Raw genomic sequence first — 116708 nt, forward strand, 5'->3', positions numbered from 1 at the left:
TTATTGAAAACCAGCAATCAACTAAATCGTAGAATGGTTCTGTGTATTTTCAGATGTCCGAATCTGTTATCAAAGGGCATCTCAGCACTTGACGTCCCATGAGTGTATCGAAACACGAGTTCATGTGTTTTGAAATAAAATGTGTGGTTAATTTGATATTTTGAAAGGTATTCAAAATAATACAAATCATGACCGACATTTTTCATTGAAACTTAGTCAACGAATTAGTTACATGTGGACTATAGCTTTCCATTCGAAGACTCTGTTTTTCGACCGCAGTGTTAATGTCAGCTAATGGAAAAGAGCATTTGAACTTTGATGTAATTTTTCTCGCCTTTTATACTGTAACTATAAGGAAACACTGATATTTTACAACCTGCGCAAATACGCTGTGTGGACTAGATAGCTATTGGTTTAGTCGATTATAAAAATGTATTTCATAATCATGTTTCGAAAGAAAAGTATACACTAATTTTGTATCCTTATATTTTCACCCCATCTCTTACTTTAACAAGTAAAGGTTCAATTATAGTATCTACCAAAATATACTGATTGTAAACATTGGGTTGCTTTTGGGACATAAAGGATCGTTATTAAATGTTTTCGTAGACTTCCTAACTTTTATCAGAAAATTAGGACAGCACATTTTCATGTTCATACCGCACAAATGTTATCATTTTATTCTATTTACGAAGACACCAATTTAAGCTAAATTTTATTGAAAGCTTTAATGATTAAACATTATGTGCCTCTGTATGTTGAGTTCATGTTTGTTAGTATGACATACTTAACTCGTATATTTGCTTTTAGCCAACACTAGTAGCCTAACAATAATTCCAGTGTGAACGATGCGTATGTGTGTATAAATATGAAAGATCAACTCGTGTTCATGGGTAATATTGAATTCAGCTGTTTTGTAGTTACTAGTGTATTACTTTTGTATATGTACTGTAAACATTAATAGCAAAATGCCGTGCACAAGACAATACGCTATCTCGTGATCGGAATGCCGCCTCACATGGGAAATAGGAGAAAACAACAGCAAAGGATGTTCGGAAATAAGACTATTACTCACAAAACGAAGGCATTCCTGGCTTGCAAAGTAGTGGGATATGTGATTCGTCTATACTATTACAGAGATGCAAAATACGTTTGGCCCACCTTTTTGTCTGGACCATTATTATTTTATTTCATCAACTGATTTTATGTCTCTCTTATTAGCGATGACCGTTAATACGGGATGAACCTTTTTCAAACGTGGTGCGAATTGTTCTTTTGAGTTTGTGTAAAATTCTGTTTCAGAATTAATGCCAAGATATGGCGCATATTTTGTGTTAATCGCAATGCCTCAATAACAAAACATTATTTTAGTCCAAATACGATTATTTGTATTGTCCAAAAATTAACGATATAATTATTTTTAATAGTTCCGTATTCGCTTCGTATTTTATGCTCACGACTTAGGTCATCAATATTGTCATTAATCACAAATGGTCAAGTTCACGTTAGACCTTTTTATCCTATAAACATATATATATTATATATATATATATATATGCAAATACGGAAACTTATTATCCACAAAATACGTATATATTGTCCTTGTTTACAAAATAAGTTTCGTCATTATGTCAGAGCAATACATTATCCAATATGAAAAGATATATAAGACCTGGCACGAGTTGTCAAATCATACCATATTTTATTAAACGAGTTCAAGAATTTTGTTAGTAAGTGAGCCTTTGGTGCGCTTACTAACGAATTTCCTGGACGAGTTTAATTAATGTGATCTGCTTTATCACATGCTTTTAAATGAGCAAGTTAAATAAATATTTACGCAAACATAATGATAAATCCCAAATGTTGTTTCCATTCCGTGACGGCATTTGACGTTGCAACGTCATTTCAGCAAAATAACAAAATGCGATTGGTCAATCGAACGAAAATAAGCCAATGAAAACGCTTAAAATTATATTACACATGCTTAAGATACAAATATTCGTAATGGTTATATTACATGGGAAACAGGGTATGGCATGTTATACAAATAGTATTGTATGTCTGGTTTAAACAAAGCAGTAGTCCACTTAGTATAAGAACATGTTAACACAGAAATTTATGTGTATATGTGACATCCATGTTTACAGTGACATATGATGACATATGATGCTAACAAAAGAAAATAGTCCGTACATTTCCATCTTAACAGCTAGTTTTGATAATAAAAAGATAAAGGTACTCACGAGCAACGATCATAAAGTAATCAAAACAAAGATATAAAAGGCTTTAGGTTTATATGATCATCTGAAAGTACAATAGTTAAAGCCTGAATTTGAATATTCATGTTTAAGTTGTTATTTATTTGTACACACGTGGCAATATCTATTCAATACAAACAAAGATAACAAATATATGTGTATGACCAATATGGATACTAAACCATCATTTACACCCCACTTTATTCAACACAGTGTTTGTGTTTCACCTATTAATGACGTCTTGTCTGTTAGCAGCAGACAAAAGCAGTGACAGTTTTCTTGTTCTTAATAATAACCAATTTCTCCGCATTAAGACTATCTCTTGAGTTTCCAAGCAAAGCAGTACGTATAAATGAAAGATGTAATAAAAGTATTATTGATGAAAATCTACTTACAGATGCGTTGATGAATATTTTACTTAAAGATCGTAGAAAGAATATTTCTGGTCAAATTCCTTATTCATACTATGATCTCAAAAAAGTACTTCCAAATGTGTAATACGTTACACTGCTGATATTATTCTAACAATCAATGCTATCAGCAATAAATAAAACATTGAGTTCACCCATGTTATAACCGATGGGCGAGGTTTGCAAAAAAAGCCAAAAAAAGTGGCGTGCACATAGAAACCTCACCACAACTAATGGAACGAAACTTATAAATCATGTCTGCATGCAACAAATTGAGAGCAAACGTAATATTTACCACACGGCGTTTTTTCATAATGGGAAACGTCATATGTCTAATCTACTTTGAAAGCGAGTGTTTAATCTTACCGTTCAGCTATTGCTATTCTTATTATCCCCCGCCATAGGCGGAGGGATATTGTTTTGGCGTTGCCCGTCCGTCCGTCCGTCTTTCCGTCCGTCCGTCCGGAACTTTTGTGTCCGGAGCCATATCTTGGAAGCGCTTTGGCGGATTTCAATGAAACTTGGTATGAGTATATATATGGATAAGAGGATGATGCACGCCTAATTGCACTGCACACCATCTGTTAATAACAGAGTTATGGCCCTTTGTTTCTTGGAAAAATGTTTTTTGTGTCCGGAGCCATATCTTGGAAGTGCTTTGACGGATTTCATTGAAACTTGGTATGAGTATATATATATGGATAAGAGGATGATGCATGCCAAATGGCATTGTACACCATTGGATAATAAAGGACTTATGGCCCTTTGTATCTTGAAAAAATGCTTTTTTTGAGAGTCAAATACAACACTTTTGTGTCCAGAAGCATATTGGCGGGGGATATCAATTCAACGAATTTGCTTGTCATGTTAATGTTTACATTACTGAAGGAAGAACAGCTTAAAACATTGCGTTTTATTGTGTGTTGTTTATATAATTCGTGTGTTATTTATTTGTGACAATGTATGGTGTAATTGCATTTTTGTTGTGTGTTCTTGTGTGTTTTGTTTTTCACGTTGACTGTTTTTGAAATGTACTTTTGACATATTAGAATAAATTGAGAAAACGGAATTAAAAACGATGATTTGTATATGGTTCCATACACATCTAACTTTTGTTTGATAAATCATGCACATACTTTTGATGTCACATTTTTGGTGTTAATTTAAGCAAATACAAATATCATTCATGTCTGGTGAACGAAATGGGGAAACATATTAACAATACCATATTTTTGTATTTTTATACATGGTGTGACCCATTTAAACATGCACAGACTGCATACAATCTTTGCCAATTTCCAACAGGTAATAAGCTACATCAAACTTGTCAATGAAACGGTCAAAACAAACCATTTATGGTGTAAAAAAAAAGTAACACAATAAGTAATAAATAGCAATAATGAAGATCATAGCAGTATATAAATTAAATACACGTTATAGATTTATGTGAAGAAGTAATTGTGTGTTTCTTAAATTATTTGAATACCCAAGGCAGTATTAATTAAAATGAGTATAAAACATCATCGAAATGTCAATGGTATGTAATGTGTTGCTATATATTGTAACAACATACCAGTTAAATCAAATGAATGTAACGAAAGAGCTATTTCATAGCATTCAAATTTTGCTGTGATTTTTTTTTTCAAAACTCTAGATAATTACATAACAACGTGTAGTGCTTGTTCTATAAGTTCAGACTTATGCTTGTCGGTGAATTTCACGACAAAGAACTTTGGGCAAAATGTTTTAGTTGAGATAAAACATAATCATATTCGCAGTTAACGTTCAACAAATAATCACGATCATGTGTTTGATTGAAACGTTTGTTTTTTCAACACATAGTAAACACAGTGGCAGAAACACATGGCAGAAAACGTGTCTGCTTGTGATACCAAATCCAATAACCGTGTTATCTCTGGCAAAAAAAACATATTACTTGCCTAGAGCAAGATTCAAAATTGTATGTTTTATAGACTTAGTCTTATGAGTAACTTTATAAGCTTCTGTTTAAATAAAGTATATGTTTATAATATATTGTTTTAAAACAACATTAACATGAATGTACAGCAACTCCCAACACGGAATCCTTCAGTTCATAATTGTGTGAAATCAATCTTCAGAAAATAAAATAATAACAACTATGAAAACAAACACTTTTGCTGATGTAACTGACTACATAATACCTTATTTAGTACATAACCAGCATGCCGTGCAAAAATATTTGCCATTTATGGCAATGGCTTTAGTTTAAGTCAATCTTTAATCTATAATCATCTCAAAGATGCCGCGAACTTGGCCAATAAAAAATGTCCACAGGGAAATTATAAGAGGAGAAATTCTTGTAATTCTCCGATAATTTGTTATTTAAAGCAAATGACCAATTTCCTGCACAATACATGACGCAAATACATACATATCACCATTTAACATCAAACAATGATCAAAGAGAGTGTTACCGCATCGGAATGGTCAATGACAGTATCGGGAGTTTCGATCGGAACTAAAGATTGGCAAAAATCACGAATAGTCATTTACAAAAACTACTAGACATGACATTTGTATTGAAAGTTTATTATTGGCAACAAAAACGGCTTTGAACGAGTTTCGCAAGTGTTCAACTAATTTGGGGAAAATAATTGGTTGTTATTCGTTTAAAAATAAATACAATGCGCTTTATAATACATTTAATTTTGTCAAATTATTCAGTACTGTGTTATGCAAATAATTGAAGCAATATAAAAAACAAAATTGTGTGTTCATGTTTACATTATATTGCCATCAATGCAACAATTCTCATTTCGATATCAACTACCGGTAATATTGACTACCGGTACGTACTTTGTATCGTGCAAATTGTTATAAAAACAATGGTTAACACTGATTTTGTTTGTGGTTGACATAAAGTTGTCAATGTGTGTTTCTGGATACTCTCTGTGGACTGAAGTTAAAGTGCTGGCTTTAACATGACGTCATAGCAATAAGTTATCATATAATTGTCAAAATGACATGGTATAAAGACTCTTTTGATTTTGTTTATATCAGCTTTAGCATAAATGCTGTATATACATTACAGTAAACATAAGTTACATTGATATGAAGAACGCTTGTATTCAGTGACTTTTTGTCACGTAAATAACGTTTCGAGAAAGAAACAGAATTCAATGTATTCTCAAAGACTTTCCCAATAGTCAAATAAAAGTAGCTGCTTTATAAAAGCATGCGCACTATTGATAGCATAACGAGTTAGTTGTTGCGGAGAATCAGGAATGAGTACACTCTGGGCAACGCGGCGGGTTTGAATAGCAATAGGATATATTTGCTCATTTCATTATATTTGTAAAGACGCAATGCTATCAAGTATGAATTAAAAGGTGTAAATGGAGTGTTGCCCAAGTATTCAGCTGAAAAGAATCATTTCGCTTTGATGACAACGCTAACGGTGAGACGGCCATTCGCTGGCGTACATAATACTAGTAGTATATTTAGTAAATTATGTCTATTACGGACAATCAATACATAAATAAATGCAATTGTTTTGCAATGAACAATAAATTGTTTGATTGTATTTCATAATATTTACAGATTGTTAACGGTATGTGTTACATTGTCGATCATTGTCATTCACTTACTTACACCGTAACTAATTAAATAATAACGAATATATTATTGTTTGTGTTGGCATCAAACTGCCTTGGACATCATGTCATCGAAATAACATGTCATATAATTGTCACAGAGAAAAACGAATATTTGTTCATGTCTGGTTTGAATAATGACCTTGTTCCAAGAATTTTGTTTATAACGAAAAATGATTAAATAGGCATGTTATATTTACAGTACAGCAAACAGACGTTACATTATTATGAGCACGCTTGTATTCACAAACATTTCAAAGACTCAAGTCAGTACGTTTCCACTTGACAGTTTAAAATACCTAGATGACTTTTTTACAGTTGTTTTTAATTTAAAAAATAGTCTTCATGAAAATAATATTTAAAGAATAATTAATTGAAAAAATACCGGATTTCAAAGAATCTTAGACTAATTCCCAATATAATATACACGTATAAATAGAGAATAATAGGTTGGTGACGTGGATGGAGAATGGTTATCTGGCAAGTCGGATGAATTTATCGGGTGAGCCGAAAGCTGATTAAAACGCATGTGATAGGATAATACAATATATTTGCTCATTAAATTGTTTGAATAACTTAACGATGTTATACAATCAGGTATTACATTTTGAGCATTAATCATGCGAATGCCAATTCAACTTACAAAGAAATATTTAACGGAAATGTCAAAGCATGGAGATATGGGGGGGGGGGGGGGGGGGGCGGCCATTCGATAGCACGCATACTGTTTCGCTTAGTTACTGAATTTCATCACGGAATAGAAACAAATAATTATCTGTAATTATTTCGTAGTGTAAAATAAGTGCGTGCTGTTAGCTGCTTTGTTTTTATTTATTTTTGGTCAACAGCACTTACAGCATTATAAACGGTGTGTGTTCCATCTTCTATCTTTGCACTCACATTCTTACACAAAAACTAAGCTTAAGTTGAAATCAGCAAAACACTTTGTCAAATAAAGGCTTATACATTATTCCATAGCAATAATTTATCCATACATGTCAAAAAGATAGATAGAATATTAGTTAATGCCTGGTTTGAATAATGACACTGTCCAGAAAGTCTAGGAATTTGTTTTATATGAAAATATTTAATATGGGTGCTGCTTACCGATACGATGAATTGATATAAAGAATATTGACATTCATAGAGATCCTATCGCGTCTTTAAGACTATGTCTTGATAATTTTGACCAAATTGTAACATTTGTTAACAAAATTGGTAAATTAAATAAAAAACGATAAACGGTTTGTTAAGGCGGACAAAGCTGAAAGAAAACATATATGCACATAATGATAAACATATCATTCTTTAAAAAGAGACAATTTACATGATATCTAGTTTAAACCTTATTTTAGCTCGATTCTTCTTGACATTTATCAACCTTGACATTCAAGAGGTTGGCTTATTTTGCCATTCCTGCTAAATATCTTATTTTAAAGTTAACGTCTATGCTATTCACGCGCTCACATCACCCATGCTTCTAGAATAATATTATCTCGTATGTTTAATTCTGAATACCATAGGGTAAAATAAGCAATAAAACACGTGGGAGAAAACATGTTTGCGGTTGAAAAAGCATGGCTTATGATGAGTTCGTCTTGCGAGATAATTGTTATTTGACTTAAAGATTACCATTGGTCAAGCAGATGGCCTCGGCCGTATGATCACGCTTAATCAAGCTATTGATTATAAAACCAAAACCTGTAAAAAGTGCACACTTATTCAAAGAGTCAGATAATAGGTTATTCATGTCCTATCTAGTTTTGTTAATTGTTGTTTTACAGCCATAACAACCGATTTTTATGTAAAATGTTGCAATATCTGAAACTTTCGACTTTATTGTCAAAAATCAACTATTTCTATGTACGTTGCGTTTGTTATACGCTGAACCACTTAACCCTTAAAGCGCTGGAGCTGAATTTTAAAGGCCTTTGCAAACAGTTTGGATCCAGATGAGACGCCACAGAACGTGGCGTCTCATCTGGATCCAAACTGTTTGCTATTCTGATAGTATTCTTTGAAAAAAAATGAAGAAAATGCTTATTTTACAAATTCAGCAGACGACATTTTAGCAGACGACAAATTTCCCAGCATGCAAAGGGTTAATATGCTGATGCATACTGTGTTACATCATTTTAACATAGAAATGTGACCAATACTACAAATATTACCATTAATTAATGTTTCTGTACAGATGTTTAGCGCTTCACTTTTACTCCAATGTTCAGTGGTTCGAGTCCAGTTGTAGATTACTTTCTTTATTTGTTTAAATTGTATCCTTAATTTATACTGGATCTATTAATTTCCGATGTTTACATTTATCAATTTAAAGCATTTAATTACAAACATCAAAACTTTCCAAACCTGTGAAAATGTCCCTTCAATATATTTTTCAGATAACATATACTATATGGAGTCATATATCCAATAAAAAGTCATTACCATATTTCAGGTTTCTGTTCATAAAGAGTTTATGATAAAGACCCATGGTGTCTAATAGACGGGTTCCAATTTTCAGACAACTATATTATATTACAATAATGCACTGATTTATCAGAAAAATTATATAGCATTATAAATAAAATTCTTTACGACATATTGCGAGAAAATATCACTTAAATTGATATAATACTTACTATAACATTTTTATTGTCAGCTATTCAAAATTCGCTCTGTAGATTTGTAATTAAATCTTTTTGGTTTTGGTTTTAAACATAATGGGCAAAGATAAACATGAATGGTATGTATGCATTATTGGTACTTTGACTTGTTTGTGAAGAAAATGTGTTTGACATATGTATTCCTAAAACAGTAGAAATTATCTTTGACAAATTACAGTTACAACAAGATGTGTTTGTGAAACACTATGTCCCCCCCCCCTCCTATATTTGACCTTTAACCTTGAAGAATGACCTTAACCTTGACTTTTCACCACTCAAAATGTGCAGCTTTATGAGATACACATGCATGCCAAATATCAAGTTGTTATCTTAAATATTGCAAAAGTTATGGTAAATGTTAAAGTTTGACGCAAACAAACCAATAAATAAACAGACAGGGCAAAAACAATATGTCCCACAGTATAGACGGGGGACATACAAATACGTTAACTATTAATTCTTTACACTGAAAGTCGTTCATATAACTAGCGTCACAACGTGATCAACCGTGGGTGATTAATAGTGACCGTCTATTTTATTAATAAATGGGGAAAGTTCGACCATGTTTGCCAATAAAAGTGGTGTTCATGGAGAAACCTTCGCACAATTAATGGAACACTTTGATCGGCAAATAAGTTGAGGTTGCATTTCAACACATTGGGGGCATTAATGGTATTTGTCATTACTCTTTTGTTTGTTTCTGCTTAGAGATGTGATCAGAATCATTTATACTCGTCGAGTACAATTAATAGACCTGACAACGGTTGATCATCGAGCTGTATATGCTCATACGGATGATAAATTGAAGTAAAAGGGGCATATCGACAGACTTGTGGGTCTCTCAACAACTCCTGATATTTTCCTCCACCTGTTCGCGGTGTTCATGCATCTGCGATAAATTGTGTGTCTTTGTTTCCTCCGCAAAACCATCACACAAAAACTGTGGAAAACATGTTGAAGAACAGATTTGTTTGCAAACGAACGCCAATAATGGGGATATCGTCTGCTATATTGTGTTCGTGCATAAAGGTACCAAAATGTACAAGTAAAACGTCTTCAGCTATATTCCTTTTTTCCCCCACTATATTTATTATGTTAACATACTGTTTTAAACAGTGTTGTTGTTGTTTTCATTAAAAATTGGGTTCGGTATTCGGCCCCATTCCCAGTTTTTTTTTTAAGTATATATTGTTCACAAATGGGACCTATAAATTCCCATTTGAAGGTTTCAAAAATATTTCTTTTTTTATATAGATTTCAACATTTTGTTCATCTCCCGTCCAGCCATATCAGTTCAACCTTATTAAAAATTATATACTGAAAAACACTTTTATTCTTAATTTGAAGCATTTGTTTGCAAAACAGCATCAACACTAATTTCCCAATTTTAGTCAAAACGCCGCGAATTTTCCCAAGTCAAGGCGACCCGGTCCCATTCCCAAAATGGTGGGAATAAAACACTGGTTTATTGAGAAAAGAACAAAACACGATGACACGATTCGAGATTGGACGACAGATACGGCTTCTGTAGACATGGTAACTACTACGTTACGAAGAGATGCGTCAAAAACATAACATTTAGCTTTATAACGTGTAATTTATTTGTGTCTGTGCAGTTTCAAAATTGGTTTAGTGGGAAGGCAAATTTATTCTGTTCAACGGCGGATTGCAACTTCAATCATCTGTGGTTAAACCATTAAGATGTGAATGGAAAATACTCATTCGTGTCCAGACTGCTTAATGTTCACATATATTTACGCAGAAGAGATCAAATTGTTTTTAAAGGAGTTATTTCCTTTTGTCTTTTTGTTGTTCGTTCATTTCCCACAAAATGCCTCGCTTAATGTTTTAAATATGGTGTATGTATTAAGATGTATACTTAAGGCAATTATTCGCATCGCTTAAATTTAAAAAAATTAAGAATGGTATCAAGAATCTTTATTAGCGACTTTTTCTGGTGTTTCACTATTCCCAGTTATGATATGAAGTTATGTACACAGTGGCATTTACTACAAATCCAATAATAAATGTTTATATTTAATATATACGAGTCGGTCTGTGGGCAATCCATGCTTGATGCATGTGTGTAAAGTGTCGTCTAAGATGAGCCTGAGCAGTTCGCATAGGTTAACCACAGACGACAGTTCACTTTTATGGAATTTTTCTAAACAAAAATGCGGTTTAGGTGGAAAAGTGTCGTCCCTGGCACAGGCCTTTTGTGGACGACACTTTAAGCAAATGCATTAAGGCCGGTTTTCAGAGAACGCGGCTAATATCTATTAAATCGACAATTAAAGTTCAACAAACAGTGACCAGTGTGCCTGAGCTGCCCGTTTAGCTCAGTGTTCGGTAAACAGACTAAGACTCAACGCGCTCCTCACCTAAGCGACCGAGCTCAATTACCCGTTCCCGGTGCATGTGAGTTTGGTTGGTGGACACCATACCGGAAGATTGGCGTGCTCTTTGGTTCCCGCTCCCCACAACACATGACCATATCAAATAGTTGAATACATAGCAGCAAACACTAAATAGCTGGCAATGGCAGCGATCATTCAAAATTCTTCTCGTTCTCACGAGTCTCGTAAGCAAATTAGGTAGGAGTGCTGGGACACACTCGGGTTGTCACAAACATGTTATGCTGCATCAAGCGCGGGCCTTATCAACTTCGACATACACGCACGCACTTCAAGTGTGCCTGATAATAACAATGTCCACTTTTCCACTGTTCTTTGTTTCTGGTATTAAACTTGTCTCGACAGTCCCTGATTAGATATCGACGTGAACAAAAAGCGACAAAGCAGACAACGATAACATGGGATTGAAGATGAAAACGCAAAGCCAATTATGTTGATACCTCTTGCAAATTGGATTGTGTTTCGACATCACCATTCCAGTTTGTTCGAAACATTGCAAATTGTATGTATCATTTATACGTTTATTCAGCAGCGCGGTCTGACCAGAGCTATGCTGTCCAATATTGAGTCACACAATGTCTCGTTGTCATAGGCGGACATGGTAGCCCCTAACTTGACTACGCTGGTCGCATATGGCATAAGACCCATTTTCGCATTACTCGGATCAGTGTGTGTGTGTGTCTTCGATAAAATGTTCACGTAGTTAAAAGAAATCCTTTCCTATAAACCCCTGTCAGCAGAAAATCATTGGTAATAAGAACAGCAAGCTATAAGCCTGGAATACACGGTTTATTCGAGCATATAACGAGTACTCATGGTTAGCATACAGTGAACATTAACTATGCAATACATATACTATTAAATTGTTTATTCATCACATAACACTGGTTACCAGCATATTAATTCAGCGAAGTTCAATTAAAGGACACAAAGGTCCGAGTTTTCAATCGTATGGCTAAAATATATCATTAGTATAAACTTAAAAATTGACACATTAGACATCGCATACCAAGTACAGCCTTTAATTAATTACTTACTAACATGGAATCATAACTGTACATGTGACTGACATTGTGGAAAACTGATAAAAATAATTGGCTACTTCAAAGGGTTTTTAGAAGGAGATTTTGTAAGAGTATTCGAAACAAAACACAAACTTTCTGATTGTAAAATAAGTTAGAAAATTTTAAATAACAATATATTGTACCCTATTAAAACATGTTTAATATTAAATAAACGTGAAATTTGAGATGGTCTGTGAAAAATGAAGCATCTTCGCTGCACTAATATGTGAAAGCACGTTTTCTTGCAAAATTACGTACTGATCTGCAAAACATATAACAGTAAGAGTTAATAATGCAATAAATGAGTCAATTTTTTACATACAGTGAATTATCAACAGAAGAGAGCACAAACAAAGTGTTCAAGCACTCAATCAACATATGAGATTCTAGACTTCATGCCAGATGTCTTTAAACAATATTTATTGCAATTTTCTTTATGTGAAAACAAGCGCTTTCTTTGAGATTGTTTTCCTATTTAACAGGGTCCACGACCCATTGCACTTCCTTTGATTTGAATCAGAAAATTCCCAACATTGAAGTTACACTAGCATAAACAAGAGCACCGCATAACAGGTGCCACGTTCGGCTGCAAAAGCTTGTCAGATTTTTTATTTATTTTTTTTTTTTTTAGAGGTCACAGTGACCTTTGACCAAGTGACCCAAAAATGGGTGTGGCGTGTAAAACTCATCAAGGTGCATCTACATATGAAGTTTCAAAGTTGTAGGTGGAAGCACTTTGATTGTAGAGCAAAATGTAAAGGTTTTAGCACGACGCCTTCGGACGAGACGACACGACAACGACGAGCTGGCTATGACAATACATTGGGTTTTCTCCGAAAACAGCCGAGCTAAAAATACATAGGAAACATTTGTGTATTTCAGTAGCAAATCATGAAATGACTTAACCCTTTACCACTTAGATATGTATGTTCACACGTTTGTAGTCATTGAGAAAGTAAAATTTAATTTTAAAAAGACCTGTCTTACTAGATTCATGTTTTAAAGGCTTCGTTTCCAACCCTTTGATACTGATGAGCAGCAAACAGCATAAAACCTGAACAGACTGCGAGTTACTCCCAGGCTGTTCTGGTTTAATGCTGTTTGCACATAGCCATTTTCACTTTGCTTCTGAGTGGGAAGGGTTAAATAAGAAAGACTTTTTAATCAGAAGGCAAAAGGCAAGCTTCAGTACATGTATCTCTCAATACTATGGAACACGACATATCTCAAAAGCTACCAAAAATCTCTTATCGTATTAATGTTGCCAGTATAGGAACAGTTTTTTAAATAAATAAATGAACAAGGCTTACATCTACCAAATTGCTTTTCCATCTATAAGATTTATATATATATAACATATATTAAGAAAACTAATGGTTAAATGGTAGATCTGTATCATTTGTAATTAAGAAATAAATGGTTGTAAAATTGAAAGTAGATTAATGCCAATAGTATTTACAAACAAGAGCTGTGTTTGTGAAACACAATGACCCTACTGCGCCGCTTTGAAGCCATATATTTGACCTTTGACCTTGAAGGATGACCTTGACATTTCACCACTCAAAATGTGCAGCTCCATGAGATTTACATGCATGCCAAATATCAAGTTGCTATCTACAATATTGCAAAAGTTATGACCAAGGTTAAAGTTTTGGGACAGACACACACACAAACACGCACACACATACAATGACAGACAGGCCAAAAACAATATACCCCCGAGCATTCAATTCGGGGGCATAAAAATAATAATTACAACATTAACAGCTTATTTGTGACACCTGTACTTAATAATTTTTTTAATAATAAAACTCCATTAAAATTATCAAGAAAGAAATAGAGAATAATAGATTGGTGACGTGGATGGAGAATGGTTATCTGGCAAGTCGGAGGAAGTTATCGGGTTCGCCGAAGATAAGATCCTCCGACGAGCCAGATAACCATTCTCCATCCATGTCACCAACCTATTATTCTATTTATCATGTCAAATTCGTTGAAATGTTTCTAAAATATCTAGTTTTCGAGTATATTGTGTTCAAATATTTAAAATGGGAAAAAACACGCTGAACAAAAACATTGTTACGTCACGTCATGCAAAACACTTACGCTAATCTTGTTAAACAACACAGAAATCGAGTCAATCGTTATTAATTCAATACACAAAGACAAATTATGCTGTTAAAATAATAATGTTTAAACAAACAGTGCTTCACATGTATTTTGTTTGTTTTTTTTATTGAAAACAAGTATATTTTATTAATAGAAAATAGTACAGGCATGCGCAGAGCAACTGACGGATATTCGAGGTCACGTGGTCATCTAGTCTAATATCTTTTGGGATATTAGGTTACCTGGTTATCAGGCTGATTTAAAGGCATGTGACAGGATAAATGTGTATATCCATCTGCTAGTCTATTATACAAGTGGAGATCTTTCCTATCGAGGGATGATACATTCAACACAACATTTATGGTTTGAGCTGGCGTGAACATCACTAATGATTACATTAACCCTTTGCATGCTGGGAAATTTGTCGTCTGCTAAAATTTTGTCTGCTGTATTTCTAAAATAAGAATTTTCTTTGATTTTTTTCAAAGAATACTATCAGAATAGCAAACAGTTTGGATCCTGATGAGACACCACGTTCTGTGGCGTCTCATCTGGATCCAAACTGTTTGCAAAGGCCCTCAAAATTCGGTTCCAGCACTGAAAGAGTTAAAGACAAAAGTCAGTGTCATGTGGGCTCAGTACAATTACAGATTACTGTGTCTGTTTATAAACAATAATATGAACGTTTTAATATAAATGGTTTATCATTAAGTAGATATTTCATTATGTTTTGAATTGAATGTAAGAGTGATGTATACAATAAGCATGCACTGCACAGTTCAACATTAAATCAAGGATTCAAACTAGTATCACAGATTAGCTAATACAAATAACCACAACAAGACTATTGTCAAAAATAATAAATACAATCTGAAGACAGTATATACACAATGAAGTAATTATACACCAAACACATGTTACAATTATCAGTGGAAAATCACTTATCACCATCAACATAATTCCAAAAACAGGTAATACAAAATAATAATATATTCAATCAACAAATCAACTATAATGGTTAAAAAATTGACGGGGCAATTTAAGATTTTGTTGAAAAAAAAATTACCTTCTTCTATGAATGTATAGTCTATAAATAATGCTTGCAGCACAGTTTGCTTGTGCAAAATTAACTTTTTGACAAATTGTGTGTCATTTTTCTTTACGAAATTATGTGGTCAAGTACCTGATAATAACCAGATAAATATTTTACCTTAAAAAGCAAAGCAAAATCAGAATGCCACTAAAAGTGTTTATCAGACCAAAAATCATGGTACAACGTTTATCCAGCACAAAACAAAACTCATCACTTAAACATTATTTTAAACTGTGATCTTGTTATAGTTTATAATGGTTATCATATTAATTCACAATTTATCATCCTTATCATCCTCATGTTGTTTATCCCGGTAATTGTACTGTGTTTTTTTTTTTTATTTAATATCACTAAAAACAATCATTATACATGTACATATATTGTAACTAAGCCTTGTGCATGGAGCCAATAATGGTTTGTAACGATTGAGACTTATGTGTATTATGTACATGAGTGAATGCCCATATTTTCTATTTGCACATTGTTCTCATGTTCTTAAAAACCTGTAATTTTTTATGTTTGGTCATGGTTTAATTAATAAAAATTTAAAAAAACACCTACATATGAAAAAGAACAAATAGATAACCTAATTAGAACCAAAACTATCAATACTTAATTTGAAAAATACTTATTCAATATAACATTAGTACAATCTCCACAACACGTTGTTTAATCTAATAATTAAAATAAAAGATCCTATGACTATTTGTATAATGATGAACACTGCAAGTGATTTCTAGATGGTCTATCCGTCATACTCATGAGTGAGGAAGTGGTAGAGGAACGCGGCCCGTTTCATGTCTTCTACTGCGGCCATTGACCTACGAGCCTTGGACATCCTCACAGGAGGCGCCCTCAGGATCACGTTACCAAATAATTGGGCTGAAAACAGGCAACAGATATATCACATTACCAAATAATTGGGCTGAAAACAGGCAACAGATATATCACATTACCAAATAATTGGGCTGAAAACAGGCAACAAATATATCACATTACTAAATAATTGGGCTGAAAACAGGCAACAGATATATCACATTACCAAATAATTGGGCTGAAAACAGGCAACAAGTATATCACATTACCAAATAATTGGGCTGAAAACAGGCAACAAATATATCGCATTACCAAATAATTGGGCTGAAAACAGGCAACATATATATCACATTACCAAATAATTGGGCTGAAAACAGGCAACAAATATATCACATTACCAAATAATTGGGCTGAAAACAGGCAACAAATATATCACATTACCAAATAATTGGGCTGAAAACAGGCAACAATATATCACATTACCAAATAATTGGGCTGAAAACAGGCAACAGATCTAAGTTAACATGCAGATCCATGTGTTTAGGGTTTGTCAATATGTGCACCTAATCAAGAAACAGACCTATGCTCTGTATATAATAAATAATTCTTTCACAAAGGAATACAAATAACTGACTTGGTTTTTGTTTTAACATTTATATTAATTGAAATATAACATCATATTGACACTATTTATTAAAAGATCACATGGTTATCATCATATCAAATTGAAAATCACATGGAATTAGTAGCATCGAATAGAAAATCACATAATATTCATGCCATCAATTGGAATATCAAGTACATGTATGCTCTTCATCCTGTAAAAAGGAATTTCACATTCCCCGTATCAAATTATAAAACATTGTTTTAATATTTGAAATGTTAGTATGTCATATATGCAATACATGTATTTTTATCAATAAAATTTGCAAACAGTTGTAATTACAGTTTATTCTTAAGAATAAGTGTATGATTGCAGATACTAATTCCACATTCATATCCAGGTATTTATACAAGCAATGTGCTATAATTTAGGTGCTACATTACATCAAATTATATCACATATAATGTTATAATAACTATATTTTTTTACATATAAAAAGGGAAAACACATGACAAACCATACCTAAATGTTTAACGTCTAAATTATTAAATTTAGATTCTTCTAACAGTTGTCGAAAGAAGGCACACAGATATCGAAACACTCGTCTGTGACAAAACGGCACTTTCTCCATCGCCTGGAAGATTAAAACAATACATAAGTATCTCTTCATGATTAACCCTTTACCACTTAGATACTTAATTTGACGCATTTCTAGTCCTGTAGAAAGTTAAAATTGATTTAAAACCTATCTTACTAGATTCAAATTTGAAAGGCTTCGTTTCCAAACCCTGAGATACTGGTGAGCAGCAAACAGCATAAAACCTGAACAGACTGCGAGTTACTCGCAGGCTGTTCTGGTTTTATGCTGTTTGCACATAGCCTTTTTGTCTTTGCTTCTGAGTGGGAAAGGGTTAAAACAATTCATAAATATTTATTCATGGTTAACCTGTTTTTTAATAGTCAGTACAACATATACAGGAAGCACAGAAACTAAGTAATAAACGCTTAAGAAGTTATTAAGTGAGAAACAAATATGACATGCAAAAACTGTTGTTGTTTTTTACATTTACATTAACTGTATTCAATGGTTACCAATACTCAATCAACATATAAATCATAAAAATTGAAGAATCTGCAACAGGAGGGGGAGATAAAGAGTCTCCTACTTCTTATTAATATTAAAGCATAATGCAATGTAAAATTCCATAAATGTCAATCAAATATGTTATATTATCCAATCATCACAACTGACAGTCAAGTATTATTTTATTCAAATATCATTATATAAGCATAATATCTGTGATATTCAAATAAGCAATTTGTAATATCAGTGATATTAAATTCAGCACTGATAATGTTGGTGATATTCTTTTAAGAAATTAATGCATCAGGTACCGTTTTTTACCATGTATAGCGCGCTCCCATGGATAACGCGCATGCGATTTTTTAAAGCAAAAATGGAGAAAAAAAAGAATTCAAGATCAAAAACCTGAAAATTGGGCCGAAAATGGCCGCCATTCTTATATTGCGCAATCATTTAATCTGAGTTTTTCGGGTGCTTAATGTTTTGTTTTAAAGTAGGGACGTTTATACGATCAGGAGCATGGGTTGCAAAGCACTATATTTTCGACAATTTTTAAGATTATTCTCTCGAGAACACCGTATATGTCCTTATTATCGCGCACTGCGCGTGTTTTTTCAAGACCCCTGCGCGTTAAATTCGAACCACTATTACCTTTTCCTCACATTTGAACAGTGTAACATTTTCATTACCTGCCGCTCACAACATCGTATGACATAGTCTTCTGCAGACCCGCAACATCGCAATGTCCAATTTTACGCAAATCGTCCGTGGATCCCATTTTATTTTTCATCGACTTAAATATTTCCCCATTAAGAGATGCTCCCGATTTAATCCAGTTTGACCCGGTATTTCGCGCCGTCACTGCGTCTAGTTGATCGGTATTTATAGGGAGTCAAACAATACACCCGAACGCTCAATTCCATACAGTTGGTGTTATCGGCGTAAAGCCATTAGACAAATATCATTTGTTTGTCTCTATTGAAAGAAACTAAAATGAGTCTATATCTCTATTGTTGGTTTGTAACCTACGTAGTATACTCGCACGGTAGCATATTTATGCAGAGATCGGAAAATCATTGATAAATGTATTCGTCGTTTCAATGCTTAGGGCCGAGAAATTTCGGCAAATCGGAACTCAACTAACGTATAACACTTGCTCAATTAACCGTTTAACTCCACCTCCGTTCTCTGCAAAAAGGTTCGAAGGCGGAGCTTTGCACGTGCTATTATTTAATTGGATTTTTTGCAATTTAGCAACCAGGAAAGCGTTGTGTCAATGTATTACGCGCACTGAATTTTTATTTTAAAATTTGAAGGTAAAAAACTGCGCGCTATGCATGGTAAAATACGGTAGTTTATCTTATCATGTCAAAACCAAGCTTCATCTATGACATAACATGTACAGTTAATACTTAAACGTTTACCTGTGTACACAGAAGATAACTGTTGCAACACCCGATGCAGGTTTCGTACATGTTGTATGGAATAACGGGTTCTGCCAGCGACTTTAGGAAAAGACACAGGGCTGCACAGACAGAATGTACACCACCTGGTGGAGCCATGTTAAGGAAAAACTATGCCAAGATGAACTTGATGAGAAAATGGGACAGTCCATAGATGAATGCTATGACTTATGAAACCATTATAATAGATGCTATCATAAATGGCACATGTTTAGAAGTTCAATTCACAGTTTATTTATTCTATACAAAAGAGAACGTGTATATTGTCCAAAGTTCACTTAGTAATGCTTGTCATTTTACATGAACAAAAGTTCATGCTGAAAATTGGGTAGAGCTTAAACAGTTAGTGGCAAACGACAGACACGTGCATTATAATGTTTGATAGTAACAAGATAAACAAATTAGACATAGCAGAGTAATTTCATGAAGAGATAACCTTTGCAATACTATATATAATCATTAAACTTACCAGCAATTGATCTTTATTAAAAGAATATACATCTATGTATATCTACTACATCATTGTGCTTTTGAAAAGAGATCAAACCCATCCTCAATCAATAGTTTATAACCTTATCAGAAGTTCTACACAACCAGCAGTGGAAACATTTGAAATTTTATTGACAAACTTATCACTAAGCAAAACTTCATCATGCCCCTTTCCATTTTCTACTGACACTTTACTATTATGAATTGGCTTGTCCATTTGTTTTACTTGAAGAAGGTCTTTTTCTGTTAAAACATTAATTGCTCAACATATTAACCCATTTATGCCTCGCATCTAGAAAAAAAGCCTTAGCAAACAGCGTAGACCCAGACGAGACGCCGAATGATGCGGCACCTCATCAGGGTCTGCGCTGTTTGCTTAAAGGAATTTCTGTAAGTTATATTCTACATATAGAAATAAATATACTAGACATCCCTATTTTGGAAATAAAGTAATCCAATTTAGAAGGATGGGAGAGTCCACTAGGCATAAATGGGTTAAAGTAAGCATCAATCCAAAAACTAAAACCTTGGATGTAAAATCCACTGATTTCAGCGGATGATTAACCCTTTCAGTGCGGGAACCGGATTTTAAAGGCCTTTGCAAACAGTTTGGATCCAGATGAGACGCCACAGAACGTGGCGTCTCATCAGGATCCAAACTGTTTGCTGTTCTGATAGTATTTTTTGAAAAAAATAGAAGAAAATGCTAATTTTAGAAATTCAGCAGACGACATTTTAGCAGACGACAAATTACCCAGCATGCAAAGGGTTAAAAGCCCTGAGCAAGTGTAGGTCACTTTTATGTAATATATTACAGAAGGATATGAATCATGCTAGGTGAGCCGGTGTCCAGGCAGTCTCGGATATGATTGATCTCTGTCACCAGCCCCTGCTCTCGGAACAGGTCTTCCTGAAACAGTAACAATTACGTATCATCAGGTCATATTGCATGCCTTGAACAAAGTGGTTATCAGACTTTGAATGCATTTAAGGAAGAGTTATAAAACAATAATATGAAAGTTTTTGCTTTATTAATGACAAATTAGCTGAAATGGTATCCTTAAATGGACATATGGAATATTCTTTGGGAGTTTTAAACCAGCAGTTGTTGTGATTTTTTATAAGACTTTTATTCTTTAGGTACTTAAGGTATACAGATGGCACCTGTCGTAAAATCTCTTTAAAATGTATTGCTCCCTGATATGAGAGTGATTTTCTCAGACATTTAATTCACAGAAAGGTATACTTAGAGCATAGTGATAACAGATAAGACAGCAACTTTCCATTTCTAGCCCTTTCTACTTAAATTTACAATTAAATTTTATTAGAAAAATAACCGTCTTAAAGTTTTGATATTGATGCTATAATAAACTTTTAAGTTAAGCCACTTGCCTTTAATGAAGGAACCCATATAGTAAGATTTATCTCCTACGTGTGCAGACAAAGTTTCACTTTATTTATTTTTCACTTTCAGTCACATCCCTCTGAGTAAAAGCAAAAGAAAATCATCTATAATTTATTGCTGCTATCATAACATACCTGGTGTCGGCCATATTGCCATATGTGATCCACGAGTCTGAAGATCTCCTTGGGACAGTCATACAGCCTGGTCCCCTCCTTCAGAGTGTCAACATTGTCCAGGCTGCCAGGACGCTCCTGCAGGGAACCATTGACGGGATGTGATGTCATAGCAGAAAATTATTTCATAAAAAAAATACTTACAGGAAACATTAACAGGATGTGACTCATAGCATTAAGCGATGTCATATAAATCCTTACATCTTAACTATAGAAGTTCGTAAAACATGTATCGCCCCGACTGTGGAAAGTCGTCCTGTGACCTTGATTTTTATCACTTAATTTGAAAATGTTAGGGGTTATTCTACATCAATAGGAAACCAGCATACTAATTTATATAAACTTAATAATTCTATAGATATTGTGTGGAATCGATCTTCATGATACAAACAAATACTATCTTAATGTTTTACTTCTTCACCTTGAACTGGCATGTTATATATGATTATAGGTAGAAGACTTCTATAGATTGTTATTGATACAAGCTCATGTGCACTTGATCTTGACCTGGCAACTAAAAATCAAAATTCGTCATCTTTTCCACCCAAATTACAAGTATACCAATCGTCATATTCGTAGACCAAAGCATTGTCCAAATAAAGTGCCGAAGTGATATTCTTTATACAAAGTCCAATAACCTCAACCTTTGACCTGATGACATCAAAATCAATATGCAGGGGTGTGATTGAAGTGAAGTCTGATGGGAGGAAAATTCTGTTGATTTTGACTACCCGAATCGCGTGCATAATGCAATGACAAACCTTAAAACAGACATTTAAATAAACACCATCTTAAACTTATCAACAAGATTTTTTTTATGAAAATCTTTTTTAAATCACTAAACATGTTATGCAAAGTCACCAGTATTAATTGTGATCAAAATCAATTAGTGTTCCGATACCTGTGAACCATGACGGCAATCTTTTGTTGGAGCTCAATGCCTTTTCATTCTACATCTGCATGAGGTCAACGATGTAACAGTGTTCAACTTACGACAATTTACTACAGTTTACGTAGTTCAAGATTTCTTCACATGAATAGAAATATTACTTCAGCTTTACCAAGACAGTCGCTCATCTGTTCCCATTTTGAAAGTGGTATCGCTTTCTGATTTATATCCAATGTTGTTTCTTCCCTTTCCCATTTAAATTTGTTTTTCAATAATTGTTAAATCTCCAGGATTTTGTGAGATTTGTTCGTTTGTCTTCATTAACGCTTCACAAGGCGCCATTTGCAATCGAATCAGCAAAGAAATATGAAACACATTTTAAAAGACAGATTTTAATTGGAAGATTGGGAAACGACAGCCAATGACATCGCTCCTTACAAAAAAAGCTAAGACAGATTACCAATGTAATATGCGGAGAAGTTTCCAGGCCGCGGATTTTTCGGGCCGCTTATGAAATACACCAGCGGATTCAGTCATACTTTCACCCAGTTTTTTTGTCGAATTTACGCGAATCGCGGAAATGACCCTGGACAACCCGATCCGCGGAAAAATCACACCCCTGATATGTGTCTTTCCTTTTACCCAGGCAAACACTTAACATATTTGCATTATCGTAGTTCAAAGTATTCTCACCATAGTGTGCAGTCAACATTATCTGTTACAATCCCTGTGACCTTCACCTTTTACTAGTTTACCTAAAAATTAATAGGAGTTACTCTTTCCTCCCAAGAAACCAGCAGAATAATTCAGATGATTGTAGGTCTAAACATTCTCTAGAAATCATGCAGAAATCACTGTCTTGATACAAGCAGGTGACCCTGACATTTGAACTGATGACCTGAAATAAAATGTGTTCTATTTTCCTCCCACGTAACCTTAATTATGTGCTGTGGGGGAAGCCGTTGTACACCGAGAAAACCTGACCTGTCTGAAATGGGGACCACCAACCAAACTAACATGCGCATGTTTTTAGGATATAAAATGGGTTACTGCACAAACCAGGGGACTGTTTCAATAAACATCGTAGTACACATTTATGATACAATACATTTTTCGAAGATGCATAATTGCTAAAGTCCATATAATATGTTTATAAATTTTCAGTACTTAATTACTTACATTGGCATCTCTAGCCCCGTATATATATTTGACGAGCATAGCGAGCTAGTTCGTCTACTTATTAAATTACAAAATTCTCGGGTAAGTTAACATTGTCGCACGATCGTTTATGAAACGGCCCCCAGACAGCCATTACTGCTCCTACTACGCTACTCACCAGGTCTATCAACTGGGCGGTGGGGACCTCCCTGATGGGTCCATGCATCTGCACCAGAGCCTCTATAGAGGAGCCAAAACTGCTGATGATGTAGTTGCCACTCACAGGGATCTAGACGCCTGTTAAGGTTAACCCATGTCTAGTATATTTATTTCTATATTTAGAATATTTCTTACAGAAATTCCTTTAAGCCAACAGCGCAGACCCTGATGAGACGCCGCATCATGCAGCGTCTCATCTGGGTCTACACTGTTTGCCAAGGCCTTTTTTCTAGACGCTAGTCATAAATGGGTTAATATCACACTAGAGGGATTTTTCAATTCTTTGGAGATGGTTCTGGTAATGATAACAATTAGAAGTATGTGATGGGAAACTTACTTTCGGGAAAAACTTTAACAATCAGCTTCTACTTGAAACTGACTCTGGGAAGAGTAGGCTTAATTCATGTGCATAAAGTGTTGTTAAAAATCTGCACAGGCTTATGAGGTACAACACTTTCTGACTAAACTGAATTTGTGCTACAAAGAGACTTTTTTTATGCGATAAATACCTTAAAAGCGGACAGTGTCGTCCCTCATTAGCCTCTGTAGACTGCACAGGTAAATCTGGGAAGACCCTTTACGCAAATGCATAGAGCACTGTTTTTTATGAAAGTGAGGCTAAAATGTTTCATTATCACTAAAGGATACAAAGAAGTCTTTGCCTCCATGGAGATGAAGCACCAGGATGTCATCAATCTTGTCAAAGCCACAGTTGAACATGTAAGCCAGCGTCTCATCTACATGCACCTCCAGGGAGATCTCACAACTGTCACCTAGGAAACCAAATAAAGTACAACTGGCTTAAGGCTATAATAATATAAGAAACATGGCAACGCTACAAAACCAGGTTTTCAACGCTTTACCTATTAACTGTATACAATTGTGTAATCTTATGCTAGGTCTGTATGTAAGCTTCCTTCACATACAATTTTAGGACAATTCCTCCATCTAAATTATTTTTGTAGTAACAGTGACAGTGACCTTGACCTGACAGGCCTTAAAATGAATCCCATGCTTGACCAGCATGTAAACTATCAACAACAAGAGATGTGTTTGTCAGAAACACAATACCCCTTACTGCGCCGCTTTGAAGCCATATATTTGACCTTTGACCTTGAAGAATGACCTTGACCTTGACTTTTCACCACTCAAAATGTGCAGCTCCATAAGATACACATGCATGCCAAATATCAAGTTGCTATCTTCAATATTGCAAAAGTCATGACCAAGGTTAAAGTTTTGGGACAGACACACACATACAATGACAGACAGACAGACAGGACAAAAACAATATACCCCCGATCTTTCTATCCGGGCGCATAAAAACTTAATAAGAACTGTGTTTGTGAAACACAGTGCCCCCTACTGCGCTTTGAAGCCGTACAACAGCTATTTTAGGGAATATTGTCCAAGGCCCTTAACTTTGCCAAAAATCATAAAACATAATATTAATCTACCAACTTTAAACTTGCTAAATTCTTCTTTTTTGACATGACATATATTGGCACAAAGCAGAGGTTGCGAATATTCTGTTACAGAATCATTAATACTAAAAGACACATCTCAGTTCAATTGCAAATATTCTGTGTCTAGACCTCTACAAAATACGTTCATCATTAACTCTTTCCCACTCAGTAGCAAAGTTAAAACAAATTTTTCTAGTAAAATTCATTTTAATTAGTAATTACTTACCTGATATCATATGCTTACTCATTCCGATAGGATCGTAATTTATCCGGAATTTTTCGTCCGAGGAATCCCACACTTTTCAGAAACCCGTCAGGTAGGAGAGAGCGGTCACATAGTGCCGTGTAGCCGCACAACCAAAACGGGACATTACCCAGAATCCACTCTTATTCCAATAAAAAATATCAAATATTAGACGAAGAGCGGGGTTGGAGGTGAGACTTACCGATATCAGGTAAGTAATTACTAATTAAAATGAATTTTACTAGAAAACTTTGTTTAAATAGCTTAATTACGTTACCTGATATCATATGCTTAATTTTCAGCTGAGGCGGGAAGGTTCGCGAAAATCTCCCCATCACAGCGGAACCCATATCTCGGGTTCTCAGCTTATCTTCGTTATTACGGTATTAACTTAATTCACGGATAAGCGTAATATACCTATGCCGTAGAAGATACTACTGTTTGTGCAACCACAAGGGGACCCAACAAATACAAGTTGTCCTGTTGGCACTCCAGAGAACGAAGATAAAAAGATGAAAAAGTAGTCTGATCTCTCCAGAAAGCAGCTTGAAGCACGTCAGAGAGTGGGGTATGATTAATATATGCCCACGAAGCCGACATTGCTCGTAATTCATGCGGTCTAATCTTAAAAAGGGATGAATCCCTTGAAGAAAGAGAAGAGTAAGCCCTTTTTATAGTCGAGGCTACCCAACGGGAAATAGAAGCCGCAGACACATCGCCCCCCCCTTTTAAGGGAATGAAGAGTCTCTTACGAGAACCTCGAATAGACTTAACTCTACTAAGATAGAACTTCAAAGACCTGACAGGGCAGAGGAGTCTATCTTCATCTTCATTACCACAAGTTCTAGAAAGACTTGGGACCTTGAAGGGTTTAGAAGCCATAGAGGGGAGTTGATTTTTAGCAAGGAATCCTGGCTGACACGACAAGGTGACAGAGCCATCGGAGAAATCAAAACGAAGATGGCTTTCTTCGATAGAAAGAGCATGAATTTCACTTCTACGTTTGGATGAAGCCATGGTAAGAAGGAAAACGATCTTCCAGGTTAGGAACTGTAAAGAAGCCTGATTAAGGGGTTCATAGGGAGCTTTTATAAGTGATCCAAGAACACAAGCCAAATCCAATTTGGGGGTAAGAGAACGAGACACAGGACGTTTAAGTTCCATGGCTCGGATCAGTTCCGAAATGGCTGGGTCAGCACAGACTTGTTATGACTTACGAAAAGCCAAGGTATGCGAAAGCACAGATCTGTATCCTTTGATGGAGCTAAGAGAAAGTTTCTTATCATCAAAGAGATAGATTAGAAAATCCGCTATGCGTCTAGCAGAGGGATTGAGGGGATCAATTTTCCCTCGAACACACCAATTAGAGAAGAGTTTCCAGCGAGCATCATAGACTGCTCTGGTGGACTTTCTCCTTGCAGAGGCAACGAGCGTTGAAGCCCTGACAGAAAAGCGTTTCTTCTGCAGGGATTGCCTGATAACGGCCAGACGTGTAAGTGGAACATGTCTGGATCCATGTGAAGTCTGCCTCTCTGAGATAGGAGATCTGACCTGTGCGGGAGTTCCCTGGGAAATTCGCACAGGAGACCGAGAAGGTTGTTGAACCAGGATCTCCTGGGCCACCAAGGGGCTATCAGGAGGATCCGGCAAGAGCTCACCCTGATTTTCCCTAAGATTTGGGGAATTAGAATGGGTGGGGGATAAGCGTAAGCGTCCAGTTGATCCCAATCGAACGAAAGCGCGTCTACCGCCCACGCTGCTGGTTCGTACACTGGACTCACATACAGAGGAAGTCTGTGGTTGTCTCTGGTCGCAAACAGGTCGACCAGTGGATAACCGAATGTGAGGAATATCTGATTGGCCACTTCCTGATGAAGTGTCCACTCCGATGGAAGTAACTGGTGTTTGCGAGACAAACCGTCCGCCAGGGCGTTGAGACGACCTGGTATGTGTTTGGACAAGAGAGAGACGTTTAGGCTCTTGCAAAGAACAAGTAATTTCATTGTTTCCAGATACAGGGAGTGAGAGTGTGTCCCGCCCTGTTTCTGGATGTAAGCCACGACTGATGTGTTGTCTGTCGATACCATCACACAGGAGTCCCGAAGATGTGATTGGAATTGAGAAACAGCTAGAAAGACTGCTCGCATTTCGAGATTGTTTATATGCAGGAGAGATTCCTGAGGAGACCACAATCCTGATAATGTCAGGCTGCGGGGTTCCAGATGAGCGCCCCAACCTTCCATGCTCGCATCCGTTATGAGATGTAAAGACCGTTGCGGGGGAAGAAGCGGTACTCCTGCCAACAGGGTCTCCTCGTCTAGCCACCATTGAAGGTGGGGGACTAAGGACGGAAGGATGGGAATCTGTGTAAGCAGATTGTCTGGAGACCATTTCCATCGAGCTGAGAGATAGTGCTGAAGAGGACGTAGGAAGAGACGTCCCAACTGCACGAAGTCTGCTACAGAGCTCAGGATACCGTTGAGTGAGAGGAAATCTTGAGCTGTGATATGAGATTGGGACAGCACCCATCTGACCTTCAAAAGGAGGTCTGATATATGTTGCGGTGAGACTCCCGATTGATGTGGGTCAGAAAATTCATTCCCACGAATATGAAATCCTGAGAGGGAATGAGGTCTGACTTGGCTACATTGAGAAGGAGTCCTAAAGAGAGGAGCTCCTTCCAAGAGAACTCTAGGTGTAGCAGAAGCAGTTGACGATCGAGCTGGTGTAAGAGCCAATCGTCGAAATACTGAAGCAGTTGAACCCCGTGTAATCGGAGGTGTGCGCTCACTGCGGCCATGAGTTTGGTGAAAACTCGTGGAGCCGTGGCCAATCCAAAGGGCATCGCCCGAAACTGGTAGACCTGGCCTCGAAAGGAGAAGCGCAGGTACTTCCGGTAGTTGGGATGGATAGGAACATGGAAGTATGCATCTTCCAGGTCCAAGGAAACCCCCCATTGCATGGGTTTGATGGAGCGCCGAATGAAGGCAGGAGTCTCCATCTTGAAAGTAGGTTTGACTAGAAACGTGTTGAACACTTTTAAGTCTATGACTGGTCTCCAGGAGCCGCTTTTCTTTTGAACAAGGAAAAGGCGACTGTAAAATCCTGGAGAACAAAGGTCGTGAACCCTTTCTACCGCCTGTTTTTCCAGGAGTCCGAGAATGGAGTCTGGAAGTTGAGGATGTGGAGATACCAGATCTATTGGGACGCGAGAGAGTGGGGGCCTTTTTTCGAATTGAAAAGTGAGGCCTTGTGTGACAAGAGAATGAACCCACGCGTCCGAAGTTATTTGGAGCCATCGATTTGCGAAGTGCATAAGTCTGGCCCCGACTGGTACCTCCGGCATCAGAGGTTGTGGCGGTAGAAAGGGGTATGACCTAGGGCTGACCTTTAGGAGGTCCACCCTTGCCGGAAGAAGAATTAAATGACTTCTTGTCCGCATTGGGTTTGCCCTTACTCCAATTTTGTTTAACAGAAGGCTTCCGATAGGAAGTTGTTCTATTCTGAAAAGGAGGCCTATTTGTGGGCTGACGTGGAGCAGACGGACGCTTAGTAGGGAAACTGTCCCTTTTAGTGTTCTTGGCCTGTGGGGCTCCTGGGGGCTTAGAAGCAGGGCGCTTAAAAACCACAGGGCGCTGGCCAGAGTTGCTCCTAGCTAAGGAGGCATGTATCTGATCTTCACGATCAGCAGTAAGTGCCGACTGTATCCTCCCTCCGAAAAGAGACTCTGCTGTTAGTGGAGCAGTTCGAAGGGAGTTTACGCCTGTTTCCAAAAGGAAATTATTGGGCAAGGAAGAGAGGATGAGGTCTCTCCGAAGCCTTAACATCTCAGACATAGACGACGCAGCATTGTGAGATAAACACTGCATAGTATGTGAAAGATGTATCAACAAGGCCCGGAGCTCCTCTGGGATTGAATCAGAGAGCTCCCAAACCAAGTCTAAGGCTGTGGCTGCCATGAGATCTAGTTGGTTAGCCAGACCTATGGAACGGCGTTCTCTCAGCTTCCAATTTTCCAACAGGGAAAGAGGGACTGATGTATGGGTAGATGATGAAGGCATTGTAAGTGACAGCTTACTAATGTCAGCATCAGGAACCGGAAGTTTGGAAAGGTCCAAACCGGTAGCAGGGTCGGGTACCGGGGCCTTATAACTTTTCCCGCCGTCCATCCGTTTAGGCTCCGTCAGCTCCTTAGGGGCTTTCCATGGAGATGGCGAAGGCTTATTGGCTGGTTCAAGTGACTGGAAAACAGCCATTGTGGAAGAGCCAATAGGAAGGCGTAGATCCACTCGGGAAGTAGCCTTACTTATCCTGCCGGGCTCTCGTCTGCGTGCTACCTGTTCTGTAACGGTAACCGCAGATCCTGTGAGAGACAAGGAAGGGCGGGGGCAGAAGTCCTCATCTAAGGTATTGAACATAAGTTCGTATACCTGATTGATGGAGGCCAAATTATAAAGTTCGGCCTCATAAGACTCCGAACCTGCCTCAATCGAACCATCTGCGGGAGCATTGGATTGATTGAAACCGGTGGATATAGGAGAAGGAATAATAGATTCATTCGCTTCTATCATGAGAGAATCGTTTTCCGGCACCATCAAAGATATAGCTGGTGAGTTAGGTCTCTCAGAGATCAAGTCAGCAGACTCACTTTGAATACCAGAGGTCGCTGGTAAAGGATCAGTCGAAAAAGGGACAAAGATTCCCGGCGACTGTTGGATCCACAAAGTATTGGGATTTGATGGTGTAGCGGCAGCCCGGGGTATACTTCTATGCAATTTGGAAGAGACCCGTGGGGCTGAAAACGCAGCCGAAGTGGTTAGATTAACCCCTGTACCTTGAGCCTGATATGTATGCAAACTAGTGTTTGAATACAAATTATGCTCAGTGGTTGTAGGAACGGCTGGTGGGTGTTGAGGCCAAAATAGAGGCCGACACACGTGGAAGGGTGTCAATAGATTCCTCAGAGAAGGATCGACTAGGGGACCTAGAAGTCCGAGAGCGCCTAATAGAGGAAGGTCTATGTCCCTTATCCCTGCGACGCCGAGACACTGTTCGGCGGCGCTGGGAATGATGTTTCCTGATCGAACGTCTCCCCGAGCGCTGGCGTGATCGCTCTTTACGAGGCAATCTACGCCGAGAAACACTCGGTGAGCGTGAACGACGTCCCTTCCGATAATGATGAGGGCTATTTGAAGTAGACGATGAGTCATACGACGAAGAGCCCGAAGTGGAGGAGTAGCCGGAAACATCAGACACTACACGTTTACGTCTGTGACTCACAGTAGAAATGCTGCTGCTTCTACCTTTGTGGAGTACTGACAAGGTAGTGTCAACATCTATGGTGACCGGAACGGTCTGTGGCACAGACCGAAACCCGGTGAACGGATAGGTCATTACATGACCGGTTACCGGACCGGTCAATGACCGGTGACCGGACCGGTCACAGCATGACCGGTGACCGGACCGGTCAATGACCGGTGACCTGACCGGTCATAGCATGACCGGTGACCGGACCGGTCAGTGACCGGTGACCGGTTGACCGGTCATGCTATGACCGGTCCGGTCACCGGTCAATGTTGACCGGTGACCGGTGAAGTCTCCGTACCGGTCAACTGGTCATTCCCGATGAACGGACCGGGCAAATTTTGTCCAATGTCGTCACGGGGTAGGGACCGATGCCTGGCAGCTACTGGTGGCATATGGTCAAGATCGTGTGGTGAAAAGTCCTGACACACGGAACTTTTCCTACGTTGATCTGATGCCGAGTCATTCAACTGGTCATTCCCGATGAACGGACCGGGCAAATTTTGTCCGGTGTCGTCACGGGGTAGGGATCGATGCCTGGCAGCTACTGGTGGAGTATGGTCAAGATCGTGTGTTGAAAAGTCCCGACACACGGAACTTTCCCTACTTTGATCTGAACTATTCTTGTTGATTCCAAACAAATACACAAAACAATACAGAAATACACGGATATATATACGGAGAATGTTTTAACGCAATACAAAAACTTCTCTATTCTGTTAAACAGAAGAATCCAGCGAAACAGAAGCAACAATTAAGTTAATAACAAAATGTCGGCCTTTGTATATCGCTATCCGGAATAAGAGTGAATTCTGGGTAATGTCCCGTTTTGGTTGTGCGGCTACACGGCACTATGTGACCGCTCTGTCCTACCTGACGGGTTTCTGAAAAGTGTGGGATTCCTCGGACGAAAAATTCCGGATTTATTACGATCCTATCGGAATGAGTAAGCATATGATATCAGGTAACGTAATTAAGCTATTAAAATGTCTATTTGCAAATAGCATAAAACCAGAACAGCCTGTGAGTAACTCGCAGTCTGTTCAGGTTTGATGCTGTTTGCTGCTCAGAAGTACCTAAGTGTTGGAAATGAAGCCTTACAAGACTTGAATCTAGTAAGAAAGTTCTTTACTTAAATTTAAATTTGTAAGTGACCACAATGCGTCAAAATACGTATCTAAGTGGTAAGGGATTAAACAAAACAAGAGGGCCTGAAAGGCCCAAAGTCGCTCACCTGAGATAACAAGATATTATTTGGACAAATCTTCTGACCAAGTTTCATGCAGATCGGAAAATAAATGTGGCCTCTTGAGTGTTAACAAAGTTTTACTATAGCCATATAAGGAAAAATGCCCCGCCCCTTGGAAGCCATGTTTTTCAAGCAAACATAATTATTTTCAAACTCATCCAAGATATCATTAAGACCAATCTTCTGACCAAATTTCATGAAGATTGGACAATAAATGTGGCCTCTAGAGTGTTAACAAGCTTTTACTAAAGCTATATAAAGCCATATAAGGAAAAATGCCCCGCCCCTGGTGGCCATGTTTTTAAAGCAACCAAAACCATTTTCAAACTCATCCAAGATATCATTGGGACAAATCTTCTGATCAAGTTTCATGATGATCGGAAAATAAATGTGAACTCTATAGAGTGTTAACAAGGTTTTACTATACCCATATAAGGAAAAATGCCCTGCCCCTGTGGTGGCCATGTTTTTCAACCAACCGGCATCATTTTTAAACTTGTCCAAGATATAATTGGGATGAATCTTCTGACCGAGTTTCATAAAGATCTGACTATAAATGTGGCCTCTAGAGTGTTAACAAGATTTTACTATAGCCAAATAAGGAAAAATGCCCCGCCCCTTGTCAGACATGTTTTTCAAGCAAACATAACCATTTTCAAACTCATCCAAGATATCAATAAGACAAATCTTATGACCAAATTTCATGAAGATTGGACCAAAAATATGACTTCTAGAGTGTTCACATGTTTTCACTATATACATATAGAGAAAACTGCCCCGCCCCCCTTCGGCGGCCATGTTTTTAAAACAATCTGTACCATTTTCCAACTTGTCCGAGATATCAATAAAACCAATGTTTTGACCAAGTTTCATGATGATTGGGCAAAAATTGTGACTTCTAGAGTGTTCACAAGGTTTCTCTAAAGCCATATAAGGAATACTGCCCCGCCCCCTGTCAGCCATGTAATTCAACGGACCCAAACCATTTTTGAACTCAACCAACATATCATTTAGACAAACATTTTGACAAAGTTACATGAAGATTGGGCATCAAATGTGACTTCTACAGTGTTCACAAGGTTTTTCCTTTTTTTGACCTAGTGACCTAGTTTTTGACCCAGCATGACCCAGTTTCGAACTCAGTCGAGGTATCAATGGGAAAAATGTTCTGACCAAGTTTCATGAAGACCAGACAATAAATGTGGCCTCTATAGTGTTCACAAGGCAATATGTTGACGACCCACGACGGACGACGCACGACGGACAAAAGGCGATCACAAAAGCTCACCATGATCACGTTGTGCTCAGGTGAGCTAACAATAAGACAAAACATAAGCACACCATTAGTGCGACACATAAAAAGGAGACGAACCTGGTTCGATGACAGACGACTCTGGACTCACTTTGAGCCATGGTTTGCAGAAAGTGTTTTCATTGGGCTTGTTTATAAACTCATAGGTCACTGGTATCTGTAACAAGATATACAAACAACATCAATCAAACACACAATATATTATTTATGAATCAACAGAAGGATACCTTGTTGTTGTTGTTTTTTATTTTATATTAGTATATTATTTTGGGTGTCATGCCAGGCTAAGATAACCCAGACATTTTTACGAGTTTTGGAGAAACAAAAGTTAACATGAACTGCTACATAATATGGTAAATGTGTAATTTTTAACAATTCACTTTGTGATGTTGTGACCCCCAATCAAACCATTACATAACAAATGCACAATGTTTACAGGGATTACATCTGCAGTGATTTGTATAGATGTATATTTTATACCTTCATTTAATTTTAACCCCGGTATATTTTAAACAACCCTTGTTTAGTTACCACGAATATATATGTCGCTCATATAAAAACACTACACCTCAAAGTTACCAAACTGAACAAAGTGGATCTTAACCGCCTGTTAAAGCAACCATAGACATTCCTATAATTCATTTGTATATAGTGTACATTTGGCGTGTTTTGTGAGACAACGCATTTGTAAACAAACATGGATGAAAGCGATTGTAGCCACAGCACTGTAAAAAGGCGGTTGAAGCAGCGTTTTCAACAGAGAATGAAGTCCTCCAAGAATGTATTGTGAGGTTTATTTCAAGTGGCTCACAACTAAATATGCCTGCGGTGGAAACAATTTGAACACAAAGGCCATTCAGGACAAAGTGTGGGTTGAAATGAAGTACCGAGTGAATACAGTAAGCAATTGGCCAAACACATAGGATCACATGAAAAAATATGGTACTAAAAGTAACTATCCAAGAAGTATTGTTCGTCTATATGAAATTTAACATCACTATTTCTAATCCAATACAGATACTTACAATGTTTTATAAAATGCTAAAGGGACATGTTTATAGATTTGTGTATTGTTGACAAATGTCATACAGTGAATTTACTTTCAAATATTTAATATTTTAAATAGTTTGAAATAGTTTTGATAATAGGGAACACAAACAAATAAAACAAGAGCACCGCATAACGGGTGCCACGCTCGGCTGAGGGTGCAGTTGTGAATAAATGAAAGCTTGTCAGAATTTTTTTGTTTTTGTTTAGAGGTCACAGTGAACTTGACCTTTGACCTAGTGATCCAAAAATGGGTGTGGCATGTAGAACTAATCAAGGTGCAGCTACATACCAAGTTTCAAAGTTGTAGGTTGAAGCACTTTGATTTTAGAGCCAATGTTCAAAACCTTGACAAAATGTAAAGGTTTTAGCACGAAGCGGACGACACGACACTACGACGGACACCACGAGCTGGCGATGACAATACCTCGGGTTTTCTCCGAAAACAGCCGAGCTAAACATGGGCCTTACTGAGGCTCGAAACCAAATAATTAACGTTCTTACACCACACAAAAGCTTTATTTGTTTCCAATTTATACTTAGGATTGTCTGTAAATAAATCATGGTTAATTTTTATGTTGGTAACAAGTTTCAGTTGGCTTGTCCTTGTTGATATTGATCCATAGATACCACTGATTCATGGTGTTAATCAACATTTATCGTGCTCTGTGCAAAGGGGGTTTAATGAAATCCGCAAAGGCTAATCAGGGATGACACTTTCGGCTCTTATGATATTTTTCGTTAAAAGAAAGTATCTTCTTAGCAAAAATCCAGTTTAGGCAGTCCGCACAGGCCAATCAGGGACGACACTTTATGCACAAGCATTAAGCGCCCCCATTAAACCCCTTTTTCACAGAGCCCAGCTCATTTACACTGGAGCCCAGCTCATTTACACTGGAGCCCAGCTCATTTACACTGGAGCCCAGCTCATTTACACTGGAGCCCAGCTCATTTACACTGGAGCCCAGCTCATTTACACTGGAGCCCAGCTCATTTACACTGGAGCCCAGCTAATTTACACTGGAGCCCAGCTCATTTACACTGGAGCCCAGCTCATTTACACTGGAGCCCAGCTCATTTACACTGGAGCCCAGCTCATCTACACTTGAGCCCAGCTCATTTACACTGTGTTCCCTACTCAATATATATTTATTTATTTTTCCATTTCATGACATTCAAACACTTTATTTAGCTTTCCCTATGATATCATGACATCACTTATTCCGCCAATAAAATTTTCTGTTGCAATTGTGCAAATACATCATGACACACTTGTTAGTTTGAAAAGTTACATGCACACACATTCTTCAGCTTTGATATGATAACCCTTGACCACTTAGATACGTATTTTGACATGATTGTAGTCCATTAGAAATTAAATTTAATTAAAGACCTTTCTGAATAGATTCAAAATTAAAAGGCTTTATTTCCACCACATAGATGCTGATGAGCAGCAAACAGCATAAAACCTTAACAGACTGTGAGTTACTTGCAGGCTGTTCTTGTTTTATGCTGTTTGCACATAGCCATTTTCATTTTGCCTCTGAGTGAGAAAGGGTTAAGTACAATGTTCTTGAAACTCAAACAGAAGCTGCGGTAACAGACAACAATGTGTACATCATTTTGTGGGAAGGTTTGTAGTTCTATTCATTAATCTATTTTCAATTTCATTTATTTCCTACTTCCTGATTTGTAACTCAAATCTAGAATAAATAATGAAATGTCAATAGCTATGTAGTATTTATCATTCCAATGTCCAAGTACTCTAATTCTTCATAACATTAACTTAACCCACTCTAAGATGCACTAAGGCTTCATAAAAGCCCTGTTTTTACGGTCGAACAAAGCGTCAGTCACTGCCGTAAAACTCTTGAAAACTGTTGACACCGTGCCAACAGTGTCCACTGTAAGTTGCAGGAAGTTCCAATAATCAAAAAACTTGAGCGTCATCATAATCTGTTGCTGTACTGTTTTCAGGAATAGGTTACGTCTGATGGGAGTTGTCCTATATGATGTCCTCTAGTTTATTGATGCTTGCCCTAAAAAATCTGTACAAAACTCTGTATTTTGTCGTCGTCCAAATCTGTCAATTTGCCTGTTTACAAGTCGAAATTGTCAAGGTCCTTGATGGTAAGTGTCTATAATGTCTGCCATTTTGTGAAGGTTACGTTGCCGTCACCCAGTATTAGAACTTACCCAAGTTAAGTAGCAGGGGATGTTGTTAAATGGATTCAACCAATTGGTATAATAAGTTAAATTTTAAACAAAACGCTTTCTGACAAATTACCAACAATTTACCTACTTTTAATTGCCGGTTTTTGGCTAACCACCAGATAAACTGTTTATACAAATGGCTGCTAGTTGCTATTTTCAGTAACTTATATCCAGGAAATACCTTGCAGTAAATGTTAATTTAATTGTCAAGCGCTGGTTCTTATTTTTGTATTGCTTGCAAATTTAAAATGAATACATCAAGAGTTATTTATCAAGATTCATTCAAATTGATTATTTTAGATTAATAGTTACATTGTCATGTTCAATAGCTTGAGTGAGCTGTCCTTTTACCAATTTTTATTTAAAACAATTTATTATTACCTAAAACCTTACCCCAGTGTGCTCATATTAAGAAAAGTTTTTACCAATTCAAAATTCAATTTCGAGATCGATTCAACTGCCGTTATTTTCCCTTTTGGTTTGGGATTATTTATTACCACTCACCTGTCCAACATTGGCCAAAGCTAGAATCTGATGTTGTTTCTCACCAAACTTCACATCTTTAAAGGTAAACTGAAACAGAAGTATCCAGAATATTTTCAAACATGACCCAAGCCAACATTTGTTTCAATGTAAACAGGGTTTTTTTTACAACAAGCTTATTTATAAATACACTTTAGTATTAAGATAAAATGTTGACATACAATTTCTCAGTATAATTGTAGTAGAGCTATGTATTGTCTGTATATGTATTTACATATGTGTATGTTGCTTAAACAGGGTTTTAGGAAGAAATAGAGTTAACATTTAATCTAGTTATATGTATGGGTTTTGTATTCACATTTAAATATTTAGCCAAAAAAACATGCAAAAGATGTTACACAACATGGTGGTACATTACAACATATAGTAAACAATTCTTCAAAATCTGAAGGATGCATTACAACAAAGATGTGATATTACTAACAATTATGTATTTCTAATGATTATTAATCAAATCATGTTTTGAATGTTAATATTCGCTTATTAGCATTTGTTTAAAACAAAAATAACAAAAAAATGCAGACAATAGTGAAAAAACAACGAAATTCGGCTTTGTCACAGATGTGACGTATACCCCCACATGCTGCATTGACACAGAATATTTTGCATGCTGTCTCCACAAAACAAGAGAAGCTAATTTATGGTTATTTTTTAGAATTATTATGCCATTATTATTTAAGGCCATTTTGACCTTTGAACTCTTGAATTCTTCCGCATGACAAGCCCCCCAATGACTGTGACTGTGAACAAAATTAATGTACAGTCATTTTAATATCTCACAATGAATGACATAGTTATGGCCCGCACAAGCTCTTTTATGGCCATTTTTGACTTTTGAACTCCAAGTGTGACCTTGACCTTGGAGATATCAACGTAAATCAAATGTACAGAGCAATTTTAAAATCACACAATGAACGACATAGTTATGGCCCGGACAAGCTCATTTATGGCCATTTTTTTTAAATTGTGCCAAATGATTTTAAAGTCTCACAATAAATGACAAAGTTATGGCCCGGAAAAGCTCATTTATGGGTATTTTGACCTTTGAACTCCAAGTGTGACCTTGACCTTCGAGATATCAACCTACTTCTTTCACATGACACACCGTCCTATGATGGTGAACAAATGTACCAAGTAATTTTAAAATCTAACAATAAATGACATAGTTATCGTCCAGAAAAGCATTTTGACCTTTGAACTCCAATGTGACCTTGACCTCGGAGATATCGACTTACTTCTTTCGCATGACAATGATGGTGAACAAATGTACCAAGTCATCTTAAAATCTAACCATAAATGACATAGTCATGGTACGGACAAACTTTTGGTTCAAATTGCACTAAGTGACCCTGTGACCTAGTTTTTGACCCATGTTCAAACTTGACCTAGACATCATCTAGATACAACTTCTGATCAAGTTTGGTGAAGATCGGATGAAATTGTCGGGACAGACAGACCAACAGACAGACAGACCGACAGACAGACAGACAGACAAAGTGACCCTATATGGGTAAAATTAGTAAAATGGTTAATATAACTTGTTTTCCTAAAATGATTCCGTCTCATTTGCAAACATCTAAAAGACAAAGCGTCATGGGGATGGGTGAAGTTATGGACTGGAGTTGGGATAAAGACACATATTGAGACAGGGAATATGACCCATGAGGCAATATGACTCAATGACCCTTTACCACTAAGATAGGTATTTTCAAGCATTTGTTGTCCCTTAGAAAGTTATATTTGATTTAATTCCTTTCTTACCATTATATGGTTACCATTTATAAAACGCAGTTTTTTACAACCTAGGTTCAATTTTAAAAATTGCGCATATAGCATTGATACAACGCTTTCCTGGCTGCTAAAATGCGAAAAATACACAAAATGATCATAACATAGTCTTAAATAATAAAAACATCTGCCATTTATTTATAGCAGTAGGTATTAACAGTTTGGAAAAAAATAATCTTTTAATAAAAAAGCGAAAGTGTTTTTGTTTATGTTTGTGCACTTCATAAGGCTAATGGATAGCTGGTAAAGGTAGGTGTGAATGGGGTCTTTTTGGATTTTGTAATTTACAGCTTTCATTAAGAAATTGGTACCATCACTTTTCGATTATTTGAGGTGCTAATTGGCATTTAAGACAAAAATAAAACTTGAAAACATGAAAATATATAAATTCATCTCCATGTGTATAAATATTGAATGCTGAACAGTGTTGTATTTCATTTGACTTTGTCTCTACAACAAAAGAGAACTCTCCAAATTGTCTTAGTGAATATGATGACAGCCAAGCTTAAGAATTAGAAGATTTCGATGTCTAAGACATCAACAAATGACCATTGTAAACATCCACCAAAAGACAACATCAAATAGACCATAAAGGCCTTGTTTTGGCCCCCATATTCTCAAGAGATTAGTCTTAAGTTTTTAAAAAAAAATTACAACTTTGCAACCTATGATCTTGATCATAAAAACACTTCTTTCATTAAATACAAAATAAAGCTTTGCAATGACGCAGCCAAACTGATTGCACAATTGTAAAATGGCCGTCCGATTTGATACTTTTCATGTCTTGATCTTTTTTCTCCATTCTGGCGGTACAAAATAGTTGTGCATTAAACAAAGTATAAAATGAGCTATAAATTGCCCTGTAGTTAATTGCATCAACACCTGAAGAGAAACTGTACATTACCTCTCTCTGGGCCAAGGAGACCTGTGGCAGATGGTCGTTCTCCAGGCGGTCTATCTGCTTCATAATGTCCTCATACACTTTCTTGTAATTATCTGGCTGCACCACCTTGATCTGCAATACCAACAGATACACTGACATGAAAAACGTGGCATTAGGACAATTAAATAAAACTTCCTTCTTCTTCACAAATTGTTCTTGGACAGTAACCACGAAACAACAAGGGCTGTTTGTAAAACATGCATGCCCCCCATATGGGCTGTCAGTTGTAGTGGCAGCCATTGTGTGAATACGTTTTTTGGCACTGTGACCTTGACCTTTGACCTAGTGACCTAAAAAGCAATAGGGGTCATCTGCGAGTCATGATCAATGTACCTATGAAGTTTCGTGATCCTAGGCGTAAGCTTTCTTGACTTATCATCCAGAAACCATTTAACTGTGTCAAGTAGCCATGACCTTGACCTTAGACCTAGTGACCTGAAAGTCAATAGGGGTCATCTGCAAGTCATGATCAATGTACCTATGAAGTTTCATGATCCTAGGCATAAGTGTTCTTGAGTTATCAACCGGAAACCATTTTTCTAAGTTGAGTCACCGTGACCTTGACCTTTGACCTAGTAACCTGAAAATCAATAGGGGTCGTCTGCAAGTCATGATCAATGTACCTATGAAGTTTCATGATCTTAGGCATAAGTTTTCTTGAGTTATCATCCAGAAACCATTTTACTATTTTGGGTCACCGTGACCTTGACCTTTGACCTAGTGACTTGAAAATCAATAGGGGTCATCTGCGAGTCATGATCAATGTACCATTGAAGTTTCATGATCCTAGGCATAAGCGTTCTTGACTTATCATCTGGAAACCATTTTACTATTTCTGGTCACCATGACCTTGACCTTTGACCTAGTGACCTGAAAATCAATAGGGGTCATCTGCGAGTCATGATCAATGTACCTATGAAGTTTCATGATCCTAGGCATAAGCCTTCTTGAGTTATCATCCGGAAACCATTTTACTATTTCGGGTCACCGTGACCTTGACCTTTGACCTAGTGACCTCAAAATCAATAGAGGTCATCTGCGAGTCATGATCAATGTACCTATGAAGTTTCATAATCCTAGGCTTATGCGTTCTTGAGTTATCATCCGGAAACCATCTGGTGGACGGACATACGGACGGACGAACCGACATGTGCAAAATAATATACCCCCTCTTCTTCGAAGGTGGGCATAATTAAAGGGGATAAAAAGGAAAAAAATATTTAAACAAACTTTTGTTTTATTTCCGTGACAGATGTAAATTCTGTAGAATTGCAATGACTTCTGTTATCCAAAGTGTACAATATAAGTGTAAGTGTTTACTACACTTAAATATCAGGAGACCAATCCAGCTAGACATTCTGAACTTAAAAAATGTACTGCATGATATTCACCTACCGGTATCTCACACTGTTTATCTTACTTGCAATCCTATGTTAAATGTTACTCATTTCTTAATGCTTTCCTGTGGTTAATCAGTTAAAGCAATTATTAAAATATGCTTCAATATGTCATGCTGCAAAATGACTTCATTATTTTAACATCATAATATTATTATTTCTGATTCGTTTAATATTCTTAAAATATATACACATTTTGGAAAAGCACAAATTACAAAAAAGGTTATTGGTTTTATTATATTATGAATTCCTATTCGACTTTTCAAATATAATTGTCTCACTTGCAAATTAAAATTTATAATTTAACACACATTTTTCTTTAATATCCTCCATGTATCCTACATTTATTTCCATGCCGTATCAACATTCCTATGATGTGAATTATATTCCTAGTATCACAGATGCTTCCATGACTTATTTATAATCCTATGTTGTTGATTATATTCATGGTAAACAAGATAGCAACTAGATTGTAAACAACATAAACCACAATGAAATAGCAACCCTCATGCAGACATGATAATCAGGAAGTAGACATAACATGACATACAAATACACTGGTGACCTTGTAGCTGGGTTTAAGAATGATTACAGATAAAAGGCATAAATATTACATGTACATGGTAAAATAGTGGTACACATGTACACGGCTTTGCATTTAATTACCTGCCCTTATATCAAACACAAGGTCACTGATTTTGAGTATAGGGTGGACACTGTACATTTACCCCTGTATCTAAGAGACTGCTCACAGGTTAATGGTCACTGATTTTGAGTACAGGTTTGGGCCTGTACACTTACCCCTTCATCAAAGAGACTGCTCACAGGTTTATGGTCACTGATTTTGAGTACAGAGTGGGACCTGTACACTTACCCCTGTATCAAAGAGACTGCTCACAGGTTTATGGTCACTGATTTTGAGTACAGAGTGGGACCTGTACACTTACCCCTGTATCAAAGAGACTGCTCACAGGTTTATGGTCACTGATTTTGAGTACAGAGTGGGACCTGTACACTTACCCCTGAATCAAAGAGACTGCTCACAGGTTAATGGTCACTGATTGTGAGTACAGGGTGGGACCTGTACACTTACCCCTGTATCAAAGAGACTGCTCACAGGTTTATGGTCACTGATCTTGAGAACAGGGTGGGACCTGTACACTTACCCCTGTATCAAAGAGACTGCTCACAGGTTTATGGTCACTGATTTTGAGTACAGGGTGAGACCTGTACGCTTACCCCTGTATCAAAGAGACAGCTCACTGGTTAATGGTCACTGATTTTGAGTACAGGCAGGGACCTGTATACTTACCCCTGTATCAAAGAGACTGCTCACAGGTTAATGGTCACTGATTTTGAGTACAGGCAGGGACCTGTACACTTACCCCTGTATCAAAGAGACTGCTCACAGATTAATGGTCACTGATTTTGAGTACATGCAGGGACCTGTACACTTACTCCTGTATCAAAGAGACTGCTCACAGCTTAATGGTCACTGATTTTGAGTACAAGGTGGGACCTGTACACTTACCCCTGTATCAAAGAGACTGCTCACAGGTTTATGGTCACTGATTTTGAGTACAGGGTGGGACCTGTACACTTACCCCTGTATCAAAGAGACTGCTCACAGGTTTATGGTCACTGATTTTGAGTACAGGGTGCGACCTGTACACTTACCCCTGTATCAAAGAGACTGCTCACTGGTTAATGGTCACTGATTTTGAGTACAGGCAGGGACCTGTATACTTACCCCTGTATCAAAGAGACTGCTCACAGGTTAATGGTCACTGATTTTGAGTACAGGCAGGGACCTGTACACTTATTCCTGTATCAAAGAGACTGCTCACAGGTTAATGGTCACTGATTTTGAGTACAGGCAGGGACCTGTACACTTACTCCTGTATCAAAGAGACTGCTCACAGGTTAATGGTCACTGATTTTGAGTACAGGCAGGGACCTGTACACTTACCCCTGTATCAAAGAGACTGCTCACAGGTTAATGGTCACTGATTTTGAGTACAGGGTGGAGCCTGTTCACTTACCCCTGTATCAAAGAGACTGCTCACAGGTTTATGGTCACTGATTTTGAGTACAGGGTGGGACCTGTACACTTACTCCTGTATCAAAGAGACTGCTCACAGGTTTGTGGTACTGATTTTGAGTACAGGGTGGGACCTGTACACTTACCCCTGTATCAAAGAGGCTGCTCACAGGTTTATGGTCACTGATCTTGAGTACAGGGTGGGACATGTACACTTACCCCTGTATCAAAGAGACTGCTCACAGGTCTATGGTCACTGATTTTGAGTACAGGGTGGGACCTGTACACTTACCACAGTATAACAAGAGATGTGTTCGTCAGAAACACAATGCCCCCTATTGTGCCGCTTTGAAATATATTAAAAAATTGACCTTTGACCTTGAACGATGACCTTGACCTTGAACTTCCACCACTCAAAATGTGCAGCTTCATGAGAACGCCGCTTTGAAAAAAATATTTGTTACCTTTGATCTTGAAGGATGACCTTGAAGGATGACCTTGACCTTGAACTTCCACCACTCACAATGTGCAGCTTCATGAGAACGCCGCTTTGAAAAAAACACTTTTTTTTTTACCTTTGACCTTGAAAGATGACCTTGACCTTGAAGGATGACCTTGACCTTGAAGGTTGACGTTGACCTTGAACTTCCACCACTCACAATGTGCAGCTTCATAAGAACGCCGCTTTGAAGAAAAAAAAGACCTTTGACCTTGAAGGATGACCTTGACCTTGAAGGATGACCTTGACCTTGAACTTCCACCACTCACAATGTGCAGCTTCATGAGAACGCCGCTTTGAAACAAAATTGACCTTTGACCTTGAAGGATGACCTTGAACTTGAAGGATGACCTTGACCTTGAACTTCCACCACTCACAATGTGCAGCTTCATGAGAACGCCGCATTAAAAAAAGAGTTGTTGTTTTTTTTACCTTTGACCTTGAAGGATGACCTTGACCTTGAACTTCCACCACTCAAAATGTGCAGCTTAATGAGATACACATGCATGCCAAATATCAAGTTGCTATCTTCAATATTGAAAAAGTTATGGCCAATGTTAAAGTTTTCGGACGGACAGACGCCATATATTTGACATTTGACCTTGAAGGATGACCTTGACCTCCACCTTTCACCACTCAAAATGTTAAGCTCTGTGAGATGCACATGCATGCCAAATATCAAGTTGCTATCTTCAGTAGTGAAAAAGTTATGGCCAATGTTAAAGTTTTTGGACGGACGGATAGACGCCATATATTTGACAATTGACCTTGAAGGATGACCATGACCTTCACCTTTCACCACTCAAAATGTGCAGCTCCGTGAGATGCACATGCATGCAAAATATCAAGTTTCTATCTTCAATAATGAAAAAGTTATGGCCAACGTTAAAAGTTTTTTTTTCGGATGGACTGACAGACTGACAAACATACTGACTGACTGACTGACTGACTGACTGACTGACTGACTGACTGACTGACTGACTGACTGACCGACAGTTCAACTGCTATATGCCACCCTACCGGGGGCATAAAAAGAGACTGCTCACTGGTTAATGGTCACTGATCTTGAGTACAGAGTGGGACCTCTACACTTACCCCTGTATTAAAGAGGCTGCTCACAGGTTTATGGTCACTGATTTTGAGTACAGGGTGGGACATGTACACTTACCCCTGTATCAAAGAGACTGCTTACAGTTTTATGGCCACTGATTTTGAGTACAGGATGGACCCTGTACACTTACCCCTGTATCAAAGAGACTGCTCACAGGTTTATTGTCACTGATTTTGAGTACAGGGTGGACCATCTACACTTACCCCTGTATCAAAGAGGCTGCTCACAGGTTTATGGTCACTGATCTTGAGTACAGGGTGAGACCTGTACACTATCTGCTTGATCTCCTCGCCTTTGAACAGGATCCGGTCACACCAGGCCGGGTTACGTGCCTTCTCACTGTGGGAATAATTGGAGATGTAAGTTGTGGTTTAGCTGGTTCTAAAATGTGAAAACTATCTGAGGCGGTCCCTGGAAAAACTAGGCTTAGTGCATGTGTGTATTGTCCCAGATTAGGCTGGTTTAGAAGAGAGGTCCTTTAAATAAACAAGAGCATCGCATAACGGGTGCCAGGCTCGGCTGGGGGTGCAGTTTTTAATAAATGAAAGCTTGACCTATGACCTAGTGACCCAAAAATGGGTGTGGCATGTAGAACTCATCAAGGTGCAGCTACATATGAAGTTTCAAAGTTGTACGTTGAAGCACTTTGATTTTAGAGCCAATGTTCAAAACCTTGACAAAATGTTAAGGTTTTAGCACGACGCGGACAACGACGGACACAACACAACGAGCTGGTTATGACAAATCCTCTGTTTTTCTCCGAAAACAGCCGAGCTAAAAATTACATTTAAGCAGAAATTGTCACCTCTGTTAAGCCTGTGCATTCTGCTACTTTGCCCACATTTAATAAGCCCATTTTGACGGAGCACAGCTCAGTTATTTTTAAGTCCTTTTTTATTGTTTTATCCTCAAGCCCTTATTTAGGGAATAACACTGCATCTGATATATATTGGTGTTTCAAGAAAGAAGATCATGGGCCTAATAGAAATAACAGGTAAATGTTGCCAAGTCTTGTGATCTCGCTACAAATCCGTATTAAACACTAACCTGGATATCTCGATACCTTAATGTGTGTATTCTGTATACTATTGAGAACTCTGTCCATACTAACCAATCATTTCTTTCCAAATAATATCCAATAAAATTAACATTTTCACACAAAAGTCAATACCAATAATGTAAAAAGGTCCTACATTTTTCCAATAAACAATTTTGCCATTTTTAAATATTTCACTTAAAGGTAAAACCCTGTTAATAAGACCAATCAAGAGATATTTACAAAATATATATTTTCCAATGACTAATCAAGCCATTTTAAAAACATATGTTTGTACAAAAAAATGTGCCTTAAAAAATGTCTAAAGCTAAAAAAGCACAAGAAAATGAATAATAAAAGATAAATTATTACAATGACAATAAAGAATACCTGGTATCAAAATTATCGGTGCCCGTGTCGTAGCGATAGGTGGGTGCAAACTTGATCTCCCCTTCTTTGAACTTCTTGAACACACTGTGAGTCTTCAGCTGCTTATACAGCTACAAACAAATCATAGATTAATACACAGCTGAGATCAATACACAGCTGAGATCAATACACAGCTGAGATCAATACACAGCTGAGATCAATACACAGCTGAGATCAATACACAGCTGAGATCAATACATAGCTGAGATCAATACACAGCTGAGATCAAAACACAGCTGATATCAATACGCAGCTGAGATCAATACGCAGCTGAGATCAATACGCAGCAGAGATCAATACACAGCTGAGATCAATACGCAGCTGAGATCAATATGCAGCTGATATCAATACGCAGCTTATATCAATACCCAGCTGAGATCAATACGCAGCTGAGATCAATACACAGCTGAGGTCAATACACAGCTGAGATCAATACACAGCTGAGATCAATACACAGCTGACATCAATACACAGCTGAGATCAATACACAGCTGAGATCAATACACAGTTGAGATCAATACACAGCTGAGTTCAATACACAGCTGAGATCAATACACAGCTGAAATCAATACACAGCTGAAATCAATAGACAGCTGAGATCAATACACAGCTGAGATCAATACACAGCTAAGATCAATACACAGCTGAGATCAATACACAGCTTAGATCAGTACACATCTTGGATCAATACACAGTTGAGATCAATACACAGTTGAGATCAATACACAGCTGAGATCAATACACAGCTGAGATCAATACACAGCTGAGATCAATACACAGCTGAGATCAATACATAGCTGATATCAATACACAGCTGAGATCAAAACACAGCTGATATCAATATGCAGCTGAGATCAATACGCAGCTGAGATCAATACACAGCTGAGATCAATACACAGTTGAGATCAATACACAGCTGAGTTCAATACACAGCTGAGATCAATACACAGCTGAAATCAATACACAGCTGAAATCAATAGACAGCTGAGATCAATACACAGCTGAGATCAATACACAGCTAAGATCAGTACACAGCTTAGATCAGTACACATCTTGGATCAATACACAGTTGAGATCAATACACAGTTGAGATCAATACACAGCTGAGATCAATACACAGCTGAGATCAATACACAGCTGAGATCAATACACAGCTGAGATCAATACATAGCTGAGATCAATACACAGCTGAGATCAAAACACAGCTGATATCAATATGCACCTGAGATCAATACGCAGCTGAGATCAATACGCAGCAGAGATCAATACACAGCTGAGATCAATACACAGCTGAGATCAATACGCAGCTGAGATCAATACAGCTGAGATCAATACACAGCTGAGATCAATACACAGCTGAGATATATACATATCTGAGATCAATACACAACTGAGATCAATACACGGCTGAAATCATTACACAGCTGAGATCATAACATAGCTGAGATCAATACACAGCTGAGATCAATACACAGCTGAGATCAATAAACAGCTGAGCTCAATACACAGCTGAAATCATTACACAGCTGAGATCAATACACAGCTGAGTTCAATACACAGCTGAGATCAGAACACAGCTTAGATCAATGCACAGCTGAGATCAATACACAGCTGAGATCAATACACAGCTAAGATCAGAACACAGCTGAGATAAATACACAGCAAAGATCAATACACAGCTGAGATCAATACAGCTGAGATCAATACACAGCTGAAATAAGTACACAGCTGAAATCAATACACAGCTAAGATCAATTCACAGCTGAGATCAGTACACAGCTAAGGTCCATACACAGCTTAAGTCCTTAAACAGCTGATACAATACACAGCTGAGATCAGTACACAGCTAAGATCAATACACAGCTGAGATCAATACACAGCTGATATCAATACGCAGCTTATATCAATACGCAGCTTAGATCAATACACAGCTGAGATCAATACACAGCTGAGATCAATACACAGCTGAGATCAATAAACAGCTTAGATCAAAACACAGCTGAGTTCAATACACAGCTGAGATCAATACACAGCTGAGATCAATACACAGTTGAGATCAGTACACAGCTGAGTTCAATACACAGCTGAGATCAATACACAGCTGAGATCAATACATAGCTGAGTTCAATACACAGCTGAGATCAATATACAGCTGAGATCATAACATAGCTGAAATCACAACACAGATGAGATCAGTACACAGCTGAAATCAATACACAGCTGAGGTCAATACACAGCTGAGATCAATACACAGCTGAGGTCAATACACAGCTGAGATCAATACACAGCTGAAATCAATACACAGCTGAAATCAATACACAGCTGTGATCAATACACAACTGAGATCAATACACATCTGAGATCATAACACAGCTGAGATCAGTACACAGCTGAGATCAGTACACAGCTGAGATCAATACATTGCTAAGATCAATACACAGCTGATATCAATACACAGCTGAGATCAATACACAGCTAAGGTCCATACACTGCTGAGTTCAATACACAGCTAAGATCAAAACAGCTGAGATTAATTCACAGCTGAGATCAATTCATGACTGAGATCAATACATAGCTGAGATCAATACAGCTGAAATCAATACACAGCTGAGATCAATACACAACTGAGATCAATACACATCTGAGATCATAACACAGCTGAGATCATAACACAGCTGAGATCAGTACACAGCTGAGATCAGTACACAGCTGAGATCAATACATTGCTAAGATCAATACACAGCTGATATCAATACACAGCTGAGATCAATACACAGCTAAGGTCCATACACAGCTGAGATCAATACACAGCTGAGATTAATACACAGCTGAGATCAATACAACTGAGATCAATACACAACTGAGATCGATAAACAGCTGAGATCAATACACAGCTGAGATCAATACAGCTGAGATCAATACACAGCTGAAATCATTAAACAGCTGATATCAAACCACAGCTGAGATCAATACACAGCTGAGATCAATACACAGCTGAGATCAATACACAGCTGAGATCAATACACAGCTAAGATCAGTACACAGCTGAGATCAATACACAGCTAAGATCAATACACCGCTGAGATCAATACAGCTGAGATCAATACACAGCTGAAATTAGTACACAGCTGAGATCAATACACAGCTGAAATTAGTACACAGCTGAGATCAATACACAGCTGAGATCAGTACACAGCTTAGATCAGTACACATCTTGGATCAATACACAGTTGAGATCAATACACAGTTGAGATCAATACACAGCTGAGATCACTACACAGCTGAGATCAATACACAGCTGAGATCAATACACAGCTGAGATCAATACATAGCTGAGATCAATACACAGCTGAGATCAAAACACAGCTGATATCAATATGCACCTGAGATCAATACGCAGCTGAGATCAATACGCAGCAGAGATCAATACACAGCTGAGATCAATACACAGCTGAGATCAATACGCAGCTGAGATCAATACAGCTGAGATCAATACACAGCTGAGATCAATACACAGCTGAGATATATACATATCTGAGATCAATACACAACTGAGATCAATACACGGCTGAAATCATTACACAGCTGAGATCATAACATAGCTGAGATCAATACACAGCTGAGATCAATACACAGCTGAGATCAATAAACAGCTGAGCTCAATACACAGCTGAAATCATTACACAGCTGAGATCAATACACAGCTGAGTTCAATACACAGCTGAGATCAGAACACAGCTTAGATCAATGCACAGCTGAGATCAATACACAGCTGAGATCAATACACAGCTAAGATCAGAACACAGCTGAGATAAATACACAGCAAAGATCAATACACAGCTGAGATCAATACAGCTGAGATCAATACACAGCTGAAATAAGTACACAGCTGAAATCAATACACAGCTAAGATCAATTCACAGCTGAGATCAGTACACAGCTAAGGTCCATACACAGCTTAAGTCCTTAAACAGCTGATACAATACACAGCTGAGATCAGTACACAGCTAAGATCAATACACAGCTGAGATCAATACACAGCTGATATCAATACGCAGCTTATATCAATACGCAGCTTAGATCAATACACAGCTGAGATCAATACACAGCTGAGATCAATACACAGCTGAGATCAATAAACAGCTTAGATCAAAACACAGCTGAGTTCAATACACAGCTGAGATCAATACACAGCTGAGATCAATACACAGTTGAGATCAGTACACAGCTGAGTTCAATACACAGCTGAGATCAATACACAGCTGAGATCAATACATAGCTGAGTTCAATACACAGCTGAGATCAATATACAGCTGAGATCATAACATAGCTGAAATCACAACACAGATGAGATCAGTACACAGCTGAAATCAATACACAGCTGAGGTCAATACACAGCTGAGATCAATACACAGCTGAGGTCAATACACAGCTGAGATCAATACACAGCTGAAATCAATACACAGCTGAAATCAATACACAGCTGTGATCAATACACAACTGAGATCAATACACATCTGAGATCATAACACAGCTGAGATCAGTACACAGCTGAGATCAGTACACAGCTGAGATCAATACATTGCTAAGATCAATACACAGCTGATATCAATACACAGCTGAGATCAATACACAGCTAAGGTCCATACACTGCTGAGTTCAATACACAGCTAAGATCAAAACAGCTGAGATTAATTCACAGCTGAGATCAATTCATGACTGAGATCAATACATAGCTGAGATCAATACAGCTGAAATCAATACACAGCTGAGATCAATACACAACTGAGATCAATACACATCTGAGATCATAACACAGCTGAGATCATAACACAGCTGAGATCAGTACACAGCTGAGATCAGTACACAGCTGAGATCAATACATTGCTAAGATCAATACACAGCTGATATCAATACACAGCTGAGATCAATACACAGCTAAGGTCCATACACAGCTGAGATCAATACACAGCTGAGATTAATACACAGCTGAGATCAATACAACTGAGATCAATACACAACTGAGATCAATAAACAGCTGAGATCAATACACAGCTGAGATCAATACAGCTGAGATCAATACACAGCTGAAATCATTACACAGCTGATATCAAACCACAGCTGAGATCAATACACAGCTGAGATCAATACACAGCTGAGATCAATACACAGCTGAGATCAATACACAGCTGAGATCAATACACAGCTAAGATCAGTACACAGCTGAGATCAATACACAGCTAAGATCAATACACCGCTGAGATCAATACAGCTGAGATCAATACACAGCTGAAATTAGTACACAGCTGAGATCAATACACAGCTGAAATTAGTACACAGCTGAGATCAATACACAGCTGAGATCAATTCACAGCTGAGATCAGTACACAGCTGAGATCAATACAATACACAGCTGAGATCAATATACAGCTGAGATCAGTACACAGCTGAGATCAATACACAGCTGAGATCAATACACAGCTGAGATCAGTACACAGCTGAGATCATAACACAGCTGAGATCAATACACAGCTGATGTCAATATACAGCTGAGATCCATGCACAGCTGAGATCAATACATAACTGAGATCAATACACAGCTGAGATCAATACACAGCTGAGATCAATACAGCTGAGATCAATACACAGCTGAGATCAATACACAGCTGAGATATATACATATCTGAGATCAATACACAACTGAGATCAATACACGGCTGAAATCATTACACAGCTGAGATCATAACATAGCTGAGATCAATACACAGCTGAGATCAATACACAGCTGAGATCAATAAACAGCTGAGCTCAATACACAGCTGAGATCAACACACAGCTGAGATCAATACACAGCTGAAGTCAATTCACAGCTGAAATCAATACACAGCTGAGATCAATACACAACTGAGATCAATACACATCTGAGATCATAACACAGCTGAGATCATAACACAGCTGAGATCAGTACATAGCTGAGATCAGTACACAGCTGAGATCAATACATTGCTAAGATCAAAACACAGCTGATATCAATACACAGCTGAGATCAATACACAGCTAAGGTCCATACACAGCTGATATCAATACACAGCTGAGATCAATACAGCTGAGATCAATACACAACTGAGATCAATAAACAGCTGAGATCAATACACAGCTGAAATCAATACAGCTGAGATCAATACACAGCTGAAATCATTACACAGCTGATATCAATACACAGCTGAGATCAATACACAGCTGAGATCAATACACAGCTTAGATCAATACACAGCTGAGATCAATACACAGCTGAGATCAATACACAGCTAAGATAAGTACACAGCTGAGATCAATACACAGCTAAGATCAATACACCGCTGAGATCAATACAGTTGAGATTAATACACAGCTGAAATTAGTACACAGCTGAGATCAATGCCCAGCTGAAATTAGTACACAGCTGAGATCAATACACAGCTGAGATCAATTCACAGCTGAGATCAGTACACAGCTGAGATTAATACAATACACAGCTGAGATCAATACACAGCTGAGATCAATACACAGCTGAGATCAATACACAGCTGAGATCAATACACAGCTGAGATCATAACACAGCTGAGATCATAACACAGCTGAGATCAATACACAGCTGATGTCAAAATACAGCTGAGATCCATGCACAGCTGAGATCAATACATAACTGAGATCAATACACAGCTGAGATCAATACAGCTGAGATCAATACACAGCTGAGATCAATACAGCTGAGATCAATACACAGCTGAGATCAATACACAGCTGAGATATATACATATCTGAGATCAATACACAACTGAGATCAATACACGGCTGAAATCATTACACAGCTGAGATCATAACATAGCTGAGATCAATACACAGCTGAGATCAATAAACAGCTGAGCTCAATACACAGCTGAGATCAATACACAACTGAGATCAATACAGCTGAGATCCATGCACAGCTGAGATCAATACACAGCTGAGATCCATGCACAGCTGAGATCAATACACAACTGAGATTAATACACAGCTAAGATCAATACACAGCTAAGATCAATACACAGCTGAGATCAATACACAGCTAAGATTGAAAAGGTGCACTCAACCATAGTTAAGTCAAAGACACTGAATTGAATAGCGCAAAATCTTTTTCATGTGTGGGAAATTAATTTCGTTGATTTTGTAGGTAGGCATATCCAAGAATTCACAAATAATAATTTCCTATGTTTTCATGTTTAAACACTGAACGAAAGTAGATTAAAAACATTATTTTTCAACCTAATCCAGGCACTCATCCTGAGTTTTGAAATTTAGGATAAATCCAGATACTATACAAACAGTACATAACACTATACATAATGAAGTACATTGCACTGTTAACTTAGCTGACATAACAGATTACATTACACTGTTAACTTAGCTGACATCAGTGCTCCAGCTAGGATTTGAAAAGGGCAGGGGGCTTTTTTGTCAAAAGGGCACTTTCGACGCGCAGTATTTTGTGAAAAGGGCACGTTCCACGCGCAGCATTTTGTGAAAAGGGCACGTTTGAGCGCACGGGTGTTTCTGGAATGCTTTCTATTGCATGTTAATTTATATGTTATAAATAATTGTATTATTCCCATTATTATTAAACCATTCAAATATACTGTCTACAATGAGGATTAAACTAATTACAATGTAATAAGAGATTTATGAATTATCATATGTGAGGGGGGGGGGTCAGGGAGGAGGTTCGGGGGGCAGGGCAGAGGTTCGGGAGGGCAGGGCGCGGCGCCCTTCGATTTAGGCCTAGCTGGAGCACTGCCTGACATAATGGAGTACATTACACTGTTTACTTAGCTGACATAATGGAGTACATTACACTGTTAACTTAGCTGACATAATGGTGTACATTACACTGTTAACTTAGCTGACATAATGGTGTACATTGCACTGTTAACTTAGCTGACATAATGGAGTACATAACACTGTTAACTAAGCTGACATAATGGTGTACATTACACTGTTAACTTAGCTGACATAATGGTGTACATTACACTGTTAACTTAGCTGACATAATGGAGTACATTACACTGTTAACTTAGCTGACATAATGGTGTACATTACACTGTTAACTTAGCTGACATAATGCGAGGCTGTTCTTGTTAAATGCTGTTTGCACATAGCCTTTGTGACTTTGCTTCTAAGGCGTAAAGGTTTAAACTAAGCCTATAAGGCATTCAGTGCCTGCATTATACCTGATCATGAGGAGTGAGCTTGTTGTACAGGCCTCGTACCACAAGACTTTTCACAGTGTTGATGTCCTGGTCAATACGATAGTTCAGGTCACCGAGCCAGAATACCACACTGAAAAAACAACAAGGAAACACTTGACCCAATGGTTAATCATTTGTGATTTGAGAATTTGAAGTGTCCTATTTAATAAAGTAATATAATAATAATGTTCCTTATTTTCAATTAAAATTTCTAAGTTTTGTTTCAAGCGTTGATTACCTCACTAACACCCAAATCTATTTAATATCCTGACAAAAGATTTATCTAGAAAACAACAATCATAACGCATAGAATATAGTAGATTACTCATTTAAAATTTCATTATACATGCGCCTTGCTCTGAGAAAATCAGGCTGAATGCATGAGCGTAAAGTATCATCCCATATTAGCCTGTGCAGTCTACACAGGCTAATCAGGACAACACTTCAAGCTAAAACTGGATTTTTGCTATGATGTGACTTCCTATAAGTGAAAAATACCAAAATTGCTGAAAGTGTTGCTCCTGATTAGCCTGCGAGGACTGCACAGGCTTATCTGGTGAGACATATTACGCTCATGTCTTAAGCCCCATTTTCGCACAGTGAATATCAAATGCTAAATGTGAACAAAACCCGTACTCATGGTCTTGCACTGTTAAAGGAGGCAGGAACTGCTTGAATCTCATTCTGGCCTCAATGTCACATGCATCCTGAAAACACATTCATCCTCACGTAATAAACACACTACATAAAATACATCAAACTATCAATGACATTATATGAGCCTCGCTCTGTGAAAGTATCGTCCCAGATGAGCCTGTGTGTCAGCAACGACACTTTCCACCTTAACTGGATTACCATAAAAAGAGGTATACCTTTTAAAGAAAAATAAAATAAAAGCCGAAAGTGTCGTCCCTGATTAGCCTGTGCGGACTGCACATGCTAATCTGGAACAACACTTTAGGCACATGCAGAAACCCCCTGTTTACAGAGCATGGCCCATAAATTATTCTAACAACACTGCTTTCTGCTGTAGCTCAATCTAGTTTAATTCAATTTATAGGCACATTGGACCTTAAAAAAAGAATTATAAAACAAGGGCTGTTTGTAAAACATGCATGCCCCCCATATGGGCTGTCAGTTGTTGTGGAAGCCATTGTGTGAATATGTTTGTTGTCACTGTGACCTTGACCTTTGACCTAGTGACTTGAAAATCAATAGGGGTCATCTGCCAGTCATGATCAATGAACCTATGAAGTTTCATGATCCTAGGCCTAATTATTCTTGAGTTATCATCAGGAAACCATTTTACTATTTCGAGTCACTGTGACCTTTACCTTTGACCTTGTGACCTGAAAATCAATAGGGTTTATCTGACAGTCATGATCAATGTACCTATGAAATATCATGATCCTAGGCCTAAGCGTTCTTGAGTTATCATCCGGAAACCATCTGATGGACGGACAGACGGACGGACAGACCGACGGACCGACATTAGCACAACAATATACCCCCTCTTCTTCGAAGGGGGGCATAATAATATTATACTGATTTTTCCAAAGCAGGTGTACATTAAAATATCAATGTATCACTTATTGATTCAGTTCTTTTTAATTCCCATTACATTCTCATCAAACTGTTCATGTACAAACATGATTTTTAACTTGTCACTACACTGGCGGTCTTATCAAACAGTGGATTTTTCTCCAAGGATTGAGATACTTCTGCCAATCTCGAGGGAAATCACGCTTGATGCATCAGCGTAAAGAATCGTCCCAGATTAGCCTGTGTGGACACTTTACGACTAGAATTGTTTTCTGTTAAGAATGGACTTCCTTCAAACTAATGACTAGATAATACACAGGAAAATGTTGATCCTGATTCCCCTGTCAAGCCTGGAACGTTACTCACACATGCATCAAGCCATGTATTCCAAGACACAATTGAGCCTAATTCTAAGAAAACTGGACTTAATGCTTGTGCATAAAGTGTCATCCCAGATTAGCCTGTGCAGTCCGCTTATATGACATTTTTCATTTAAATGAAGTCTCTTCTTAGCAAATATCCAATTTAGGTGGAAAGTGTCGTCCCTGATTAGCCTATGCGGACTGCACAGGCTAATCTGGGACGACACTTTAGGCACATGCATTATGCCCAGTTTTCTCAGAACACGACTCAATTTATCAAATGAAGCAATGATGTGCTGTTATACATCGATGACATAAACCCCAACTCAATCTATGACAACTTTCCACTGCTCAATTGTAACTGAAACAACCTTGATAAAGAACCCTCTTCAGCCATGTTTTGGGGACATGGTTTACTTAACCAAATGATTTCACCTTATTGGAAACTGACACCGACAGTATATTTTCTGTTTGTTCTGGCTACCATAACTTTAAATGTCGCTTTTTATGATTTTTGACAGGCGCGACTTTATAGTTATGGACCAGCCCCATTAGGAAAGTCAACCAGAAATTTCCGAAAAGTTGACAGTCAACAAAGTCCGGTCCAAAACAGCTTTTAAATGCAGTTATTGGCCCAAATCAACCACTTGATCGGAAAGATTGACATTTTTCACATTTAACTGATATATTCTTTCACAAAATACTATCTTAAACATTTAAAATTTATTCTGCTTTTACATATCGAGAAAAACAGCGATTTGACAGACTTTCTTGAAATGCGAATCTCCCATGATTTCACGGTCATAGGATGTTATTTCTATTTTTAGTAACATACCATGTGCTCAAGTGTTTTCAAATTTAGAATGACATATCCCGGTATTTTAGATTATTCTGGCTTGTTTTGTAAACAAATTGTAGTGTAAATACAAACTCAAGGTTAATATTATTTAAAACTACCTGATTCAAACTGAAATCAGTCTTATAATCCACCAGATGTAAGTTGTTAATCACAAATAATAGATTTCAGAAAACGAAAGTAATTTTTACAATTTCAGCAAAAAATGTCAAGGTCGATCCGAAAGTATCCAAATGAAAACTCGTCACGTGACAAAGCGACAATGGCGTCAAAATTGTGAAATTTAGACTGATGAGAGTTATTTTCATCTATTGTAAGATGCATTTGAAATATTTGAACCGTAAAATATTCCCCGATGCAGTAATTTATATTCATTCACCAATATACGTAGAAATGTATCCAAGAAAATGAGCTTTCTTTGATTTATGGCGTGACATAAATATGTTACGATTCTGGTTGACTTTCGATACGGGGTTGGCTTCAGCGTACAGGTATGTCTATACTATATAAACTGTACGCTGAAGTTTCTTTAGCTTATTTTCTGTCATCACTTCATTACATACCAGCAGTGGACAGTTTTTTTTTCCATTAGTATTGATGAGCCTGCTTCAACATTTAACCCTTTGCATGCTGGGAAATTTGTCATCTGCTAAAATGTCGTCTGCTGAATTTCTAAAATTAGCCATTTCTTTGAATTTTTTCAAAGAATACTATCAGAATAGCAAACAGTTTGGATCCTGATGAGACGCCACGTTTTGTGGCGTCTCATCTGGATCCAAACTGTTTGCAAAGGCCTTTAAAATTCGGTTCCAGCGCTTAAAGGGTTAATAAATATTCAAATGAAATCTGAAAAGCAGTTTTCAACTGAACAGATATCAGTAAATATTTAAACAAAGCAAAAACCGTTTATTTTAAACCACATGGTTCAATCAGTTGAAGTGCCATGCAGATTGGGACACGGAACAAATGGCATACCACATAAAAAAGTATTATTAAAATAGCTAATTAATTCATGCCAAGTTTTGCGACACTAATCCCAATATGCCAATCAAATGCATACAATATTTTATTCTTGGATTCCAACACTAGGATTTCCCACTGACCTGATTCCTGCGCTCATACTCGTCTTGGTGCGCAGCCAGATGGGAGTTGATGAACAGCAATGTAGTGTCGTGCAGGGAGAACCTCACCCCCACCCCTCCCTTGTTACCCTGGAAACATGGGAGACAACTCATGGTAAATAAAAATATACGTCTGCAGCATTGAAATGTTTGTTTCCCTTAATAATTTGCATAGAATAATAAAAAAATAATATATACATAAGAAAAAATGAATAAATATTTTAATCAAAATAGTAGAAAGGTAGAAACAGTACTTATTAACTAAGAAGGAAATCTTGAAAAAGCCCCCCAAATTGGGATCTAACCGGCGACTTCCTTGTGGCTAAGCAGGCACCCTAACCACTATGCCACTTAATGAAGAAATGAGTAACTTATAATAATAAAACAGTGTTTTAATTGTCTATATGGGGCAAAAAATATGCAAGGACATTATGTGGATATTTAAATAACAGAAACTCTTAACAATAATTGTTAGCAAAATGTAAACAAATGTTACAGTAGAAACATCTCCTGTTTTCTTTGAACGTTTGTGAATATTTACTTACCGGTATAAAAAATTAAACAGACAAGTATTATTTAAGCAAACAATTATGGAGAATAATTGACACTTTGCTACTACATTCATAGCATTGTATTGTTCAACTGTAAAACAACGTTGAGACTGTGCACACATTTTTGCAAGACAGGTCTGTCAAAGACAGAAAATCATGTAACACAAATCCAGAAAAGATTTTCAGGTAAAAAATCCTCTTACTATCTAGACTTTTTACCTTGCAGTTGAAATGTATATACAAGCACTTTGTGAAAACTGAATTTATGCATATGTGTAAATGGCAGTTTGAACAGGCTAATCAGGGATGTTTGTGCCTGTATCAACAGGCAGCCCTGTGGCCCCTATGAGTCTCCCATTCCTTACCAGCATTCCCATGATCCCAGTGGGTACACTGTCTACATCGTCTAGCTTGACAAACTCCATGTGTACCTCCTTGATAAAGACTAACAGTAACACGCCTACCAGTCGCACAGACGCAACCTGGGAAGAAATTGGAAATAGATAATAAGAAATATATTAAATAAACATGTACCACTATGATATAGACTAAGATATTAGATGCCATTCTACTGTGTGGCCTCCAATTTATAGAAATTGATGCATCAACTGGAGCCTCCCCCGCCAGTTCGAGGCAACCTTGACTATGGTACCCTGACACAGACGTATCCTGAGTAGAGGGTCACACTACCGTATCTGATGTAGAAATAGGATGAAGATACAGCAGTACATGCCTTTAACGAAGGCCTTTGCAAACAATTTGGATCCAGATGAGACGCCACAGAACGTGGCATCTCATCAGGATCCAAACTGTTTGCTATTTTTAGAGTATTCTTTGGAAAAAAATCGAAGAAAATGCTAATTTTAGAAATTCAGCAGACGACATTTTTGCAGACGACAATTTTTCCAGCATGCAAAGGGTTAATTAAATGAGGCTTTATTGTTAAAGTTGCATCATGGCAAAACTGGAATCAACATGTATATGAATAATTACTGATGCTCAAGGTCAGAAAACTGTCCAAATAACCATTATACTTTATAATAATAATTATTTTTTAAGTTACATACAACTAAAAAATTACTGTTAAGTTCAAACCTATTAATTTTAGATTGATTGCATAGAAAGCCTAAGGCTTATTTGAAACGCTTGAGTCCGTTTCCTGGGCCTAGAACCAGTACTTGGTGTCTATAGGGAAGATATAAAAAACGCTCCAACAGTGGGGATCCAGCCTATGACCTCCCAGTCGCTAGGTGGAAACCTTATCTACTACGCCACAGCGACCTCAAAAATTACTGTTTGACATGCATATAGAAAGACTTCACACAAAAAACTTGAAAGTTGTCTTTTAAATGAATAAGTGGAAAGAGTTTCAACATAAACACTTATAAAACCAGGACTCAACCCTGCTTTTCATGGAGTGTCAAAAATAACAAGAGCACCGCATAACAGGTGCCAAACTCGGCTGCGAAAGCTTGCCAGAATTTTTTTTTTTTAGAGGTCACAGTGACCTTGACCTTTGACCTAGAGACCCAAAAAAGGGTGTGGCGTGTAGAGCTCATCAAGGTGCATCTACATATAAAGTTTCAAAGTTGTAGGTGGAAGCACTTTGATTTTAGAGCAAAATGTCAAGGTTTTAGCACGACGCCGGCGGACGACACAACACGACAACGAAGAGCTGGCTATGACAATACCTTGGGTTTTCTCCGAAAACAGCCGAGCTAATAATATTTATAATATTTATGTTTGCTTTATATTTATTTTCTCAAATTCTAAAATCTAACGCTCAAACACCATTTACATTTTATACTCAACTTATCGTTTTTAGCAAGAGACAATTACCAAAACATGATAATTCCAGTGTATACAATATTCTTACCTTGGCATATCTGGCTTTTGGATGCAGGTGTTTGGAGACAGCATCCGCCCAGTCCTTCTCCCTGACTGAGTCAGTGAAGATGTAGGCTTGATTGCTGAGGTCTAGCTCCTGAAACCTGCAAATATAACAATCAGCAAGAAACCTGAATAGTATAAGCACATTGCTAACTTTTGAAATGTGGTATAAGGCAGGGACGCCCCCACAAAATGTTTTTACAATGACAAATTTTGCTCATATTTGAAATTGCTACTCTATGTGTGACCTTGACCTTCCAGCTAGAAGAACATGTCAACATAACGATCTTTTGTGGCAGGCTATTTCGTAGATGAATATTAGCAATATGCCAAGACAGGTGTCAATTATGCCTTTATTTTTAACTAGCCTCTTCCAGCACATGTTTCACCTATGGCCTATAGAGTGACCTAACCATATGCTTAAGAAGTGTCATGCCTCTTAAGCAAATGTGAACATTTTTATACATTATTTTTAACATGCATGATATTAATGAATTTACAGTCAATAAAAGTGGTTTCATGGCTAAATTATACGTTGACCTTTAAGTGTAACCTTGACCTTCGAGGTAGGGAGATGGTTATTACACACTGACATGCAGTCTCCTTGAGGATAATATTAGCAGTAGATTATTTTCAAATATCATCACAAATTAAACAAGAGGGCCATCCTAGTTCACTCACCTTTTTTTACAAGGCCTTTTTTATTGCTTACCGGTAGTTGAAAATTCAGTACTCTAAAGCATATTAGATTGGTTCTCTCCTGTTTACTTTTGCATATGATTAATTTTGATTGAGTACTGTCCATTTGCATGTCTTTTTTGCAATGCAAACATTTGCAAGTAATGCTAATTCTACATGTGTTTACAAGGTTTTTGTAAGATTTGGACCTAGAAATGTGGTCTCTAGAGTGTTTACAAGGTTTCTCTATAGCCAAATAAGGAATACTGCCCCGCCCACTGGCGGCCATGTTTTTCAACGGACCGGAACCACTTTTGAACTAAACCAACATATCATCAAGACAAACATTTTGACAAAGTTACATGAAGATTGGACATAAAATGTGACTTCTACAGTGTTTACAAGGTTTTTCTTTTTTTTGATCTAGTGACCTAGTTTTTGACCCAGCATGACCCAGTTTCAAACTCGATCGAGGTATCATTGGGACAAATCTTCAATCCAAGTTTCATGAAGATCGGATAAGAAATGTGGCCTCTAGAGTGTTTACAAACCAAATAAGGACGACAGACAGACGAGACGGACGGACGGACGGACAGACAACGGACAAAGAATGATCACAAAAGCTCACCTGAGCAATCAGGTGAGCTAAAAACTACAGTCTGGACAACTTGTTTTTTATGGCCAAATTTGACCTTTGACCTCTTAAAAGTTACCTTGACCTTTGAGTAAGGGAGACCATTGTTAGACATGGCCTGCACATAGTAAACATTTGCAGTCAATTATTGTCTAAATTTTATGATGAATGATGAATTGACAGTGGAAACAAGCTGTTTCAATTTGACCTTGAGGTAGGGATACAAATCTTGCAAGCCTCAGATTGTCTCCTTGTTATGGGACTTATGTATACCTACCCTACAGCATATATGTCTGGGGGATCTTTGTCGCAGGCCAGCCACTCATCCAGGTTGGTTGTGTTCTGTCCATTCACGTTCCAGGTCCCAACAAACACCCTACAGTGGTGAATGTACACTTAGGAAGAAGGCAAACAATGTCGCATCAATGCCTATCTTTCTGAATACCACTGTATTTTATGTTGGCTTAAAACTGGTGTAATATTCCATTTTCAAACCAAAGCTTAAAACAAGAATATCAGTGAAACTGATGGATGCTCGCCGATGATGCGCTTTGTCAATCTATGTGTTAATAACCACCTAAACAAGAAATGCACTATATGTACAGTTAATGGAAAATTTCAAAGGGCCATTAGTCTGTGAAAAATCATCGGACCATAACTGGCTGATAATATGCACATCTCCTTTTGGTAGTGAAGCTTCCCATAAAGTTTCATTGAATTCCGGTCATTAGTTGCTGAGAAAAAGCCCGGAAAAAAATTGCACTATATGTACAGTTAATGGAAAATTTCAAAGGGTCATAACTCTGTGAAAAATCATCTGACTAGAACCCGCTGATAAAATGCACATGTCCTCTTGGTAGTGAAGCTTCCCATAAAGTTTCATTGAATTCCGGTCATTAGTTGCTGAGAAATAGCCCGGACAAGAATTGCACTATATGTACAATTAATGGAAAATTTCAAAGGGCCATAACTCTGTAAAAAATCATCCGACCAGAACCTGCTGATAATATGCACATCTCCTCTTGGTAGTAAAGCTTCCCATAAAGTTTAATTTAATGCCGGTCATTAATTGCTGAGAAATAGCCCGGACAAAAATTGTGCACGGACGGACGGACACACGCACGGACAGATGAAGCGGCGACTATATGCTCCCCCCAAAAATTTTGGGGGAGCATAAAAATAGTGTTTATCCATCCAGTGAAAAGTAATGAGTTTAAATCATCATATGCTTGACTAACACATAACAGGTCACCATTTTAAATGTTATTTTTTAACACTATTTTATTTAAAAGAATTTATTTAACATGAAGAAATATGGCATGAGAATCCCTTACTAAAATGTATGTTCATGAAATATTGTCAGTGCCATTAATCAATTTTTCTCAAAAGTAAATCCAAGTAAGGCACTTCTTCTCAATTTGTCAAATATTCTCCAAAAGACAAAACTGAACATTTATTTTTGAATCCCATTTTGGAAAAATGGGGTTTCATTCATGCGTGTAAAAAGTCGTCATAGATTAGCCTATGCAGTCTGCACAGGCTAATAAGGAGTGACAATTGCTGCATAAAATAGATTTTTGTTTAGATCAGACATCCTTTAAAACAAAAATACCATAAATGCGGAAAGTGCAATCCCTGATAGCCAGTGCAGACTGCACAGGCTAATCTGGGAAGACGCTTCACACAAATGCATTTAACTCCATTTTTTTCCAAGAGTGACACTCATTGTGATATACCTGAACATTTCAGTCCTCACAAACTCCCTCATACCTGAACATTTCAGTCCTCACAAACTCCCTCATACCTGAACATTTCAGTCCTAACAAACTCCCTCATACCTGAACATTTCAGTCCTCACAAACTCCCTCTGCCTGTTCTTGAGCTGATGCTCCACCAGTTTCTCCCGGGCAGTCAGGGGCTTGATGCCGTCAGCCAGGTGCACCCCGCGCTGTAGACCCAGCTGTCTCTCAGCAACCTCCTCTATGGACTCTTGCAGACTGTCACTGCTGTTGCTGTTGGTGTTTAGTTAGACACTACTTGAGCTTTGTAAAAACATTTCTTCCAAATTGCTGTTTATCTCTAAAGGAGTTCATTTTATCATGTAACCTGATGCCCATTGGTCTTTGTAGTTTTAATGTATTATTTGAAATTCAAAACATAAACCATACATTCGATCTCCAGTGAAAACATGTTGCAAAAAATTATTAATGGCCATGTATGGGTGTATCGAGTTCTAAAATAAATTCTTTAGTGTACTTCTGAAGCCCTGTTATGCTTACAAAGGGCAAACCAGTAGACGCTTTAACAAAATCAGCAGAGATAACACTACTTTGATATTACAATATATATTTTTTTTCCAAGCCAATGTAATAACTACAACTTGTTCATTATTTTATTAGAAGAAATTTAAATAAACTACACCCACCTAGTAGTGTAGTGCTCATGGTTGAAGATAAACTCATCATTCTTCTCTCTGCTTACTGCTGAAATCATAAAATGCAAACAGATCTACTACAAAAAAATATCTTCAAACAAACCTTAATATCTCTTTTAGTTTGTAAGATATTTTATGGACAAAACTTCAGTTTAACAAGAGATGTGTTCGTCAGAAACATAATGCCCCCTATTGCGCCTATTTGAAATAATTAAAAAATAATTCTTTTTTTGACCTTTGACCTTGAAGGATGACCTTGACGGATGACCTTGACCTTAAACTTCCACCACTCAAAATGTGCAGCTTCATGAGAACGCCGCTTTGAAAAAAAATATTTATTTTTTTTGACCTTTGACCTTGAAGGATCACCTTGACCTTGAACTTCCACCACTCAAAATGTGCAGCTTCATGAGAATGCCGCTTTGAAAAAAAATATAAAAATTGACTTTTGACCTTTGACCTTGAAGGATGACCTTCACCTTGAACTTCCACCACTTAAAATGTGCAGCTTCATGAGATACACATGCATGCCAAATATCAAGTTTCTATCTTCAATAATGCAAAAGTTATGGCCAACGTTAAAGTGTTTTTTTCGGACGGACGGACAGACTGACATACACACATACTGACATACTGACCGACAGTTCAACTGCTATATGCCTCCCTACCGGGGCATAAAAATAAACAAATGGCAATAACGCCAAAATAGGGGAGCAGGAGTTATGGTTCTTGGCTTCTGCACATCCCCTTAATGAGATTTGCATACCTTTTAATTTTCAAGTTGACACCTCTTCTAGTTTACAAGATATGCTCCTGACAAAATTGAAGTACAAACATCAACATTTGGCAATAATTCAGGAGCCGTAACTCCACTTATCTAGTGAGATTTGGCTGATTATTGAACTTCGCGTCCATTTTATGCAATTAAACATTTTAATCCTGTCCCACTCAGAAGCGAAGTGAAAAAGGCTATGTGCAAACAGCATAAAACCTCCTGCAAGAAACTTGCAGGCTGTTCAGGTTTTATGCTGTTTGCTGCTTATTAGTATCTTAGGTTTGGAGATGAAGCCTTTAAAACTTGAATCCAGTAAGAGAGGTCTTAAGTTATATTTAACTTTCTAAGGGACTTCAAATACATCAAAATACATATCTAAGTGGTAAAGGGTTAAACATTTTACTGGAAGTAAGATAATACTCAGATGGAAATTGGCACAGTTTTTAGGTGGAAAACAACAAGTGCAGACACACAGACAGACTGACAGAAAACTATATGCCTCTCTTAAGTGGCATAAAACATGTCCCTATCATGACAGCAGCTTAGTAGAAATTAGGTCTCACTTCTATGACACAAATATTCTTTAAATGATGTTAGAATCAATATAATGTTTGCATTATTGTTCTCACACGCCATTAATCAATTCTGACATATTGCAGCATGGCTTTATGCGATAACAACTGCAAAGTTTATTTCCTAAACGTCTGCACTTGAGCTCATTGTTTATTGGACATTTAACTTTGATTAATTTGAAAGTATTTCATAAATCGACACAACATGGAATTTACTACATATTCTGTGAAACCATTGTGATTCGTCAGGCATTAATTTTCGTCTATTTTGTCAGTGGAACAAGTGACAAATTTAAGATCCTAACGAATAATTATGTCCCATGTAAACAAAATTGTTTACAACTTTATTACTCATTGCGTGTATTGTGTTTTTCAAGGGTGTTGACTAATTGGCAATTGGCTTTGTTGTTTCAAGCACTCGTTAACAGTTATTCGATCCCGCTAATCCGCTTATCAAAACAATGAACTTGTTAATGGCATACAATAATAAGGGCCCATTCTATCACCTGATAACAAAAGACTGTATAATTGGCATGTGACAGACAGGACTCCCAAGTGTCCTCCCTTTTCCCCACAATGATTTGTAACACTTGTGAAACCGCAATTTATCGCGAACAAACAAATCAAATATTGACTGATGTATTTATTTTTTCAAAATCAGCAATTTGTGAGTTTAAGTTCTGACTAAATAGTCTTTTTTTTTTAAATGACGAAATTTTGTGCCGACGAAAATAAATGCTTTCACAGTATTTGAAAACTATTCAGAAAGTGCACAAAGAAAATGTTGTCTTTATCATGAAATAAGCTAAGGAACTTGATTACTTTAACCCTTTGCATGCTGGGAAATTTATCGTCTGCTAAAATGTTGTCTGCTGAATTTCTAAAATTCGCATTTTCTTCGATTTTTTTCAAAGAATACTATCAGAATAGCAAACAGTTTGGATCCTGATGAGACGCCACATTCTGTGGCGTCTCATCTGGATCCAAACTGTTTGCAAAGGCCTTCAAAATTCGGTTCCAGCACTGTAAGGGTTAAATGATTCACTTAACAAAATCATTGAGAAGAGCTTTTAGGGTCATATTCACAGATTGATGAATAAACTATTTTCCCAAACTGTGTTGAAGATTGCATAAGGATAAAGGATAGTTCTCATTAACAAGTATATGACAACAATGACACTGAGACAAACATACACTAAAACTTCAGATGACATGTTCAAACATGTACACAAACCTGTGAACAAGTCCCTTAAAATGACGCAGTTCATGCAAAAATAGGTCTTATGCCACGAGCCAGTCTGGTCAGGAGCTACCCTGTCTAATTATGAGACCACAAAACCTTGCTTAACATTATAATGGACAGCGTAGCTCCAGGCAAGACCGTGCACCAGCTGGTCTAAAGCTACCCTGGCAGCATATTGTATAAGCCCCATTTTTGCATTACATGTTTCAACAAATCATGAACATGTATATAACAGAGTGGTATAAAGGTAGTAAGGCCAGTGCTCATAGCGTTGCAACTCCACCACTCACCATTCTCTGAAGCAGTGACTTTACTATTTTTATCGTCAATATTCATGTACTTCAAGGGGTCAAAGACATCATTGCTGAAAGGGTTGTCGTCCGTATGTGCGTGCGTGGAGGCCATGCTATCTGAACGATACTTGTCCAGCCAGGTGAAGGACGAAGGCAGTGCAAATCCTGCATTCTGGGATTGAACTGCAAAGTGCATTGAGGGAAAGCGTACAATATATTGAATACGTCAAGCACTGACAGCAACAGCAGGACAGGTGCTAAGCAATATATTGAATACATACTGTTAAAATGTTTGAAGTTGGAAGTCACCTACATGCAAATAAATGTTGTCAATAAATATAATATGTACTATGCAAATTCCGTTTGCACAGCACTTACATCTCTGTTGTTAATCCTTCTCAGATTAATGTTTGTAATATTTCATGTTCCTTTCACTTTTCACATTATAATTCTATTGTTGGCTATAAGTATGCATTGTGCTATTTTATGCCAGAATAAAGATATGTTATGTTATATTGGTAAATCAGTATATACATTGGGAATAGATCTACAACATTAATGGGAATAACAGTAGTGAGTAATGATCTGTTTTATTCTAATGAATCTACATCTCCAGAAAATTGAACAATCCAAAATTAAGGAAACATACTTAATATCTGCCATATATTTGAAATGTGTTCTACTATCAAGCTAACAATTTGGATTACATATTGTTGATATGTCTTCTGAATTTACAGCCTAGAATTTGTGTACATGTGAATATTTGTTTGGTATATGTTCATATTAGATACACAGAAAACAGGTATGATACTGATCTGAACAAATATCATGAACAATGAAAATTATCACAACATACCATGATACCCCTTTCTTATATCAGGCCATGATTGAGGTAAAAAAGAGTCAGTGCTTTAAAAAGACTGATACATTAGTGTGTGCAAATATATACAACAGCACTACATGTATAGGAAAAGAAATCAAATACTAAACTTACTAGCAATCTTATTTTTCAGCTCTGACACAAATTGTGATCCCTCAGTTCCCGACTTCAGGTCAAACAGGTATTTCATCCCTTCCCACTGCAGGCCCAGTAATATACCTGCAGTGAAACAAACAAGGCCCAGTAATATACCTGCAGTGAAACAAACAAGGCCCAGTAATATACCTGCAGTGAAACAAACAAGGCCCAGTAATATACCTGCAGTGAAACAAACATGGCCCAGTAATATACCTGCAGTGAAACAAACAAGGCCCAGTAATATACCTGCAGTGAAACAAACAAGGCCCAGTAATATACCTACAGTGAAACAAACAAGGCCCAGTAATATACCTGCAGTGAAACAAACAACACTCTCAGTTCAGGAATTGTTATTTTTTAAATAGGTTTTATGTTCAAAAGTGTTCAAGAAGGTTTGGACTTAAAATTTAATACAATTGAGCAGGTCTCAGGAAAAACAGGGCTTAACGATTCAAGTTGTGCCCACAATTAGCCTGTGCAGTCTGGACTTTGCACAGACTATTAAGGGACAAAAATGTATGCCAAGACTGGATATTTGTTAAGAAGAGACTTTCTTTAAATAAAAAATTCTATAAATGAGGAAATTGTTGACAATGTAAAGACAGATACCAGCTCAATTAACAGAAATAATTTACATAATATACATGTATTAAATGTATCAATAACAAGGAACATCACATTTACCTTCATTTTTTTTTAGATTTAATTTAAGTATAATTTCCAAAGATAATTCAATATTTTCATTATAAATATTCCCAAATAGATGCCCTGCCCACTATAAACATAAATCAATGAAAAGGCTCGGTGACATTCAGAACAAGCGGGTAAGTCGCAAATTTGAAATAAGCTTTAGAACATTATCTGTGTTACATCAAAATAATAACAGTGTCATGGAAAAATGGGTCTTATGCTCTATGCAACCAGCGTACCTCCAGAACAGCCTGTGCAGCCATTCAGTCTTATCATAAGCTACTCTGTCTGCTATAGCTATAAAGTCACACAAGGTTTTATGGCCTTATTAGCGGACAGAGTACATGTAACTCTGACCAGACAGCATGAATGTGAAGGTGGTCTGGAGGTACATGTATGCTGGCTGCATGTTGCATAAGACCCATTTTCTTATTATGTCTTTTATATTATATGGTCATTCTCTCATGCGGTATCAACTATTTTACTTCTCAGCATATTTTTGGTGCACATCTCTGAACAAACAATTTAACAAAGACTATATTTGCAATTTACCTTGAGTTCCAGTCTTTGGAGGCTCTAAAATGAAGAAATAGATATTTCAAAATGAAGCTAGTTTTAAAACTTCACACTAATTTCAGGTTATTCATGTACTTCATTGCAATCGCAATCTGACAAAACTATTCACTACTGTCAAAAGAAAAAATTTAAAATATTTATTCAACATTTTTTATAATAAACAGTCACTGAATGCATCACACCCCTTACAATGCCTTAAAAACTCTGTATTAAACATAAGACACAAATACTCCCTGTAGTAACCTACATCTTTAGGCAGTTGGCCGATAGTACTTTTATATTGTTAACCCTTTACCACTCAGAAACGCACTTGAAGTCCTTTAGAAAATAAAATTAAATTTAAATCCTTTCTTAATATATTCAAGGCTTCATTTCCAACCCTAACATACTGATGAATAGAAAACAGCATAAAACCTGAAAAGTCTGCTAGTTACTCGCAGGCTGTTCTGGTTTAATGCTGTTTGCACATAGCCATTTTCCATTTGCTTCTGAGTGGGAAAAGGTTAAAGGGGCTTTTTCACAGATTTTGGCATGTTTTGAAAATTGTCATTTAATGCTTTCTATTGATAAATGTAATTATTTTCTCTAAAAAGCTCCAGTAAAAAATCAAGAATAAAATTTTAAAAAGAAAAGTAACTCTCATCAGGGCTCGAACCACTGACCCCTGGAGTCCTGGCGTAAAAAGTCTCCTACTTAGACCCCTCGACTATTCTTCCGCATACAATGCACGATGTATTTTATACTATATATAAGTTAGCCTCGTAGTTTCACAAAATATAACAACAACAGAACTCTACAAATTATTCAATCGTTTCGCGTTGCACCGGTTTATAATTTTCAGGCTTTTAAATCGTCAAAACATGCAAATAATGGCTATATTAGAGCATGGTAAATGTTCGGTATTACTGTTTCCTCACAAATATCATAACTAAATCGAAAATTTGCGAATCTGAAACAACTTTTTTAAATTTTGTTAATTTACCAAAACATGAAAAGGCCCCTTTAAATATGACAAGGTTCCAAAACAAAATTCCAATCTGAAACTTCAATGACAAACTTGTCTTGACCATTGAGGTTAATCTGATGGTAATTGGGGAAAACTGCTCACTACGGTATCCAGTTAGTGCCACATGGAATGTCGTCAGTTCACACTTGTGGTCACATGAAAATCAATGCAACCTCAACAATCGCCAATGAAACTTGACGATTACCAACAACATATGAAATTTGAAGACTTTAATCTAATATTGTTTTTAATTTTTTAACTGAAATGTTACATTGGAAATTGAATGTTGCTGGTAGATGTAGTGTGTTGTTCAATGTCATCCTGTGTTTTACTTTGAATACATGGATTCCCCATTTCACAACCTCATTAATACCTGTTATAACTTTCAGCCGGTCATTCACCGGTATCACCTGCTCAAGTCGCAGATCGTCCACAGATAAACACGGCACTTTGCTCACATAGATGAAGATGCTGCAAGGGACAACAGTGACAGCAGTTCAATCGGTTGACAATATTTGTTAATAACCGGATTTAAAAGAATGTGCTGCATATTGACTCATCTAGCCTTTTTAAAAAAAAAAAGAATTAGTTACATAATGTTTTTGAAAAATATTATATAATTATTTGGTTATAATACTGGTTGCTAATGGAGCAAATGTTACTAAAAATCCTTATTCATTTTCAATGGCACATATTTTGGAAAGTTTGCTTTTGCAAAATAAAACTACGAGGCTATTCTACATAGAGAACTATAAATGTGTCCATAGGTGCTGCCACATTCCTCTTTGGTCTGAAAACTCCACTTATATTGAAAAACTAACAAATTTGTTGATTGATTTCAAACTTCATACAGGTCATATGATAACGTGGCTCAATTACAAACTTGACGCGGGTCATATGTTGAGTGTTTATTTTAACGCATGATCAAGGGATATATTCTAGCATTCTGCCCTTTGACTCAGTCATAGCCTAATGGGAAGCATAAACAATGAAGTATATTATATGTCAACTTACGCATTGTCGCCCTGTCTCTCTATGAGGCAGATATGTTTCCTGGTCTTCACTTCATGGTCACTGAGAGCATCTGCATCTACACACTGGTCACTGGTCAAGGAAACCAACTGCAGTCTCAAAGTCTTGAAAAATACTTCACAAATAAGCCTTTCTGTAGGAAAACGTGGTTTGATGCATGTGCCTAAAGTGTCGTTCCAGATTAGCCTGTGTAGTACGAACAGGCTAATCAGGGACGACACTTTCCGGTATTTTTTGTGTAAAGGAAATCTCTCCTTAGCAAAAATCTAGTTAAGGCTGAAAAAGTCTTCCCTGATAAGCGTGTGCAGAATGCACATGCTAATCTGAGGTGACTCTATATGCACATGCATTAAACCCATTTTCTCCAGAGTGATGCTCAAATACAATGTAATTAAATTTCTATAAAAATGATGGGTTACAATTTTGTTTACATTTTGCTTGAAACAGCAGTACTACAGCATGTACATACTCAAGTGTAAATAAAGGATAATTTATGCAATGGCATGACACCGTAGAAACTCATATCTATAGAAGGTTAGGTAAAGGTGTTTGCTACTTGTAAAAAAGCCATTGATGCATATTTGGTAACCATATTCATGTTTTTTTAATAAGCAAAAAAATAGTTGTTTTTTATTCGAGCTGTCCTGATTTTTAATCAGTTCAGATTACAATGATCACATTAAATAACCATAAGACTTAGATCAATGACGGCAACTGGCACTAAGACATAGCTCTAACAGCTTTCTATCTAAACAAAAAAGAAATTCAAAGTTTTTTACTTAATTTGTTCTTCATTTGCAATAATTATTATCGCATTTAAAAAAAGAATTTCAAGCACTAAAATTGTTAATTTCACCTAAAATAGCACTATAATAGGCTAACATAAGTAAAACGCAAATGGGCAGTGAAACATCTCGATCAAAAATTATAATAAGACATCATAAGGATTCATGGTTTTGCAGCTAGCAAGCATTTCAATAAGCGTAAGTTAGTAGCTGTTTAAAGGATATCAGAAGGCAAACAGCATCAGCAACCAACTTCCTCTTCACAAGTTTAAATACTTCAGACGGTGAAGCAGCCATATTCTGAAATAATACAACCACTACACATGAGGACATTGATGTGTGCTACACTTACCATTGCTAAACTTCATATCATCCTTAACCTTTACATTTGACGATGTTTTCTTACTATGTTTGTTATCACAGACAGGCCATGTTGATTTTGTTTACCTTTTTATTGACGGATTTTGATCAGTAAATAAATAATAATGGTTCCCACAAGAATTCATTTAAGAATCTTAACAAACTAAAACATAGTGTATTACCACTAATTAGTCATTCAAAACAGTGAAAGGCACAATCCTCAAAGGCCTGTACTGGGAAGTTTTGAACCTGGCTTGCTTAGATTCTCCATTTCATATACCGTAGAAGGCTTTTTAATATATGGAAGCGTTCAACATATACAGGCTGGTAACATAAACAGGCTGGTAACATAAACAGGCTTGAAACATATACAGGCTTGAAACATGTGCAGGCTTGCAACTAATACAGGCTTGCAACTAATACAGGCTTGTAACATATACAGGCTTGTAACATATACAGGCTTGTAACATATACAGACTTGTAACATATACAAGCTAGTAACATGTGCAGGCTTGCAACTTATACATCTTTGCAACTTATACAGGCTGGTAACATATACAGGCTTGTAACATAACCACTTAACAGACTGGTAGATTAGCAGGCTAGTAACATATTGTCTACTGAATGTAATAAGTCATGTACCTGACATTTTTATACATTTTAACTTTTTTCCATTTTTGTGTTTATTAAGGTGACATACATGTACATCAACTGTTAAAATATTAAGTCAACCTTTTTGGTAAAAATAATGTTTTTATCAAATTTTCAAAATTGACATTACAAACACATGTCATTTTCTGAATGTTAAAAGTAGCGTATTAACAGTTTTTTCGTATTCAATAAGTATTATAATAACACTTGAAAAACAAAACAAAACTCCAAATTGATGATGTTTTTTTTAAAACAATACAAAATTAAGAAAGGAGCAGTTACCATAATTTCAACACTGAAATATTTTGAATGCAAAAAATAACGTAAGTGCTCTTACTGTATTCACAAAATGTCAGTTCCCCTCTAGTTATTACATTCAGTAGACGATATACAGGCTTGTAAAATATATAGGCTTTTTAAATATACAGGCCTGTTATATAACAGGCTTGTAAAATAAACAGACTGGTAGATAAACACGCTTGTAACATACATGTTGTATACAGGCTTGTAACATATTTTTTTTTATTATATACCTGTTTAATGCTTTTAACAAAATACAGGTTGTATCAATCGTTGAAATAAAAAATCCCGTATTACGCTACTCGCTGTTTCCAATTCCGTATTACCATACTAGCCGGACTACTTTGACCCATTTAATGACGTCACATTACGAGCACCGAAAATAGAATATTTTTATATTACGAAATATATTACGTAGTACATCGTGTGACGTCATTTCTGTGACTAAACACAATAGTTTTATCTAAACTCTATGGAATTTAAGGACCTGTCGGACGTGTTGATTTTTAACAGTAAACTATTTGTTAAAAACATTGAACGAATTCAAAACGTATTTTGGAGTGCGTGTTTATCATGCATAAATGTATATTTCGATAGGAATACAATAAAATAGTGTGGTTTAAACTAAGTTTCGATAAAGACATGGAAGATAGCAGTGGAAGTGCATATTGTTTCAACGTTTTTTTTTATAAACATCGGATTAAAGTTGTCAACTTAATTATTATAAATATTGGATTAACGATGGCATTAAGGTAAGCGTGTCGGAAACCTGTGTTTTTCCGGTTCGAATGTTTACATGTTAATTTACATTAACTGTATTCATACGCATCTTAAATAAACTATGGCGTACCGTTTTAGTCATTGTTTTGTCAGTTTTGTTAAAGTAAAAAATACAATTGTTAACTGTTTTCTTTAGTTGCTGTATATAATAAAAGGAATATTACGCTAGTCAATTGTTCCAAGAGTTTGTATCACTCTCGTGGCTTGTGCTATTTCGCATCACACTTGAGGCTCCGCCTCTCGTGTGATACGTCATCACACAAGCCACTCTAGTGATACGAACTCTTGGAACAATTGACTAGCATAATATTCCGTATATATATGCTTGCTAAATATACAGGCCTGTTTTATATATATATATAAGGCTTTCTAAATATACACTATATATAATACAGGCCTATTATATAACAGGCTTGTTAAATAAACAGATTGGTAAATAAACAGGCTAGTAACATATATAGGCTTGCTAAATATACAGGCTTGTAACATACACAGGCTAGCAACATATACAGGCTAGTAATATAAAACGGACTTGTAACATGTACAGGCTTGGTTGTTCAAACTGCTTATTTCCATGAATTTTAATACAGATTCACCATGAGTTATGAGCATTTATTTCTAATTTCTACTTGCAGGCCAAATAACAGAATGCAACTTTCAAAGGATATTCTTAGTCAGCAATATTGATCAACTCACAGGTCCTAGCTGTTGACCGAAACAAAAAAGGCCATCCTTAAAAAAATCAATTTTGAGCCAAGTTTTATTAAGATTGTGCAATAAATGTAGCAACTTAATTAAGTCTTCCCAAGTTTCTTTTACTTTAATTAGACCTTGTTTTTAACTTCAGATGACCAAGTTTGGAACTTGGTTGAGATATCATTTTGACAAATGTTAATACAAAGTTCCACAAAGATTGGGAAATATATGAAGCCTCTTCAGTATTGACAAGCATTTTTGTTTTATTTGACCATGTGACCAAGTTTTGACATCCTGTGAACCAGTTTTAACTAATGCTGAGATATCATTGGGACAAATGTTCTGACCAAGTTGCATGAAGTTAAGGCAATTAAGGTGGCCTATAAAGCGTTCACAAACTTATTCTTTAATTAGATCTAGTATTACAGGGCTCGAATTTAACTTTTTTTTCTACTTGCAAAAAATTGCGAGCAGCTTTAATACCAACTCGCAAAATCAAAAACATTCTCACAAATTTTGATGGAAACATAAAAAACCTTGGACATTAGTTTAGTACTATTTAAACAAAATAAAATTACTTAACATGTATACAAAACACATTTTATTTCTGCAACCATACAAAGATATCAGTTCCTTGGACCATAAGGGCCCACATCAGGTTGATTGACCATCTTCATCTACAACAAGTTTTAGTCTTATTTTAAGTTATTTTTCCCACTAATTCACTGTTTTCATAGAAGGATTTAAAATCCGTTTTTTCTAAATAAACGGTTAACTTTGCTTTATTTTGTTGTATTATGTATATTTTGCGTTATTTCCGTCTGTGGGAATAAAGTGACAAGTTATTTTTCGCTTCAATGAACATGTGTGAATAGTTGACTGTTTCACTTCCTTTGTACCAATACCATCCGCGTATCTGTATATACCAGTCTACATACAAGGTGCGCGCTTACGCATAAGGGTACTTGGGCGTTCTATAAATTGACCTAAGATTTAGCGATCATGACGTCGAGCAGCATTATACCTACTAATTTCTTTTCACTATTTATTTACTCGCAAAAAAAATACTAGTGGCTTAAAACTTAACTCGCAATCGATTTTTTTTTACTCGCATTTTGCCAGTGAACGAGTGTTAATTTCGAGCCCTGCAGTAACCTTCTTTTGTATGTGGTTTCTGTAGTGTTAACAAGGCAAATGTTGTCAACACACCCAAGACAAAAGGGGATCATAAAAGCACAGTTGGTAAGCGGATGGCTTTGATAATAATTAGTGAAAAAATCAGTTTGAATGAAAAATAATCATACTATAACAAAAAATCAACTTCTCTGAAAAAAAACATTCACTATCAAATATGTATATAACAAGGTATTCAACTCAAAATAAACCAAAAATAGAGTGCATTGAACAGCCATTACTTCATAAATTGTGCAGCAATTTCCATGAACTCAGTCTTATTAAACGCAAAAATGAATTTCATTTCTGGCAATGTACATAAATTGCCATATTACACAATTGCTGGGTCAAATTTTGAGAAATAACACAATACACAACTCGCATTACCTACTCGTCGACAGTACTCTGCTGTGTGTTTTCGTTTATATTACACATCATACTATTTTGTTCCGTCACTAAAATTTATTACAGAACCAGCTTTCTGTACCTTATTTTCATTCAATTGATTACGCAACTTATGACATATCTCATGTGACGTAATTTCTGTGACGAAACACAGTTTTAGCTAGACTCTCTGGATTTTAGGGACAACAATTCTGTTGTTGAGGATTTTAATTTAACATCAAACAAATCCTAAACGTAATTCTAATTATGTGTTTGTCATGCATAATTAGGAATACATTTTTTGCAATCGCTCTGACACGTCATTCGATTTCGTAAATCGTATGTTTGGTGAAAGTGGTTAGCATTCGATACAATCGGTTAAAAAAGTGTGGTTTTATTAAAATCAATATAGAATTACAGATGGAATAACAAAAAGAAATGGAATAGCACATTGTTGTTATTTTCCAACTATAAGCATGGTATTTAAGTTGTCGAGGTAAGTGTGTCTTTTACTATAAATTTTGCTGTTTGATGAATCCTGTTAAAGCTCAAATAGAGGCATATATCTAATTAACAGGACAGTTTCAGTTTCAAACAATATTTGTATTATCCAAATTGTGTGCTACGTGTCGTTATAATTATGTTTGATTCTTTCATTGAGTTCTGGTTAATGTTATTGATCACCGTTGGCAGAAACTGAATATGGATGCCATTTTATTCAGTTGAAGCCACGTGATCAAATTCTTTTCTTTATTAGCTAAGTTTTAAAGGGGGCCGATATAAATTATACTGGCCCGCTAGATACGAATAACAGCCCACTCGCAACAGCATTTTGTTACTATTTATAGTAACGATATGTAATATTGTGTCGTATACCACCTGAGGTAAAAAAATGTATATCAAACAAATTAAAAGCTGATCAATACATATTGAAGTTTCACATAAATTAACATTTGTTTCCAAGCAATTTTCTGAAAATAGTTTGTAAATATTGCATCAATCTAAATTTAGATCAAATTAAAGACAGGTTGAATATGAAAAGTGCTCTATGCACGCACATCGCGTTACATGATTTACATAATTATGTTTTCTGTCCCAATTGGATGTCAAAATGTAGCATTCCAAAAATTTAATTAATGGTGTCACAGGCATGGGCATAGAGAGCCGGTTAGTTTACTTTGGACAATATAAAACATTTATGTTCATGAAATTCAACACACATATCGTTGATAGTGGCCGGAAATATGGAGTTTTTTTAAGTATTATACTGACTTCCTACAAAAGTTAAGGTGGAATGATTGATCATTTTACATTTCCTGGCAGGACAATCCTGATTTTTGGTAACATGTTCCCAGAATATTTTTTTTAATGTCTCAATTTGGAACTGAACAATTCTGGCATGTATGGTTTAAACATTGTGTGGATTCAAATTCCAACTGTAAAAATGGCTCACACTCCAACAATTATTAGTTGAATATTAAAAATATGAATAGTTCATTGTAGTTCCAATCTAGCATTCCTGATATCAAAATCTAATCTAGCAGTGAAAAACAAACTTTGCCTCTGATAAGATAAGATAAGATTTATTTTGAGTCGGCAAGACATAAATAGACAACATAAGCCATTAAGGCTTTTGAACCGACTATATAAACATGTGTATAAATGTAACAAGTATAAAACAGCTGCAATATGAAAATAAAATATAGCAAAAGTTAAGTTAATAGATATGATATGCATGCTAATAACTTAACGAAATCACAGTATTACATTCTACTAGTTTTCATACTATTTAAAGAAATATTGTGCAGGAGGCCGCTGATCTTGATCTATAAGTAGATCAAAAAATGAAAAATAAAAAATAAAAAACTGCCGTAAAAAATTGTGAGTTTAAAGACTAAGAAGAAACCAAACACAAAATGAGCTAAGAAAGTGGGTAAACACGGGGTATCAAATTGTAACAGATTCTAATTGAACTGGTCAGCAGCTTCTTCACAAATAAAAGATTGCAAGTACACATAAGCACATAAAAAACTGACAAGTACACATAAGCATATACAAACTGACAAGCACAGCAAGTACATATAAGCACATAAAAAAAACTGACAAGTACACATAAGCATATACAAACTGACAAGCTCAGCAAGTACATATAAGCACATATAAAACTGACAAGCACAGCAAGTATATATAAGCCCATATTAAAACGGACATTCACAGCAGACCCAAGGTAGTTATAGATTTAAGGTAAAAGCAGATTTCATGCTAAACAAAATAATAGTGAAATATGTTCATGGTAAAAATGTTCATGGACTGGCATAAAGCACATAAAGACTGACAAGCAAGGCAAGCTTTGGGTCGTATTAGAATTTAGAATTTAAGTAAACAGATTACGTAACAAATAAAAAAATAGTAATGAAAAGTGAATAATGTTTATTTGACTGTCACTGGTGTCATGCAACTGGCTCTAAACATACAACATTAATGCGTACATGTATACACATAGACGGGTACACAAATAGGCCTAAGCATTTCAGCACAAACAACAAGCAGTACAGAATATTTATAGACAATAGAAATCAACAGGGTAATGTTTAAACATGCAATACAAAAAGCACAAAAAGAGCGCAAAAAGCACAAAATAAGCACAAAAATAAGCACAATAAACATGAAAAAGAAGGGCACAGAAACTAGAAACTACTTATTTTGCAGTATGCTGTACCTGTGCTGTGGCCCTGTCCCAGGAACAAGAACAACATTTACAGACATTTCCATTCCAAGACTGAATAAGATTTTTGAATAGACCAGTTGAATGTTATTGTTTACATTCGGGATTTTCCACGCATGCGCACTGACTGGTTGGCAAAAAACACTGGTTACAGTAACGTAAAACATGTATACATGTCGTTTGTTTAGTCAATAAAACGATACAAAAATCCGAAATAAACATAGCATTAAAACTCTTCAATAATATTGCAAAAATATAACATTTAATACCAATAAATGTATATTCATAAATATAATTTCCTCTGTATAAAAATACGAATAAGTTATTACCGGCAGATTAAACGTGGTCGGAAGACTAAAAACTGGCAATCCCACAAAACAAAACATAAACAATTCTTTCGTATTCTTTGTGATAGTAAGATTTTGATAATTTATATTTCAAAGATAATAACACATACATTAATTTGATTATAATTATAAGTGGTGTAGATAGTGTTATTGTTCATAAGCAAACGATAGTGTAAGAGGTGCATTTAATCAATTATAAAACGATGCCTTAAAAGCGGAATACATTACAATTTGTAAATATTGTATTTATTTAATTTTCCATTGAATGAACTATTGTTTCGTTTCCATCGAATGACATTATCATAAAGTTTAGCATACATATGAAAAACAAAAACTGCATATTATGCAAATTGAACTGTCTTTGCGTGCACTCTCTTCACTAGCGATAAGGAGTGATAACAATCTAGCATTTTATGATAAATAAATCTATATATAAATATATATTACGCAAGTATTTTTTTACGTATTTTTTTACCCTTTTGTTGCTTGTTATCATGATGTCGTTTCGTACACTGTAGTAACGTACAATCATAACACGTAATAGCCGAGTTTACATTTGCCGGTACTCGTTAAAGACGTTAATTAGGTAGCAGTGAAATTGCACAATATTTTTAATTTATAGTTATTAAACAGTGTATTATTATGATTAAACTGGCTAATATATACACTAGTTACTGCAAATCCATTTCGGACAAATATCTTCATTTTTTTAAATATGTTAACATATTTTATTAAAGCAACTGTTTCGTATTTTGGCTTTACAATTTTACTTAGATGATCGCTCAATATGCCAAGTGATGACATGGAGGTATCATAAATGATGTTTAATTACCAGACACTTGTATGCCACATGTGGTTTATGCAGGGACCCAAATAGGTCCCTGGATTTGTGACACCATGTGTTCTTTGTAAATGTTTGGACAGTATCCGATCATAACGAGATAATCGGTTTATGATAAACAAAGGTGCAATAAAACACCCGGTTAAAAAGGCTGAAACAAAGAGTGTCAAAATTGGTGTGAATAATTAAATATAAACAATTACATTTATGAAAAAAGTTCATTTAATGTGTAACAAGGTAAGGTTTTAAAAGGCATAAATGTTCGAATAAGTTACTATATGTTGCATACATAAAGTCGATCTTTTTGCTTTTTGATTACATTCTTATTTGTGTTCATTAAATTTTATATATTCTGAAAGAATTTAAATATATGAGAATGTTAAATCTTAAAATGGTCTCGAAGATGTGCCAAAAAGAGATTTTTATGGTAACCACATATACCAATCTCGTATAGTGTTCCACTCCCGAGTTCGTTTATAGTAAAAAACTAACAATAACAACAATATTATCGTTCCAAAAATGCATTTCCTTGCACGCTTATGTTTTATTCAGACAAAGTTAGTAAAATTATATTTGATATAGTGCATGATTATCAATAAAAACGACGATTATTTCAACCTTCTCTATATGCGCTTATATGAATTTCACCTCTTTTTGCCAACCAGTGGGCGGAGTCTAATATTTGCAGGTGTGCGTGACGTCACTCGTCAACTGGTCTATTGATTATAATTTATGTTGGCTCTAAATTCTTCTGGGAGGGAATTCCACAGCACAGGGGCAGCATACCTGAAAGACTGCTTACCATAGGTTGAAGTTTTTACTCTAAGAATCTGTAAAATACAGTCGATTGGTGTATAGCGGATTTTAGTTAGTAACGGATAGCTTAAACGTTTTTTGCAAAATACTTTTATTTATGTTAAGATTTATAGTTTTCTATTAATTGAATACAAATAGCCTTTCATTGTTAAGTCGATTAATGTTTTTGTTGATGTGTGTCAATGTTTACAACTGTTTCTTTTTTCGAAAGCAAAACAAGGTCACGTTATGTACGCACCGTTTTTGTGACGACAGGAAAAGTGCAGATGAATGGTTTCTTGAATTTTGCAGATTTTGTTTGGTAAACATAATGTTCATTAATGTAATATTTTAGTATTATGTGTCCTTTACAAAAGTAAGAATGCTCAGAAACCAAATTGATGCGTACCATATAAAATAAGCATGAAAGCTGCAACTCGGGATTTAGTGAATAACGGACATGTGGTGACCCATATTCAGGAATGTGGGGATTGACTCAAAATAAATATAAACCCAATTGAAGTTGTCCAATACACATGTGGTAAGCCTGTGGCTATGATATTAATAAGTAAAAACATCATTTTTAATGAAAAATAATCAAATTATAACGAAAAATCGATTTCTCTGAAAACATATTTTCCGCAATCAAATCTATATATAGATTCAACTCAAAATGACCGAAATATAGGGTGCATCGCTTTGAACAGCAATTACTTTATCAATTGTGCAGCGATTTCCCTGAATTTGGTCTTATTAAACGCAAAAATGAATTTCCTTTCTGGAAATGTACATATATTGCAATTATTTTTAACAAATGCTTTGTCAAATTTCAAGAAATAACACGATACACATGTAATCCGATAAAGACCTAAGCGATCCGGTAATGGCTGATTCAGTGTACCATGAAATTCGCGTTGTAAACAAATAATATTTTTCGGAAATTTAAAACCACTGGCATGTTTCAATAGGAAAGACATGTGTCTATCTAGGTTTAATGGTTAAATTACTGAATGCATGGTGTTTACGTTGAAATGAGACTCGAAGTCCTTAGCTATCCGTTATACACCAATTGACTGTATTTGAATATCTAAAATTTATTGACGAATTTCTTTTTACAACTAAGTTAGTTTGTACTACAGGCGCAAGCCAGTTAAGAATTTTGTAGGTTTCAATAGCCATTCTTTACATATTCTTCTAATATAAAGAGATGGAATTTTAACTTTTTCAAGTTTTTGAAGCAAATCATGGTAAGATGAAGAAAAATCATTGTAAACAAATCTAAGTGCCTTTTCTTGCAGTCTTTCCATTTTCTTTGTATTGTTTTCAGAACAGAAATGCCAGGCCATTGGGCAAAAATTGAAATTGGATAATATAAAAGTATGAAAAACTGTCGATTTATTTTAATAAAATAAAATTTGGAATTTACTTCTCGTCGCGAAAACATGTTGCATTTAGAAATTATTCTGTAGAATGAATTTAAATGAACTTAACTTGTCATGCATAAATACAATGATGTTTTTATATGTGTAAATATAAGTCATTTTGATTATAGTATCTATTTAAACCTGTTATTGAAGACACTATTCAGAAACACAATCAAACCATTCGAAATTCTGACATGTAGCCCGTGATTCGAATTAAATAAGACTATATAAATTAATAATGGTTTTCTTTTGCAATATCTATCGCTATTGATAGTTTTATACGTTATATTACACGTTAATATTAAAACAACATTATTATTTTATAATAGTTCGTATACAAATCTATTCTAGCTTTTCATACGTGCATCATGAAAACCAAGGAAACCAAAAAGTAGTGTTTTATTTTCCAAATCGTTACTCAGAATGACCTTTTAACAACAAGTTTGGAATGAAAAGGTTTTGTATTTGTCTTAATTTTTGTAATGTGACATAAGGAAAAAGAAGTGATTATTATCATTATTGTGTTTGAGGCTGTTTTGATCCACAGGTGGTTAGCGTGTGGCTATGAATATGATATTAATTAGTGATAACATCATTTTGAATGATAAATAATCATATTATAACGACAAATTAAATTTTATGAAAAAAAAATCACTATCAAATATATAAATAACAAGGTATGCAACTCAAAATCACCCGAAAACGGGGTGCATCGCTTTGAACAGCCATATCTTCATCAATTGTGCAGCGATTTTCACGATCTCGGTCTTATTCAATGCAGAAATGAATTTCCTTTCTGGAAATGTATATGTCTTGCAATATTTTTACAAATGCTTGGTCAACTTTTTAGAAATAACACGATACACAACTCGCATGACCCAGTTGACAATGATCATGCAGTCTTTAAGACTGAAATCTTCACGGAGTAAAGCCTTAAGGGCATCTTCCCTACAAAGTTCATGTACCTCAATACCATAATTCAATAAAACGTATGAAAAAACATTATAACCGTTCTTGTCGTTACATTATGCATCAAGACTAACTGTCCAGCGCTGTTTGAAACCTTTGTTTACATACATTTCAACTAACTGAACATTTAAACATACGAGTGATTTCATTGGTCCAATGCGGAGGTGTGTCTTTACAACTGGAGATTTCATTCATAAAGACTGCATGATCATTGTCAACTGGGTTATGCAAGTTGTGTATCGTGTTATTTCTTAAAAGTTGACCCAGCATTTGTAAAAATATTGCAAGACATATACATTTCCAGAAAGGAAATTCATTTCTGGTTGAATAAGACCGAGATCGTGAAAATCGCTGCACAATTGATGAAGATATGGCTGTTTAAAGCGATGCACCCCGTTTTGGGGTGATTTTGAGATGCATACCTTGTTATATATATATTTGATAATGAATTTTTTTTTTCAGGAAAGTTAATTTTTTGTTATAATATGATTATTTATCATTCAAAATGATGTTTTCACTAATTAATATCATAGCAACACGCTTACCACCTGTGTTTTGATCATGGTCAACTTGAAAGAACTTCGTTCATTAACTTAACATGCTTAAGAAGTTGGTAAAGACTATTGTGTTGACTGTTGAATTTGATTTCAAAAAAATAGAATAAGTTCAGTATTTGTTCATTTTCAGGGTTCGACACTAAGGCACGTCCGACAGACATTGCCTAGTAAGATCGGTGGTCGGGCTAGTAAAACTGCGGGCTAGCTTGTCCGATTGGTCGTACATAAATTTAAAAAAAATCTATACTGATTCATATAACTATAAATAACTGCTGTGAAAACCTTTACTTTTAATGTGTTAAATTACTCTTGTATCCGTTATTTACATTAAAACAAAACTAGTATATTTAAATAAGCGCGGAGCATTCACATGATTCATCGCTATTTTTAGACGCAAAGGAGAGCTTCCTGCAGAAATTGCTTGTTTCAATTGGTCAAGTTGTCATGAATATTAATAATTTTCTGCAGTGTCGTAAAACTGTAGAGCATGATTTTACGACTTCTATGGAAAATCAGTATCGTCAATGTAAACATTTTTGCATAGCAGACAAGATAATGTAATTTAAAGAATGGCTTTGTTCAAGTTCGGATTTTTGTCCGACAAATCAGTTAATAAAAAAGAATCCGACGCTTAACTGACACGAAACGTTAATATGAAGAAACACCAAAACGTCAATTTTATCCTAGATGGAAAATCGAGTAAGTTCCCATGGCTTGAATTTGACGAAGAAAAGCAAATAAAAGGGTTATTTTATTTTTTTACTCTATGCATAAAAATATCTGGTGTTCACTGATTATTTACTGATAAATCCTGATTAAACAGTAACATGACACAATTGTGTTCATTTGCTATGTCATTTATAGTCTAGTAGACATCAGGTTCGGGCTAGTACATTTTAAGAGGAGCTGGTCAGACGGTCTTGATGTAAAAAAAGTTAATGTCGAACCCTGATTTTTAACTTAAATAATGGTTGTATTATTGTTAATTACATTTTACTTATGTTGTTCAAAGAATGAGAAAATAAGTTTAAACACTTTGTTTTTATTATCTTTATCCTCGATTACCGTAAATAAAAATAACAAAATATCATGAACAGCTTGAAATGGCTAAATTTAATTCAGTGAATATTTTTTATATCCAGGTGGAGGGTATTTTCCAGGCCATTTTAGGAAGAAAAATGCAATTTCAGATTTTGTTCACGCAAAAAGTCCACTGATTTAAGAAAAACTAATTTAATATTAATCTTTATGATAATTCAAATAAGACAAACAAAATTATAATATAAACTATAGTTATGAACTTTGTTAGATGTATTTAAAATAAAACTGAGAAATAATAATCATCAGACACTTATTTCAAAAACAAAAAAATGGGAATTCTTTTACAATTTCCTATTGGGAATGGGTCCATTTAACGCACCCATATATACGCAAGGAAAAAGCCAGTTATTACTGGTTTATTTAGGATTCGGTCAGTAATTAAAAAAATAAGTTTTGAGTAAATGCTTCAAACATTTTTATTTGTTGAGATAATCGTATTTTCTAAGGTGTCTGATGAAATTCAAGTTCAATTTATCCGAACATGTGTTTAGAAGTTGTATCTTAGAATGTGACCTACCGGTACCTGTAAATAATACTAGAAGAGTGTAATACTTATACAAATGTTATGTTTTTAAAACTTTTTTTTGAAAACCACCGGATATTTTTTAAAAATAATATAACTCAAGTACAAATTTATTGTTGAAATAATAATATAGAATCAATTTTTCAAAATTCATTATAACTACATTGTATGAAAATTCTTTGTAAAATATTGATTTATCAACTAAAAACTTTGAAGAAAGTACAAATTACTGAGTTGAAATTTGAACAATACAGAAATTTAGCTTATTACTGTTTTTTAGAGTTTTATAGTTTGGAAATATATATGTAAATACATTTAAAGGCCTAGACTGCTCAATATTCGCATATTGAATGACCAGTAATTTGACCAAATCTATAAATGTCGACTTGCACTGCTGGTATACTTATACTGGTTATACCCTCTAGCAGAGTAATACATGTACCGACTAGACCTGTTGCACAAAATCAAAAATTATACAATATGATATTTTATGTTATGGTTTAAATAACTTAAATACTTTCTTATCACTAAGTGTTTTACTTTGTTTAAAATATCATCTCATTATTATCTGTACAGTACTTAATTACCTGTTACCTTCCATGCTGTTACATGTTGCATGAACAATTATAACTTCTAAAAGCATTGTACCATTTTTATATTGTTTTACCTTCTCAGTTAAGCTATTTATGTCACTACACTAAAGTTGTGCTTAATGGTATTTTTGCAATGAATTTGCTAAAATTTATGGCAAAAGAAGAAAAACTATTTGCGATATATCTTGTTAATTTTTAACAAAGCAGAGTTCAGAGACTTACCAAAAAATGTAATGATATCCTTACTAAATGTTTTCTTCTTAAGAATCAATATAGTGCATTTTATTGAATATTCAATATTTATTGTCCCCACATCTGTGCCTTGTGTAACATGTTGCACTTCTTAAAGTGTTGAACTACTGCTTTATATGCCTCAAATGGATAATCCTTATATTTAATTCTCCAGCTGTTACCCAAGTTGTTGCTAAGTTCATGGGTATAAAAAGCATAAACTAATAAGAAGACGTGACCATTGCCGACTCCCTATAATGCAGTACTGAAAGTAATGATCATGACAGTGTTTATTTCATGTAACACTTTGATGAGGCAGATGGCATTCATCTTTATTTGTATGAATATACAGATTGTATTTATTTCCATGTTAATTTAAAAGTAAACAACATTAGAGAAGAAATGGTCTCTGGTGATTTTTTTTTAAATTTAATCTGTTTTTGATTTTCTTTTCAGATAAAAAGAACATACATAAATTCACAACAAGCAATAGACTATAAAGGAAAAAAATACAATGACAAACATAGTAAATGCCCGTGAAGCAGCGAAGCTGTACCTGGCTAGCCATCAAATTCCTCAGATGTTTGAAAGCCTTCTCAGCTGTCTCATGATCGAGCGTCCAGAGGATCCGGTCGCCTATGTCGAAAAAAAGATGTCGGAAATTCGTGCCATTGGAGTCCAAAACGTCAACTGGGAGACGTTTGTCCGTGAGTTGCATCCATACCGGAATTCAGTAAGGCTTCAACATGTCCGGGATGGCAGCAAGTTTGACAAGGAACGGCAGATTCTTGGGGAGGAGGGGGATGGAAAGGAAAAGTCTGACTATGAACCCGATTTGTTCAAACTCACGGAAGCATCTTAACAGTAGTTAGTTGTAGATGGAAATTAGAAGCATATTATAGAATTTATCAATAAAGTGTTTGTTATTAAAAACATGCAAGTGTATATTAGTACAATATATGTTATTATTGACAAACATTTATTTATAAATAAAGTATTTGCTCATGGTAGCATATTTTGTTTATCAATAAAGTATATGCTATTGTAAGGATACTTTATAAAGATTTATTTTTAGAGGCTATTTAATAAAGATTCAGATTTGTAGTTATTTTATTTTATCCATTAAAGATATGCAATATACCAGTATTGTCAATTATTACAAGATATATGCAAAGTAAGCAATGAATTATAATGAAGCTGCAATAAAAAATGTAGTTTTTATCTTGGTGCTATTGGAAAACTATTTTGATATACCGGGTAGTAGAGGGCAGTATTCGAGCTTTATATGTAGTAATTGTTTACACGCAAAAAACTAAGAAATTGTATAAAGGAAAAGTGGCCATCATGGGCTTACTGTTGGTAAAGAGTGTGTTATAAAACCTTTGTTTTGTTGCAGTTGTTTCATTACCACTTGTATACCTGCACATATACCAATATTGTGTAACCATCGCATTTATTTGCAAAAAAAGCATTTTGTGATATTAAGGAGTTTGATTTTTATAATATTCACCAATATAAGTTTGAGTGCTGTGTGAAAATATATTGACTCTTAAAATAATTTTTCACTCTTTGTGTATCACTTTGCAAGTGTGTTTTTCAATTTCTGTTGCTCAACCATTCTATTTATTGTATAAGTGTATGTTCTAACTGTTCTATTAGTGTTCTGTTTAGTTTTTTAAAATGTATGCAGGTGATTTCAACCCTTTCTATACACTTTGTGTGCTTTGCATGCTAACGAAAGATTGTTACCAGTATGCTGTCTGTTAATTAACATTTTAAAAAACAACATCAGTTCTGAAGTCTAGAAAATCCCCAGGATTGGGAATAATAACAATATGGTCAAAGACAACAATATATTAGGGCAGTATTTATAATTTTACAGAAAGTTTGAAAGAAGTCAATATTAAAAATAAAAGTGAGAAAAAGTATTTTTTACTTTATAAAGCACTAGCTGTAATATAAAGACATTTAAATGATTTTATGCATTATTTTTATTATGTAATATACATTAAAGGTATGCATATGAACTATTGCATGGAATTGCACTTTACTTTAAATGTTCCAGTTTTGAGATCTTTTTTATAATATTTCAAGTTATAGTTATTTTAGACGTGATATGATTCTCATTATGCAAAAACAGGTCTTATGCCATATGTGGCCAGTGATGGTCCAGACCAGCCTGCACATTTGTGAAGATAACCATTGAACTATTTAGAACACAAACGTTTGTGTGACTTTACAATGGAAAGTGTAACTCCTGACCAGACTGCAAAGACTGTCCTTGGCCATGTATGGCATAAGACCCCTTTTTGCTTGAAGCAGTTGATAGTATATTTTATTGAATGCAAGTAAAATGTTTTGTAGTTCTTTTACCTTTTCTAAGCATGTATCAAGATGCTTTAGTTGTTTTCTGATGCACTCAAGATTTTATTTTCGATTTTATTACCCCCATTACTTAAAATGTATTTTGTAATTGGCATTATTAGATAGCTTATCTTTAAAACTAGACTTGATTGAAATTGTTTAACATGTATTTACATTAGCCGCAACACTATGACAAATATACCAGAAAAATGTTTAGCCTGTATTATTTACATCTATAAATATGTATGATTAGACTTATATAGAAATGTAGTGTTAAATTTGAATTGTGACAATTGATAAACAAATTTGTATAATTTTTTTGTGATGTGTTCTGTTGTAGGCAATCACTATGCAATAAATGTCCTTGTATGAGAGGAAAGCTTGCACTGTTAGTGATCAGAGCGCAGTAAAAACTTTTAAGTATTCTGAGTGTCAGATAGCAACCCATGACGGCTGTAAATGTTTTATAGATTTGCCATTCAAAATTGTGAGATGAAATGCATCCATTGAAAGAGTGTGTTGTAAAGTCCTGCTCAAATAGTTCTGTTAAAGTGCATCACTCTTAAATTCACGTGTACATGTTGTTCTCTTGTTCTGGATAACCGTATCATTATTATCAAAGAAATTTCTCTGATTGTTCTGCGTCGGATTATTATGATCCTGGTTGTGTGTTTTACTGACCACTAGACTAATTATTGTATAGTTGTCTTGCATAACAAATCTGAATGTCTCTCCCAGTCTCATTATATGTTTAGTCTTCATGTTTAACATTGCACATTTGTATTGTGCTGGTATTTATGTTAAATTTTCGTACATTTAACCCTTACAGTGCGGGAACCGAGTTGTGAAGGCCTTTGCAAACAGTTTGGATCCAGATGAGACGCCACAGAACGTGGCGTCTCATCTGGATCCAAACTGTTTGCTATTCTGATAGTATTCTTTGAAAAAAAATCGAAGAAAATGCTAATTTTAGAAATTCAGCAGACGACATTTTAGCAGACGACAAATTACCCAGCATGCAAAGGGTTAATACAAACTGCTGAGCATAAATGTCATACATTATCATTTGTGCATGAGAACATACAAATGTATATATTATGTGCATATTTTCTGTTGTAATTTAGAGTGTGAAATGCTTTGTTGGAGGTGTAAGTATGCATCCTTTAGATTTAGCTGTTCATAGATGAGCCTTATACTGCTTCTTATGCCATATGCCAGCTAATGGGACCACGTTACTGTGAGTGACAGGGTGGCTCCTGGCCAGACTGCACGATTGCGCATATCACATATGGCCAGACTGCATGATTGCGCATATCACATATGGCCATACTGCACAATTGATCATATCACATATGGCCAGACTGCATGATTGACCATAGCACATATGGCCAGACTGCACGATAGCGCATATCACATATGGCCAGACTGCATGATTGTGCGTATCGCATATGGTTTTTTTGCATGACACTGCTCTTTTATTGGTGTAAATAAAAAAGTATATCTGTAACAATAAGAAATATATTACTTAAACAATTGGTCAATTGCATAATTATAGGAGCCTTAGCAATAAATATTTACTTTTAATAATCGAATGACTTTTTAAACTAATAAACTGTTCAGTTGATACATGCAATAATTTGTTGGACTAGGAACACAAATGTAGCAAATGCAATATGATTTGTTAGAAGTTAAATGCTTTCTGTTTGCTTGTGTGAAATGGTCCTGTTATTTGTGATTTCTGTCATCAGTACTGGAAGTAATCATTTTATGTATGTTTTATTTTTCTGCTCTTCTTGTTAATTAAATGTTTTATCAGTTCAGTTGTTGTCATACTTTTTCAATACACTACCCTTCTCCCAAAAGTTTTATGTTCTGTGTTTGCTTCCGTCTTTGTAAACCCTGTAACTAAAGTTCATCCTTGTCTAATAACTTAGGAGTTCAATTTTAATTATGGACATAATACAGCCTCCTGTGGCCAAACACTTGTCATGGAGAAATCTGTGTCTGAGAAACAGACACATTTGTATGCCTCCAAAGAAGGGAAATAGTAGTTGCATTATCCGCCCATGGGTAGACTGGTTGGTGGTTTGGTCTGTCAGTCTAGATCAATTGAGTCGTGTTCTGAGAAAACTGGGCATAATGCATGTGCGTAAAGTGTCGTCCCAGATTAGCCTGTGCAGTCCACACAGGCTAATCAGGGACGACACTTTCCGCTTTTATGGTATTTTTAGTTTCAAGGAAGTCCCTCCTTACCGAAAATCAAGTTTATGCAGAAAGTGTCGTCCTGATTAGCCTGAACTGCACAGGCTAATCTGGGACGACACTTTATGCACATGCATTAAGCCTAGTTTTCACAGAATGCGGCTCAATTAAATAGCCTGACATAATTTAAATCTAACTTTGGATGACTATTCTCCTTTACAAGACAATCTGCTTGGTACAACTTCCATATGCCATGTTGAAAGAACACGGTCACAATTAAAGGTCAAAGGTTAGGAATTTTCTGTTCCACTCTGTAACTTTAATACACCTGGGAGGATTTCAATGTAACTTAGGAGTATTATTCCACATGACCAATTGTTGGTGTACAGCTCCCATGTTACTTGGTGAAAGGTCAAAGTTTATGTTCAAAGGTCATAAAATAATGTGTCTACTTTGTTACATTTACATGCCAGGGAGGATTTTAATTAAAACTAGGGATGGCAACGGTTAATCGGTTAACCGGTTATCCGTTTCTAAAGGAGGTTAACCGATTACAAAATTAATATTCGGTTACTCTTGAAGAAAACGCATTTTTTTGTTGAATCCAATAAATGCTCAAATCGTTAGTTGTGTTTTACTTCATTTCACTGTATTGGCTTATCCGCTTAACTGATCGCAAATTATCGGCAATTACCACCCCGTGGTGCCCTCCTGTGGATCAAAAGCGATTAGAGTTGTAAACCATCGGGGGTGCAGCGGATTAATGAGCAGGCACAAGAGCAATTAGCACCTACTGTGCAATGTGTTTGTTTAGCACTTTACATTATATTGTGTTTCAATTATCAACATATTGATACATTTAATTTATAAACCGACCAATTAGGCTTGTCAATCAGCACATTTGACTGCCACATGTCCGTTTTCTATTAATATTACATCAACGTGAATATCCAGTATAAAGTCGGTCCAACTTGTTCAGATATAAAGTTAAGCGACAATCTACAATCATGTCTCGATAATTGGATGCCTGGAAATTCTTCCAACGGGCTACTGACAAAAAAATCAGCTATGTGTACATGCATACTATGCCCAACGACACTGTCGTTGCATGGAGGTACATCCAATCTCCATAAACATCCCGCCGAATTTCGATCTGAGCCATCTCCAGTAAAAGCAGACATCAATGGACTGCTATGTAAGTGCTCCGAAAAAGATGGCCGGCTCAGAAAGCGAGTCAATAACAACGATATCGTTGACATGGTGTTCCTCTGTCCATAGTAGGGGCAGAGGGATTCCAGAAATTAATGAAAAATGCAACACCCAACTACAGTATGCCATCCAGGAACACCATCCGAGCACGCATCAACAAACGCTACCGGGATGAAAAGGCCAGTCTCGTAGAGAGACTTAAGAACGTCTCCGGAGCAGCGATAACAACTGACACGCGCACGACAACGTCGTGTGAAAGTTTCATCACGGTCATGGAATACCATATAACAGATGACTGGTACAAAGACAGTCGGTTAACCGGTTTACCGATCGAATATCGAGACAGGTTAACGGGTTACGGATTTGCTTAGGTGTGCCATCCCTAATTGAGACAGATGTGCATGTCAAGAAATAAGTTAATCTTTTGCTTTACCAGCATGAGAAAACCCCTCTTATAGCATTTGGTTCTTAATCTTTCAACTTTTTATGACCCTCTTCGAAGAAAAAGGGGAATATTGTTTTGCTAGCTGTCTGCCTGTCCGTAGACCGGGATTGTCAGTAGACCACTTTGTTTCCAATCAATAACTTGTCAAGGAATAGACCAATTGGCTAGATACTTCACATATGCATTGGCCTTGGGCAGTAGATGACCCCTTTTGAAATTGGGGTCACTTGGTCAAAGTCACTATCACACTAAGTGTGGAAATATTTTCCGATCAATAACTCAACGAATTGACCGATTGGCTTGATACTTCACATGTGCATTGGCATTGGACAGTGGATGACCCCTATTGACATTGGGGTCACTAGGTCAAAGTCACAATCACACTAAGTGTGGAAATCGTTTCCGATCAATAACTCAACGAATTTACCGATTGGCTTGATACTTCACATGTGCATTGACCTTGGACAGTAGATGACCCCTATTGAAATTGGGGTCACTAGGTAAAAGGTCAAAGTCACTTTCACACTTAGTGTGAAAATCATTCCCGATCAATAACTTGTTAACCAATTAACTGATTGGCTTGATACTTCACATGTATATTGGCCAGTAGATTACCCCTATTGAAATTGGGGTCACTAGGTAAAGGTCACTGTAACACATTAAGGGTACAATCCTTTCCAATTAATAACTGTTAAGCAGTGTGCTCGGGTAATGGTTTTTAACCGAAGTCCCGAGGGTAAACAGCCCCATTAGTCATCAATAACTCGTCAAATGATTCACCGATTGGCTTGATACCTCACATGTGCATTGGGCCTTGGACAGTACGGTAGATGAATATTGAAACTTTGGGTTACTAGGTCAAAGACCAAGGTCACTGTTCCACACTTAGTGTTCAATGGTTTCCCATCAATAACTCTTCAACTGATTCACTGATTGGCTTGATACTTCCCATGTGCATTGGCCTTATACAGTAGATGACCCCTATTGAAATTGGGGTCACTAGGTCAAAGGTCAAGGTAACTGTTACACACTAAGTGTAAAATCGTTTCCGATCAATAACTCGTAAACCATTTCATTGTTTGGCCCGATACTTCTCATGTGCATTGGCCATGGACAGTAGATGACCCCTTTTGAAATTGGGGTTACGAGGTCAAAGGTCATGGTCAATGGCACAATAAGTGGCAAAGCCTTTGTGATCAATAACTCGTCAACGAATCGACCGATTGGCTCGATACTTCCCATGCGCATTGGCCTTGGACAGTAGATGACTATCAAAATTGGGGTCACTAGGTTAAGGTCACTGTCACAATATGTGTAAAAATTGTTCCCTATCAATAACTCATTAACGAATTGACTGATTGGCTTGATACTTCACATGCTCATTGGCCTTGGAAAGTAGATGACCCCTATTCAAATTGGGGTCACTAGTTCAAAGCCCTGTTTGGAGGGACAGATGTCTCCGACCTTGGAACACTTGTTTATTATTTGTTTTACTCGCCATGAATTCAAGAATGTGTGTTTCCTGTATGTGCTTTTTACACACCTGGGAGAATTTAAATAAAACTTCAAATTAAAATTTTCCATGGCCATATTTCAGTGTGTTAACACAACTCCTGTGCTCGTCAGTGAAAGGTCAAGGTAACATTTTAAGATCAAAGGTCATGAATTGTTGTTTCTGTTTTATCTTTTTCTTTACCTGGGAAGATTTTAATGTTTCTTGGGATGATTAATCCCAAATACCAGAAGATGAGTCGCGTACAACAAACCTACTCCTTGGTTTAAAGTCAAGGTCACAAAGATAAGTTATAATTTTTGTTTGTGATCTGTAACTTGTTGACACCTCTGAGGATAAATAAATGTATTACTTTGGATTGTTAATTCCTTTGACCAGAATGTACATGGTATATAAATGTAGCTCCTAAATTAAAGTTCAATGTCATTTACTTTTATTTCCGTTCTGTTTTAATTTTTCCCATGATGACTGTAGTTTGTGTCAGCCACACTTAAATCTAGTTCAAAAATAGCATTAATATTGTAATAATAAAAATTATAACAATATTTTATCAAGATTGAGAAATAAATGTGGCTGTGAAATAGAACCGTTCTTTTCTTTGAAGGAAATGGGTTATCCACAAGACATGTGGTCTTATGATTGTTAACACATGTACAAAGTTGTATGAAATCCATCCATATGTGTCTTGTTCTGTGAAAATTGGGCAAAATGCATGTTCGTTAAGTGTCATCCCAGATTAGCCTGTGCGAACTGCAGGGACGACACTTTTTGCTTTTATGACATTTTTCGTTTAAATGAAGTCTCTTCTTAGCAAAAATCCAATTTAGGCGGAAAATGTCGTCCCTGATTAGCCTGTGCGAACTGCACAGGCTAATCTGGGACGACACTTTACGCACATGCATTATGCCCAGTTTTCTCAGAACACAACACATATATGGCAAAGGTATGGCTGAGCGAGGAATTTAATGTGAGTCAACTTGACATCAATGCAGATGTACAGTGCCGCTGCTATATGTCGCCTTCTTTAAGGGGAGGGGGGACTGGCATAAAAATGTTTTCAGTAAAAAGAAATGCAAGTGGATAAATCATCGAATTAGCTGGAAATGACATGACATGATACATTTCAGGAAAATTGACAGTTGTGAATTTTACAAATATGGAATTGTTTAGAATCCAAAATATATTTCTATAATACTTTCATGTCATATAACAATAACATTTGCGAATGAAACCCACAAATATGAAGAAACAAGAGGCCAATACGGCACTGTATTGCTCACCTGTGGAATGGAGCATGGCCATTTCCAACAATTTGAAGTCCATTACTTGATGTTACCTAACAAATATCAAAGTTTGTACTTGTGGTTTCAGAGGTTTTTGTAGTTGTTAACTAAGTCTACATGAATATAAATTATGTGACCCTTTGGGCTGGGTAGTTTTCACCAAATGTCCGTGATTTGAACAAACAAAGAAGAGGATCACTATGCAGTGAAAAACACAAAATATGCAACCATTACCCTTGCGGTTTCAATGTGGTTTTGAAAGTTACTCTCTATACGTGTCAATCTAATCAGGTAACTCCTGGGTAAGGTCAGTTTTGGCCACAGGGGCATAATCTGAACAAACTTAGTATAGGACCACAAGTCAATCTTACACAATCTTACACACCAAATATCAAACCCCTGAACCTTGGGTTTTAATAATGTTTAATGTTATATCTAAGTAAGTATATAAATCATGTGACCCCTGGGGCGTGGCTGGTTTTGACCAAAGGGGGATGACTTTGAAAAATTAATAATTTGACACACTAAGTATAACACTTCTGAGCCTTGCAGTTTCAGTTTACATTTTAAAAATATATTTTAGCTCTGGTTACCTACATTATGCAGTGAACAGGAATGATTTCAACAGCTTTGAAAGAGGTCACCCGAGGATCAAACCTAGCAGTTAAGGTGTTGTATGAGGCAAATTGCGGACAACACACAACAGACGATGATGAACGTGGGAGAGCCACCTACCACAAAAAGAAACCACGAATACTTTTTGCTCAGGTGAACTAAACATGCTCACTTGTGTTGAGTAAGTGTACAAAACATTAAAATATTACTAGTAGTCAATTCTAAAACTTGTGTTGAGTCAGTGTATATAACAACAAAGTATGACAAGAATGCCCAGAACCCTCAGTCTCTCAACTGAGACATGTGGGAACTAAATTGTACAGATTGTGTGATTTCGAAACCTAAACCCGGACCCCAAGTTCAAGGTCAAGGTCACAGGGGTCAAAATTTGTGTGCGTATGGAAAGGCCTTGTCCATATACACATGCATGCCAAATATGAAATTGCTATCAGAAGCGACATAGAAGTTATGAGCATTTTTCGAAACCTTAACACAAAGTGTGGCGGACAGACGGACGGGACGGACAGTCCGATCACTATATGCCCTCCTTCGGGGGCTAAATAAACATCAGGTGATTTCCATGCCAAATATAAACCTTTTTGCAGTTTTTGAGATTTTTTTGGTTTCACTATATACATATAGGTGAAACTAATTATCCACAGGATAGGGCCTATTTTGACCCCAGGGGCATTATCTGTACAAATATAGCAGAGGACTACCGTAAGTCTTTATTGTCCCCTACTGGTGAAACCGGAGGGGACTTATGGTTTGCGCTCTGTGTGTCAGTCAGTCAGTCTGTCCGTCACACTTTTCTGGATCCTGCGATAACTTTAAAAGTTCTTCATATTTTTTCATTAAACTTGAAACATGGATAGATGGCAATATGGAGATTATGCACGTCATTTCATTTTGTTCCTACGTTGAAAATTCTGGTTGCTATGGCAACAAATAAAAAAATAATATGACAATGGTGGAGTTTCATTGGTAGGGGGCCATATTGCTTGACAATAGTCTTGTTTATAAATGTTTTGTTTAGCTCTGGTGACATACATATGCAACAGACCACAAAGGTTTAAAAGAGTCACCCATGGATCATTCCTGTTAAGTTTTGTTAAAATCTGACAAGCAGTTCAGAAAAATTTGACAGACACACACATACTTTCGCTGACTGCCAGATGACAGACATCATAGAATGCTTATAGCTACCTATGAGCTCTCTAATGCTCAGGTTTAGCATTTGTGCTTAGTGTGAGACTAAAACACTAAAATATGACATGAATAGTCAAACAATTTTAGCGCTTATGTTGTGTCACTTTAAACACACTTATTGCAGATTTTAGGTTTAGACACATAACTATCATAAAAACGCTAGTAAAATATGTTCTCCACTACTTTTCAACGTCTTTCTATTTTAAATTGAAAAAACTTGTAAACAGCAAGACATCATTCTAATTTTGCCATTATATATTTTAAATACAATCTGTTAAAAAAAATTGGCGTATGGCATACTGACAATAAGTAACAAAATAAACAATTATGTAAACACAAAGATGATACACATATGGCAAATAAACAGCTACATATTATTAATTATGCAAAAAGATAATTAAGCATTAACATCACCTCTTTCTCACCAGAAATCAATGAAAAATGCCATTTATCAGTAGTCATTACACAAATCAACCACTTCCACAAAAAAAACACTTTCTGTGGAAATGAAAATGCAAAAACAATTTCAGCTCTCTGCATCCCTCTAACTGTATCTCAGAAACCCATCACTCAGTCAACAACAAGCTGAACCTAAATATGTTGGGGAAAGGAAAACATGACCCTGTCTGACTTGAACCGTAAGTACAATTATTTGAAAATCAGGAAATCCAAATCAATTGAATTGATCAAAGGGAGCCATAAAGTACATATTAAGAATATAATTATCTACTTGTGGTAAACAACAAAACAACCACAATGTTCACTGATCTATATTCCATGTTTTGTTCATTTTCAAGTTCAAAGAGGATACAACTTCAACTTCAGAAATTTATATGCGATGTCTTATTACAGATGAGACCAGTCTTACCAAACAAGTATATGAGCAAATTCATGCAAAAAATGGGTCTTTTGACATAATAAGCCTGCTCAGGAGCTACCCTGTCCGCTAATGAGACCAAGAAACCTTGTGTTACTTTGTAGCAAGCAGAGTGGATGTGTATGTCACTTTCTAGCAGACAGGGTGGATCCTAACCAGATTGGGCCAGTGTGTATGCGACTTTGTAGCAGACAGAGTGGATCCTAACCAGATTGGGCCAGTGTGTATGTGACTTTGTAGCAGACAGAGTGAATCCTAACCAGATTGGGCCAGTGTGTATGTCACTTTCTAGCAGACAGAGTGGATCCTAACCAGATTGGGCCAGTGTGTATGTGACTTTGTAGCAGACAGAGTGGATCCTTACCAGATTGGGCCAGTATGTATGTCACTTTCTAGCAGACAGGGTGGATCCTAACCAGATTGGGCCAGTGTGTATGTGACTTTGTAGCAGACAGGGTGGATCCTAACCAGATTGGGCCAGTGTGTATGTCACTTTCTAGCAGACAGAGTGGATCCTAACCAGATTGGGCCAGTGTGTATGTCACTTTCTAGCAGACAGGGTGGATCCTAACCAGATTGGGCCAGTGTGTATGTGACTTTGTAGCAGACAGAGTGGATCCTAACCAGATTGGGCCAGTGTGTATGTGACTTTGTAGCAGACAGAGTGGATCCTTACCAGATTGGGCCAGTGTGTATGTCACTTTCTAGCAGACAGGGTGGATCCTAACCAGATTGGGCCAGTGTGTATGTCACTTTCTAGCAGACAGAGTGGATCCTAACCAGATTGGGCCAGTGTGTATGTCACCTTCTAGCAGACAGAGTGGATCCTAACCAGATTGGGCCAGTGTGTATGTCACTTTCTAGCAGACAGGGTGGATCCTAACCAGATTGGGCCAGTGTGTATGTCACCTTCTAGCAGACAGAGTGGATCCTAACCAGATTGGGCCAGTGTGTATGTGACTTTGTAGCAGACAGAGTGGATCCTTACCAGATTGGGCCAGTGTGTATGTCACTTTCTAGCAGACAGAGTGGATCCTAACCAGATTGGGCCAGTGTGTATGTCACTTTCTAGCAGACAGGGTGGATCCTAACCAGATTAGGCCAGTGTGTATGTCACTTTCTAGCAGACAGAGTGGATCCTAACCAGATTGGGCCAGTGTGTATGTGACTTTGTAGCAGACAGAGTGGATCCTATCCGGATTGGGCCAGTGTGTATGTCACTTTCTAGCAGACAGGGTGGATCCTAACCAGATTGGGCCAGTGTGTATGTCACTTTCTAGCAGACAGAGTGGATCCTAACCAGATTGGGCCAGGGTGTATGTGACTTTGTAGCAGACAGAGTGGATCCTATCCGGATTGGGCCAGTGTGTATGTCACCTTCTAGCAGACAGAGTGGATCCTAACCAGATTGGGCCAGTGTGAATGTTGGTTTGGTGCTACGCTGGCTGCAAATGACATAAGACCATTTTTGCATGATGAGACTCATATGCCAATAATTATAAAAGAATATGGAATTGAGAGACTGACTTTTGGATATACCAGCATTTCACCAGGTAATAAAAATATAATTAAAGCATGAACATGAAGTATGCTATAATATAATACCTCTCATCTAATATATATATATTTATTTATATTTAAATTATTATGTTTTTACATACTGTGAAAACAATTATTCGTTGGAGACTAATTTTGTGGTTTGTTTGGGTCCTGTCAACATCAAAATCAAATGTAAAGAATATTTACATCAGACATTAAGCAACATCCACAAAATTAAGATCCAAAGAATACACCCGATGAATCAACAAATTTCTTGTAAAAATTTATCAACATTAATTTAAACATAGCTTTATGATACAAATGTTTTATCTATAAATGTTTCACACCAAAAGCAGAAAGATTAAACATTAAACAAAAGTAAATGCCATTTACCCTTAGATTAATCTATTATTAACAATTAAATAGACAATCTTGAACAAATTAAAATATCAACTTAAGTCACTGAAATATATTTCAATCAATTCCAATATTTCGGAAATTTGTAAAAGCCAAATCTCAGTTTCTATAACATTTATAAAAACAATCAAAATGTATGCAAGTACTGGTATAATGCAGTGTTCTACATACACATTTTAGTGACCAGTAAGATATCCAAAGTAGCCAGCGACAAAGCACTAAAATAGGCATTTTGGGTGAAGGTAGCTGGTACCTGGATTGTTAGAAACCTTTGAAATCGCCGGCAGCTGGTGCTTCCAGAGAACACAGGTAATGGTGTAATTACTGTTCTGATTTCAATGTTCAGCCCTAAGGCAATATAATTTTAGTATCTTTTCTGTTAGCTGAAGGTTAACCCTTTGCATGCTGGAAAATTTGTCGTCTGCTAAATTTAAATGTTGCCTGCTGAATTTCTAAAATTAGCATTTTCTTTGATTTTTTTTCAAAGAATACTATCAGAATAGCAAACAGTTTGGATCCTGATGAGATGCCACGTTCTGTGGCGTCTCATCTGGATCCAAACTGTTTGCAAAGGCCTTTAAAAGTCGGTTCCAGAGCTGAAAGGGTTAAAGAGCATTTCTAACCACCAATAATACACTTTCATAGCAATTTAGAAAGCACCCTTGGTAGAAGGCAAGTCAAGTCCAATGAGATGATCCTTGTCATGAATGGTTACACAGGTCACAGTGGGGGTCAAAGTATACTCATCCAGTGTTATATTGAACTTGGACACACTGCAGTTGGGGCAGACTTTCAATGCATGACCTCGCATGCCCGGAATTTTGCAGTCTAAAATCTCTACAAAGAAGTTCAAACATTCTTTGATAAATCCACCATGACTCACAACCAATATATCTGCCACGGTCTGTGGCATACTGTCTGTGTCATCAAAGCTGCTGTTTCGTCCAGAACTTATACTGGATATGCTCGAAAAATTGTGGGCATTTGGTGAGAAAGTGAGAGAAACATTTGGACATTCTTCGTAAGAATCGTCAATGTTTCTCTTCACAGGACTAGGAGACTGAAATATTTGACTTTGTTTACGGGGTTCTGTCGGGATTACGACAGATTGCCGCCCTGAACAGTCACCTGACCCAGAACCAGACAGAGTGCTGTCTGAGTCATTGCCCATAGTGCCTTGGGAGGAAGGGGAGAGATCCGAATCCACTTCAGATTCTGTGGAAGTCTCAGACTTTATGCTGCCTCGTGGTTTGAGATCTGCACTTGTATTCGAGTCATCCGAACTGCATTGAAAACACTCTCTGTAGTTGTAATCTGGAATCACTTTGTCTGAGTGTTCAAACTCAACACCATCTTGCATAGACATGTAGCTATTAGTCTCACAGAAGTTCAGTTGTGTCACAACATTGTTTTCGTTTTCGTCATCACTTGATTCCGATTCCATGTTCATTTCGTTTATGATGTTCTGAATGTTGCCTGAGCCACAGAATGACTGACTCCTGCCACTGATTTGAAGGCGCTTGTTACTATGCCGACTGTTCCTTCCCAGACTTCCACCATGCCTTCTCTTGATCTTGGCTGGTGTGTAGACGTCATCTTGGTATTCATAGCTAGCACACATTTTGCAAATGTCCAAGAAGAAAAGTCTTGCTCGTTCACGCACCTGGCAAAAACAAATTGCTAAAATGATGACAACTTAACAAGCTAAAATGATGACAACTTAACAAATTGACTGACACAATACATTAAAATTTCTTCACAATTTTATTTGTCAGTGATCTCTAGGAAAAAACTGACGGCTGTCAGTTTGAGTTAAACTTATCTAAAGCTCTCTCTCTGAGTAAGCTTAAGTACGTATCCAAAGTCAAAGATTTGTGACACAGTTACTACACCATTTCACGTGAAGAACTCATATTGATGCCTTTGAGAAAGTTAATTTGAATGCTCCCAGAATAAGACAAATTCAAAATTTCCTGATCCCATTATCAATCCCCCCCCCCCATACGAAGCAAAGTGAAAATGGCTTTTGCAACCACCATAAAACCAGAACAGCCTGCGAGTTCTTCGAAGTCTGTTCAGGTTTTATGCTGTTTGCTGCTCATCAGTAACTAAAGGTTGGAAATGAAGCCTTTTAAAATTAAATTTAGTAAGAAAGGTATTTAATTAAATTTAACTTTCTTAGGGACTACAAATGCATCAAAATATGTATCTATGTGGTAAAGGGTTATGAAAGGCAATCCTACTCACCTCACGGTAGGACTCTGCTCCTGATGGGGTAAAATCTTCATAGCGCCTTTTGGCTTTCTTCACTTGCTGCATTAATTCTTTTTTAGACTTCCCTTCCAATGAGCCGAATTTCTAAAAAGATCGTTACAAATGGTAACACTGTTGGGTTCACATCTTCGATTTAATAAGAGTAAAGACCTGAATAAGATGTTTGAATGAACTTCAAGAAATATAATTATATTTGCACATTAAGGTTTACCTAGAAAACTACCTAGGAATACTGCATAGCACCGGAGTAGTACAAAATAACTAGTTCAATATTCCAAAGAAGTATACCAACTTTCCCGCTGACCCACTCAGGAAATTTCTGGTTACAATTCTTTAATTTTTATTTCACAAAATAAATTGAGGCCACTTATAAGTACACCATATATCAACAAAATAAGCTATCACTCCCTTACCCTTTCTCTTAAACGTTTATCCATTGTGACCTGACACCGACAAACTTTGTTGGCTTCAGAGATAATGCGTGCAGTTTCAGTGGCTCGACAAAGGTCACTCGAAAAGATGTGCGTAAACCTTTCATTCTGAAGTCGAGCAGCCACCATCTCTGCCTGCCTCTCACCAAAACTCGACAGTGGAATGTCTGTTTGCCCTACAAGAATAATATTCCCATAGATTTGTCATGGCATTGACATACATAATCATCAACATTCTTTATATATTTATTTTTTTCATATATCAACAAAACTTACAAAACGGTTCATATATTTTTTCAATAAGCTTTGTATTTGTTAAATAATGTTTATAGTATTTAACAAGATGTGTTTGTGAAACACAATGTCCCCCTATATGACGTTTGACCTTGAAGGATGACCTTGACCTTTCACCACTCAAAATGTGCAGCTCCATGAGATACACATGCATTTCAAATATAAAATTGCTAGCTTCAATATTGCAGAAGTGACATTACATGAGCAATTTTGACCCATATATTTGACCTTGAAGGATGACCTTGACCTTTCACTACTCAAAATGTGCAGCTCCATGAGATACACATGCATGCCAAATATCAAGTTGCTATCTTCAATATTGCAAAAGTATTCATAAAATGAGCGATTTTGGCCACATATATTTGACCTCTTACCTTGAAGAATGACCTTGACCTTTCACCACTCAAAATGTGCAGCTTCATGAGATACACATGCATGCCAAATATGAAGTTGCTATCTTCAATATAGCAAAATTATTGCAAAATGTTAAAGTTGGCGCAAACCAACCAACAGACCAACAGACCAACCAACAGACAGGGCAAAAACAACTACTATAGTGGGGGACATAAAAAGGGCAGTTCTATTGAAAACATACATGCAGTGTCAACATATTAATTAATTATTGCTTTTTCAAGATAGCATACAGTGACACACATTTTTCACACAGTTCAATCAAGTGATAATAAACAATAAAGTGGTACCCCAATTTAAACATACATTATTGAATGTCATTAATAAAAATTTAATCTGAAAATGTGATTGAGACACTTCTTTATCCATTAATGTTAATGTCTTAAGTTTGCATATTTTTCAACATTTTGTGAGCAATCATATCCAAGGCCAATAACTGTGGAACGCAGGATTGTCAGTCCTACCTTGGATTATTCCTTTTCTATTGTACATAGTCTCCCCACTGAAAATATAAAAAAATATATATATAAGACATATCATAAAACATATTTTCCAGGGCATTTTACTTTGAATTAAACTAAATGCTAAATGTGTACAGAATTTCCGTCTATATCCATGATTACCCGGTACCTTAACATTTAATGTCAATAGTAAAATAATAACACATAAAAAAACAACGAAAACAAACATTAACTTTTAAAAATAAATTCATTCCTTGCTGATTTGTTCCATTATGATGTCCACACAATGTTTTTAAAGCTCTTAAATGTCAATATTCTTGACATTAGTGTAAAGCGTCAGACATTTTGTTTTACTACCCTTGACTCGTGGGTATGATGTCATACAAATATTCATTACAATGTTGAGTAATTAGGCCAAGCTAAGTAATTTTCTCTGAATTTCACAAAGGGTTTTGGAACTGACCAATAAAAATCTTGTTTCTTTGAATTCTCTCATTCTCACTGGACATTGGACAAATCATATATGACATCACAGTACATGGTTGGACGCACACAGGACAAGGGACTGAATCTCACAAGAGGAGCAAATGGACAAATACAAGACAAGGGACACAAACACTAGTACAGAGACATAGACACATACATTAACACAGAGTGACCTATCCTACATATGGACCAATCGGAACGTGTTTAAATCTCGTATTTTAGGCGAAATTGAACGAAGTTCTTTCGGAAATCTTCGCGAAGTACTCACAAAATAATGACATTTATCACACTTAAAAATGTAAACAAATTGATACACGGAATTTCTCCTGGCTTGACGGGCGTACAATATGGCGATTTTAATAGGCCCTAGCTATAATTTACAGGCCCAGGCCGCCGGGCGTGCGCTTATTTTGCAGACTGAGCTGCCATAACAACTGTGTCTGTGTGGATTTTTTCCAAGACCCTGTACCATAATGTATTTTAGGCACTCTGTATAATTTTGAGGCTCTAAGAACATGGTCCAAGAAACACACAATAAATCATGTGTTGGAATTGGTCATGTTTTCGAAGCGTAACATTTCCATACATGGCAGTGCTACTTCAACAGCAGACGACAACAAAATTTTGTGATATCTGATTTTACTTAATATATATAAAATTCGATGTCCGATATTCTTGATGTTAAGAAAATATGGTATTTTTGCTAATTGATTGTAATTTACACTTTTTACTTGTTTAAAACGCATTATTTTTCACAAATCTTCAATTGTTCCAATCGAGTAAACATTCCTTTGCATATCGCCATGATCACGCATGCGCAGAAATAAATCTCGGTAAGGTTACGTGACAAAAACAAAATCCCCGAATCTAGGTTAGTCGCGAATTAAGGTGAGTCGACGATATAGGCTTTCAGCATGTTCAGTATTTTGCTCAAATGTCTTAAAGTTGAGCTAATGAAATACATTACATGTAAGATGTCTTAACATTTAAGGTAAAAACCTGTATGCAAACAATCTCACTCTAACCAGAAAACATTGTAGTAACTCGAGTCTGTTCGTTATTTACTTGTCGGTATGTACAGGCCAACGAAACAACAAATTGAAAATAAAGTTCATAAAAAGTTCAACTCAAAGACCTGAAATCATCGTTGATCAAAACAAAGTATGCACTAAAAATAAAACATGACTTACTGCCGGACGAGTGTAAGCGTAAATAAAACCATTTTGGTGCTTCTTATTCATTCAGTAACTGTTCGAAAATGTTTCTGTTTGAATAAATGTCAATTGATATTAAAATTCACAGACAACGACATTTTGTTCATGTAGACAGTCTGTCGGAAAAACTTACAACGTGTTTGATTGGCTGACCGAATTGATGTTGACCAAAACTCTCTTTTGATCGGTATCGCTTTTGCAGTAGACGATTCTGTACTTCAACAAAGAGAGCGACGAGACAATTTTGTCGCGTGCAGACGATCGTTACGTAATATGTCTAGCGCTATAATGACAGTAGCGAGTTAAGATCAATATCTTTACAATAATTATATGTTGTAAAAACAAATGGAAAATATAGTTACGCTCCAAACAAACAACAGTTGGATAGAAAAGTGAAAATATGTTATTAATTATGGTTAATTAAATGAATGAATAGAAAGCAGCCATATTAATTACCAATAAAATACAGTATAACACGAGTTTTTAAAGAACGTCTGGCATTTATTGATTTATGTTTTTGATGTTTTCATTTTATGAAAATCAGGACCATACTTGACAGGGGGGCGGGGGGGGGGGGGCAAGTTTCCATTCGTCCGTCGTTATCCCAATATCCAAATGTTCGTTAATTAATTCATTAAAGGGGCCTTTTCACAGATTTTGGCATGTTTTGAAGTTTGTCATTAAATGCTTTATTTTGATAAATGTAAACATTGGATATAAAAAGCTCCAGTCAAAAATCAAGAATAAAAAAAGAAAAAAAAGGTAACTCTCAGCAGGGCTCGAACCAATGACCCCTGGAGTCCTGGAGTAAAAAGTCTACGACTTAGACCACTCGGCCATCCTTCCGCATACATCGATCGATGTATTTTATACTTTATATAGAGGATATTTGTTGGAATCGGTGGATTATCGATTTTAATTCACTCGTGATCATAGAAAATAATATTTTCACGAGTGTCGCAGCCACGAGTGAAAATATATATTTTCTATGATCACGAGTGAATTTAAATCGATATATGCCATCGAATCCAACAAATTTTCTTTTTATTTTATGCTTTTTTCACTGTTTATATACATTGTTAAAGAGTTTCACTAAAGAATTTCGCTGGAATAATGACGTCATTTCGTCAAAAAAATGACGTCATTTCACAGTTAACAGTGAAAATTATCGATAATTTTCATTGTTTGAAACAGTGAAATTATCACTTTTAATCAACTAATATTTCCCTATAAACCACCGGAAAGCATAAAATAAATTTAAGCATTCCTCGTAGTTTCACAAAATATAACGACAACAACAGAACTTTCCAAATTATTAATTCGTTTCGCGTTGCAACGCTTTATAATTTTCGGGTTTTTAAATCGTCAAAAGATGCATTATAATTACTAATTTAGAGCATGGTAAATGTTCAGTATTACTCTTTCCTTACACATATCATAACTACAAAGACAATTTGCGAATATGAAACAACTTTTTTCAATTTTGTCAATTTACCCAAACGTGAAAAGGCCCCTTTAATTATTACCCTTACTAGTTTGTCCATAGGGGCCGTCCATAAAGTATGTCACGCTTCAGGTGTGTGTGGGGGGGGGAGGGGATGTAAGAAAGTGTGACAGTTTTTGACATGGGCAGGGGGAGGGGGGGGGGTCAGGTCATGTGTGATGTCGCACATTTATTTAAAAACAAGAGCTTTTTCCATCGGAAGACATATGTCCCAAAAAAAACGCTTGTTCGAAAGCTAAACGCAGATTCGAAACCTTAACGCTGACCCTAAGTTCAAGGTCAAGGTCAAAGATGTCAAAATTTGTGTGCGTATTGAAAGGCCTTGTCCATATACACATGCATACAAATATGCAGGTTACATCTGAAGCAACATAGAAGTTTTTAGCATTTTTCTAGCCGAAACGCTTTTTTATGGTTCAAGGGCCATAAGTCAAGAGTGCCTGGGTAAATTTGGCTGATTATCAAACTTAGCCTAGATTTTATTGTCTTACACATTTTTATGAAGTTTGGTGAAGATCCGATGACAATTGATTGAGTTATTGAGCGGATTAAACGAGAAAAAAACAACAATTTTACGATGATTCAAGGGTCGTAACTCAGAAGTGTCTAGGTCAATTTGGCCGATTATCATACTTGACCTAGATCATATGACCTTACACATTTTCATGAAGTGTGGCGAAGATCCTATGACATTTGCTAGAGTTATTAAGCGGAAACGACAAAAACGCAATTTTTCGATGATCCAAGGGCCGTAACTCAGGAGTGTATGAGTCAATTTGGGCGATTATCAAACTTGACCTAGATGTTATTGCCTTTCACATTTTCATCAAGTATGGTGAAGATACGATGACAATTGCTGGAGTAATTGAGCGGAAACGAGAAAAAAAAATCAATTTTACGATAATTCAAGGGCCGTAACTCAGGAGTGTCTGGGTCAATTCCGCTGATTATCGAACTTGACCTAGATGTTATTACCTTACACATTTTCATGAAGTTTGGTGAAGATCTGATAACAATTGCCCGAGTTATTGAGCGGAAACGAGAAAAAAAAAATTACGATGAATCAATGGCCGTAACTCAGGAGTGTCTGGGTCAATTTGGCCGATTATCGAACTTGACCCAGATGTTATTGCCTTACACATTTTCATGAAGTTTTGTGAAGATCGGATGACAATTGCTTGACTTATTTAGCGGAAACTAATCCGGACGGACTAACTGACTGACTGACGGACGGACGGTGCGATTTTAATATGCCCCCAGAACCTATGTAAAAATAATTCTAATTTATTTATTTGTCCTTTAATAGAATTTGAAAATAGTTTTCAAAAAAATGTGTGAAATATTTGAATTAGTTTTATGTCAAAATAAGACGAATTGCGTATCTCCTGAATGTGTTGTTCGAATTGTTAATAGGCACCTTGGCTGGGCCGTCTTATTCAATAAGCACAACCTCCACGCAGATTAACCATTCTAGTAGTAAAGTCATTTTAATAATGTGAAAGTTCTTTTAAGCGAAATTTTAATACGGTTTAATAGTGAATTGTGTTTTAGATTAGATTTGTAATAGGTTTTAATTTTTTTTAAATATGTTCGAAAGTGTGAGTTTGTGACGTACTTTAGGGGGGGGGGGGTCCAAGATTTTGTGACATTTTGTGACAGGGGGGCGGAGGGGGGTAAGATGGTAAAAAAAAGCGTGACATGCTTTATGGACGGCCCCATATGCGTTTTACCCGTTCATTCCCTATTGAAATGTACAAACACGCCTCTCACTTATTCATGTAAAGGGACATTTTCACGTTTTACTAAATTGACAAAATTAAAAAAAGTTGTTTCCGATTCGCAAATTTTCGTTTTAATTACGACATTTGTGTGGAAACAGTAATACGGAACATTTATCATGCCATTAAATGCATCTTTTGGCGATTTAAAAACCTGAAAATTATAAAGCGTTGCAACGCGAAACGATTGAATAATTTGGAGAGTTCTGTTGCTGTCGTTATATTTTGTGAAACTACAAGGGATTGCTTATATTAAGTATCAAATACATTCTTCATTGTTTAAGCACGGACTGCCGAGTGGCCAAAGAGTTAGATCTGTACTACAGGACTCCAGGTGTCAGTGGTGCGATCCCTGTTGAGGGTTACCTTTTTTATTTTATCCTTGATTTTTACTGGAGCTTTCTTGATCCAATGTTTACATTTATCAATATGTTGCATTTAACCCTTTGCATGCTGGGAAATTTGTCGTCTGGTAAAATGTCGTCTGCTGAATTTCTAAAATTAGCATTTTCTTCGATTTTTTCAAAGAATATTATCAGAATAGCAAACAGTTTGGATCCTGATGAGACGCCACGTTCTGTGGCGTCTCATCTGGATCCAAACTGTTTGCAAAGGCCTTCAAAATTCGGTTCCCGCACTGAAAGGGTTAATGGCGAACTTCAATACATGCCAAAATCTGTGTAAAGGCCCCTTTAAACTCATACATCGTTGACGTAGCCAGTGGCGTATTTAAGGGAATGTTTGTTTTCATGTAACAACATCATACGTATATCTACCTGAAATTCGAGAAAATCATTAGCATATTAATCAATGCACATATTTTATTTTAAATTCAAAATTTAAGTGATGTACTTAACAACAAAATCAAATATAATTTTGTAGATCAGATCTATATGAATGATACACGTGAAAATAACCTTATATAGAATTTAAAATATATATATATATATTAATAAAATACTTTGTTTTGATATTAATAGTTTAGCTGCTTAAAGAAAGTTGATGGGGTTTTAACAGTGACTGTAAGCATTTTTAGGTGTAGATTTTTAGCCATAGTTAGCAGTAGTTGCAATAAACCAACTCCTAGCTATTGACCCTCCGGGTCGCTGTACGTATGTCCCCATACAATGATGAAAGCTCAGAGCATTCAAAAAGAACTATAGAACTATACTTAGAGGCACTCTTTAAAAGTGCTCACTGACGTAATGGAAATTCACAAACATATTTGCATCGCGTCAGACGACAAAAAGTTACGTAAAAACGAAGAAAAAAACATATCACTATTATAATCAGTATACTCCAAATACTGTTCCATATTCCTTTCCGCGCAACAATTAGATACATTGTTCGTCAACCGCAGTTTGTTTTTGTTAAGACTTGCTGTTTCGGTAAAGATAACGGTACGGTCCAGCACTTCCGTAACTCTACTGTACTGGTACACGCTGGTTCCAGCCTATACCTGATGTGATGGCACTGGCTCCGGTGTCATCATGGGCCTCACGGGACGGTCCTATACCGATATGCGGTAACCATATTGATACTGCATACATTTCACACAAAGTGCAATATATGCACTTCTTAGAGACATTAATTGTACATTTTCAAATAAACTGTATATAATTGAACTTATCACAGAAAATAGACTATACATTTATTTCATACCGGACCTAATTAAACATCTCGTAACAGAAACAAACGGGAAAAATCACAAAGAAATCCACTTAACAATCATCATAGAGAAATGCACTACTACTAGTAAATAGCGATCTTGTTTTGAACATAGAAAAACATTGAATGTCTTATCGAAAAAAACACATAAAAATAGTTTTATAGTTCAACACATTTTACATCTCTTCAAACAGAAAAACAATGCATGCTGTAGCAATGATGTCCTTTCATGTTGATTAAAAAAAATACAGCACAGGTTCATAGAGAAACAAAGTGTAAATCTTTTAACAAAAAAAGGCATGCACATTTTAACACAAAATACTGTAAATCTTTTCACGGAGAAATACAGCATACAAATACAAACAAAAACATACTACAGTTGTTTTAATATAGAGAACCGGAATCGATTAATTAACTTTACATACAAAATCACAGCGAACACCTCCTCACAGAAAGACGCACTCCACGGCACTAGTCTCTTCGCGGTGTGCTGATGAGGACAGCTTTCCTCTTCACAGCAGATTTAACTCTACCATCACTATTACCATCAGAAACAGAAATGCCAATCAACGGCGCCGACCTTCCCGTTAATTCATGTTCGTTGATCAGTGCACAAAACAGCGATATTTTACCCTGAATATACGTGAGATGATCCCTTTCACGCTGTGTTAGTTGCTTTGTTCGCACGTGTTCCTTCAACTGTTCTTGTTTCTTCCGTAAGGACATCTTGGAGAATCTGACCTCGGCAGGTGGTCCTCCCCTTGGTTGAGAGAGCTCCTCCAAACGTTTACGACTGTAGCCCTGCTTTTGGGCTTTCGCTTTTCTTTGCATTATAAGAAGCTGAATTTCTTTTTCGAACGGTGCGTCATCATTTGCAGTACCATTCGTGTCGTCAAGATCGTCATTAACTTCAGCTACCGAATGTACAGCTTCGTCACGGTTGTCATTGGTAATGCTTCCGAATGTTTTCTCGCTTTTCATTGGCTGTTCCGTTTCTATATCTATCGGCGAACTACATTCCTTAATTTCTTCCTTTTCAGTTTCCTTTGAACTTTCTTTTACTGATTGTACAGCGGCATACCTGGGAAAAATTGACGCCCGCCGCTTGTCCACCGGTAACTTACTTTTTCTTACGTCTGAAGTTTTAGGGACCAAGACGAAGCAAGGTCGACTTGTAGCTCGGTTACGGCATGTTTTGCAGTGTGGATTGCACCACGGCCTCGAACAGTCCTTGATTCGTGGAATTTCATTAGTGTCGTGCAATACACCGTCGCCATAATCAATATAAAAACTTTCAATTGAATGCGTGTCCTTCGAACTTACTCTGCTTCGTCCAGATTTCTGTCCACTTGATTTACCACTATATTTGTGTCTCTCTATGAACGTTAAGTTGCGTTCTGACAGGGCGCTAGATTGTGACAACATTCTGACCGAGTTTCATGTTCGAAAGGTCGACCGACTCGAACGTCTTTCTACAAGGTTATAACTTGTGTCAATGACAACTTTCCCTTGCGTTTCTGGACTGTCATTCACGATTCCATCTTTGTTTAATGCATTTGTTTCACCAAATACTTCGTCGCACGATAGTTGCTCTGATTCTCTGGTGTTTGCAGTAGGCTCGTGCGGATTGTGTGAAAATGTCATATTTAAATTGATTTCATTGCGCGTTTGTTGATCAGAAATAGGTGTCTTGCTACGAGTCGACATAGGCTCTTCGATCGGTTCTTCGTTTGTTAACTGAAATAGTGCGTTCGCATTCATATTTTGCTTATTTGACTTCACCTGGGAATCATACTTACCTGCCTCCATCACAACAGAGTTGTGATATAGAGGCACGGAACTGGAAATAACATTTTCATTTATGACATAGTCATCAACTTTGTGAATACTATGTTTTCTTATATCCGCAGGGCCGGCTTTAGATATGGTATGTGGGTCTTGACCATTATCTCGTTCAGTAGTCAGGCCGTCGACGTGTTTCAAGATACTTTTTAGCTTCAAAGATTCCGGATCTGGGAAGGCAGGCCGTTTTAGGTTTAAAGCGTTGCTAAGCGCATTGAGGCCACGGTCATCTTTGCCTGGAGACGGACGTTTGAAATCGACGCCCACGTATTTCTGGACAAGACGTAAACCGATGGGAGGCAGATAGATTTTCGAAGCATGTTGTACAGATGACGTCGTTCTAACCTTTTCACAAAAGAACATATTATTTTGTTATTTCCTTTAAATTTAAATTGTTAAATTATGTACGACTAACGCTCTTCTTATGTGTTTTTATGCTTGAAAAAAAAATGCTCATTACACATGGGAGTATTTTCCATAAACAATAAATACGTGATTGCATAGTATCGGTATTGTCTGTATTTATTTATCATCGATTAAACTTTTATTATAAGCAATCATTATTTTTTTTAACATGTTTCAACCCCTTTCACAAATTTTAAACTATATTCAGCCTGGCGGCAGACTAACTCACGTTATCCAAGCTATATCCGGTAGAGAGCCGGATCTCTTGGAGGTCCTCGTACACGGATCGGATGTCCTGCTTCAGCGTCTCCCGGCGCCCGTAGAAGTCCCGGCTCATGGCGGATACCCGCTGAGTCAGTTTCGACTCAAACGCTTGATTCTTCTTCATTGCAAACAGCTCGTTCATGGACCGAATCCCCTTGCTGTTCCGAGCGTTCGCCGGCATTTTTAGATTATATAATTAAGCTTTATTTTTCACTTATTTATACCGTATAATCCAGTGAATATATTTTGATATCAGTGTCTGTTGTTGAGTTTATGCAATTTTATCTAAAAAATATACTTCGTTTTAAAAGGATATGATGACCGTATCAGGCTCGTATTAGCTTCCAAAATGTACTTAACATGTTCTAAACATGTTCAAAACATATCGCATGGTTTCCATTTACATGTCAATATTAATGTGAAATGAAGGTACTGAATACTAACAGCTATAGTATAGATGACTTTTTTCCATTTCCAGTTCGGCCGCTGAATTCATTTTATACAAATAAATAGTTAAAGGATGCATGATGTTTACATTATATTTTCAATAAGTAGTTATAAAGGTTTTCCCTTGTGTTTAGTCTATTGTAATACGTTTGTTTGATTCAAATATTTGGTCGCCTAAAGAAGTTCACATGGATACCGGATGTGCACGCCTGAGTGACTGCTTACGTACCGGAAGTGAGACTTTAAATAAGCATAGACTGGTACAATGGAGCCCGTTTCAATATGCTCTCGTAATTAAACTATCGCTCGTGAGCCCCCTGAGATTCTTGCAGCTCAATCTTGTGATTTAAAAATAATATATTTAACTTGCTTGACGAATCGTTACCAACTATAAATTACCCGCGTTATGCGAAAATGGTTCTTAAGCCATATGCTGGCGCGCAGGCGATATCCATATGAGACCCGAAGCATCGCATGGCTTTACAGCGTACAGCGGAGCTCCAGACCAGACTGCGCGGATGAGCAGGCTAACCTGGAGCTACGCTGGCCCCATATAGCATAAGACCCATTTTTCGCATGACGCTAGTAAATTTGGATATTACTTTGTTGTTGATGTTTTTTTGTGGTGGAGTCCTGAAGTGTGGTTCAATAAAACAGTAACAGATGTGCAGTGGGATTTTTGTTTTCCGGAAAACCGGGTTAAATGCATGTGCGTAAAGTGTCGTCCCAGATGTGCCCGTGCAGTCCGTAAAGGCTAATCAGGGACGAAATTTTCCGCTTAAAATGGATTTTCTGTTAGAAGAGTCTTCTTTTAACAATAAAAAATCCATAATAGCGGAAAGTATGGCCCCTGATAAACTTGTGTGGACAGCACAGGCTAATTTGGAATGACACTTTAAGCATTTTAAGCCCAATTTTCCAAGGTATAAAGAATTTGAAAATATCTATTTGGTTGTAAATACTAAAAAAGTATATTGCGTACTTAATTCTCTTTTTTTTTAAGTATTGATGTATGTAAGTTTTTAAACTAAAGTGTTCATACAACTTTTCCCCATTAGGCTTTGTTCTCATGGTTCCTGACCAAGTTCAGAACACAACCGTGACTACAGGGTTTATTGATACAAATATATGTATCATATGCTAGTTACGAAAATGGGTAAGCTATGCTTTCTATTACCTGTATGTTAAACAAAAATGGTTCCATTAAGCTAAATGCCCCAGTATTATTTTTATTTTTCAACGAAGTGCACGATTTACGAAGGCACTCGATATATGTACTTGATAAAGTTTCGTGATGATTGTGAACATGTGGATATGTTTCTGTACAGTGTTCATGTACAATATTTGCAATAGCCATATATGGAACCCACACGCCCCTCTCTCCTCACACAAACAGTCGACCATGCTTGATATGAAATGGAACATTTTTTGTCAAGAAGATTAAGCAAAATTTGGCGTCCATATTGGCCTCTATACTGTTCACAACAAGATTACCGGTATAACATAGCCATATAGAGAGAAGTAACCTCCCTTACATAAGCCAAAGGTTGGCTTTACGCTGATTTGTAAAATATGTATATTATTGATTATCATAGTCAAGGTCCCCAAGAAATAGAACATTATTGTCCAAGGCGATTAGAACACAAAGGCTGGACCAGACGCATACCAAGACTGGTCAGCGACAGTAGGTAGAATTATCTTAGGGGATCCCAACGGCAGTGGCTTGGGACTTCTTGAGTTCGCCAGAAGTCAAGCATCAACATGGCGAACACAAGAATGTTTCCTGGCGCAGACATCGGCAGCGACCATGACTTAGTGCTCACCACCATAAAGCTGATGTCAAAGAGCAAGCACATCAACAAAAAACTGTCGCGTTAGATTTGACTGGGAAAAATTGAAAGATCCAGTGATGCCGGAGGTAGTTCAAGCACAGATGGGTGGCAAGTTTGCAGCCCTGAACACCTTAGACAATGACATCGACACCATAACCTTCAGCATCAATAATGTCAATAATACTGTCATCGGCCTAACAAGTGCTTGTGAGAGAGAGAGAGAGAGAGAGAGAGAGAGAGAGAGAGAGAGAGAGAGAGAGAGAGAGAGAGAGAGAGAGAGAGAGAGCTGAGGCTTGAGAAGTTCACGATCCTCGATCTATCGATGAGTGACCCGAATCGACGCTGCCCTAATTCGACGCAAGTTTTGTTTTGTCCCTGTTTGATAC

At 36.5% G+C, this 116708-nt stretch overlaps 2 protein-coding genes across 34 annotated transcripts; both read right to left on the reverse strand.

The window, feature by feature from the left end:
* Positions 1-12152: 12152 nt before the first annotated feature.
* Positions 12153-83570, reverse strand: LOC127851899 (inositol polyphosphate 5-phosphatase OCRL-like). Of its 5 annotated transcripts, none has more exons than XM_052385859.1 (28): positions 83506-83567; positions 81948-81975; positions 73117-73188; positions 72086-72171; positions 71445-71542; positions 70042-70065; positions 68776-68880; positions 67779-67964; positions 64890-64944; positions 64303-64476; positions 62742-62840; positions 61139-61253; positions 59628-59744; positions 58694-58801; positions 55467-55537; positions 54813-54921; positions 46528-46637; positions 45305-45440; positions 40015-40125; positions 37284-37352; positions 33579-33675; positions 24592-24716; positions 23903-24013; positions 21639-21755; positions 20925-21009; positions 19572-19699; positions 17586-17697; positions 12153-16525 (listed from the first exon to the last, which is right to left on the reverse strand). In XM_052385859.1, the coding sequence occupies exons 2-28, from the start codon at positions 81948-81950 to the stop codon at positions 16389-16391; spliced, it is 2760 nt and encodes a 919-aa protein (XP_052241819.1). In that variant the 5' UTR covers positions 81951-81975; positions 83506-83567; the 3' UTR covers positions 12153-16388. The 5 variants fall into 5 exon arrangements, with proteins under 5 accessions (XP_052241819.1, XP_052241817.1, XP_052241818.1 ...); XM_052385857.1 differs by having other exon boundaries at positions 64890-64947; XM_052385858.1 differs by lacking the exon at positions 83506-83567 and adding an exon at positions 82200-82625 and having other exon boundaries at positions 64890-64947.
* Positions 83571-97980: 14410 nt separating this feature from the next.
* LOC127851900 (uncharacterized) lies at positions 97981-106938 on the reverse strand. Of its 29 annotated transcripts, none has more exons than XR_008036043.1 (7): positions 106559-106938; positions 104886-104923; positions 103699-103892; positions 103259-103369; positions 100433-102674; positions 99913-99964; positions 97981-99860 (listed from the first exon to the last, which is right to left on the reverse strand). XR_008036043.1 is itself a non-coding variant. In XM_052385862.1 (5 exons), exons 1-5 carry the CDS (start codon positions 106588-106590, stop codon positions 101661-101663), a joined length of 1389 nt encoding a protein of 462 aa, XP_052241822.1. In that variant the 5' UTR covers positions 106591-106938; the 3' UTR covers positions 97981-101660. The 29 variants fall into 29 exon arrangements, 1 of the variants encoding a protein (XP_052241822.1); XR_008036042.1 differs by having other exon boundaries at positions 100381-102674; XR_008036038.1 differs by having other exon boundaries at positions 100277-102674.
* Positions 106939-116708: the final 9770 nt, after the last annotated feature.

The sequence above is a fragment of the Dreissena polymorpha genome, chromosome 11 (assembly GCF_020536995.1).
Source record: "Dreissena polymorpha isolate Duluth1 chromosome 11, UMN_Dpol_1.0, whole genome shotgun sequence".
Classification (NCBI taxonomy): domain Eukaryota; kingdom Metazoa; phylum Mollusca; class Bivalvia; order Myida; family Dreissenidae; genus Dreissena; species Dreissena polymorpha.

Excerpts from the sequence above, each read along its gene's own strand:
- LOC127851899 (XM_052385857.1), bottom strand. Across the intron at positions 72,172-73,116 it reads TTGCTGATGCTGTTTGCCTT|CAGTGTGTAGATGCAGATGC; the intron begins CTGATATCCTTT and ends TTGACCAGTGAC. Across the intron at positions 67,965-68,775 it reads GCTGAAAAATAAGATTGCTA|TTCAATCCCAGAATGCAGGA; the intron begins GTAAGTTTAGTA and ends TGCACTTTGCAG.
- LOC127851900 (XM_052385862.1), bottom strand. The coding sequence starts at position 106,590 with ATGGTTTTATTTACGCTTACACTCGTCCGGCA. Across the intron at positions 104,924-106,558 it reads ACGCTTACACTCGTCCGGCA|TGGGGAGACTATGTACAATA; the intron begins GTAAGTCATGTT and ends TTATATTTTCAG. Across the intron at positions 103,893-104,885 it reads TAGAAAAGGAATAATCCAAG|GGCAAACAGACATTCCACTG; the intron begins GTAGGACTGACA and ends TTATTCTTGTAG.